This window comes from Talpa occidentalis, unplaced genomic scaffold, assembly GCF_014898055.3.
Source record: "Talpa occidentalis isolate TD23 unplaced genomic scaffold, MPIMG_talOcc4v2.1 talOcc4.2, whole genome shotgun sequence".
Classification (NCBI taxonomy): domain Eukaryota; kingdom Metazoa; phylum Chordata; class Mammalia; order Eulipotyphla; family Talpidae; genus Talpa; species Talpa occidentalis.
In genome coordinates, this window is record NW_023602073.1 from 28,467,818 (window position 1) to 28,601,391 (window position 133,574).

The window sequence follows — 133,574 nt, forward strand, 5'->3', positions numbered from 1 at the left end:
AGCGGATGGCAGGAGAGGTCTGCGCGCCATGTGGGACCCTTGCCCAGCGGCCAGGGATCGAACCGGCGCTGTAGAGGCTGCGGGCAGCTTAGCAACTCAGTGCTCAACTGCTGAGACACCGGGGCGGCCCTCAATAAAAATGTTTAATAGCACTATATCATATTTCACCAACTAGTTAATACCTGACTATTAAACCTCTAACTTGCTTCCAAATTTTTGGATATCACCAGGTTTTTATCTTTGTCCTTCAGACTTATTTTGCTTACCAAAACCCCCTTCCGTTACCTCCTTGTTGTTGTAAATGGCAAGATTATATCTTTGTACATCTGAGTAGTGTTCCTTTGTGTGTGTGTGTGTGTGTGTGTAAGACAACTTTTTTTTATTTTTTTTATTTTATTTTTAAAAGATTTATTTATTTATTTATACAAGCATTGGGTATAGTCAGAAGCGCGGGAGGGTGAGAGAGTTCACCAGAGCCAGAGCGGGGAGCAGAGCAGGCAGAAGGACCGAAGCACACTGCTGAGGGGAGCAGCGGGCGGCAGGAGAGGTCTGCGCGCCATGTGGGACCCTCCTCCGGTGACTGGGGAGCAGCCGGGGATCGAACTGGCACCACAGAGGCTGCGGGCAGTTTCGCAACCCAGCGCTCAACCGCTGCGCCACCAGGGAGGCCCAAGACAACTTTTTTTTATCCATTCGTCTGTCATTGGGCACTTAGGTTGTTTCCGAAGTGTGTTTATTGAAGATAATTCTGCAATGAACATAGGAGTGTACAGATCCCTTCAAATTCGTGGGTTTGTGTTCTTCAGGTACATACTTAGGAAAGGGGGTGCTAAATCATATGGTAAATATGTTTTTAATGTTTGAGAAATCATACTGTTTTGCATAGGGACTGAACCAGGTGTGCATTCCACCAACAGTATAAGTGTTCCTTTTTCTCCACACTCTCAACAACATGTTGTTTCTGGTCTTTTTGATAAAGGTCATTCTTTTGATTTGCATTTCCCTGATGTTAAGTGATGTTGAACATGCTTTCATGTGCCTGTTGATCACCTGTATGTCTTCCTTGGGGAAATGTCTATTTAGTTTACTGTCCATTTATTGTTGGGGTTATTTGTTTTCTTTTTGTTGAGTTGTGTGAGTTCTTTATAGATCTTGGATACTAGTCCCTTGTCAGATGTATGATGAGCAAATATTTTCTCCCACTCAGTGTCTTTTTTGTTTTAAAGAAAGTTTCTTTTACTATGCAGAAGCATTTTAATTTGGCATAGTTTCCTTGGGTTATTTATTGAGGTTCTTCTCCCACCACTGCTTGTGTGTCCTCACCCCACCCTTCCCACAGCCAGTCCACTTCCTTTTCCCTCTACACCAAGCACAGAACTCCTCTCCTCTTGGAAGTTTCCTGAATTTGACCCCATGTTTCTCCTCTTGCTCCTGTATTCTTTGTGCCTTTGGCCACACCATCTCCTTTTATAATTTTTGACTATTTTTCATAGAGATGGTGGAATTCCTACCTGATTACTTGGAACTGAACCACCTTCTGATTCATTTCATTTCCAATACTTCCACTTCTTTTTCTTCTTTCTTTCATCATCTTCTGCCCAATTCTGGGAGCATATAGCTAAGAACTTAGGACTCCACAGTCCTGAAAACATATTAAGCAAAATAACTCAATGTATACATGATCTATAAGATACTAGATGCTTTCTGGAGTTATTTAATTATGCAATTTAGATATAACCAAAAGGTAAATCAGAGGTCACCTATATATCAAATTGACAGTGCCTCAAGTTCATTTCCAAATTCTGTCCACATTCAGAGAAGTGACTTCAAGGTACTCCTCTCACCCAGTGTTTATCCCAAAACATTCTTTATGCAGGTCAAATGTGTGTCAATTTGTTCTCCCATCTGAAGTTGAAGTGATCAGCGTAAGAAGGGAAGATACTCATTACCTGATGTTGGGGTGAAAGCTTTGTCTTGAGGGAGGATTTTTCTGTCCTACAAAGCTCTTGCTGTTTAGAAAATGTATGGGACAAAGGTTTAAAATTCAAACATGAAGTTATCTACATGCTGGGCTCACCCTGGCTTTTGAATGAGGGCTCATCCTTTCCCTCAGACTTTTATGTCACTAAGACTTTCCTATTTGACCTTCCCCTGTTTTTTTCATTTATGTGCTCACTTTCTTCCTGCCTTGATGGGAATAGGCATACAAAATCACTGGGTCAGGAGAAGGCAGGGGGTGAGGGAAAACCTTCCTTTAACAAATGCACTCACTTGCTCCCTCCCAGATTGTAGATTGATGGTACAATCTTGACAGGTCTGGTCTTGGTTCATTGTGCCTAGAAAAGAAAAAGGAAATTAGAAAACTATTTCTATTGTGCCTTTAGAGGCATATACAGGGGAACCCCTTCTGGAATTTATAAAACATCAACAATAAAATAGCCAATATAAAAGAACCACATTGTAAATACCTGCTCCAGCATGTACTCACACCCCTACTCACAGACTCTGAGCTCTGGGCCCGGAGCACAGTCTCACAGGTGCTCAAGGCCAAAACACAGGTTACAAATGAGTTCTGAGTCGCCTCTAGAAATCATTTTTTCATAAGAGAACTGTCGATAATAAGTAAATGAACACGGCCTCCCTGGTGGCGCAGGGGTTAAAGACACAGTGCTATCAAGCTATGGCCAGCCGCTATAGCATGAGTTAGATCCCCAGCCAAGGAGCTGACCTACATGGCGCAGCAAACCTCTCCTGTCTCGCCCATTGCTCCCCTCAGCAGTGTATTTCAGTTGATCCACCTGGTCTGCTCCCCACTCTGTCTCTGATATGCATATACCCCAGTTCTTATATGGATAAATAAAATAAATAAATAAACACAATGTAGTTAAATGTTAGATAAATGTAAGCAACTAAAGGGAACATATTAAACTGTTTCTTTTAAAGCATACACGAGATCAGGTTAATGGAGTTATAAAATTATAAAATTATAAAAGGGCCTCCCTGGTGGCACAAGGGGTTAAGCACCGCCTATGAAGCAATCCACAGCCTCTGCAGCGTGAGTTCAATCCCGGTGGGCCAGGGAGGTACCCACATGGCGCAGCAGACCTCTCCTGTCTCGCCCACTACTCCCCTCCACAGGGGAGTCTGCCTGTTCTGTTCCCCACTCTGTCTCTGGTGAATCCCCTCACCCCCCACACCTCTGGCCTGTACCCCAACTCTTGTATGCATAAATAAATAAATCTTTAAAAAAAATTATAAAAGATTCAAAAACAAATTTTGTGTGAATTTCTACTCCTAAAACTAGAGTTAGATTTTTAAGGATTTCAAAATAAACAAGTAGTATTTTAATTATATATAACATATAAATATATATTTAATATATAGTTAAGTATGTACCAGGTATGAGTGTCCATACATCATTGTTCATACCAATCCAAAAAGCACGTGCATCATAATGCATATATGCAATTGGTTGATGAGATTTTATGCATCTTGCTTCATTTGTCTCTCCCCTCATGTCCAACTCAGATACCTATAATGCGTTTCAAACACACTGGCACATTAACTAAAAAATATTCAGAGTAAGAAGACACATCTCCTAGATGTTCCTTTTAGAAACTAGAGAACGCTGACAACTCAATTATTTAATATTTATATTCAGGTCTAAAACCCACAATAAGCACAATTATATTTATTCATTAAAATGTGTGACTATTAAGTGAGGTGAACAGACTTTAAATAGCTTCATGTCTGGTTTTGCTACAAAATGAAAGCACATCAAGCCAGGTTTTGCTGCCAAATGAATTAGAAATAAAATTGTTAGTTTTCAGGGCACTGTGGATTTTGGATTTACAGAAAAGGGTGTGTGGAACTGAATTTGTAAATACGACAAAATATTTATAAATAGATGTTTGGGGAGTCAAGTTAACAAATCTGAGGCAACCAACTAGAAATCCTATTCATGAAAATACTATAAAAAGGGCCACACAAAGGCACTATATGGACACCATGGCCTATTACAGTGAGACGCGCCCAACCCGCGCAGGTGCACCTTTCAAATCCTAGCAGAAGGGAAAGCCTAGAACAGATGTGAAGCAAGCTCTGCTTTTAGCAATCTAGAGTAAACAAACACCTGCTGAGTTTTAAATCTTCCTCCCCTATCCTGCCAAACTATCAGTCTCAGACTCTAAACGCCAGCATGACTCACACAAATCTTCAGATGCTTTCAGTATTTATTACACTTAGATTAGCACAGAAATATGATACCTTATCGGTGCATAAATTACAAAGAACTCCCTTTCTCTCTCTCAATCCTTTCAACCATCTCTGTGTAGTAATATCTCCATTTTTGAGATGAGAAATCTGCCACTCAGAAAGTTTAAGTGATCTGCTGGAGGTCACACAGCCAATAAGCTGGACCGCAAACCCAGGTTCAGGTCCTCCTGTCTCCACTCAATGATCCTGCTGTGCTGGCCTGGCTGCATTCTTTAATGCCACCCGAATACTTTCAACTCAGACCAACAATGCTTACAATGCTCCCTCCCTCTGCCAGGAAAAGCGTTCCTCTGCCTCCCCACTTCACCCATCTTCACCTCTTTTTTTTTAAGATTGATTGATTGATTGATTGATTGATTGATTGATTGATTGATTGATTTATGCATACAAGAGCTGGGGTATAAGCCAGAGGCTTGGGGGGTAAGAGGATTCACCAGAGACAGAGTTGGGAGCAGAATAGGCAGATGTACTGAAATACACTGCTAAAGGGAGCAGTTTAAGTGTCACCTCCTCAGGGAAGCCTTCCCTGAATTCCCAGACTAAGTTACACCTTCTCCACCCCGCTAGGACACTGTGCTCATCATTCCAAGCACTTCTCAGTGGTAATTAAAATAATTATGGAGGGCCTCCTTGGTGGAGCAAGGGGTTAAGTACAGCACTGTGTAGCTATCCACAGCCTCTGCAACATGAGTTCCATCCCCAGCTGGCCAGGGAGCTACCCACATGTTACAGCAGACCTCTCCTGTCTTGCCTGCTGCTCCCCTCAGCAGTGTATTTCAGTCAGTCTGCCTTTTCTCTTTCCCACTGTGTCTCTAGTGAATCCTCTCACCCCCACACCTCTGGCCTGTACACCAGTTCTTGAATATATAAATAAATCTTTAAAAAAATAAAAAAAAAAAACAGATTAACCAACAAAAACATCTCCTGACACAAATATCCATTTACACTCCACTGTGCAGAATCATCACATCTCTTTCCAAGCTTGTTAATGTCTTGGTTATCTCTGTTGTTTGTCAAAGACCTTTTACCTATTTGTGAAATCGGATGCTTCTTCCACGGGTCATAATAGGGATATGTCCACATATGCTCCTTTAGGTTACAGGAGCATGACAACAGTATTTATTTTACTACAACCTGCTTGGGACTGTATGTTTTACTTAGATTATCCCTCTCGCTCCTTATAATTTTTCTGACATAGATATTGTTATTTCCATTTTGCAAATGGAGAAACTGAAACTCAAAGGACTTTAACAATTGACCCAGTGCCTCATTTGTAATAAGCCAAGATGAGGACATTCATTTATCTGTCTCCCAAGACCCTTCTTAGCCTGGTGACCAGCTATGGGAAGCATCCCCAGGTCCCGAGGGGTCTGTCTTCCTCGGAGTCCTCAGCATATCAGCCTCCGGGGTAATCACTACCTGGATAAGATTTCTGTTAGGAGTAGATCCACCGTGCTGTGGAACATGGCTTGCTGGGACACAAGCAGGGTCCAGCTTCAGGAGACTTGCCCAGTTTTTATCTGGAGATAAGATGTAGCAGCATCTTATTTTGCTTGTTTATTAACTTATTTGCAGAGTTTGCAGGTGCTGCTGTGCTGCTATCCACATGTGACATGACCTGTACCCTTCCCTTACCCAGGAATTCTTACGTTAGCAAACTGAAACTTTCTCTCAGCATAGGTGTGGCAGGATCCCTGTTCCTCTCCCACATCATGACTTCTACTGGCATTAAAGGCATGACTTCCAGTGCATGTACAAACTCTTGTCCACATGGCCCGAGTCAGCCTGCTAGTGCAGCGAAATGCTACCAGACATGGTCTAGCGGTTCTTCCTGCTGCTCTTAAGACCGGGTCCTTCCAAAGGTCAGTTTCCTTGGTTTTACCCCAAGATTCTGCTGTGAAGTAAGGACAAAGGTGGAGAACTCCCAGTTGTGTCAATAGCAAAAGTTCATTCCGTGTGGGGGCCTCCTCCCTGGTGGCACAGCAGGTTGAGCGCAGTGCTGTGAAGCTGTCCGCAGCCTCTGCAGAGCCGGTTCGATCCCAGCCGGTGGGTGAGGGCCCCACATGGCAAGCAGACCTCTCCTGTCTCGCCCACTGCTCCCCTCAGCAGTGTATTTCGGTCATCTGCCTGTTCTGCTCCCTGCTCTGTCTCTGATGAATTCTCTCACCCCCGCAGCTCTGGCCTGTACCCCAGCTCTTGCATAAAAATAAAGAAATCTTAAAAAAAAACAAAAAAGTTCATTCTGTGTGGATAATTACAACCAATAGGATGGGGGGCAGGGGACAGGGAAAAGAGGGACACCAAGACCCAGTGGATCTTTAGAGAAGGACTAGTGGCCCAGTTGTCAAGCAGCCAGAAGGCAAGACAAGGCGTCTCCGTGCTCCTCCTCCTGTGCTCACAATTCTGCATCCTAGAACCAGGGCCCTGCTGCCGTCTCCCTCTCTCCACTGAGGCCAAGTGAAATCCCAGTGGGGGAAATAGAGATTAGCAGCGGAAATCCACCAAGCAAGTGTCCTTCAATTTTTTTAGCTTCTTAAAAAGATTTAATAAGAGGATTTGGGGGTAATATGGCTTCTGACTCTGGGAAGCTGTGATGGCAGAGCACAGGGCAGACTGGCCATGAATGTGGAGGGAAGGGAGACGTGTGACCTGGTCAGGAAGCAGAATGAAGTGGCTGGAGATGGAGGCCCAGCTGGCATGGGCTGAGCTGCCGCAGCTACTCATCTGGATTTTAACTCCGGAGTAACTTTCTCCATAGGCCCTGAGAGGTGGCAAGTCTCCAAATCTATCTTGGAGTTATTTCAACTTTAGAGAATAAAAAGTTTCAGGCTGTTGTTCAGAGGGTGGTTTGTTTTTATTTATGGAGTCAGGGTGGTGGATATATCTTTCCTTGTGAGCCCAATAAATATAAGTTAGAAAGTGAATTGCTTTATTTTAAAAGGAGTTAGAATAGAATCAATGTAGACTTCACACTTCTCTAATGAAGGGTGGGTTGTTCAATTTTAAAAACCTAGATTCCAAGGTCATTTTTATTACATTTTGTGTGGTATGCCTATAGCCTATTTTGTTTATTTATAAATTGTCTTTTTTACATTGTATTTTTGGTATAGAAGAGCAAAGAGAGAGAGAGAGAGTTAAACTCTGTGGTTTCTTACTTGGAGGGAGGAGGGAAGGGGGTTAAAAAATGACCTATAGGATGTTGTCATGTCTGCTTTTCTCAGTTATGAGACAGCTTTACAGGCAATATAATTTAGAAATTCCTTAGATGGAGGAGGCAACAAAGCAAAGGTAAAAGAGAACAGGATTTAAAGTAAAGAAAATACCCTAAAATCAAATCTGCTGCAATATCCTAATAAACAGCAGCTATTATGAGTAAGTAACTTAACTCCTCTGATCCCTGGCTTCCTTACCTATAAAATGGAGGGAAGGATCCTTCATCTGCTCTTTTGCTTCATGAAATAGTTCTGAGGCTCCAACAACATAAGTGCTTTGTAAACTTGAAACACAGACAAAATTTTATTATGGTAGAGAAGTGGATGGAAGAGAAGAGGTGATTCAGGCCCCAAAGACACAGGAAGGCCAAGAAAATAAATGTTGGTGTGTAATGTTACAAATGTAGGAGGTGCTCATTGAATTTTTGCATTGAACTTAGAAACAGAAACACAGTCTTTCAGTTTCCCAGTCCAGAACAATACTTTCTCACCGTCCTCCACCAATAACCACTCAGAAAGCTACAGGATGTCAAAACCAGCTGAGAGAAACCAGCTAAGAGAAGCAGCTCCTTTTCCCTTCACAGAGGCAGTCTGCTCTGGTTTCTGAAGTCTTTTCCATCTCTGGGTACTGCTACTGCACCCCGTCCTGGATAGATCAGGAAGCACCCCAAGAGCCATGGCACCAAGGTTTACAAAAAATTGTTTAGTCTCATTCTTAAAATGGAGATAATGATATATCTTTCCTGGAGTGGTGGTGGAGATTAAATGACATTATCATGCATGTGAAGTACCTAGCCCACAGAGATTCTCAAAAACAGCTCCCTCTGCCTCCATAAGTCCCTGCGAGCCAGGGCACAGCTCATACCCCTCGCAGTGGGCACAAAAGAGATGCCCTAGTGCAGCCTCGTGGTGGACAGGACAGCTCCTTATGTATTCTTCCAGGGATGTACTGTGTCCATTTAGACTAATGCATCTCCCCCTTATAGCACAACAGCAGTAAACTGGAATTGAGAAGATTGTTCTATAGCAATACATAAAGAATTCTCTTACTTTATTATAGAGCTAAATAATATTCCACTGGACAGCTCTCATAACTTAAGTAATCAGCTCCCTTTTGAGAGACCCTAAGATGTTCATCATCTTTTGAAATTATAAGTATTGCTGCATTAAATCACTTTGTGCATGTGACACTTCCCACATGTGAGTGTTTATCTGTAGAATCACTTCCTAGGAGTAGAATTGGGTAAATATTGTATGAATTTGTTGTTTTGCTAGATATAACCAAACTACAGGCAAAAGGAAAGTCTTGCCTAAAAATGAGAGTATCTTCAAAAGGCTTGTTCAGAAAGAGAAAAACAACTCATAATGTTTTTCCTAACTATGTATTGACACTATTGTTAAGGGCTGGTAAGAAAATCTTATTTTTTGAGTCATCTTCCATAACGATCATAAAAAATATTATAAGGTGGGAAGGAAACGTAGTTGATTGTAGGCTTTTATTTATTTAGTCAACACAAGCACAGGCATTTTGGGGGTCACACAAATGAGTGAGACAGGGCATCAACTTTAAAAGTAGAATTCAGAAAGAGAGCAAAATAAATCCATGCTAAATGTTCATAACTTAAAAAAATCAGAGCAGATACATATATTTGCTATGCATGCTAATTAATATATCAAGTTTGCTTATTCTGGGGTCATGATTAGAAAACAAGAGGACAATTTTAAATCTTCTTGCTTTTTTTAAAAAAAAGTTATTATTTATGCATATAAGAGCTGGGGTACAAGCCAGAGGTGCAGGGGGTGAGAGGACTCACCAGAGACAGAGTAGGGAACAGAACAGGCAGACTGACTGAAATACACTGCTGAGGGGAGCAGCGGGCGAGACAGGAGAGGTCTGTGCGCTATGTGGGTCACCTCCCTGGCTGCAGTAGTTGCAAATAGCTTCACAGTGCTGACACTTAACCCCTTGCACCACCAGGGAGGCCCTCTTCTTGCTTTTTTTTAACAAAGGAAGAAATTATACATAAATCAACTGTGTCACTAAATATCACCTCTTCAGGAAGAGTTTAGGTTGGGGCATATAATAAAAAGGTACAGAAGACAAAACAAAAGCTATAAAAAATGGTTTAAAAAAACTAATGAGAACTAGTCATCCATCTCAGCAAAACATCTAGATGAAAAATCTAGCCTGACAATCTCCACCTCCAACTGCAGCAGGAACACCTGGGAAGGAATGCCAGTCTTCAGGCCTCAAGTCCAGGTTCTAGGTCTTGCCCCGTCAAAGCACATCTGGCTGAAAATGGGTCCTTCACAGTCCCTCTGGCCTCAACTTTGTCACCTTCCCACTTTAATCAAATACAACTATTTGATCTACTTATCTCACATATTATGGTGACTAACAAATACAGTCATAGAAAATGTTTTGAGGATGTAAAAACTCCCCATGAACACAAATTAGTATTTCCTCCATTGACTGTTCACGATGGGTAATTTACCCACCACCAAGTCTTTAAATGTGAGAATTGATGGATTAAGATTTCAGTAAGTAAAATCACTGTGAAACATTGGCAAATGACTATGGCATGTCATTCACTAAAGTCCTCTCACCTTCTAGTTATGCCAGTTGAACCTCGCTGTTCCCTGCTCTTGCTTTGTGGTCAACATCAGAGCAATAACTTACCTTGACCACTAGATGGCACTAATTACAAGGCGCGCTTACGACCTTTCAGAAATTGAGCATTTTCCCAAAAGTTCCTTAAGCTTTTTCAGGTGTTTGTTTTGTAACTTTAGGGAAAATCATTATCACAAAGACCATATGCTCAGTGTGAAAATATATTAACCAGTATATGAAATAGTGGGGAAGTTCCCAGTTTCTATTAAGTCTCACTGCAATTGCCTAACCCTGATTTGAATACAATAGTGTGTATCCCTGATTAACTCTGTTAGGCAAGAAAGCTGTGCTGCGAAGCTGAAATCACTATAAGGTTTCAAGGCTACCCCAGAAGAAGTATGACCATAACCAATACAAAACCACTGTTCCACATCCATGCCACCTCAACCGGAGGTCACACATTTCCACATTCAACCCCACTCTTGCCAATTTTAGTACCCCTGCCCTTTATAGGTTACTAATTCCTTACAAACTCCTCATCCTTCTCTGAGGGAACAGCATTAACAGACTGAGTTGGTGTAGGGTAAGGAAAAATGTCAGGCTTTTCTGCCCTCCCGCCATCAGGATAGACGATGGATCCTTGTGGTCCTGAATGCATGCCTGATGGCGGGCACCTGGAGTAGGGTGTGGGCCTATGTAGATGAGATTCACCTGGGCTGAGACTGGGCTTTTATTAAGGGCAGCGTCACAGGGACTCCAGCAGAAGAAGCCGAAAGAGAAGCAAGAGCAGCAGAAGCCAAGAGAGAAGCAGAGTCACAGGAACAGCAGAGAGAATGTGAGAGAAGGTCGGAGAGCCCAGAGTGAAGACTTGCTGGCAGGCCTGGCAGGCCTCCCAGCCCCCGCCCCCAGCGCCCCTGCCTGCCGTGTACCTGGTAAATCTAAATAAAAAACTTGCAAAAGCCACTGAGGACTCTGACTTCTCCTTTACCTGGTCTGCTGGATCAGAAAACCTGCACTGTGTCCAGTCCTGCCTCTACAGTTGGTTAGTAAGTTAGTAACTGAACCAACACTTTCACAAGCATATTAAAAAATCTTATAGTCAAATATATTGAAATACAGTCAAATATATTAAATAACAGCTTTTCCCCTCACCACACTTTTTTTTTCTAGGATAAAATTATAACAAATATGCCCCCTTGAGCCTCCCTGGTGGCACAAGGGGTTAAGCACAGCACTGCGAAGCTATCCACAGCCTCTGCAGCACCAGTTCGAACCCCACCAGCCAAGGAGCTACCCACATGGCGCAGCAGACCTCTCCTGGCTTGCCTGGCACCCCCCTCAGCAGTGCATTTCAGTCAGTCTGCCTGTTCTGCTCCTTACTCTGTCTCTGGTGAATCCTCTCACCCCCAGCACCTCTGGCCTGTACCCCAACTCTTGTATGCAAAAATAAACAAATCTTAAAAATACATATATGCCGCCTTATCTAGTGAGTTAGCAACACCACCTGTTTAGAATGATGATGGTATCTGGGAACCAATTTGCTCCAGTTAGTCATCAAAATCTGGTCAACAAGAAAGACTACTCGATTCAACTTGATTGGCTCTAAAAAATAATAATAATAATTAAAAATAATCTGGACCTCAGTTTCCTCTTCTGGCACCCAAAGGGGCACATAAGCAGCCCCTGGGCTGGTTGCTGTAGGTCAGGAGCAACAACGTTCCCTGACATGTACACAAAGCCCCATGACCAACAGTAAGAAACACTAATGTGCGCTCTTCCTGGAATGGGAGGGAAGACAACAGAGAGGACTTGCGGCTTGCTCTATCAAGGGGAAAGAGGAGACTGGCTCCATAGCCCACCTTTGCACCTGGCCCCTGAGAAACAACTAAAGCCATTTTATCATGAGTCATCCCTGCCTCTCAAAGTAGTGTGGTCAAGGAAAGTGTCTACATTGACCAAAAGGAGTTAGAAGGAGAGAAGGTACTTGGGGGGTTTGGGAGGAGGTATCCACTGAGTGAAAGGGAAGAAGAGAATACAAAGACTGGAAACTAAACCTGGAATCTAAACCTGGGAATCTAAACCTGGCATCACTGGAAACTAAACCTGGGAGTTCCACTTTGTTATTCATTCTTTCAGCAATGTAGTTCTCATTCTCCATGCCTGGGAGGACGCAGAGAAAGCAGTATAAAGTCCTGCCCTCTGACTTAACTGCCTCTGCACAGGCTCTGCAAGGAGGCGAGATGATTACTAAGACTAGACACAGAACTAAGCATTTTATGTACCGTGTCTCGTGTGATCCTCACCCGGACCCCACAAATTGGGTGGCATAATTCTTATTTTATAGTTAAAGAAGCAGAAGCTGCTTTAAGCTATCTATCCAAGGTTATAGTCTTTCTACAGGGCAGCAAGTTTGAATAGAACCTGTTTAGCAATCAGCAATTTAATGTGAGCATCCTAAATTTCCATATATCATGTTACATGTGAAGATACAGGGTCTTCCATATTCTGGAGCCAGAATATTACGAGTCCTGGAATGCCTCTTAATTATCCCTCCAGATAGTTTTCTAGGAAATAAAAAAAAAAAAATCTTAATTGCCAGGCTTGAGATGATAAGCAGTGACAGCAGCTGTTCCAAGATGGCTACCACTGCCATTTCTGCGGTCGGAGCAATTTTGCAGGGCGGGTGCGCTGAGGAACTGCACCAGGTGACGGAATGGCCACCTGGATCTCCCCGCTCCTGAACTATTGGCCAAGCAGCAATATAGGCCGCCTTAATCCAGGCTGGACTAGAGCAGAGAACCGGGGCGGAGGGGGCGGGGGGGCAGCGGAGCAAAGCAGGTAACCAAGGACACTGACTCTGGGCAACAAGACAATAAAGGAACTGGACGTCTCTGCGCCGCTCGCATGAGCCTCGCTTGAACCTGTTTGTAATCCCCGCATTATTCTCCGCCTCAAGGCTCCTAGCAGCCAATTGTCAGTGGGGAAGCCGTCACGTCACTGTTGCCGGGCAGACTGGGAGCTCCTCCGGGTCCTGCACCCGCAAGGTCCTGCGGGCATTTTGGCGAAAGTGAAGGTGCCAGAGAAATGGAAAGTAAGCGGGGAGAGGTTGGGGGAGGGGGAAGTGACACTTGATACTCTTGTAGGATCCTGCGGCATGGAAAAAGCCGTAGGATTACCTCGCCTGACCTCTCATTCAGCGTTGTCTTGAACGTCCTAGAATGGGAAGCTCGCTCCCACAGCCCATCCCCGCGCTGGTTGGACAGTTCTGATGAGAGAAGATTCTTCTTTGTATTGAACTGCAATCTGCTTTTGAGAATTTGCACCTAACTCTTGTACCCCCACGAGGAGCTGCCGAATAGCTTAATGCCTCTTCCACAGAACAACCCAGAACATTTTGATCAAAATCAGCACAAATTCATTGCCATTTCTGGAGAAAAAGAAAGCAAGCTTAAGTGCCTGGTTTGCAACAAGCAGAATCCTTTTTTATTTTTTTAATGTTTTAATGAAAGGTGAAAATAATGGTGAGTGACTTACAGAATAGTAACAAGGAGCCACAATGGGGGGAGGAGTGGGGAAGATGCTAACAGATATAGTTTAAACCTTTAACAGAACAGCTCTGGTTTTATGTTCTCTATATTTTTCTGGTCTGCCTGTGTGTGTGTAACTATATAAAGATATCAGTATAAAAGCCCCTGGCTTGGCCTCCCTGGTAGCACAGGGGTTAAAGCCTCAGTGCTATCAAGCTATCGCCAGCCACTGCTACATGAGTTCAATCCCTGGCCAGAATGCTAACCCACATATGGTGCAGCAGACCTCTCCGGACTCCCCTGCTGCTCCCCTCAGCAGTGTATTTCAATAGATGCACCTGTTCTGCTCCCCCACTCTATGTCTGGTGAATCCTCTCACCCCACCCCACCTCTGGCCTACACCCCAGTTCTTGTATGCATGAATAAATAAAAATAAATCTTAAAAAATAAATCAATAAAAGCTCCTGGCTTCACTGTGTGTACAATCCTCAGTGTTACCTGCATCAGATTGATTCAGGTCCATGTTCTCATTTCTCCAGGGCGCCTATGAAACCTCTGACCAAGGGAATATAAATTAGTCTATCAGACATTGAGTCTCTAAGACATTGAGTCTCCATGGACTATCAATTTAAATACACAAATACTATAATATAAAAACAGGGCTGCAAAAGTGGAAATGTCAAATTCCTCTTGAAAGTTATGCCACTAGGGCCTCCCTGGTGACACAAGGGGTTAAGATGCAACTTATGAAGCTATCCGCAGCCACTGCAGCACAAGTTCGATCCCTCGCCAGGGAGCAACCTACATGGTGCAGCAGACCTCTCCTGCCTCACTCACTGCTCTCCTCAGCAGTGTATTTCAGTAGATCTGCCTGTTCTGTTCCCCGCTTTGTCTCTGGTGAATCCTCTCACCCCCCACACCTCTGGCCTGTACCCCAGTTCTTGTATGCATAAATAAATAAATCTTCAAAAAAAAAAAAAGAAATTTATGCTGCTAAAGGATGTTCCAGAGGAAAACAGAAAGCCATGCCTGGGGGGTGGATGACAGTACTGGCTGAGTGTCCCTGACTACCATCCACCCTTCACGGGGACTCATTCATATAATTCTATCATAACCCTAATGAGGTACAAGTTATCATCCCCTCCCTATACAGAAGAGAAAGGTTTAGTAAAGTGCATACACTTGTACAAAATATACAACTTTGTCAGGTTAATTTATCAACATTTATTAAAATTACAAATACATGGATTCCACCTGTGTGCAGAGTGAACTTCATGGGCCTGAGACCAGGGAGTCACTCAGGTCTCTTGCTTCGAAGGTGACACTGTGGGTTTTAATGCTCTGTGTCTTCAAATTCTTGATGATTTTATTTTTCAATTTGTGTTTTGTCTTAAGATTTTATTTTTATTTATTTATGCGTACAAGAACTAAGGTATAGGCCAGAGGTGTGGGGTGCAAGAGGATTCATTAGAGACAGAGTGGAGAGCAGAACAGGTGGATTTACTGAAACACACTGCTGAGGGGAGCAGTGGGTGAGTCAGGAGAGGTCTGCTGCACTATATGTGGGTTAACTCCCTGGTAGGGGATCCGACTCAGGTGGCAGTAGTGACAGCGCTGAGACTTAACCCGTAGGCCACCAGGGAGGCCCCTTGCTGGAACATTTATAACCAAGACTTACCAAAAAACTTGATACATTGAATTTGCTGTTAAATATTTATTAATTTAAATTGGTTGAATACATTTTTATTTCAACCTAGTAAAGTAGATACTTCAAAAATTGAAGCAACCTAAGGTTCCTAGGAGACTCATTAAATAAGCATAACATGTTCATGCAATAAAATATTGTATATCTGTATAAAATAACAAAAATGTTCTTGAGGCACTAATATAGAAAGATCTCCAAGATAGATTGCTGTCATTTGTTTTTTTAAGGGTGCTAGAAAGTGCTATCTTTAGTCTTCATTTGCAGTGACTCTCTCCAAGCTCCCTCTAGTGTTGTATGTGTGTATTTGGAAGGAGTCAGGAAAAACACAGGTTGATTCTGGATGACTTTCAACCTATTTTATTTCATGCCTTTGAGATTTTAAAACAGAAGTGAATGAACAAGCAAATAAATAATAATTGTTTTTTAAAGTTCCAGAGAGCTCTATTATGTATTCATGTGGAACTATGCATTAAATAAATAACCCCAGCAGCAGAACAGCTTCTATTATTCTATTATTACTTCTGTAAAATACATATTTTACGCATTATGTCAAAAAGCCTCAGCAGTACTGTTATTGAGCAACTACCTAAGTAGGCTGCCATTTACCGTGTGCTTACTGTTTCCCATATGCACAGCATGTTCATTAACATAAACACTTACTGTATTAGTGTCACTTTGCATACATTACCATGTTCAGGGCTCATTATCAGACAAGATCAGTGGAAATTACCATGGTAAGCAAAACACAAGAAGCAACGAGAATCCTAACAAAATCACACATCCTATACTACGCAAAGTCAGTTACATTTTAGTACTGAAGGAAATGACCAGCCCTGGCTGACAGGGCAGCTTCACCTCTCAGGCACAGTTACCCCATACTCCTGCCCAGCAAAACCTGATACTCCTGCAACCAGATTTCTGTAAATGGCAACACCACTGGCTTCATTTTTTTTTAAGATTTATTTTTAATTTACTTATGCATACAGGAACTGGGGGGATAGGCCGGAGGTTTCGGGGTGAGAGGTTTCACCAGAGGCAGAGTCGGGAGCAGAACAGGTGAATCTACTGAAATACACTGCTGAGGAGAGCAGTGGGTGAAACAGGAGAGGTCTGCTGCACCATGCGAGTTGGCTCCCTGGCTGGGGTCGAACTCCCTTGCCACGGTCGAACTCCCTTGCCGCAGTGGCTGGCAATAGCTTAATAGCCCTGAAACTGTAACCCTGCACCACCTGGGAGGCCCACCACTGGCTTCATTTTTGCTGGTGGCCCCTCTGATTTACATCACTTTTGCCTCAAGGCCCTGTCACCCAAGGGGCTGCTCACCCCAGATCCAGAAATCATCCCCTTTCCAGAGGTTAAGGCAGCTGAGGGCATGGAGGTGAGGAGCTGAGCTCTTCAGAGGTGAGCAGAATGGTCATTATATGTGCCACCCTGGGGCGAGAGTAGGGAGGGGCAAAGAGGAAATTTCCCCCATCCCTTTGGGTTCTTCTTGGACTGGTCAGGCAATGAAATTAATATCAGACGGATGAGTAGGAGAAAAGAACAAATGCAATTACATACATATGGAGACTCCACGTGGGTGTTGATTCTAAAGCCAGTGGGACAAAGTGAGAAACCTCTATAGCCTCAGCTAAGGAATAGGGGGAGTCCTGAGATTCAAAGAGGTAATGCGGAGGGAGTGACTCATAAGATGAGTAATTTTGCCTGCGAGATAGATAGATAGATAGATAGATAGATAGATAGATAGATAGATAGCATTTTAGGATAGAAAGGTTATTTTTTTAAAGATTTATTTTTGCATACAAGAACTGGGGAACAGGCCAGAGGTGTGGGGGGTGAGAGGATTCACCAGAGACAGAATAGGGAACAGAACAGGCAGACTGACTGAAACATACCACTGAGGGGAGCAGTGTGTGAGTCGGGAGAGGTCTGCTGCACCATGTGGGTCACCTCCCTGACTGGGGATGATGCAGTGGCTGCAGATAGCTTCATAGTGCTGTTTCTTAACCCCTTGCACCACCAGGGAGGCCCAGAAAGGTTATTTCTGACATAAATCCTAATTTGGGGCAATATCTCCAATTAACATTTTCCTAGACAGTTATGGAAGAGATAGAAGTTTCTCACGAGCCTGCAGAGCCTTAATTGGCCTCAGCTGAAAATAATCCATAGGCCAGAGTGATATGTCTTGGGCAAGTCTGGACATCACTAGAAAACCTGACTTTAATCCCAGCTCTGCAACTCTCTACTGTTGTGCCCTTGAACAAGTGCCTTGACTTCTTTCCTGCCTCAGTGTCTCCTCTGTAAAAAAAACAAACGGGGCCTCCCCTGGTGGCGCAGCTGTTGAGCGCTGAGCTGCAAAGCTGCCCACAGCCTCTGAGGTGCCAGTGCAATTCCCGGCTGCCAGCAAGGGTCCCACGTGGCGAGACAGACCTCTCCTGTCGCGCCCACTGCTCCCCTCAGCAGTGTATTTCGTCAGTCTGTCTGTTCTGCTCCCCACTCTGGCTCTGGTGAATTCTCTTACCCTCCGGCGCTTCTGACTGTACCGAGTGCTTGTATAAATAAATAAATAAATCTTTTTAAAAAATGATGCTTTAATGCTTGTGCTATTGTTGTGTTGATTAAGTGATGTAAAACACATAATCCACTTAGAAATGCCACATGGAAGCAGTCAGTAAGGTGTTGAGTTTTTTTCCCCCAGTGATGCTGTGATTGCTCCAAAGTGGCTTTGATTGTCCAGCTCCTGACCCTCTCTGCTTCCCCCACCCTCCACTCCACCTGATTTCCTATTCAGCTTTTGGAGACACAGGTAGTAGACAATTTCAAGTATCCTATGGCCCCCCAAACCTGCTCAAGAAAGCACCCTGGGTATATATCTCCTATCTGAAATTTCACTATGGAGGAAAAGTCTCCCAGGATATATTAGGTTCTGGAAGAAAGAGTCCCCACTTGAGTCAGATATGCACAGAAGTTTTTCTTTCACCTGATTGACCCTGACTTTCACCCTCCTGACCTTGACTTTCATGCTCAGAGCTTCAAAACAGTCAACCCATTGTGTCTGCACTCCAGCTGCCTTCCAGGGAGAAAGAATAAGCAACTTCCAGACTCAGCTGATCAGTCTGTCCTTCTACCTCCGTAAGCTCACATAAACAAAAGCAGCAAATGTATATCCCAGGCATTTTCCCAGCTCTTGAATGGTGCTGCCCAATGTAATTTTTTGTTTTGATGGAAATGGCTCCATCCACTGAGGGAACCACTAGCCTGCTAGTCATGTGTTACTGAGCATTTAAAATATGCCTAGTGCAATCAAGGAACTGAATGCTTAATTTCATTTAAATGACCATTTATGGGGTCTCCCTGGTGGTGCAGGGGTTAAAGTCTTAGTGCTATCGAGCTAGCTCCAGCCACTGCAGCATGAGTTCGATCCCTGGCCAGGGAGATAACCCACATGGCACAGCAGACCTCACCTGTCTCATCCACTGCTCCCCTCAACAGTGTATTTCAGTAGGTTCGCCTGTTCTGCTCCCCACTCTGTCTCTGGTGAAACTTCTCACCTGCTGTACCTCTGGCCTATACCCCAGTTCTTGCATGCATGCATAAATAAATAAATAAATAAATAAATAAATAAATCTTTAAAAATAAAGGACCACTTACGATTACTGCTGTATTGGACAGCGTGATTGAAATTTTCTCACCGATTTTGTTTAATTGATAAGGCATCCTGGCTATAAGATTGGAAAATGCATTTTTCAAATATGGTGCTACTACTGGCCTCACCCTTCGGTGATCAGCTGAGCCCAAAGGTCATTTTGATCATACTTCCATTCCAGGTCACTTTCCTCTGTGATGGCTCAGCTGGGGGACATGATTGGGTACTGGCTCTGTCCTCCATGCCTGAGCTAACTGACAGTCACTGCCTTTGCTGTTCTTCCTTCTCCAAGCCCGCCTCTTGAAGATCTGGTTGCATCAACTAATAATGTTCAACTCATGCCCTTCATAAATGTGTGCTTTGAGAATTAGACGCTTACAAGTCCCAGCAATCCATCATACATCTGAACAGGAAGAAGGGAGTTTGGGCTTGTAGCAGGAGAAAGGCAGGTTAAACGTCAAGAAAAATGGCCCAGCAATGACAGTTGTGAGGCATGAGAAATAAGGAGCTGAGTTTAAATAAACTTTCTTTTTAAAAAGTCAATGATATGGCCTCCCTGGTAGTGCAAGAGGTTAAGACGCAACCTATGAAGCTATCTGCAGCCACTGCAGCACAAGTTCGATCCCCAGCCAGGGAGTGACCCACACGGCACAGCAGACCTCTCCTGCCTCGCCCGCTCCTCCCCTCAGCAGTGCATTTCAGTCAATCTGCCTGTTCTATTCTCCACTCTGTCTCCAGTGAATCCTCTCACCCCCACACCTCTGGCCTGTACCCCAGTTCTTGTATGCTAAATAAATCTTAAAAAAAAAAAAAAAGTCAAAGATAACCCTCTTCCTTGACTAATCCCAAAAGGAGAGGGGTTGAAAGAACCTCATAGATCACATGAACAAGCCCCTTTGGGAGGTCCAATGAGCGAGTGCTCCAACTGGTCAGATCCTAGAAGTCCCCTCTAGGTTGGGTGGCCAGGAAGGAGGGGGGAGGGAGGCCCAGTACCAGGCAGCCTCTGCTCCATAGCTCTGAGCGGGTGGGGAAGGCAGACTCTGGTCATGCCCATCGGTCTGTAGCCCTTTTGTGTAAGTGCCTGGCAAGGATGACGTGGGGCTGTACCTCCGAGCACAGCTGCAACACAACCAAGGAGGCGGGCCCTAGCAGCCCTGCCCTCCCAGATCCTCCCCTCAGGCTTTTTCAGCAGTTGGGGACATGCATCCCAGGGCCTCTGTGTGGCCTGACCCTGATGCAGGGGCTCTCTGTCCCCAGTGACAGTGGAGATGGCACCTTTAGTGAGCTCCTCTCTACTCAGCTGCCTCCCCTCCCTCCTGCCCTTCCTCCTCCTCCAGCTGTCCTCCAGCAATGCCGGTAAGATTTCTCTTTTATTCCTGCCCTGGGAGACCCTGAGAACAGCAAAAGTCTACTCTCCCTAGACCCATGTCCTTCATTCATCCTCAAGTTCTAGGCAAGAGAACTTTCTGAAACATGGATGTGCTGACAAGTTTAGTCCTCTCCTCAGAAACTTCCAGAGCCTCTACAGCCTCCAGAATAGAACCCAAACTCAATAGTGTGACCTGACCTCAAGCTTCACCTTGAGCTACTTACTTCTCATCTATCTTTCTGGCTTTTATTGCCCAAGTGGAGCAATAATAATAACAGCCTTTGGCATTGCTGTCAGGTTAAGTGCTTAGTGGTGCCTATCCCATAGCAAACCTTGGTAAATATGGCTTGAATTGCAGTATCTGGTCATGTCTGGGAGCTCTGCTCTGCACGAAAAGTTTTTACAGAGGAGCCCTGCTCTCATGTGCTGGGAGAAATGAAAGGAACAGGTTCCAACCTCAGAGCCACTTGATTGACAGAGGCCCAGCCCAGGCCCTCCTTTGGGAATCTAAGCTCTCAGCCTGACGAGGAGACTCAGGACAAAGACTGGGAGCAGCAGGGCTAGGGCTGAGGGCTATAGTGAGGCCTGACAGCACAGAGGAAAAGAAGGAGCAAACAGAGTCACTTCCAGGGTGGAAGGGCTTAGAGGGGAGGAATTTTTTTTTTTAAGATATATATATTTTTTTAATATTTTTTTTTTTTTTTTTAAGATTTATTTTTTTTTTATTTATTTATTTATACAAGCACTGGGTACAGTCAGAGCGAGGGAGGGTGAGAGAATTCACCAGAGCCAGAGCGGGGAGCAGAGCAGGCAGAAGGACCGAAGTACACTGCTGAGGGGAGCAGCGGGCGGCAGGAGAGGTCTGCGCGCCATGTGGGACCCTCCTCCGGTGGCCGGGGAGCAGCCGGGGATCGAAATGGCGCTGCAGAGGCTGCGGGCAGCTTCGCAACCCAGCGCTCAACCGCTGCGCCACCGGGGAGGCCCTATATATATTTTTTTAATATTTTTTTTTTATTTTTTTTTAAGATTTATTTTTATTTATTTATTTATTTGTTTATACAAGCACTGGGTACAGTCAGAAGCACAGGAGGGTGAGAGAATTCACCAGAGCCAGAGCGGGGAGCAGAGCAGGTAGAAGGACCGAAGTACACTGCTGAGGGGAGCAGCGGGCGGCAGGAGAGGTCTGCGTGCCATGTGGGACCCTCCTCCGGGGGTCGGGGAGCAGCCGGGGATCGAACCGGTGCTGCAGAGGCTGCAGGCAACTTCGCAACCCAATGCTCAACCGCTACGCCACCGGGGAGGCCCTTAATATTTATTTATCTTGTAGAAGAACTGGGGTGTAGAGCAGAGGTGTCGGGGTGGGGGTAAGAGGATTCACCAGACACAGAGTGGGGAACAAAACAGGCAGATTGACTGAAATACACTGCTGGGGGGAGCAGCAGGCAAGTCAGGAGAGATCTGCTGCACTATATGTGGGTCAGCTTCCTGGTTGGGGATCAGACTCAAGTGGTAGTAGCGATAGGGCTAAGACTTAACCTCTAGGCCACCAGGGAGGCCCTGGAGGACAGGAATTTTGGAATACGGTGTGAATGAGGACAGAGGATTAGAGGTGGTAGAGGAGTAAGAAAAAGCAAAACCTAATGGGAGGGAAGGGATCAATTCGGCCAGTTGTGAACACGGAATGCCTGGTACAAGGAGACTTCAAGCTGTGCCCTGGAGGCTGGGTTGCAGGGTCAGAGGTGGATGCAGCTGGCTGAGAGGTGAGCAGCAACTGTCAAGACGACCACATGCTAGAACAGTCTGTCTAGGGAGCTCAGTAACCACATATATGAGTGTGCACATTCACACACGTACATGTCATGTAAAACATTTACTCTAAACTCCATTTAAGAATCGAGTGATCTTTTCCTTCCCCGTTTTGATGACATGCTTGTCCAGCTTCCCTCTCAGACTTAATCTCTGGTTTTTGGTGTCTTGGACAGGACAGTTCAGAGTGACAGGACCAAGGCACCCCATCCGGGCTCTTGTGGGAGATGAAGCAGAATTGCCATGCCGCATAACCCCTGGCAAGAACGCCACAGGCATGGAGGTGGGGTGGTACCGACCCCCCTTCTCTAGGGTGGTCCATCTCTACCGAAATGGCAAAGACCAAGATGGAGAGCAGGCACCTGAATACCGGGGCCGGACAGAGCTGCTGAAAGAGCACATTGGTGAGGGAAAGGTCACGCTCAAGATCCGGAATGTAAGGTTCTCAGACGAAGGAGGTTACACCTGCTTCTTCCGAGATCATTCTTACCAAGAGGAGGCAGCAATGGAACTGAAAGTGGAAGGTGAGTAGGGTGATGGGATAGTAAGCACTACCTGTTGGTTAACCAAGACCTCACTTCAAGACCAATCCTTCTCTCAATCGAGATGAGATCCTTCGACCCAAACATCTCACTCCCGGGAACTGATTCCATAGAAAGAAGCACATCCATACATGGAATTTACATGCTCACGGATGTCCATTACAAAAGCAGAAAATGCTTTAAGAAAAAATGAAGTGAAACAGGAAAATCCAAAATAATCCATTCCTGATTATAAACAATCAATTTCTGATTATTTTGTGCTACTAGAGGGGGGAGGGGTGTGAATAACCTGAAAGTTAAAGTGTCCAACTGGACCTTGGATACTTTTTTTTTTAATTTATTTTTACAGAGAAGGCCAGAGGTAAGTGGAGATGGGGGGTGGTGAGGGGATTCACCAGAGACAGAGTGGGGAGCAGAACAGGCGGACCTACTGAAATACACTGCTGAGGGGAGCTGCAGGTGAGACAGGAGAGGTCTGCTGCGCCATGTGTGTAGCGCCCTGGCTAGGGATTGAACTCAGGCCTTTAGTGGTGATAATGCTGAGACTAGACTTAACCTCTAGAACAGCAGGGAAGCCCAACCTTGGATATTTTGTTTTGCTCTGGAATGTCTTTTGTTTGTCATAACCAAGAGCATGGTTATTTTTTTTTTTTTTTAAAGATTTGTTTATTTATGCATACAAGAACTGGGGTACAGGACTGGGTGCAGGGGGTGAGAGGATTCACCAGCGACAGAGTGGGGAGCAAAACAGGCAGATCTACTGAAATACACTGGTGAGGGGAGCAGCAGGTGAGACAGGAGAGGTCTGCTGCACCATGTGAGTCACATTCCTGGCCAGGGAATGAACTCTGTGCTGCAGTAGCTGCAGATAGCTTCATAGTGCTGTGTCTTAACCCCTTGCACCACCAGGGAGGTCCCAGGAGCATGGTTCTTAACAAGTCAGATTAATCAATTATTACAATGAATTTCTCAATTGATATGTTTATGGAGTTTCATTAGAGAAGGAACATTATTGAAATATACATTTCAATAATGTAGTCCAAGTGAATAAACAAATATCTGCATATAATTATAAAAAAGAAAGAGATGCCACCTTTAAAATTTATCTCCATTGATGTTTTCATTATAATCTTGGATTTTTTAATTTTCTGTTATCCTAGGATAGTTGAGATAAAGACAAGTAGACAAACTTTAAAGTTAATGGCTATTTAATTGAAGAACAAAAGTGTTTTGAGGGGTCCCTTTGCTTTCTGTCCTTCCCACCTGCAGCACAAACATCCAATCAATCACTTTTGTGTCTCCAGGGCAACTGCTGCAGTTCTGCCAGCAGAAGAGGCATTGTGCCCGGGGTAACAAAGCACTATTTCTAGAGACCAGTGCAGGGATATGAAAACAGCTTTGTGTGTCACAGCGTGTTCCTCAGACAACTGTTTTTATTGGGGGAATTTTTTTACCTGCAAGGAAGTCTGATAGCCTTGAGGAAAAAAGTTCCCCTTTGGGTTAGTTTCCATGTCCCAAACCCCTTCCATCCTCCCCATACTCTTCATACTCAAAAACAAAAAGCAAAATAAACAAACAAATAAATAAATAAGTAAAATTTTAAAAAGGAAGAAAGAAAAGGAAAAAGGTGAGACTATTTTACAAATGAAAGGAATTGTCCCTTCTGGCCTAGAGACCCTGGAACTGAGACAAAACTAAAGTGAAACGCAGCACAGGTTTCCACTAGCCTCCGCCACCCCACCCAAAAGTAGAAACAACCAACTCGGAAGGTTATTTGGGGTGGGGGCTGGCAAGGGCAGCTGTTACTGCTACTGAAGTTTCACCTGTTACCCGCCTCCCCTCTTTCTCTAAAGAGTTTCTGATCTTTCTACCTGACTTTATTTTCCCTTGTCCTTTTTTTTTAAAAGATTTATTTTTTATTTTTATGCATACAAGAGCCGGGGCACAGGACAGATGTGCGGGGGTGAGAGGATTCACCAGAGAGAGTGGGGAGCAGAACAGGCAGACTGACTGAAATACACTGCTGAGGGGAGCAGCGGGCAAGACAGGAGAGGTCTGCTGCCCCATGTGAGTCACCTACCTGGCCAGCTGGGGATCAAACTCGTGCTGCAGAGGCTGCAGATTGCTCATAGTGCTGTGCTCAACCCCTTGTGCCACCAGGAAGGCCTTCCCTTGTCATTTTTGGGATTTCATACTAGCTATTGCTCATCTCCAAACCCTCCATTATGAGACTTTAAAGCACAGGCAGAAGTAGAATCTATACCGAGCCTCCAAGTAGCCATCATCTCCAGCAATAGTTCAGGAATCGCCCACTCAGGCCTGTTTCGCTTGACACCTCCCCAGTGCAGTGACTCTGACAAATCCTAGACAGAATTATCTCATTGCTAAATCCTCAAGAATGTAGTACTCAAATATAATAACTATGTTTAGAAACCATAACAATAGTACTATTGTCACATCTTTGAAAATTAAACTCTTAATATACAGTTTGTGTTCAAATTTTCCTTTGTTTCATAATTATACTTTTGCAATTGGGTTGTTTGCATTGGATCCAAACAGGAGCCACACAGTGGTGTTTGCTCTGTAGAGCTCCCTGTGTTCTAGATTTTGCTAATTTCTCTTCCAATCTGCTGTTTAAATGTGGCCCATGCCCTGTATTCCCTGTAAACTCATACAGATCCATGATTAGATTCAGGTTTGATTTACTTTGTCAAGCATACTTCATAGATCCTATTGTATACTTCTTACTGCTTTACAGCAGAAGACTCCTAATATCCCCTTTTCTCTGTGATATTCTAATCCTTTGTGGAAATAAAAAAGATGTACATAAAAAAAAGACCTAAGGTATGCACTTGCTAACCTACATTGCTACAGGTCACTTTCAATAAGAACTTTGAAAGCAGAGTTTATTGTGTTTTCTTCTGGAGAACTAAATAACAGACTGGAGCTTTAATCTGCAATTTGAAGGATTGTTTTTATACCTAGAAATCCTGGGCCAATTTAATGTCGCTTGCTGTGACTCAATCCCTATGCCTGAAAGCACTGTCTTTATCTAGCCTCCTAAAGCAGAGAACAAGATGAAAGGGCTTGACCCACAGCAAGTTGCATTGAGCCTAGACAGGTGGAGCTCTTGGGCACTGAGCAGCAACCTGGAATTAGAAATAGGTGGGAGCTGGACAACTGAGGGGTCATGCCTTCCCTCATTACCTGTCCCATACCACATCCTCTCAGGTACAAAATCCTGTGTTCTACCTATCTCAAAATCTCCAGATTTGATCTTTTTGTGTGTTATGTGCCCCTTTGCCAGACTGGTGAAGTTGGTAGGCCCCATCTCAAAAGGATTTTTTTTTTTGAAGGGGGGCATGGGGTGTGGATCTTAAAAATGCTTTTCTTTTTTTTTTCTTTTTCTGATTTTTTTAAAATTTTTTACATCATTGTTCATTTTTAAAGAATATTTGCTTCCCCCCACCCCCTCAGGTATAGTCCCCATAGAGTTTCCTTCCCCAGTTCACCCATGCATCCTCACCTCAGTCCCCTGTGCTCCTCCCTCACTCCCTCCCTCTGATCCCTCTCCTTTCTCCTCCCCTGCAGGATGTCTCTGGTTTATAATTGTCTGGTTTTGCTTTGTTGTGTTTTGTACTGTTATTATTTTTTTCCACTAATGTCTTATTTGGTTCCCCTATATTCCTGCTATAAGTGAAACCATCTGATATTTTTCTTCTCCTTCTGGCTTATTTCACTGAGCATACTGAGCATAATCCCTTCTAGCTCCATCCACATTGCTGCGAATGGCATGAGTTTATCTTTTTTGATTGCTGAATAATATTCCATTGTGTATATATGCCACATCTTCTTGATCCAGTCATCTATTTTTGGGTATTTGGGTTGTTTCCAGGTTTTACCTATTGTAAATAGTGCTGCAATAAACATAGGGATACAGGTGTTCTTTTGAATCAATATTTTTGTGTCCTTTGGGTAGATCCCTAGTAGTGGAATTGCCAGGTCATGTGGTAGCTCCATTTTTAATAGACTGAGGAAGCTCCAGACAGCTTTCCATAGTGGTTGGACCAGTTTGCACTCCTACCAGCAGTGTAGGAGAGTTCCTCAGAAGCATATTTTAAATGCATAAAAAAAAATTTTGTACTGAAAAATAGTTATCAAAGTATTGAAATAATAAGATATGGGGGGCCTCCCTGGTGGTGCAAGAGGTTAAGCACAGCACTGTGAAGCAATCCACAGCCTCTGCAGCACGAGTTCAATCCCTGGCCAGCCAGGGAGGTACCACATGGCACGGCAGGCCTTTCCTGTCTTGCCCACTGCTCCCCCAACATTGTATTTCAGTAGATCTGCCTCCTCTGCACCCACTCTGTCTCTGGTGAATCCTCTCACCCCCCTGCCTCCCCCAACCTCTGGCCTCTACCCCAGTTCTTGAGTGCATAAACAAATAAATCCTTTAAAAAAAAAAAAAAAAAAAGACCTGATCCTCAAGCACATAGAGGTACACAAGGATCCCAAGCTGAGGCTGTGGGACAGCTTACAGTGCTGTGCTTAACCCCTTGTGCCACCAGGGAGGCCCAAGAATCAGGTCTTAATCCCTTAGGTAGTTCTCAAAACTCTCCATGACTGGCCCAAAATATAACCTCGCCTCCCATCATTATAAACCACTAGCCCTTCCAAGACCCACATTTCCCTCAAGGCTGAGTTCAGGGGTCAATTCTGTATCATCTTCTTTGAATCTTGGTGATATTTGTGCCTTTATCCAACTGGGTCCTGGAGCCCCTGGGACTGCTGGTTTGAGGATGTGGTTTGGTTCTGCCTTTCAGATCCCTTCTATTGGATCAACCCTTGGGTGCTGGTTCTCCTGGCAGTGCTGCCTGTGCTCCTCCTGCAGATCACCGTGGGCCTTGTCTTCCTCTGCCTGCAGCACAGACTCAGAGGTATAGACTAGAGGGTGGGGGCCTGGGATCCATCCTTGAAATGAGATAGTGCCTTAGAACTTGGTCAACTAACATTTATTTTCAAGTGATGTCTGGATTCATAATTCCACAATGAAGTTTACCAAATGCTTTCATACAAATTGTAAGACTTGCATTTCCCTAAGCGGTAGGGCTGGCATATAGAAGCCCATTCTACAGAGGAGGCAACTGAGGCTGGAGAGGTTCAGTGATTTACTCAAGCAAACACAGCCTGTAAGTGGCATAGCTCAGGCCTAAGCCTCCCTCCTCCAGCCCCACACCATACCCATCAGCTTCATATAATGAGGAAAGTGTGAGCTTCAGAGTCAGACAGCTCTAGACTTAGGAAGGTGAGGCATTCTGTAAAAATAAAAGCCCTCCCCACCTAATAGATGCTCAGATTTTGTTTTCATATTTGTTTCCATTAATTCAATTTCAGCTCCAATGTAGGGCCTTCCATTCTGAGGTTTTGTGTTTTTTTTTAAGATTTATTTATTTATGCATACAAGAGCTGGGGCACAGGCCAGCTGGGGGCTGAGAGGATCCACCAGAGACAGAGTGGGGAACAGAACAGGTAGATTGACTGAAGTACACTGCTGAGGGGAGCAGCGGGCGAGTCAGAAGAGGTCTGCTGTGCCATGTGGGTAGCTCCCTGGCCGGCCGGGATCCAACTTGTGCTGCAGAGGCTGTGGATAGCTTCATAGGTTGTGTTTTAACCCCTTGCGGCACCAGGGAGGCCCCATTCTGAGCCTTCTTACCCCACCGAGTACTCGCCTAGGTGCCAACCGTGCAGCACCTTCAACTCTTTCCCCTCTGCCATTACTAGGAAGATAAAGCAACAAGGAGGGCTAGGGTATGTGAGGGAGGACACTGGTGGAATCACCAATGGGGTTTGTTCACTCCCTTTGAATTCTTCCCAACGCTCACTTCTCCCACGTGAAAATGACCTCCAGTCCACATGGCTGAGCACAAAGAACATGATGGGCAGAGCTAGGCAGCTTAGGTTTGACTCCAGCTCAGGCATGGGTTGAACCCTCCAAGCTTCAGTTTCCAGGTCAGTCAAGTAGAGACCCTCCCTCCTGCAGGGGTAATGTCACCCAAAGCTCCCAGCACATAACCTGTCACAGAGTGTCTGCCCAGCATTTGGTTAGTTGCTCCCTTCCTCATTCCGTTGGAAAGTGGCTTTAGATTTACAAAGTGACAACACAGCAGGTGGTGTAACACTGGGAACCGAAAATCACACACACACACACACACACACACACACACACACACACACACACACACACACACAAAAGCAAAGAGTAGTTTCTGAGTTCTCTGTATTCCTTAACCCAACATTTAATCCAGACAACGGCCAGGGAGAGCGTAACTCTAGACTGCAAATCCAGAGTTCTTCCTGCCCTCCCCAGGATGACCCTGGGGTACAAGAAGTGGCCTGCACTAAGGCCCGGTGCTTGGTGTGGCAGGGCCCCACCTACTGCCAGTGCAGGAACTAAAAATTTGCCTTTTTCTATTTCAGGGAAACTTCGAGCAGAGATTGGTGAGTTCCAGTCACCCTCCCTCCCCGAGGTCTCCTTCCTGGTCTTTTGGCATAACTGAAATGGTCATTTCCTCAGGCCACCTCTGCAGTCCCAACACCTTTTGCTCCCTTTATTATTCAAAACCTCCCTATGAGCAACCAAGACTTGTCCAAAATCTCATTCCCCTTCCCTGCCTTCAGCCAGGGTAGAAGTAAAATCCTATAGCTTTCCTTCCTTTCCCAGGGCACTCATGACTAGAAACTATTTTAAGTGGCTTAAGAGTGCCTTTGAACGCCCTATTAAGTCCCTTTCCATTTCTTTCTCTTTTAGAGAATCTCCACCGGACTTTTGGTAAGTGCTGGGCGGCCTGAACCTCGCAGGTCAGCTAGGTGTTACACTAGTTCCCCAACATCTGGGGAAACAAGGACTTCTGGTCCCAAGTTGCAGACTTTCTCTTTCCCTCCTTCCTCTCTTTTTTTTTCTTTGATTAGTCATCATCTGCTTGGGGGATTGGTAAGATTATAGCAAGTACTTACAGTACACTTTTCTGAGCCAGGCATTCACTACATAAACAGCATTTTTTTTTAAGATTTATTTATTTATGCATACAAGAACTGGGGTACAGGCCAGAGGTGTGGGGGGTGAGAGGATTCACCAGAGACAGAGTGGGGAGCAGAACAGACAGACTGACTGAAATACACTGCTGAGGGGAGCAGCGGGCAAGGCAGGAGAGGTCTGCTGTGTCATGTGGATTGCTCCCTGGCTGGGGATGGAACTCGTGCTGCAGTGGCTGCGGCTAGCTTAATAGGTTGCATCTTAATCCCTTGCGCCTCCAGGGAGGCCCCTGAACAGCTTTTGATGCTTACTCATTTGGAAGGGATTAGAAGCACGTTGTGCATGTCATTTCTCCTTTCACGAATTACAAAGGAGAGGTAAACATATCTTTTGCACATAAACTTGATGTCTAGTTGGGGAGGTAGTGTATAAACTAACTGGAGAACAAAATTATATATATGTCATAGACTGAACTCAACACAGTAGAATGAATTTTCATGTGTGCAGGACAAGTAACAATACATGAGTAACCAGGGAAGGCTTCTTGGAGAAAGAATAAAGATACCAAGCCACACTAAAATATTGAAACCTCAATGACTCAATTCTTTTTTGTTTGTTCCTTTTTGTTCACTGCAGATTGCTATGTCTCAGGTCAATGCCTAATGCCTACTATAGAAAGGCACTCAAATATTTGTTGAGTGGATTTTCTAGAAATTATGTCCTAAATCAGGCCAGAGATGAACCTTGCTTTGAGCAGCCTTCCTGAACAGCCTCAGCAGCCTTTCTTCTAGGGCCACTGGCATCTCTGGCACCTAGTGAGCTAGTATCAGTGTATACAACCGCCCCCCCAACATACACAGGGTTTTTGCACATCTGAAGGGAAGAAAAAAGATCTTTGTTATAATACTCAAATAGCAAAGATCTTCACTTTTTTTTTGTACCAAGAATATCTTTGCCAGAATGGTGGATTCTAATGGATCCCTTTCCAGAATATTTAAATGTACACATGAAACAAAATACATAGAAAGATAGAGTACAAAGAAAATCACTATATTGTTCTATCATTATTAAAATAGAAACATATTTGTGATATAGTAATGGCTTTTATTTCATTTTAAAGATTTATTTATTTATTTATTTATACAAGCACTGGGTACAGTCAGAAGCACGGGAGGGTGAGAGAATTCACCAGAGCCAGAGTGGGGAACAGAACAGGCAGACCGACGAAATACACTGCTGAGGGGAGCAGCGGGCACAGCAGGAGAGGTCTGTCATGCCATGTGGGACCCTCACCTGTGGCCCATATAGTAATGATTTTTAAATAAAATACATTAAATAACAATGTGGCAGATCTGATAGCTTGTCATTTCAAAATATAAACCTACACAATATTTTGAAATTTCTGCAACTTTAATTGGAATGAAATGAGAGTATCTGTGGTTTCCATTAGTGAGGTCACAGGTTTGTTGATTACACTTTTATGGAAGAAAATGCTAAATTCAATCAAGGTTTGTGGAAACAAAGACATAGTGCCTTTTCCACCTAATTTCATGGACTTATTCCCTAGATCCCAGGAACTCCTTCAGTGTTCATGGACCCCAGGTTGAGAAACCCCAATATAAAATGGAGAGGACAAGATGGGCATCTGGAAAACACATTAATCCTGTTTGTTCTGTGGTCAACAATCCAGATCCCCACTTCCTGAGGGTGCCCTGCTGGAAGATAACCCTGTTTGTAATAGTGCCGGTGCTCGGACCCCTGGTCGCCTTGATCATCTGCTACAACTGGTTGCATCGGAGACTAGCAGGTGCAGTGCCCGGGCAGCAAACGCACCCCTGAGCCCAGGGTTTCCTTCCTGCTGCCCCCTGGACTGCCTAGGCTTCTCAGAGGACTACTGAGATGTCTGGGGTCCCTTTGTGGAAGGGAAGGGTGGGTCACTATGAACCTCGCCAGGGAAGATGCAGGGAGGAGCGAGTCATCTTCTACCAGCCACCAACTGGTTTTTCTTTGTTTGCAGGGCAATTTCTTGAAGAGCTAAGTAAGTTCTCTTCTTCTTATAAGTTGGGGTGTGGGGTCAGGGCAGCACAAGAGAAGGGGTGCACGGTTAAGGGATAAAGATCCCAGAGGAAAGGGGGGGCTGCAGAGCAGAGGTGGAGGAAGGCTCCTGTGAGGTGGAATCAGAGGCAGCCAGCTGTTAGTGACAAGTTTTACAGGTGGCAGGAAGGACACTGGGGCGCTCGGCTGCTGCCTGACTTGCTCCACTGCCGCATCCCTCGGGCCCGCCTCCACGCCAATGCCCTTCCCTACAGCAGCCTCAGGGGCCTTTTCCCTGCCTAGTTTAATGGTTTCATGATGGAAGCTACTGATAGATTTTTCAAGTTTTTTTTTCCTCCTCCTCCTTCTAGGAAACCCCTTCTGAGTGATGTTGCATCTGGCAGGGGTGAAGGCGAGCCCAGTATGTCCAAGGAGTGGTCCTTGGGGAAGTCGCCTCATCAAGTGGAATACTCACTGGTCTCCTCACCACAGGGACATTCCCACCTCCACTTCCAGGAATGCTCTGACTTCCAAACAGGACTGCTTTCTCTTCTGTCATCTACCTGTTCTCATCCGTTCCCCGGGCTCCTTTCTTTGCCCCTTTCTGCTCTCCTAACCTTCCCACTCCTCTCTCTGGTCCTCCGCCTGAAGCCCTCTGGCCGTGGCCAGGCCGGTGCTCTTCTCTCTCCCAGAGTTCCCCTTGCTGAAGAGTGCCCTGACGGGAGGGTCTCTGTGCTGAAAATCATGCAGACCAGGAACCTCGTTCTAGCAAATGACAGTGCGCCAATGTTATTGTGTTTCTTCCATGACCTCAGCCCTCATGGGCAGTGCTTGGAGATGTAGAGGGTAGAGGGGAAAGAACAGGAAGAGTCCAAACTCTCAAAGAGAGAGCGAAGAGAGCTGCAGGGTCAGGATATGAGCTCTCTACCCAACACTGGAGTTGGGGAGACCCATAGTATCCATCTCGTCCCAGCAGCCAAGGGATGAGAACTGGCAGTGCCCCTGCTTTAGCCAGCTCACCGCCACCTCCTGTACTGACGGGCCCTCAGGGTCCTCCCTCCTCTCTCCTTTTGCTCCCATCTTCATACCTGTCAGCGCATGCACTGTTTTACTCAACAATTACTACTCGATGATCTATCGGACACAAAGAAACAAGCTGGGTGCTAATTAATGATGAGTTTCTGTGTGCCACCTCATGCCCCTTTCCTTCCTTTCTGCACTTCATTATCTTCTCTCTACTGCATCCTTCTTGCCCTGGAGGTCCGTCCTCAGGAAAACCAAACACAAAGAAAGACCTCAGTCAGAAAGGCCATTTATTTATGTTTCACGACCCTCACTGCCTCATCTGCTTTCTCCCCTCCACCTGCCTTCTCCCTGACCTCTCCCCTTCCCCCTTGGGGTATGGATCCTGGAAGAGTCTTTTCCTCCCCTGCCATGGGGAAGCCAAGCCTCTGCCCCAGGATCACCCAGCACTTATTGGGACGGACCCAGTGACCCACCAGGCCCTCCTTCTCCCCAAAGCAGACATCACACACAGGGCAGCAGTAGGTTTTCTGCTTCCAGTGGGTCTGCTGGTGCCTGGCCAGCCCAGAGAATGAGCCAAAGGACTCGCCACAGTGGAAGCAGCAGTGGGGCTGCTCTGGGAGGTGGGCCTTCTGGTGGTTGAAGAGATAAGTTTTCTTGCTAAAAGTCAAGGGACAGTGAGGGCAAGAAAAAACCTTGCGTTTTGAAAGCTTTTCTGAGTGAGAGTTGGAGCTGGTATCCAGGCAGGAAGTTCTGGTGTCGGGCGCCTGGCTCTTGGTGGCAGACCCTAAAGTTGTATGAACTGGAGCTTGAGTTCGTACAATGACCACCTGGTTCTTGGCTAGAGGTGCCTGGCTCCTGTCTGTCCATGGCTGGAGCTGAGCCACAGGACCCTTGGTTCTAAATTTGGGCTCCTGGGTCCTGGCCACTAGTGTGTGGTTTCCGGTGGTAAGTCCCTGTGCGGACATTTGGCTCCTGAAAATATGTTTCTGGAATCCAACTTTGGTGCCTGGAATCCTCACAATATGCTTCTGGTTTCTAGCCACTGGCTCCTGGTTTTGGTGCTTCTTCTGGTGGCGTTTGAGCTCAGACTGGTCCCGGAAGCACTTCGAACAGAAGGGGCATGAATGGGGCCGGTAACCCAGATGGACACGGCGGTGACGACTCAGTCCAGAAGCATCGCAGTAGGTTTTGTCACAGATTGAGCAATGGAAGGGCTTCTTCCCAAGATGCATGAGTCTGTGGTAGCTGAGGGCCTTGGGGTTCCGAAATGACCTCCCACACTGGTTGCAGTTGTTAGTCCTCTTGGGATTGTGAACAAACTGGTGGCTGTGGAGGTTGGAGAGCTTGCTGAAACACCTGCCACAGGTGGGGCAGGAGAAGGGTGGCCCAGTCCCGGATGCTGGGAGCTCTGGTGTCCCATCCACAGACCCAGCTGGAGCAGAGGATGGGCCTACCCCTTTGCAAACAAAGTCCTTGTCATCGCTGGTCCCCTCACCTCTCGGACTCAGACTCTGTTCCTTCATTTCCTCCTTTTTGACTTCTGTAGTGAAAGTGGAAGAATAACACACGATTCCCCATGAGAACCACAACACAAGCTCTCCCTTCAGCCCCAGATATTTCTCCCCTCCCTGCCCCACTCTCCCACCCAACATATTCATTCTTGGACCTCACAGACTAGAGAAGAATAAACCTTAGGGGTTTCAAATTAAAAGCAAATAAAAATTTAATATCAGAGATAAAATATTTACCCTTTAGCCACATTTCTTAAAAATCTATTTCCTCTCGTATGCAGTATTGCTCACATACATGAAGACACCCACAAGTGACTCATAATTTATCATATAAATTGGGATGCCCAAGTGAAAGGAGGTTAATTAGTAAACATGCAAGGATGAGACATACAAGCCAGGATGGTCCTGGCAAACCAGGAGATGTGGTCAGCCTGACCTTAAATTTCTTTTCTGTCCTTTTCTTCTCTCAGGAACATGTCTCCCTACTCCAACTCAGTCAGCATCAAGCTTACCTCCTTTCCTTTTCTTTTCTCTTGGGAAGGACTATTTTAATCAAAGGCATATCACTAGCATAAGCAATATATATGTAGCATCTCAATTCCTAGAAGCTAAAGATATTCATTTGTCCCACGTTGTTTCCTGAATCTAAGGGACTCAAGAGATGATCTCAAGCTGTCTTCCAACTCCAAGTCTGAGCAGGTTGGCAGGACACAAGCCAACAGAGGATATATAGGAAGCATTCTATCCGTCCAGTTTCCGCTCTCCTTGGCAATTCCTTTTTTTTAAGATTTCTTTTTATTTACTTATGCATAAAAGAACTGGGGTATAGGCCAGAGGTATGGGGAGGTAAGAGGATTCACCAGAGACAGAGTTGGGGAACAGGCAGATCTACTGAAATACACTGCTGAGGGGAGCAACAGGCAAAACAGAAGAGGAGGTCTGCTGCACCCTGGTAGGGGATCGAACTTTTGTCACAATGGCAGGCATAGCTTGATAGAGCCAAGATTTTAACCCCTCTGCTACAATGGAGACCCCTCCTTTACAATTCTTACCTGGTAAGATGCCTTCTCCATTTGGGGGCCAGAGATCTGTGCTCCCCTGTTTCTCTTCTTGTTTTTCTCCATTTGGGGGCCAGAGATCTGTGCTCCCCTGTTTCTCTTCTTGTTCTTCTCCATTTGGGGGCCAGAGATCTGTGCTCCCCTGTTTCTCTTCTTGCTCATGCTTGGTGACAAGATCTAGATCAGTTAGAAAGAATCTGTCTAAGAAGTAGAAAAAGAGAAAAAGTTGAGGTTCCAAGGTTAGCCTTTCCCTACCACATGGGAAAACAGACTACATACTGCTATGGCTGTGATTTTAAGCAACATGACCTGTGACTCTTAGATGCAGAGAGGAGACACTCAAAAGGCCAGCTCCTAACAAAGTGCCCGATACATTACAGGAGTGTTTCAGTAACTCTTTGTTGGATCAATAAGCAAATTGGCATATTTCAAAAGCACTGTCATCATGTTACAAGCATTATCTTTGCCTTTGTCTAGGCTTTTATTTCTTTTCCTTTTACCCTGAGCTTAGTGACAGATATGTCACACCTGGAAGGTATAGAACCAAGGGTCAGTGAAGCCAATTGTGAGCTGATCTACCTGCCCAGGGAAACCGGATGTCCAGTGTCCTGGGACAGGGACTGCTGAGGGAACTCTAACATCTTACCCACAGACACCAAGTTTTTGAAGTTCTCTGACATAACATCCATGTAGAGGACCCTCTGAATGGCATCTAGACACTCCCACTCTTCCTGGGTGAATTTCACTGCCACATCCTCAAAGGTGACTGGCTTCTGGAAGAGCAGGAAAGACTCAGGGAATCTGTATACATACAGAAGACAGACATCCAGTTTCAAGTCTAAGAGAAAAATAGAACCACAGGAGGGGAGAAATATGAAAGAACAGGCACAAAACCAACTATAATGTATAGAAAGGAAAGAGGATGGAGAGGAGGTAAGAAAAATGGGGAGGGTAAGATGGGGTGTATACTGAATACAGATAAGAGAAGTAAAGGGAAAAGGCTGTCCCTTTTCCTTTAGAAACTACTCCGAGAGGCCAGGGTGCAGCCCCTTACGCTGGGTGATACAGGGAGATTCGATTTGACATACAGACAAAGGAATGGATGATGAGCTGCAAGAGTCTGGGACCGGGTCTCTCCTCCCCAGCTCAGCCTCCTCACCTTCACCCACACTTTCCACCGGCTCTCCGTCTTCACAGATTCCTGCAGGTCCGTCTCTTCTGCTCCAGAATTCAGCTTCTGTACAGATTCAATCAGCTTCAGTAGGTCAAACACCTCTTCCATGGTATTTCTTTATAGCTTCATCTACTCATGGCCTGGCCAGCAGGACTGAATAAACTCCTTCCTGGAGCTCTCTACCTCCCAGTAACAAGGCAGATGGGAAGGCTTTGCAGAAGCCCCAGGTTTTGACGTGGCTTCCTCCTGGGATAAATATATCTGCTCCAAGGTGTCCACAACTGAGGACACCTTTGGTTCTCTGAAAGCCTAGGCTACAGCGTTCAGGGAGCTGGTCACCATTGGCTCAGTGGCCATTGTCCAGTAGTATCTGGTTGGAGATACAAAGGTGTCTGCCTTGTTTCACCTGCTTCTAGCCACTGGCTGGTGCCCACCTCTAAGAACCTGAGGTGAGAGAGAAACAAAACATATCCACAAGAGGGGGAGTTAGGAACAACAGCATCCTTATTTGGTCAGAGGACTTCAAGTTATCGACCCCAGCTCTGCACCACTGAATCACCCCAACACAGCCCCCGGAGCTAGCAACGACTTGCCCCATTTTAAGGAACTTAAAAGTTGAGACACCTAGTAACTTGCACAAGGACACTCTTGATCCATAGCAGTTAGTATTTAAGCCCTGGACTATCAAGGGGCCCCTGATTTCCACTGTCCCAAGGAACTCTACAGTAACTCCAGTATTCTGAAAAGAAAGACTGTGCCAGAAGCAACCAATCTCTTCATTCTGATCTGGTATCATTGTGAAATGACACTAAGGGAGACACTCTCTAAGACCCTGCCTGAGACCAAAAAAATATACAATTCTGTAGATTTTTAACACATACAGGTCTTTGTGAAGAATAATATTGAAAAGAACCCAACAACAAACACTTATTCAGAGCTCAAGATAAGCCCAGCAGCAGTTGCCACCACCCTGGGCAGGTCGGGCTCTGAAGCATACGGGACTGAATTCCTACCCCTTCCTGTGACTGCCACTGACTCCACTTCCGCTCCCTATTGAGATGGAATGAAAAGAATAAAGTCTTAAAAGCTGTTGATTCTTCTCTTTCACAGTCTTTTTCTTTGACTAGTGGTGAAATACTGCCAAGGAAAAGGGCATTTGACAATGGACTTATTACTGGGATCGCTAAAAAAATGTTAACACAAAAGGTGCACTTCTGTGATCTGAAGTTGAGTCCAGACTCCTTTCAAGACTATTCACAATCATTCTGTGAGGTGTGCAGTTCTGGATTATTCTACTCTCCAGTCAGTCACGTTAAAAGTAACACTTCCACGCAGTTTCAATAACAGTATCCTTTCCTGTTCTCCAGAAGGAAAGGCTCAGGGTCCAGCGTTTAGACAGAGGCCCTAGGTCCAGATTCTAAAATGGCAGGATGGGGCCTCCCCTGGTGGCACAGGCGGTTGAACGCTGGGCTGCGCAGCTGCCTGCAGCCTCTGCAGTGCTGGTTAGATCCCCGGCCGCAGGCGAGGGTCCCACATGGTGCGCAAACCTCTCCTCCCATACCCGCTGCTCCCCTCAGCAGTGTACTTCGTCAGTCTGTCTGTTCTGCTCCCTGCTCTGGTTCTAGTGAATTCTCTTACCCTCCCATGCTTCTGACTGTACCCAGTGCTTGTATAAATAAATAAATAAATCTTAAATAAATAAATAAAATAAAATAAAATGGCAGGATGGTGGCCTGCCTGGTGGTGCAAGGGTTTAAGTGTCATTACTGTGAGGATGTCTGCTGCCACTGCAGCATAAGTTCGATCCCCGGCCAGAGAGGTGACTCACATGGTGCAGCAGACCTTTCCTGTGCCCAGGCTTGCTCCCCACAGCAGTGTATTTCACTCAATGTGCCTGCTCTGTTCCTTGGTGAATCCTCTCACCCCCTGCACCTCTAGTCTGCCCCCAGCTCTTGTATGCATAAATAAATCTTTAAAATAAAATAAAATGGCAGGACCGTTTGCGGGGTGAGGTGGGGGTGGGGACCAAGAATTTCTGATCTCTGGATTGCTCCACACACTCTTTCTCACACAGTTCTTTTTATACCTGCAAGATCCCAGAGCTCAACTTGAGACTGGGTATTTGGCTCAGTGTTCCAGGGGCTGTCCCCACCCTTCCAAAGTGTAAATTCCCCGAGGGGCGGGGTCGTCATCTTCCACTCCTCTGAGCCCACTGGATCGCTCTAACCCAAATCCTTCTGTGGTGTCCTAAAGCCACTCACTGGGAGCCACGGAAATCCAGAACGCTCCTGCAAGGCCTCGTTGGGGTCCACCCTGGCGGCCCCACCCGGGTGTTCCTGCCTTTTTTTCTTTTTTGTTGCAGCCATTTGAGTTGTCAGTCCTACAGTAAGTAAAATGACCCTCGGGCAATTGCCCCCTGCCAGCCTTCCCGACTCAGCTCAATCCTCAAGGACCTTTCCAAGACTGCCGAGCAGTCGGGGTCCGGGCGGCCGCGGCCCCCGCCCACAGGCCTTACCTCGGTCACTGAGCGCCCAGGCCCCGCATTGCTGCGGTGAAGCTCCCCCGGGTCAGCACAAAGGGCAGTCCTGCTCACCATTGCGCGGCGCACCACCGAACCCGGCCTGCGTGCTCGGAACTGGTCTCCTCGACGGCGACTACATTGTCCGATGCCCGTGAGCCCCAAACTTCACCTCTAGGTTCCGAACTTCTCAACACGTGCAGGAGCGCCTCCGTGGCGCCGAGCCCTCAGGGCCACACCCCTGCCTCGCCCCGGTTTCCTGCAGGGGACCCCCACGTTGACTCTCCTCCAGATTAGGGGTGCAATGCTTCCTTCTCCCGCCGATGTCAGGGGCGTAGTACCAGACACCCTCTATCAACTTCCACTGCCGCGAACTCACTCCCGAGGGCTGGGACTTTGGGTGCAGGGTTTCCGGAGGCCCGCGGGAAGCCGGATCCAACCCCGCGCACGCTTTGCGGGTCGCCGGCTCGCGCAGCCCGAAACCCCGCCCCGGTCCCGCCCCGCCCAGGCCTAGATCTCCAGGCGCGTTCCCGCCCCCTTCAAGCCCGCACGCCCACCACGTCAGCCTGCAGAACGGTCCAGTCAAGCTGTGGGCCCACCAAGGTCGAGAGTCCATAACAAAAAGAAAACCTAAAAGGAAGGGGTCCTGCCACGCCCCACTACGCCACCCTTGCTATCCATTGGTAACCTCCGGTCCCACCTATCGCTGGGATCTTTCAGTATTTCCAGTTCTAAAGAGGATTGAATTATCTCTGAGTAATCACAATCACCTAGAGCCCAAAGGAGAAAAATGAGACCTTCGCAGGACTCCAGAAAAAGAGACGTGGAGGCACAAAGGATTTTAGAAAAGAAAGGCACAGTGGGAGATACACGCGTGACCTAATGACAGCAGGCAAAGGTGGGCGAGTAGAGAGGAACTGCTCCAGGTAAAGTTCTGTTTACGTTGGCCACTTACTCGAACCCACTTCAACCTTTCTCAGAGATGTCTTTTTTCCCTATTAAATCAACAGAAAGCACTTTATTTTCTTTCCACTTAATTAGCACATATTTCGTTTTGTATTATGACTGGTTTTATTTGTTTTTACATTTCCTATTGGCCTAGGGTTTTGTAATTACAAAATACTTTAGTAAATACAGTTTCCATTAAATTCTCACAAACTCTCCCTAAGGTAGGAATTGTTTTTCTGTCTCTGTCGATGAGGAAATAGGCCCTTTGATGGTAAGCCTTGCGAAAACCCACATTCTGCCACAGTGGAGCCTGAAATTAGACCCTCTGCTTTCAAGTCTCCACACTGGTGTCTCTGATCTGCATGGCTGGCAGGAACACCTCTCATTGTTCCCGAGGTACCTGGCACAGTGCTCTGTCGATTCATTTCTGTGGGCTGAGGCTCCAGTAAAGTCAGTGGGACAGTTGGGTGGGAAGGCTTGGGAAAAGAATGAAGTTGAATGAGTCATGTAGATTACCTCCATCTTCAGATCAACTTGAAAATAGGCTGGGGGAGGGGATGGCAAATTAACTGTGAAAAAACTAAATGAACCTTTCAATAAAGACAGGATGTTACCCTCCCCCCATTCCAAATCACTTTATTTACAAAACTAAGCAGCTCCCCAACTCCCCATAGTTTGCCAATTTGATTTGATCCTCAAATCCTGAGAATGAGCAAAGAGATATGGGATAAATAAGGCTTTTGTTCATTCATTCACTAAGCATTATGACTATAGATTTGGAGAGAAAGATTGGGAGGGGCAGTTTTTTCCATCTTTGCAAGTCTTAGCAACACTTAGTAGAATACTTGGTTTGGCGTAGAAACTCAAGTTAACAGTTACAGGAGTTTATACAAGTGTGAAAATGAATATTCTGAAACCTATTTATTTATTTTTGCCGATTTACATTATTTATGCATACAAGAGCTGGGGTGCAGGCCAGGGATGCGGGTAGTGAGAGGATTCACCAGAGAGAGAGTGAGGAGCAGAACAGGCACATCTACTGAAATACACTGCTAAGGGGAGCAGCGGGCAGAACAGGAGAGGTCTGCTGTGCCATGTGGGTTAGCTCCCTGGCAGGGAATTGAACTCAGGCCACAATGGCTGGCAATAGCTTGATAGCACTATGTCTTTAGCCCCTGTACACCAGGGAGGCCCATGAAACATATTTTAATGAGGCCAGGAGGCGAGAAGAGAGAGCTCACACATCTATGATCAGCAGACTACGGGACCCAACATTTGCATCTCCAATGGGAAGTGGTGTTGTTTTCCTGCCCCAGGGGAAGGCAGCGCGGTAGCCCCTCCAGAGGCTATGTGAAGAGGTACTACTGGTGATTAGGTTAAGGGAAGCGAGTGTGCATTTAACCCTGAAACTGCCCTTACCAAGTTTCGTTCGTTCTCATTTCTGAATAAAGGTATTTTGTTGGTAGAAAACCTCACTGCACCTGGTTGCCCTGACTATCCCAAAATAAAGCATTCCTATTTAGTATTGTTAGGAGAGTGGATGCTCATGGGTCTGGGTGTGTACACAGTTGAGGAATAACAGCTGCCACACCAAACGTGAGAGCAGCAAGTGTGAATTTATTGAAGCAAGAGTAAAGAACTCCTGTCAGCAGGAGGGTCCAGGAAGGATGCCCGTTCCCTCCAGCCTGTCTGTGACTATAGAGTCAGACTCCTGTTGTCCAGCGTGCCAGACTATTGATCAGGCACTAGGTGATCGGGAAGTTTCATGGTGGTTATTTTCCTGTTCCCTAATTATCCTGTAACCCGAACTTACTCTAGGTGGTGGCCAGCTCAGCAATTTTGCAGTAAAACACTTCTATTTTCCTGGGAGCTGTTTTGTTCCTTCTGTTCTATACAGCCTTTCCCTTTCCCCAGCCCTCCTGGTCTCAGTCCCTCTCAGTATGATGTGATAGGTTATTTTTTGGATCTGGGGACACTGTTACCGCTTTATATGGGATAATGTTTGAGTGCTCTCAGATCCTAAAAATGAATTATTACCTCATACCCAATAGAAATGTTCTACTTTGGGATAGCAGAGGAAACCTGCCATCTCCACAGGAGAGCAGCGCCATATGCCACTATGATACAATGTGAAGTCCCAAAATAGAGAAGCCTGGGAAGAGAAACTTATTCAGCTCTGATGATAGAGACTGAAGAACATTCTGAATTCAGGGTGTGTGTGGGGGCAAGGAAACTACACTAAGATAGAAGAAGATATGTGATAGATATTGTGTGATATTGATAGATTTTTGTGTGAAGAAAATGAGCTGAAAGAAGAGAGTAGGAGGGCCTCCCTGGTGGCGCAAGGGGTTAAGACGCAACCTATGAAGCAATCCGCAGCCACTGCAGCGCGAGTTTGATCCCTGGCTAGGGAGCTACCCACATGGCGCAGCAGACCTCTCTTGCCTCACCCGCTGCTCCCCTCAGCAGTGTATTTCAGTTGATCCGTTTGTTCTGTTCCCCACTCTGTCTCTGGTGAATCCTTTCACCTCTCCCCACACCTCTGGCCTGTACCCCAGTTCTTGTATGCATAAATAAATAAATCTTTAAAAAAAAAAAAAGAGTTGGAGGAAGCTGGGAATGGAGCCTGGGCTATAGGACTCTCGGGGCCTTGGTTGGAGAGAAGTGAGGGCTGATAAGAAGGGGAAAGGGAAGCAGCCCTCGAGGTTCTAACCTACATGGTTCCAAATACTGACAGAAGCCCTTGTGCTAACCACCAGATGGGTATCCCAGTCTGTAGTTTAGAGGCAACTAAGACACCATATGGGCAGCTGATTTGAATCAACCTCCTGGTTCTCAGTCTATATCCATTGCTACAATTCTTTCTTATTAATTGGCACAAAAGAAAGAGGGAGGGGAGGGCTGGGAAAGGGAAGGGGAAGGGAGAAAGGAAACCTTTCCTCCAGCGTAAAAACTAGTGAGTCCCAGGGCAAGTTAGGGTTAAGTTGTCAGCTTCAGGGACAGTGCAGGCAAGGCCTTGGGAAGAATTAAAGAGGCTTCTGAGATAAGGGCAGAGAAATCCAGGAGGGCTTATTAGGACAGTAAATTCTAAGATGCTAACCAACTCATACTCCAGAGATGAGGTCAGAAAGTCCAGGAGAACTAAAAACCAAGGGTAGCAACACAAGAGAGTAAGACCTTGGGCTGGGGAGGCCAAAGGAGGAAGTCTAAGATAAGAGCTGGGAAAATGGGCATATCTGCCTGGAGGAGTATGTAGCTGGGAGAGAGAGCCCATCACAAAGTAAGATGATAAGATTTTATAATAGAGAAAAAAGGTTTAAATATCTCCTAGACAAAGGCCCAAATGGTGTCTTTGTGCCTTCCAGGTTCAAGTCACCTGGGAGTCCTTGCTTTCCCCTTTTATTTTAATTTTTTTAAAGATTTATTTATTTATGCCTGCAAGAACCAGGGTACAGGCCAGAGGGGTGGGGGATGAGAGGATTCACCAGAGACAGAGTGGGGAGCTGAACAGGCAGACTGACTGAAATACACTGCTGAGGGGAGCAGCAGCCGAGGGAGGAGAGGTCTGCTGCACCCTGTGGGTCAGCTTCCTGGCTGGGGATCAAACTTGTGCTGCAGAGGCTGTGGATAGCTTCACAGTGCTGTGCTTAATATCTTGGGCCACCAGGGAGGCCCCATTGGTGGTGTTTAAAGCTCTGTTGTGTAACAACAGGAACTGGTAAAAAGATAGGTAACAACAGGAAGTGATAAAAAGTATCTAAACCTCCTTCATTTGCTGCCAGTAGTGGGCAGAATTCATCCACTGAGTGCCTGTACTCTCTGCTGTCCAAAGCTTTCACTATATAGATGGTACCCTGCTCATAAGTCAGAAGCCTTGGTTTCATGCCCTGGCTGCAGGGTTAGCACAAAACAAATACGACTGATAAACTGCACAAAATTCAGGGACCTGCTTGCCAAGTAAGTTTCTTGGGATGACGTGGCAGATGCACAGTGATCAGTTCCTCCAATGATCAAGGCAAAAATGCTGTCTCTGCACCCCCGCCCACCACAGCCGTCACCCATATGGAGGCCTGGCACTCACTGGACTCTGGGTATTAAAGACAGGATGTGCTTGTTTGGGAATAATTCTTCATTCTTTATCTTAGCTAATCTGCAAATTAGCAGCCTGTGAGTGGGGCCCAGAGGAACCTAGCAGGTGGTGGCCAGCTCTTATCACTGGAGCTTCAAAACCCGCTGAACCACAATTCTCTATGACGTGATTTTGCTGACAGACATATCTGGCAGAGAGACAGCCTCTGCTCAGGGGCACCCCTCTGGGTTTTGGGCCTGCCACCTTCCTGACATAGTTATTGGGTATGTTCTTTTTTGTTGTTAACCAGGGATTTTATTTTAGAGGGGTGCACTCTTTATGAAAGGAAGCATTAACTTGCTGTTGGGCTTCTGTCAAAATCGACACCTGACCCACAGAGGTCTTTTGACCCTTTGAATTAATAATCACATTTGGGGGTGGGCCTTGCATGTTAAATGGAAATGCTATGTTGAAGAATGAAATTGGCCTGATCCTACCTGACATCTCAGCTTTTTTTTTTTTTTTTTAAGATTTTGTTTATTTTTGCATAGAAAAACTGGGGTGTAGGCCAGAGGTTCAGGGGGTGAGAGTATTCACAGAGACAGAGTGGGGGAGCAGAACAGGCAGAGTTACAGAAATATAATGCTGAGGAGAGCAGCAGATGAGACAGGAGAGGTCTGCTGTGCCATATGGGTTAGCTCCCTGGCTGGGGATGGAAGCAGGCCTCCTCGGAGTGCTGTCAAGGTGGTAATGCTCAGACTTAACCCCTAGGCCACTAAGGATGCTCCCGACATCTCAGCTTTACATGAAAAGCTGCGGATATCACTTCAAGGAAAACTTCATCCGTCAGCCTGCCATGTGAAGCAAAGCTGGTGGCTTAATGGGGCTCTCAGTTCATGGAGATTTCCCCAAGTGGCCCGTGGTTCAGCTGGCCTGAAACCCAATGCTGCCCCCAGCTGATACAGCTGTTCAGTCTCAGGGCCAGATTTGCAGGACGCAAAGTAGATGCAGTTGCTCTAGTTGGAGGGCAGAACTCAAAACCAGTCTCATAGCTCTCACCAGTATCCGCCTTGATCAATATTCCTATAATTTTTTAAATGATCAAAATTTAATATAACAAATTGATACTATCAAATGCTGGCAAGAAAAGTGGCAAACAGAAATTCCCATATATTGCTGATAGAAAGCCAAAATAGTACAGCCACTTTGGAAGACATTTTTTCATTTTCTTACAAAGTTAAATATAGTTACAGCAATTGTGTTGCTAACTATTTCCCCAAATGAAATTTTGAAAATGTATGTCCACACACAAGAAATGACATATAAATGTTTATAGCAGCTTTATTCATGACAGCCACTAAAATGTCCTTCAATAGGCATATGGCTAAACAAACAGTTTTCACCATACTATAGAAATATTCCTATAATTTTATTGACTCTTGCTTGGGCTATTACAATTGCCAAATTATTTGATCTGACAATCGAAAAAAAGACTGTTTAGGCATCTCTCCTTAGAGCTGTGAACTGTGGCAACAGTAATCATAGAAAAAGCTGCTGACCTCAGCATTAGGGTCCCTCAGCTGAATGTGCACAGAGAAGAGCCTGTTCTCTGATGAGACTGACTGCAACAAGTTGCTGGTGGAAGCCGTTTTGTGCAGATTGTCCCCAGTGTTGCCTGGGCCCATTGTCACTCCAGACAGAGCAAGATAGTCGCCATCATAGACTTAACACAAAGTACTTTCTGATTACTAAAAAAAGTTAACCTGCTTTGTGGAGAGGGAGGGCACATAGCAAAGGGCGCTGTCCACACAGGTTCCTGGCAGATGGACATCATAGGGTCCTTGACACCCCTCATTCAGTTGGTTTACTTTTATTGGTACTTTTTGGAATATAGTGTTGGTGTTCCAGTCCAGTCAGAATACTCTGGCCACACCATTATGACCCTGAAATTAGTGTGTCATATTTTTAACTTTCCAGACCATTTTTGGCCTCACAACTTGACAATGAACTGCTAGTCAAGGAATCAGCAGATCTTTCACGCTTCCCACCATGATTCACAGACTGAAATAGCTTTCTCAGAGGTTGACTATTTTTGTTATTTCTCCCTCACCTCCTCCAGGCCCACAGTAAGGCAGCTTCTTGGCCATTGAACGAAACTGTTCCCCCAAAGGTTCAGTTATGAGTAATGATGAGGGTGAAAGGGATGGGAAGTTATGTGGAACCATTTTGGAAATTCCAGGACCTGATGTCTCTTTATTTTTCCTAATAGCTTAATAGCAAGTCCAGGCTAACCTGCCTGCTTCACCCACTGAGTGGCAGTTTGGCTAAAAGGGGAACCCAAAGAGATTCAAACTTAATTATAATCTAGCTACTTGATTCCCTGGTTGGATTTACTTGGTCCAGACAAGAATAATGACCACTTCATTGAGTATATAGTTCACTACATCTCAAGTCCCAAACAGACTAAACTGGGGGAAGCATTGGGTCTCTTTTATAAAAATGTTCTTGTCCTGGAACTCCACTTAACAACATGGAAGAATGGAGAGGTTGGGATCAACCTCTTCCTTAAAACAACTATTTAAAATGTAATGTTTACTCCTAGGAAGATCTAGACATGCTGTCCCATCTACAGAATCCCAGAACTTTCCCAGAGATCTCCAAATAAGGTTGGTGGCTGCTGAGGGGAAGGAAAGGGGAGAAGGGAAGGGGAGAGTGACTGGACCATCCAAGCCACTGTGGGGCAACCTGGAACACTGTGAAGTGCCCTGGAGGAACTCTGCTGACATGTGAGTGAGAGCGAAACAAACCCAGGGTATTGGGAACTCTGCAGGCACCCACCCGAGAAATGGGGAACTCTGAGCTTGGGTCAGCGTGGGCACTGAAAGCTCCCCCCCTTCCCCTTCCCAAAAGCGATCAAAGAGAAGCCAAGTGAGGCAGACCAGACTCCATAAAGCCCAACAGCAGAGAGAAGGACTTGTGAGAACTCATGATCCTTTGGGAAAACAAACAAATGGCGCAGATATGGCAGCCCTCCAGAAGCAGCAGCAGAGGCAGGGGGGGCAGGCAGGCCCATTGTTGGCAGCCATGGGGACAAGTGGGCACATCCAGCCCAACACACTCTGGTGCAGTGCTGCCTGCTGGCCAACTGCAAATTAGTCCTGGGGCGTGACCCTGGTGGTCCAGACCTAGCTCTTCCCACCAGGACACTCAAGGAGAAGCAGGGAGGTGGGGTGGGGTGTTTAGACAATGTAAACACAGAATACAACTTGCTGTGGAGAAAGAAGAGGAGATAGAAGCAACCAGCTTCACTCCCCAAACTAAGATTGAGTATTAAAGCCCCACACTCGCCTACTGCCCCCACCTCATGCCAAGATAAACTAAGAAGAGAAACAAACAAAACCAGTGCCCCAACCCTCCCCACCCACACACACAAGTAGCAAATAAGGCAACACACATGCCTAGGGAGCAAGGAACATCCCAACACATGATGAAAAAGGAAAATGGGAAAAGACAGAAGTCCTATATTTATCCTGAGATAAATATAAAGGCCGTAGAAATAGAGGAGCTATCAGACAAAGACTGTCAAACAACATTAAAAATGCTAAAGGAGGGCCTCCCTGGTGGTGCAAGGGGTTAAGACGCAACCTATGAAGCTGTCCAGCATGAGGTCGATCCCCGGCAGGCCTGGGAGCTACCCACATGGCGCAGCAGACCTCTCCTGACTCGCCTGCTGCTCCCCTCAGCAGTGTATTTCAGTCAATCCACCTGTTCTGCTCCCCACTCTGTCTCTGGTGATTCCTCTCACCCCCCACACCTCTGGCCTGTACCCCAGCTCTTGTTTGCATAAATAAATAAAAATCTTTAAAATAAATAAATAAAATGATCACTAATTTAAAAAAAAATACTAAAGGAGCTACTGGAAGGTCAGTCAAAGGAAGGCAGGCAGAGCAGATCTTAGTGGGTGGACCTTGACATGATTATGTTACGTGAAATTAGTCAAAAGGTGAAAGACAGATATCGGATGGTTTCATTCACCTGTGAATTTAAAAAAAAAAAAAAAACATACACAGTCAAAACATAGCTGGACTAAATCTTGAACTCAGTGAAAGAATATAACAGTTACCTGAGGGAACAGCGGGGAGGAGAGAGGACATGAGAGAGGGAGGCAGATGGGGTGGGGGCATGTGTGGTTTGGTGGAGGGTGAGCGGAACATATGCATGTATGGAAGAGCAAAATTGTTTTTGTTTGTTTTTTAAAGATTTTTATTTATTTATTTTTGTGTAGAACTGGGGTGTAGGCCAGAGGTGCAAGGGAGTGCGAGGATTCACCAGAGACAGAGTGGGGAGCAGAACAGGCAGATCTACTGCAACACACTGCCTAGGGGAACCGCAGGTGAGACAGGAGAGGTCTGCTGTGCCATATGTGGGTCAGCTCCCTGCTGGGGATAGAACTCAGGCTGCAGCTGTGACAGCACTGAGACTTAATCCCTAGGCCACCAAGGAGGCTGGAAGAGCAAAATTATAACCCCAAAAATTAACATAAAAATTTTTTTAAATACAAAAGAAGAGAATAAGATCTATAATCCTACCATCCAGAAATCTCCATTTTATTATAACACATCTTTCCAGACTTATTTTTGCACATATATATTTGAAACAGAACATGAGCACACTCTTTGAACTGTTTTGTAATCTACTTTTGTTTGCTAAATTGTAAGCATTTTTATGATAATATTCATCAATATATTTCTAGTGACTGAATAGTGTAATATTCCATTTTTTGGATATGGAATACTTTAGACAATCTCATATGACAGATATTACTTCTTTTTTAAAAAAAAGATTTATTTATTCAAGAACCGTGGTACAGGCCAGATGTGCGGGAGGGTGAGAGGATTCACCAGTGACAGAGCGGGAAACAAAACAGGCAGACTGAAACACACTGCTGAGGGGAGCAGCAGGCAAGACAGGAGAAGTCTGCCACACACCATGTGGGTATCTCACCAGCTGACCAGGATCAAACCTGCACTGCAGAGGCTGTGGACAGCTTCACAGTGCTGTGCTCAACCCCTGTGTCACCAGGGAGGCCCTTTTAGATATTATTTCTGAGTGATTATATTAATGATTATCTTCGTAGCCAAAACTTTGCATGCTTAACTTTGTTCTTTTTTTTATTATGAGAAAGTATGTCTAACAAAATTTACTAACTATATGTTTGACATATATGTTTGACATTTCTTTTGTATCCAATTTGGTTTTTTTAAAGATTTGTTTTATTTATTTATGCATACAAGAACTGGGGTGCAGGCCAGAGGTGCGGAGCTGGGGATAGGAGGATTCATCAGAGACAGAGTGGGGAGCAGAACAGGCAGATCTACTAAAATACACTGCTGAGGGGAGCCTTGGGCAAGACAGGAGAGGTCTGCTGTGCCATGTGGGTCAGCTTCCTGGGTGGCCAGGGATCAGGGATTGAACTCATGCTTGATAGCACTGAGACTTAACCCCTGTGGCACCAGGGAGGACCATCATATCCAATTTGAAAAATGGTCTCAGATTCTGTAGGGGTTATAAATTTTAAAGTTTTGTCAGGTCATACACTTATCACATTTCATTTTTAATTTCATGTTGCTTTACCTCTTTTATAGGATAGAGGTAAAGAATGATGAATAGACATTAGTGGAAGGAATCACATTTTAATTACACACTCCCTCCCCCACCAACCCTGTAACTGACCAATCCAGGAAGCCAGTTGTTGGCTGGGTTCTAGGCAGAATGTTGGGGTTTGTTACGGTTGGTGCATCCACGGTTACCAGGTAGAGTCAGGGTCATGAAGGAGCTGCCGCTCTCCTGTGGGTCTTGGTTTTGATTCTTGAGAAGTTCAGTGAGGTGGTGATGGAGCTGCTGCCCACTGGCCTGGGTCCACCACTCACTCTCCAGAGCCTCCAGTGGGAGACTCTGGTGCATCCACCCTTCATCAGCCTACTGATGGTGCTCTTTACTTCTATTCAGATTTGTTTGGTCTCTTAGAAGTTGTCTTTATGTAAAATGTGAAAAGCAGCTTGCAAAACCCCTGGCTGCACAGACTGAGGTGAAATGCCAGCTCATTGACAAGATTTATGCTGCCAAAAGGTATATGCAGAGACCGAGACATCTTTAGAAAATACTAGACTAGAGAAAGACTCATTAAATATAATCAGCCTTGAAGATGCTTACAGAAAGTTGGTGAGAGCCAACTTAATTGTGACAGGAACTCAACACCCTGACTCAAGAATTGAAGGAAGAGAGATTCATATGTGCAGAACAACATAAATTTATGACACAGATGCTGAAAGAGCCCAAGTCCCTAGAAGAGCTCATGAGTCACCACATCACAAGGAGCTTTCCCAAACCTTCCGGAGGTACAGAGCCAAGTCCTGAGGCTCTTCCCCGGAATAGACCTGGATCTTAAAACAACCCTGTTCCCTCCCTCCACTCAGGCCTTCTGTGTGCTAGTCATTGTTCCCCCACCTCCACCTCTACTGGGGGACATGAGGCCCGTGGGTGCAGGGGAGCCCTCTCCTGGGGCTTCAATTCTTCAACGTCACATGCTAGACACAACAGGCAACTTTTCCAACCTAAAGTATTTTGGAATCCCCAGAACACACCAAGAAATGTGTGACTTACTTTATATTCACAGAATGTTTGTGTTATCTCAGCAGCAAAAAAAAAGTTGTACTATTCTTTTCAAAGTAGACCTTAACAACAGAACTGAGCTTACCCGAGGGAAGGGGGTGTGGGGGGTAGAAGTAAGGGTGGAAGGGGTCTAATAGATAATTGGGGGAGGGTGTTAAAATTTATTTAATAATAAAAAAATGATAAAACAAATATTTAAGGTTGGGCCTCCCTGGTGGTGTAGGGGTAAAAGTCTCAGTGCTATCAAGCTGTTGCCAGACACTGCAGCATGAGTTTGATCCCCGGCCAGGGAGCTACCCACATGGCACAGCAGACCTCTCCTCACTCACCCACTGCTCCCCTCAGCAGTGTATTTCAGTGGATCCACCTGTTCTGATCCCCCACTCTATGTCTGGTGAATCCTCTCACTACCCCGCACCTCTGCCTATACCCCAGCTCTTGTACACATAAATAAAAATAAATCTTGAGGGCCTCCCCTAGTGGCGCAGCGGTTTAGCGTTGGGTTGCAAAGCCGCCCACAGCCTCTGCAGCACCGGTTAGATCCCCGGCTGCCGACAAGGGTCCCACATGGCGCGCAGACCTCTCCTGCCGCCTGCTGCTCCGCTCAGCAGTGTACTTCATCATTCTGCCTGTCCTGTTCCCCGCTCTGGCTCTGGTTAATTCTCTCACCTTCCTGTGCTTCTTACTGTACCCAGTGCTTGTATAAATAAATAAATAAATCTTTAAAATCAATCAATCAATCAATCAATCAATCAATCTTGGGCCTCCCTGGTGGTGCAAGGGGTTAAGACGCAACCTATGAAGCTATCCGCAGCCACTGCAGCACGAGTTTGATCCCCAGCCAGGGAGGAACCCACACGGTGCAGCAGATCTCTCCTGTCTCACCCACTGCTCCCCTCAGCAGTGTATTTCAGTCAATCCACCTGTTCTGTTCCCCACTCTGTTTCTGGTGAATCCTCTCACCCCCCACACCTCTGGCCAGTACCCCAGTTCTTGTATGCATAAATAAATCTTAAAATAAATAAATAAATAAATAAATCTTGGGGGAAAAAAGGAAATCTCAGAAAAAAAATATTTACAGTATTTTAAAAATATGTTCTTGACCCTCCTGTTGAAACAGGGAGAGATTCTGATTGGTGCCATTTGGGTCACCGACCTTCTGATGCCAGTCACTGATGCCAATCATGACAGCCAGGAGGAGAGGGCAGTGTGATTGGTGGGAGCTTGGGGGAGAAGCAGATCTCTAATAGGAGAAGAGAGGAATTTTGTTTACTAGAAAAAGGGACATTGGGCAAGCATAGAGACAAAACCACATTTGTAGACCACAACTTTATGAATATCTGTGTATAAAATATAAAAGAGGGCCTCCCCGGTGGCGCAGCGGTTGAGCGCTGGGTTGCGAAGCTGCCCACGGCCTCTGCGGCACCGGTTCGATCCCCGGCTGCTCCCCGGCCACCGGAGGAGGGTCCCACATGGCGCGCAGACCTCTCCTGCCGCCCGCTGCTCCCCTCAGCAGTGTACTTCGGTCCTTCTGCCTGCTCTGCTCCCCGCTCTGGCTCTGGTGAATTCTCTCACCCTCCCGCACTTCTGACTGTACCCAGTGCATGTATAAACAAAACAAACAAACAAACAAACAAATAAATAAAACATGCCTCTATAAAAAAATTAATAAATAAAATAAAATATAAAAGAATATGTGGACATGTTACATATATATTCCAGAAAATTTGAGAAATCTAAAACTAAATTTCTTATTTCACGCAACAGAATTTTCTTCGTCCATATGGGAGACTTTAGACGGTGTATTCTCAACCAAGTCAGAATATACTAAGTTTCCAGGAATCAAGATATGTTGATGATTGAAGGAAGAAATCAAAGTTGTTTGACACATGGCAGACAATGAGTTTTATTATCTCCCTCTACATTACTATCTGTTCTATTATGTGGACGGTAACAAAAATAAGTGATAATAAATGAGGCAATTTCTTCACTATTTAAAAATGGTGGGTAATTTAGAAAGTTAATGCATTGCTGACTGTTCACCATCCATCTCCCTTGAGGAATAAAATGTACTTTGGTTAGACTTTATTCTAACCTGTGATGGTAATCCAATGAAAGATTTTATAGTTAGATCTATTTAAAACAACACACCGATCTTTGTACACCGCAGTTTTCAAGCATGTCAACTTTCATGGCCAAAGATATGATCAGGCAAATTTTTTTTTTAATAGAGGCATGTTTTATTTATTTATTTGTTTGTTTGTTTGTTTTGTTTATACATGCACTGGGTACAGTCAGAAGCGCGGGAGGGTGAGAGAATTCACCAGAGCCAGAGCGGGGAGCAGAGCAGGCAGAAGGACCGAAGTACACTGCTGAGGGGAGCAGCGGGCGGCAAGAGAGGTCTGCGCGCCATGTGGGACCCTCCTCTGGTGGCCGGGGAGCAGCCGGGGATCGAACCGGTGCTGCAGAGGCCGCGGGCAGCTTCGCAACCCAGCGCTCAACCGCTGCGCCACCGGGGAGGCCCTGATCAGGCAATTTTTAATTACTTCAAAGTCTTATCCCAAGGACCTAAGTTTAAGGGTTATAGTAATTATCTGCTATGTCTCCTGCCTCTGTAACCTGATAGTCTGTTTTGTTCTGGGCTTTCTTAACCCCCCATATTGATTCCACTCATCCTATGACTGACACTTGTCCCATTCTAATGGAACCCAATTCAATAGTCCACCCAGTTTTGTCAGTGTTTCTATTCCCCTTCTGTTTTATCCTGAGTTCTGTAACTGTTTGCTTATTTTGTTCCTTTGGTCCCCACTTCAATTACTTGAATGGATTCCATTGGCTCTCTACTTGGTCTCCAGTTCCTAAGAACTATTGATCCTCTTGTTTTCTGTGGACTCGATTCTCACCATTAAATTGCTGATCCCTCCTCCTGTTGTCTTTGCTGCCAAGTGCCTGTCAGGCCTTCTGCCTGTAGTTGGTAGCTTCTCTTTTTCCATTCCATTCTTAGATGGTCATTAGGTTTGGCCAAATGGAGCTCTTTGATGATTCAGGGAAGGAGCATTTGGCAGATGGGTTCAGTAGCCAGAATGCTGGCAGCTGGTATTGACTTTCCAAGAGACTTGGTAAAAAGAATTGGCATGGTAGCTCATTTAGCTTGAATTCCTTAGGGCCCATCTTTTGGGTCTCCTGCCAAGAAATTTGAACATATTTATTGGTCAATGTGAATGGTCTGATTGAGAGGAAACAGTTGGATATAAGAAAGAGGAAGAATAGCTAGTAGCATAGGGTTATGATAAAGCAGGAAAGGCAGCCATCTTCTACTAAGAGAACAGAGACAGAAAAGGAGAATGAAGAGATAGCAGGAAAGATGCAGAAACAAGAGTTGGCAGGAGTACTTATTGCCTTGGTTGCAATACCGATCAGGTCCAGTTGTATGAAACAGTTTAAGATACTTTCTGTTGATTTTTTTTCTTTAATTACCCTAATCAAGTTTCTAAGGCTTCTGAACAAGGCATTCTAATCATCACATTACTGTATTTAACTCATCACATTTTTCAACATCATTTTCAAAGGGCAGGCTCTTGAGTCTATTATAAGAAATTCCAGAGTCTTTCAAAACCTACTATCCAAGACTTTCTTTTCCTTTATTTCTTTCTTTAAAAAAAAAAATTTATTTATTTATACAAGAACTGGGGTACAAACCAGAGGTGCGGGAGGGCGAGAGAATTCACCAGAGACAGAGCAGGAGTGTAGAACAGGCAGAATGACGGAAAACACTGCTGAGGGGAGCAGAGCAGTAGGCGAGACAGGAGAGGTCTGCTGCGCCATGTGGGTTTCTCCCTGGCCAGTCAGAAATAGAACCTGTGCTTCAGAGGCTGTGGACGGCTTCGCAGTGCTGCATGCAACCCGCTGCGCCACCAGGGAGGCCCTCCTCTATTTCTAAACAGAGATGAACTCACCTCCTGAATCACAAAGAAAATAAGAAGCCTCATAAAGGAAAATCCTTCCCTCAAGATATACCTATCTACATCCATATATCCCTCCTCCTGAATAATTAACCACCTAGAAATTTCTGCTATGTTCACAAGGAAAAGGTTTGAGGAAAATTATATCAGCTAGGTATTCTCCTCCAACAACACATTTATGGCTTTCTTAATCTTCCTAAGATATAAAATATTATCCATCTGAAAGTTTGTTAGGCATCATCCATTCTGGATAAAACATCATTATGAAAACACATTCAAGTAGAAAGTCCTAATGGTATGCAACCACATTGTTTCTGTATACAACCACCAAATTTGCTGTCTGGGTTCAAGTTACCAAAACATTTGAAAATGTCAATATTCACAAATTACTTAGCAGCTTTCTCTGGAAATGTTTATAAAATCAGAAGTCATTAAGCACATTCATCAAAGTCTTCAGTTCAACAAGTGTCCCTCTCTCCTCTAATCTCTTTGGAGCAGCTAGGTAAGGAAGGTTCTATTATCTCCACTGTGGATCTTAAAAGTAAGAGCTTCCTCACCATCAATCAGCCAACCCTGGCTGAGTTGGAACCCAAAGCAAACCTCCCAGTTCTAAACTCAGTACTCTGGTGGGGTTAAGTCACAGAGTGCTTGACAGCTGTCCAGAAGACAACAGGAAACTTACAGTCCCCTTCACCCTCCAAGGAACTTTAGCACCCTGATATTATAAGGGGGGCTTCCTGTCCCCTGGGAACTGATTTGTTTGGACTTGAAACTTTATGATTCTGCCAGTGTAGGGTAAGGAAAAATGTCAGGCTTTTCTGCCCTCCTGCCATCAGGATAGATGATGGATCCTTGAGGTCCTGAATGCATGCCTGATGGCGGGCACCTGGAATGGGTGTGGGCATAGGTAGATGGGATTCACCTGGGCTAAGACTGTGCTTTTTAAGGGCGGCGTCACAGGGACGCCAGCAGAAGCCAAAAGAGAAGCCGAGAGAAGGCCGGAGAGCCCAGAGTGAAGACCTGCTGGGGACTGGGAGGCTCGCAGGCCTCCCAGCTGGGAGGCCCCCCAGTACCACTGCCTGCCATATGCCTGGTGAACCCCAATAAAAGACCTGCAAAAGCCACTGAGGACTCTGACTCTTCCTTTACCCAGTCTGCTGGATCATAGAAAACCTGCACTGTGCCCGTTCCTGCCTCTACAGCCATGTACTTGGAAAAAAGTGTATGTGGATGACCTTGTCTAGGAGGCAGTAGAGGAAAAGTTCTGAGAAAGGGGTTAAAGGGAGAAACATATCCTGGATTTTATTGAAAGAATTTTAAAAAACAAAGATAGTACCTCCATTGAAATATAAACACAAAGAGTGCCCGACTTTGACAGTGAACAGAATGTAAGAAGGTGTACTATAATATCAGGAGCTGTTTTTGTATCTTGGGCCTGGTTCTCTCAGGCTGTATCCAGCAGCTAGCAAATGTCTTTCTTTTGTTCACTATTATGTATTAAGTCTAACATGTGCTAGACTATAGAACATACTTACAGGCATAAAACCACAATGGAAATTAACAAGCTCCACAAGCAGGATTGTCAATAGCACCACAATTTATATATTGTTTGAGCAGCTCCAGAAACACGTTAAAGAAATGTTTACAGAAGTACCATTTGTAGGTGAAAAAAACAAACTGAAAACAACCCAAATGACATCAGCTATTAGAGTAGTTAAATTGTGGCAAATTCATGTTGAGAGAATAAACTACACTAGAAATGTACAATTGGATCGTTGGTTTATCAGTGTATAAATAACATGCCATCCCGGAAATCAAATGATGAAAGTGTTATGAAGAGGAAAAAAATGAAAATATACTACAGTGTCACATGTCAACATGGATGGATAAAACATATTGAGCAAAAAAAAGTAAATCATATCAAGTGTATTTCCGTTTATATAAAGGTCATAAGCAGCAATTATGAGCAATTAGGAATATGTTAACATAGATGGTCAAAACGATTAAAAAAAAGGTGACAATTACTACAAAATTCAGGCTAGTGACTGCCTCTAGGATGAAGGAGAAGGCTGTGTATGGGGAGAGCACTAGGGCTCTTGGGGTGTAGCAATGTTACATTTCTCAGCCTAAGCAGTGGATACATAAACTTTTATTTATTTATTTATTTATTTATTTATTTATTTATTTATTTATTACTGTTTTGTAGTGGCAGGAAGGAACAGGGCAGAATCTCTATGACCCCAGCAGATGGGTAGAGGAGGAGAGTCCTGGAGCCCTCGGTGGCTATTTCAGGCTTTTATTGGGATTTACCAGGTATGCAGCAGGCAGGGGGGCGGGGGGCTGGGAGTCTTCCTGACTCTTCCTGGCTCTCTGTCATTCTCTTGTGGTCTCGTTCTCTCTCTTCTACTTTTTCATTCTTGTTCTCTTCTTGCTGGTTCCATTCCTCTGGCATCCCATGGTGCTGCCCTTATGAGCACAGTCTCTCAGCCCAGGTGTACCCACCTACGTATGCCCACACCCCACTCCAGGTGCCCGCCATCAGGCATGCATTCAGGACCACAGGGATCCATCATCAGTCCTAATGGTGGGAGGGCAGAAAAGCCTGACAATCATTTACCCTACACTGTTCTTCCAATTGTACATGTACATTTCATTTGTATATTAAAATTCACAATGAAAAGAATACAGGAGAGAAGAAAAGCATTATGTGTGACTCATCACTTAAGCAAGGGTGCCCGGGAGTAATAATGGTATCATTCACACACAGCACAAAGAAATGAAAAGGTGAGTCAAGTATGTGAAGTGGAGGTGATGGATTTAGAGTGGGCCAAAATGAGCCTTAACCATAGACTTTAATTCTTAGCCGCATGAGGTAGGAAATTTGCCTGCGATCACCAGTTGCTTTTATGCCAGATTTGAAGGAAAAGAAAGGGCAGTTGAACTTAACATTTCATGTTTTCAGCACTAAAAATCTTTGTAGTAAACAATTACTAAGGGTTATGCATTAGGTCACTTTTCAGTCCCTCTCAACTTAAAAGATTTATCAAGTACAGCTGCTGCTATTCACCCTGCTCTAGCTGTGAAAAGCCAAGAATTTAACCCTTGAACCACCACAGGTTCTTGTCTCACGAAGCCTTAGATAAGCAAGTGGCGAGAAGTAAATCTTTAGAGAGTAAAGAAGAGTTTATTTAGAGGATAAAGGACAAAAGTGAAGACTCCAAGGCAGTGATGCCAAAGAGGGGCAAAAGATGCCATTGTGAGCCCATGTCTAGGGGTATTTAAACTTTTTTTTTCCTCTATTCTAAAACCTTGTCATCCTCTCTGTGATTGCTCTCCCCCAGTGGCCATACTCCCCCGGCAGCTGTGTCCAGCTTTCCAGCTCTTATCTTAGTATTTCTTTCACTGCCCCTGTCTAAGGTCTCTTATAATTTGCTGCCCTCATTAGCCCTCCTGGATTTCTCTGCCCTTATCTCAGAAGCCTCTAACTTTCCCCCGAAGTCCCTGCCTGTGCTATCCCTGACACTGCCTACTTAACCCTAACTTGCCCTGGGACTCTGTAGGGTAAGGAAAAATGTCAGGCTTTTCTGCCCTCCCGCCATCAGGATAGATGATGGATCCTTGAGGTCCTGAGTGCATGCCTGATGGCGGGCACCTGGAGTAGGGTGTGGGCATAGGTAGATGGGATTCACCTGGGCTAAGACTGGGCTTTTAAGGGCGGCGTCATGGGGACGCCAGCAGAAGCCGAAAGAGAAGGCGAGAAAGAAGCAGAGAAACTGAGAGAGCAGAGAATGCCGGAGAGCCCAGAGTGAAGACCTGCTGGGGGCTGGGAGGCTGGCAGCCCCCAACCCCCCAGCACCCCTGCCTGCCTTGTACCTGGTAATCTAAATAAAAAGACCTACAAAAAGCCACTGAGGACTCTGACTCCTCCTTCACCCAGTCTGCATGGGATCAGAAAACCTGCCCTGTGTCCTGTCCTGACCTGTACAGACTCATTTCCCCCTCTACGGATGGAGCCTCTGGCTGCTGTTAGGACAAAGGATGCTGGTCTGATCTTCCTGCTGAAAGTGGGTGTCGTGGGGAGGCAGTCAGGGCTCCACTGCAGGGAAAAGTTCTAAGGGGCTTTGGAAGAAGGACGGCAGAGGTTTCATGTTGGGCTCCGTTTGAAGGACCATTTGTAGCTTAACCATCTTTAATCTAAAAGAAACAAATTTGACAATTAGGTTTAGAATGTGTGGCTCTTTGAGGCTGTTGTTTATTGACCTTGATTTATCACTATGCTCTGGACGTCGGTGCCACCATCTCCGTGCAGTTGTTTCCTGATCTTGGTCATCTCTGAGAGCAAAGGGTGCACCAGGCAGGACACAGTCTGCACTGGAATTTGAGGTGGCGCAGCATTTGGGAAGAACCCAGAAGGAGCCATTAGGTCGGCAGCCTCCTACAATATTCTGAAATGTATAGCACGTAGCAATAATTGAGTAATTAGCAATGCAAACCAATTTTAGGACTGAAAAGGCAAAGGTTAACGACACAAGCAGTGGCAAGTCCTCCACTTTTAACAATACACAGGGTAAGTTTTTTGTTTTTTTGGTTTTTTTTTTAAATGAGCCCTTTTTTTTTAAATTTATCTATTTATTTATACAAGCACTGGGTACAGTCAGAAGCGCGAGAGGGTGAGAGAATTCACCAGAGCCAGAGCGGGGAGCAGAGCAGGCAGAAGGACCGAAGTACACTGCTGAGGGGAGCAGCAGGCGGCAGGAGAGGTCTGCGCGCCATGTGAGACCCTCCTCCGGTGGCCGGGGAGCAGCCGGGGATCCAACCGGCGCTGCAGAGGCTGCAGGCAGCTTCGCAACCCAGCGCTCAACCACTGCGCCACCAGGGAGGCCCCACAGGATAATTTTTTATTAGAAAACAAAATTGTAGCTGGCAACAGTGGCCTCCCAGGCCAGGGGTATCACACTTGCTTTGTCAGTAAAGGAGCATCAGAGAGTTTTATTCAAGGCCAAAACCAGTCTCAGGTTTGTTTCGGGTTAGCCCTGGTAAGGGCTGGCAGCAAAACATTTCCCTGACACCCAAATCCAGGGTGAAGTCCACAGCCCTGTACATATAGTTGGATGCGGGTGGCAGTAGCGTATCTGGCTCTACTTGGCTGTGTCCAGGGTAGGTAGGGAGCCAGAGCTTGAAATTTTTGTTTTAACTTGTTGATGGTTGTCTGTTGGCACAAGTCACTAGACCAAAGATTTTTCTTTTCTTTTTTTTTTAAGATTTATTTATTTATTTATACAAGCACTGGATACAGTTAGAAGCGCGGGAAGGTGAGAGAATTTACCAGAGCCAGAGCAGGGAGCAGATCAGGCCGACTGACAAAGTACACTGCTGAGGGGAGCAGCAGGTGGCAGGAGAGGTCTGTGCGCCATTTGGGACCTGGCCGGGGAGCAAACTGGTGCTGCAGAGGCTGCGGGTAGCTTCGCAACCCAGCTCTCAACCACTGCGCTACCGGGGAGGCCCATGGGCCAAAGACTTCTTGCAACTTGTCTGTAAAGGGTTAATTGACAAGGTACCACAGCAATGCAAAGAATGGTTAGCCAGATTTTAGCTGTGGCTCAAGCCATCCATCAAGCATAACAATCCTCTTTTTAAAGCAATGTCTATGTCCCACACTTAGCTCTTTTTTTCTCCTCATTACATATCCTCTCACCTCAAATCACTTGCTTTTTTCCATCTTCTAAAACCTTTCTTGGACCTCAAGAGTCCACACACCCCCTTTTTTTTTTACCTCTCCCAAGAAGAAAGTAACTTTTTCCCCCATCTTTTTGAAAACCTTCCTTTTCTCTGCCTCACAAGAAGAGTCAATTTGAAAACAAATCCAATGCACAAAGACAACAAGTGGAACTAAGAATTTTCCTTCTCAGTTGGCTGTTTGGACAGGAGGCGAAGGTTCTCTAGAGGCTCAGAGGTCCAAGTGGTGGGTGGAGAGGATTTCTCAGCATCTGTCTGGACTCTCCAAATAGGTTGCGTCCCAAGCTTTTACTGGAGTATGATGTATCCAGGCATCCACTCCTGCCCCTTGACCACCATAACAGAAGAGAGAATAACAGGATGGGGACCCTCCTATGAAGGGTTATAAGAAGGAGAGTTAGTGGGAATAGTTTTGATAACAGTGTGGCTTTTAGAGTCACGAAGACATGGATGGCTTCAGGTGTACACTGGATTTTTGGACATTCCTCATGCTGATTCTCTTTGAGTAACTGATAAAGGGGCTGTGCTATTTCCCCAATTCTAGGAATCCAAATTCTACAAAACATCCAGTTATCCCTAAAAACCCTTGTAACTGGCCAACAGTCTCAGACAGGGAGTGATGAGAGATGGGTCAGATCCTTTCCTCTCCTAGTGCTTGCACCCCCTGAGAAAGCAACAGGCCAAGATATCTGAGCCGAGATGGGCATATCTGAGATTTTTCCTGGGAGATGCTGTACAGTCAGCCAGAAAATTCAACAGTGCCCGAGTGACTTCAGCACACTGATCCTTCCTCTTTGCACGCGGAAGAACTAAGGCTTCCAAATCAGAGGCTAAACCTTGCCCAAAGAGGTGGAGGCTGTCCCAGAACCCCTGGGGCAAGACTGTCCAATTCAGCTGACTGCAAGGGTGTGAGGGGTCCTCAAAAGCAAAGAGGAATTGAGACTTTAGCTACAGGGACACAGAGAAATGCATCTTTAAGATTTAAAACTAAACCACGCAGCTCCCTCAGGAATTTGGGACAAAAGAGTATATGGATTGGGCCTCCCTGGTGGTGCAGGCAGTTGAGCGCCGCACTGTGAAGCTGTCTGCAGCCTCTGCTGCACTGATTCGATCCCAGCCGCTAGAGAGTGTCCCACATGGTGCGCAGACCTCTCCTGCCATGCCTGCTGCTCCCCTCAGTAGTGTATTTCGTCAGTCTGCCTGTTCTGTTCCCCGCTCTGTCTTTGGTGAATCCTCTCACTCTCCCGTGCATCTGGCCTGTGCCCCAGTTTTTGTATAAAAATAAATCTTTTTTTAAAAAAAAGAGCATATGGATTTGGCACCACAGGATGTAGTGAGAACACTGCCTCATTTATAGCCCTAAGGCCCTGTAGTAGCTCCAGCTATTGCTCAGCTTTGAACTCCTAAGATAGGGATGTTACAAGGGCTATTAGAATGGACTAAGAGTCCTTGTTCCTTTAGATTAATAATGCCTTGTAGCCCTGACCAGACTTCAGGTCATAGAGGGTATTGACATCGATGGGGGAACTGATCAGGGCTTTTAAAAAGAATTTTAGCAGAGCTGTTTTGTCTCTCCCAATTCTCCCATTTGCCCATACATCAAATTGACATCTACCTCCACTAGCAGCAGGCACAACTTAGTCTTCTGATCAATATCCATGTGGATGGAAGCTTACATTTTTGCTAATAAATCTCATCCTATGAGCAGAGTCAGGCTTTCAGGGGCCACCAGGAAGGCAGGGAAAATAACAGATTCCCAGTCGCAACTCAAAGGTTGAGTAAAGAATGTAGTCATTGGATTGCCAGATACACCTTTAATAGTCTCTGACTCAGAGGAAGAGGGTCTGGGGTTATGGAGGACAGAGAAAGTGGCCCCTGTATCCAAAAGAAGTCAACATTCTGGTCCCCAACATTAAGGACCACTTGGGGCTCCTGTGGGGTTATAACTATGACGGGATCCAGCGTCTGCACCGGTCCCCTTCATGCCTGTTTCTGTTCCTTACCTCAGGGTTCTGGCCCTGGGTGCCCTTGGCCCCAAGGACAGTCTCTCTACCAGTGGTCTCCTTGGCAGATCCAGCAGGACCCAGGTGGCTTTTGCTGTCACTGAGCTCAGTTCCGCCTAAAGTGGCCCTTGTTGCCACAGACGTAGCAGGTGCCTGAGCTCCATCTCTCTTCCTGTCCCCCTCCTGGGGACCCTCTGTGACCTCAAAGGCTATTATGATGGCCTCTGCCTTGCGCCTGTCTGTTTCCATTCCCTTTTCTCCTCCTGACCTCAATTATAAAAGACCGAAGTGGTGACATACAGAAGGCTTTCCAGATTTTGTTCAGGGCCAAAGGCCAATTTTGTAACTTACTCGTGATAGCTGGCACTGATTGAGTGATGAATTTATCTTTTAACACTATCTGCCCCTCAAGCAAGTCTGGTGTCATATTAGTATGTTCAACCAATGCCTCCCTCAGCCTATCCATGAAGGCCGAAGGGCTTTCTTTTTCTCCCTGTATTACTCCTGCCAGCTTTGAGTAGTTTATTGGCTTGAAGTGTGGCTTTTTTTTTTAACCCTTCTATATTACAAGTAATAAAATGATTTCTGAGAGTCCTCTAGATCCCACCCTGATCAGATACAGGGAACTGCCTGACTTCCAGTGGGGCACTCTCTGAGTTCTTCCCTTGTTTTTCCCTGGGCATTTATAGTATACCTGCCATCCCCATACTGTAGGGCTCCCCTAAGAACTTTTTCATTTTCTCCTGATGAGAGTCTGGTTGAGAATGAGCATTATATCTTTCCATTCCAAATCAAATGACATGGTTAGGTCTTGAAACACCTCGATATATTTACTGGATGATCTGAAAACTTTCCTAGGCCTGTTTTAATTTGTCTCAGATCCCATAAGGAAAAGGGAACGTGCACTTTAACAGGTCCCCCTCTTCCACTAGCCACCACCTGAGTTTGCGACAGAGAGAGGTAGGGTGATGGCTTGTTTTCAGTCTTATCTGGGAGATCAGTGGATAATACTTTAGGCTGAGGAACTGACTCCTGCTAGACCATTGGTGGCATAGATGGAGGCGAGGCAGGACTTAAGTCCTCATTTACTTTATTTGGCGCCCCTGGGTACGGAGGGCAAGATGGCAGTATTGGCTGGGGGATGGGCAGAGGCTCCCCAGTAGGCATTAGGCTGTGTCTCCACATAGGTTTTATTGCCCCTGAGGGCAGAAAAGGCCTGTAAATAGGCCAATTCTGACTGTTTTCGTTCCTTTAGACAAAAAAATCCCAACTGACATATAATTGATACTTCCCTCAGGTGGCCAGGCTTCCCCATCCTTGAGGTCATACTGTGGCCAGGCTTGATACAAAAAAAGATAAACCCTTTCTTTTTCAAGGATTCAGGGTCAAACTGATCCCAACTTTTCAGGATGCAGGAGAGAGACGTGCTGTTTTTCAAGACGGATAAGGAAGCTCCCATCTGCAAAGAAGAACAAAGGTAGGTGTCCAGCACAAGCTTCTTTCTAGAGGCGGCTTTTCCTCTTTTTAACCTCTGTGAGCGATGAACAGTCTGCAGGCATGGGGGTCTACTGGAATTAATCACTCCTGTCACCAGCATGACCCGAATACCTGAGCCTATCTGCTTCTCCCACCAAACAGAAGGCGTGGTGTGCTGGCCTTCGTGGGACCATACCAGTTACCCTGTACCAAAGGGCCCATTCCAAGTGTCAAATGAGCTTATGGTGAGCCACTCTTCTCATCTGCGAAGAGAGTTCCTGAATGCAGCTGAAGAGTAGAGACTGAACGGTAGCTGCAGACAGGGTTATGGGGCCTAACTTCCAAATGTGCCCATCCACCATGAAAATGGGCCTCACAGCCAGGGTCCTTGAACATGCAGTAGCCTTGGGCTTGATATTTACTTTCCCAAAATCTTCTGTCTGAACAATTCCCATGAGATAAACATTTATTATCAGATTACTATACCAGAGTTGTATTCACCTATCTGGATTTAGGGCTTGGGGCAAACCTGTTGCAGAGGCAGGATGGGCACAGTGCAGGTTTTCTATGATTGGAGCAGATGGGGTAGAGCAGAGTCCTGGAGCCCTCCGTGGCTTTTCAGGCTTTTGTTGTCATTATACCATGTACAGAGCAGCAGGCTGGCAGGCCTCCTGGCCCCCGGCAAGTCTTTACTCTTACTGGGCTCTCAGGCGTTCTCTCGTAGTCTCGTTTTCTCTCTTCTGCTTCTCTTTCATTCTCTGGCTAACTAACTCTGAACCCTTACTTTCCCAACTTTCTGATATCTAGAAAGAAAATAAGCCAACTAGAAAATAATAAATTTCAGTCCGCTTAGTAAGTAAAATTCTCATTGAATTTCTAAATGAGTATTGAGGGTGAATTTAGTCACCTAAGTGGACCCAAACACTGGGAAGGTCTTGCTTAAGGTGATAGAAAGTGACAAAATGTGGAGTTGTTAGAAACACAAGATGACTGCACCTCCTTCTTTTACTTCCTTCCTTCTCCCAACCTGTCCACGAAGGCTCAGTAGGTATCTTTCCTTTGGACAGCACCTGTACTTAGCTCTGTAACTCTTGCCATATTTTATTATCTGTCTACAGAATCTAGGCCATTAGTACAAACTAATCAAGGGCAAGGCCTTCTCTTTATTCTCTCATGGTAATTAACACAATGACATGCACATAGGAGGTTCTCAAAATTTAAGTTTCTCCTACAAGTAAATTGTGTGGTACAAGTTAAACTTTCAGGGCCTAGTTAGTTTCCTGATGAAACTGTGAATGGAAAACAAAAGACTATAGTAGTAATCTCATCAAGATCACCATTGAGAGTAGGAGGAGTGGAAAAGGCAGACTAGGGTAATTACTTATTCATTATCATTTTTCAACCCAGGTTTTCCCAAGAGGGGGAATTAATATTTATGAAACATTTAATATGTGCTAATACTTATTCAAAAAAATAATCCACCCAAGAATGCTATGAAATATTATTCCCACTTTATGGATGAAGAAACTAAAAGAAGCAGCCTGAAAAAAACACAAGGCGACCAAAAGTAGGTAGTTTAGTTATCAAGTCCAGAACTATCTGATACAAGCAGGAATAGCTACTGAATCCTGTGGAGAGAATGGACTTAAAAAATTTTTTCATTTAAGAGCTATTTTATCAAAAAGGCAGTGAAACTTTGCTAATCTTTTATTTTTCGTATTTGACTTCTCAAAAAGGGTGGTACAGTTAAGAATTTTTTTTGATATGGTTTTATAATTATTTTCTCCCTTTCTCTGTTCTGAGACTTTTCCATAAGAATATTCACTTTAATCAGACTTCTGCATGGCTGGTAAAGTGGATAAGCAGTAACGTTTTCAAACTCTTTTATTTCTTCCTTTACTTTCTCACGCTTCTCACATATAGGTGGCTGTTTCTCAAGATGTCTTTTTCTCAAGATTTTTTCCTTAAGTTTTTGCTCTGTAAGTTCTCTCCCTCGAATCATACGTTCTTGGTGATCTTTAATTTGCATCTGTTCTCTATTACTTATCTGCTTCCTTCTCTGTGCAGTCTGGATGCAATGTTCTTCTGGTACAATTCTTGGAAATGTTGTTTCAGTGGAGCATCGTGATTGTCTAAACGTTTTATTCCTTAACTCTCTGGCATGTCCTGTTCGATTTATGTGTCTTTCTATGTGCTTCATCTCTCTCTCAGGTACTAAAAAGTACTGCTTTTGTGTCTCTGTGCTTCGGGTCATCCTCCCCTCCGGTTTCTTCCTGATTTCACTGCTTGTCTCTTGTTCTCTCATCATTTCCACTATTCTTTTATTGTAATGAGACTCTGCTTTGGCAAGCCAGTAGTCAAGAGAAAGAGCTTGCTCCCTAGAGAGTCTTTCATACTCCTCTTGATATTTTCGAGTTATCAGTTGTCTTGCTGCTGTTGTATGCACGCCACCTAGATTCTGTGAAAGGGAGATACAAAATTTTTTTATAATGCAAACATCCTTTTACTCTGAACACATTCAAACAGGAGTCCACCCTCCCTATTGACACCAATAAAACACACGACTTTTTATTTACTTTGTGTAACAATTGTGATTTTGCTCCCATCACTCCTAGGTGAGTCTGTGAACTCTGAAAGTTGAAGTACCCATCACCAAAAACAATAACTAGTTTTCAAAAAATACAGCATTAAGAGTTTCAAAATAATACTCTGATTTGCAAGTATGGATATAGCTGGAAAACATTTGCCAGTCTAGATACACTATTGGAAGGTGTCAATTGGGGAGAAGGATTTTAAACCTAAGATTCCTTTTCCTGATAGTTTCAAACTGCTGTGAAGATAATTTACCAGGATTTTTTTCTCTAGTGGGGACTGTTGACCTGCAGCAATCCTAGGGTCTTTAGATGCTTTAGCCCAGGCCAATCTGGAAGATAGAAAAAACAAGGTGGATTAAAATGTGGGTGGTATAAGAACACATCTACTTACATGTAGACTGAACCAAAAGCCCCAATTGTTTTGACCAAGGCCAAGGGTATTTCTCTCAGAAAGAGAAAACCAAATAGTAAGGCCATTTCCTCCATAGGAAACCACTGCCTTCCTATGGAGAACAATGAATGCCTTTTTAGTAAGAGGAGGATCTTTCATATAAACTAAAAACATACTTCTCTTGTGGACTCAACATGAACCACTCTGAATCTTCAATCCGGGATTTGGAGCGGGAAGAGCCAGATTCCTTGGTGAAGGATTGCCCAGGCACATTTGTTACAGACTGTTCAGGCCCCAAACCTTCTCTGTTTTGTGAGATGATTCTGGACTTTGGTGCTATCAGTTCATTCTCTTTCTGAAGTTTCTTGATCCGGGCTCTCTCTGCCTCTATCAACACATACAGCATCTCTGCCCTCTAATCTTTGTTCTGAAATTGTTCTTATTTGACCCCCCTCCCCTCTGCTTGCCTGTTATATACTGTCAACCATCCTTCACCCTAAATCCATTATGAAACCCTGTTGAACCACTTGAGGTGGGAATCTGTGGTTACACTGGGGCAGGACAGGCTGATGGCAACACAAGTGAAGACTATCAACTTTTTATGTGTCGTCCCTAACCTAATCTGTATTTACTGTGAGGTCATTTTGAAGTTAAGTGAGGATGCCTAGTATTTCATCTCTGTGCTTCTGTTTTAATGCCATTTACGATTAAGAGTTGGGCTTTGGAGCGTTGACAGGGCTGTTTGAATTCTAATTTTATCATCTCCTAGTTGAGTGACTCAGGGTAAGTGTATCTCTGTTAGTTTCCTCATCTGTAAAAAAGGGGATTAGACAAAAATGTCTCTCTCAGTGTTGTAAAGAACAAATGTGAATTAAAGAGCTTGATACAATGCTTGATATGTGGTAAGTTCTCAATAAATAGCAGTTGTCCATCTTCCACAGGGTAAGCCCTAACTCCATAAGGTCTTTCTGGTATAATCTATGTAACAGATTTTTACTTTCTCCTGAACACTTAACTTTTTTTTTTTTACTTCAACAACACATTTGAAAATCAGTCATTTACATTGTGATTCAAACCACTCTTAATATTTTGATGCTAACATTATGAAGTTTAGGAGCTATCATCTATAAATACAATAATCTGTCTATATTATTGGAACTGATATCACGTATTGATTCTCACTGCCCTCTTTGGCACATTACTGTTTGTATAACTATTTTGAGATTTTAAAACTATAACCATCTTTTATTTACCTAGCACTGTGATCACAAATTGTGAAAATTAATGATTTGTTAACTATTTACACTTGTCACATAATAGCTGAGCATCTTTCATATTCCCTGTAATGTTGTATATATCTTTTTTTCCCCTGTCTCAATATTTTAATGTTGACTTCTTTGAACACAACATGGTTTTTGGTAAAGATAAATTCATTCTAATTTAACATATTTCAAACAGGAAATTTGGCTGAACAATTCAATCCCCAAACATCGACTGTGACTGTAAGGCAACAGAATATCAAATCAGTAAATCTACTGCACTTGGCGAAGAAAGTAAATTCCTCCTTTGTCTCCCAGCTCCAGAAGGCAATGTTTCTCATTGGCTGTGCAAGCTCTTCTCACTCAAGTCTGAGTCTATGTTCAAATTAGTACATCCATCACCACATTCTTCCAATAATAAGAAATCTGACAAAACAGCATTCCAGTAGCTGTGTCTCCGGTTTTTTGAGTCTAGAAATGAATTTAAGATGTGATCTAATCACAGTCAACAAATTGATTGTACTGACTTCCACATTTCATGAACATGTTCACCACGAAAGCACAGGATGAGGTTTCTCTGACTAGCGCTAACACTGTGTGATCAGTTGGGTGTTATGGGGATGCACGTTCTAGGTGACAGGAGTATACAGACATAATGGAAATAAAAATCAATCTTACTGCACATGGTGTCTGGGTGAGCAATAAAAACACTGTGATATGGGATGAAAATTCTTTACCTCTTGCTTCCTCTCAGCCCTTTTTCTAGAGTCTGACGTAGCAGTGATATCCATCGACATACATGGGATAGCTGGGAGTAGCTGGCATTTGATCCAGGATTTTATAAAAATAGCATGTGACCTCTACAGTATGTTCTTCATACATCAAAATGAAGGGATGTTTCAGAAGTTCTTTATACTTTGGCTTTTGTATTCATCCTTCGTAAGGCACAAGTTGACAAAGTTGATGAAACTGGGGGAGAATTCCCTTTCCTCAGAATTACTGAGCTGTGGAGGATCACCTTTCACCACTTGTGTTAGTTGATCAAGTTCACTATTCCACTTTGGATAAGGAAAGCGGCCTGTGGCCAACTCGTACAATGTGATCCCCAAACTCCAGATATCAGAACGGACATTATATCCTTGTTGTGATGCACGTGGGTCTATTTGTTCAGGTGCCATGTATGGCCTCCACCCAGCATCTCTTGTCTTGGCAATGGGGTCAACAAGCTGTCCACTGATGCAAAGTCAGAGTTTAATATTTCCACTTCTGTCCAGAAGACTATTGGAAGATTTGATATCTCTGTGAATGATTTTCAAGTTTTCCTTTATGTGGTTTAGTGCTTTCACAGTTGCTAAAGTGATTTTGCCTAAAATTTTTTCTGGAATAACATCATCTAATACACTGTATACATATTTGTAAAACTTACCAAACGAGGTAGACATGAATTCCATACAGATCCAATAGTCACCCTCTCTGAAGAGTGTCCCATAAAACTGAATAATGTATGGACAATCACTACTCTGCAGTACTACATCCAAATCCATAAGAAATTGTTTTTGTTCTTTTTCATCCACTGTTGACCGAATTCTTTTAACTGCCATTATTTGTGCACTTGGTTTGTGACCATTTTGTTGACAGAGCCATAAGCTCCTCGTCCAATTTCTCCAAGGTCTTTCAAGTCCTCTGCAGTGAAATTCCATTGCTGTTCAGGGGAGATCTTCAGTTTTCCCGATGATTCAATGCTGTGTGTTCTCAGTCTCCCTATGTGTGGATTTTGAACTCCTGTAGGATTGGGATTCAGAGTAAACCTTGCTGTAGATTTGAATGGTGGATTTGCAAAATTCAACTTCAGTGCTTTGCGTTTACCCTGCATGCTGCTGACGGCCAGGTGGCCTGGCGCTGGGGTACCCAACGGGGCTTGAATGCCACTGCTGCTGCTGCTGCCGCCGCCCCCAGAACCACCACTGCTCGGGCTCGAGGCCACCATTGTCTGGAGTGAGGAGCTGAGCAGTGCCACCTGTATATATCTTTTTATTAAAAAATTCATTGGACTTCTTTGTAGTACACAGGCATATTTGTTTTATATATCTTAGTCCTGCACTCTCATATGTTGTCCTACAAGTGTATCTTCACTGTATTCTAATTATTCACTTGTACTCAAGGTCAGAGAACAGTTTTCAACTTTGTAGTTGATGCCTCAGCTCAAAGACTGCATAGATGTTTAATACATATTAACTGAATGTCAGATTGTGAGCATCTGTGGGGAAAAGAGTCATGCCTGCCTTATAATGTCTGTGTTCTTTGACTGCATTAGGAAAGTAAGGATTATACCCATGGTGGATATTCACTTACTGTTTTTTCAAACTGAAAAAGTAATGTTGGGGAGGGGAGAGAGCTAATTTCAATTTCCACTTTCAAATGAGAAGAAACAGATGAGAATAAAAAATGCTTACCATCATTGGTTGGGCAAGAGACTGGCCTTTGTAAGATAAAAAGAAAGCAGGTAAGAGAAATTAGGGCCTTGTTGCTCTCCAGTGGCTTGCTCAAGAGTTTTAACCCCATCACTATTGTGTCTTTCCATTACTGCAGAGAAAGGCAGACTAGAGCCTCTCTGAGAACACATCAGATTGTCTCCACTGGAGGAGAAAACAGTGATGGCTCCAGACTTTTTACAGGTAAGGAGCTTAGCACAAGTTATCTGGTGAGGGGTGAAGGGGGGCAGGTGCAAAGGTGGAAGGGTATTAAGAAATTCATCTAGAAGCTGTCCCTTCAGGGAAAGTTTGTACTTTAGATTGTAGATTACACATGAATGAAAATAGCATGCATTGCTAAAGTTACTTGTCTTAATGTTTTTGAAACGATTAGAAAAATATCAAGTGTCCACCTAATGGAGGAGGAAGTTCTAAAGTTGGCTGGAGGACAGGCAACGGAAGGGGTGGAGCTGAGGTTCCACAATTCAACCTAAGGCTTACTGAAATTCTAACCACAACTACTCCCTTGACTAATGTGAGTTTTCCTCATTTGGAAGGAGTCTAAGGTGGGTTGGGGGGGATCCCAACCTTTTCTTTCAACACCTCCAAAGTCTTGGGCTGCTTCCCAAGTTCCCACTTTATCCCTGTTTCTTTTGGTTCCACGTGACTGAGTATTCCTCCTCACCTTACCCTCATCACTTCTGGCCCCTTGAAAAGAAAATTCACCTCTTCCAAGGGCCCGGAAAAGACCCCAAAGCACGCAAGCCAGGTCGGGCCCTGCAGAGAGCCCTTGCATGGTCCACGAGGCCCAAGGTGCGTTAGGACTCTATGAGAATGTCTGCTTGTTTGTTTACCACTGGGCAGCCGCCTAGGGGAAATATAGGCTCAGGATAGGCGGGAGTTGTAGTTCTTCAAGGCCACTGAAATTAGAATTTGTAGGCCTCCCTGGTGGCGCAAGAGGTTAAGCACAACACTGAGGCAATCCCGGGCCGGCCAGGGAGCAACCCACGTGGCGAGCAGACCTCTCTTGTCTCGCCCGCTGCTCCCCTCAGCAGTGTATTTCGGTCGGTGGATCTGTCTCTGGTGGATCCTCTCGCCCCCCGCACCTCTGGCCTGTGCCCCAGCTCTTGTATGCTTGGATGGATAAAGCTTTAAAAAAAAGAAAAAGAAAGAAAGAAATTAGAATTTGTAAAGATTGTCAGGGAAAACGCCCCCGAGACTGGGTTCCTACAAGGTAGTGAAACCGAGAGCAGACATATTTCAGAATTGGGTCCTGAGAGCGCAGTCTGACACGCAGCACGGGTTACCCGCTTTCGTAGCCGACCAGGAGAAGGTGGCGCCGCGCAGCCTCCACACACGGTCAGCTCCAGACGCACGGGGCGCGGCGCGCGCGGCGCTGGGTTATGACGTCACAGCCAATCGCGAGCCGGGACGCGCCGACGCCCCCGCCCGCCGCGCTCGGGGCCCCTCAGCGGCCGCGGAGTCGCGCTCTCCCGCGCAGTGGCCTCACTCCGGCCCGCCCCTGCGGGTCTCCAGGTAACGGGTGCCGGCGGGGGACCCCGAAATCTTGGGCTCCTCGGCGGCAGGGGCGCTAGGCGTGCGTGGACGGAGGGTTATATGGGCGTAGTCCCGGGCGGTACAGAAATGATTCCCCGGAGTGGGGGCTGACGACTCGCTCCTTAATAAACTCCCGTCCCCCTCCCAGGGCTCGCTGCCCATCATGGACCTCGCCGGCCCTTGCTCCAGCTTTCAGTCGGACCTGGATTTCTGCCCGGATTGCGGCTCCGTCCTGCCTTTGCCCGGGGCCCAGGATACGGTCACCTGTACTCGCTGTGGCTTCTCCATCAACGTGCGGGGTGAGAGGGGCGGCCCCCGCGGAAGGTCCAGCGTGAAAGTGGGAGGAGCGGGGGAGTGGCTTGGCGACCTCAATATCGGTTGCATTGGAGAGGAGGACCCTAAAACAGGAGATCAGGCATTTTATAAAACCTGAAAGGGTTGTAGGGCCTCCAGGCCTAATGGAGGTGGAATTGGGGGTGCCCATTCCCGTCGCTTGTGTGCACAACCAATTTTTACTGCACGCGCAGACTTCGAAGGGAAGGTTGTGAAGACCTCATTTGTGTTCAACAAACTGGGTACCGCTATACCTACGTCGATGGAGGAAGGACCTGAGTTCCAGGGACCCGTGGTAAGTTAATAACGTCATGGACTCGCCCCATTAGTTGGCAGGTAAATGAAGTGGCGATTGCTGAGATCTGGAGAGGTGTGTGCCCAATTCCAAGGGGCATCTTCGAGCCATAGTGTTTAAAGAGCGTGAATGCGTGATTCCTGTGATAACTGAGGAGGATTAACCAGGCCTCCCTAATCCACAAGTTGTTTCTCAGGTTGACAGGCGCTGTTCTCGATGCGGTCATGAGGGGATGGCCTACCACACCAGACAGATGCGCTCAGCTGATGAAGGGCAGACTGTGTTCTACACCTGTACCAACTGCAAGTGCGTATCCTTTCCTTGCTCTCTGCCTTTTTCTCAGTTTACCAACTAGAAAACCCAGTGACTTACTTTTTGTATTGAATAAACTTTCTTTTAGTCCCATCCCTCATTTCTGCACAGTCCAGATTGGTGGTAGTTTTATTGTTAAAAACTGCACATTCTTTTTATAACTGAATTAAAAACCTTTAAAGATATTTCAAAGGAGATGGAAAAATACAGAAGGCGAATGTTGCTTAGTAGTCAACATGATGTGCTGGAATCTTCCAGTGCACTCAGTAGTAGTTTTTGGTGAGAATTGACTTGTTAAAAAGAACATGAGCTTTCTGCATTTCGGTGTTAGGCAGTTTCACTACTATATGTCAAGAGGTGGCTTTATTTATTCTTTATTTATTGGCTTTGTTTATCCTTTTTAGGATTTGCTAGGCTTTTTAAAAGGATATATTTATGCATACAAGAGCTGGGGTGCAGGCCAGAGGTGTGGGGTGGGGAAGGAGTCACCAGAGACAGAATGGGGCTCCAAACAGGCAGATCTACTGAAATATACTGCTGAGGGGCGCATCGGGCAAGACAGGAGAGGTCTGCTGCGAACTTGTGCTGCAATAGGTGCGGATAGCTTCGTAGTGCTGACGCTTAACCTCTTGAGGCACCAGGGAGGCCCTGTTGGACTTTTAAAATTGAGCAGTTGTTGGTGGTTTTTTCATCAACCTTGGAAAATTAACAACCATTATCTCATAGAACTTGCCCTTCCATCTTCTCAATTCTCACATTCTGGAACTCTGATTAAATAGAACTATCTTCCATTTTTGCTCACCTTGTCTTTACTGTTTTCAATCTTTTATATCTTTATGTTTTCTTTGGATAATTAAGATTTCGGGACCTCCTTGGTGGCAAGGGGTTAAGCACAGCACTATGAAGCTATCTGCAGCCTCTGTAGCACGAGTTCAATCCCTGGCCAGGGAGGTGACCCACATGCCACAGCAGACCTCTCCTGTCTTGCCCGCTCCTCCCCTTAACAGTGTATTTAAGTAGATCTGCCTGTTCTGAGCCCCACTTTGTCTCTGGTGAATCCTACCCTCCTACCTCTGGCCTAAACCCCAGCTCTTGTATGCATAAATACATAAATATTTAAAAAAATACTTAAGATTTCTCTACCAGGCCATTAATTCTGTCTTTAGATTATTTCAAATAATAATGATCAAATATAGCAAGTCTTTAATTTTTTTTAGTTCATATCTCATCATTTTAAATAATTCTCAATTCTTTAATCATAAATTTTTCCTCTTATTGTTAAAATATGTATTACATGTAACTAACTTTTTTAAACATGGATATTTATATAGTGATAATACCGATACCCACAGGTTTTTGTGGGTCTCATATTGCTGTCTGCTATTTCTGCTTTCATGGCGGTTTTTTCCCTTCTTTTGTGAATTTTAACTATAAACTTTGATTAAAAAAAAATCTGAATACTAGGAGTTCTTAGAGGCTTATGGTGAAATGTTTTCTCAGCACTTGTGTTTTCCATTCAGGTGCCTTGAGTTATTACATTAACTTCTTGGCTTTAGAGTTTTTGGAGCACATAGGTAGTACGAATTTGGGCTTATGGTTAGAAATTCTCCGGGGAGATTTTTTTTTTTTCATCAGAGATTTATCTCTGGTTTCTTCATGTGTTTGTCAAGAGAGCAAGGGTACCATAGAAGCAGGGACTTCAGTTTTAACTTACCTGTCTAGATTCTTGGTTTTATCATCATTTTATCTAATGTAAAGATTGCCTTTACAATCTTTTTTTTTTTCCCACCTCAGCAATAGACTAGAAATATTTATAGGTACATAAGTCTTTTGAGAGTATTTTTTTTCAGCCTTTTTTTTTTTTTAAAGATTTATTGATGCATGTGAGACCTAGGGTGTAGGCCAGAGTTGTAGAGGGGGAGGTGAAAGGATTCACTTGAGACAGAGTGGGAAGCAGAACAAGTGGATTGACTGAAATATACTGCTGAGGGGAATAGGGGTGAGACAGGAGAGGTCTACTCCGTAAAGTGGGTCAGCTCCCTGGCAGGGGATAGGACTTTGTGCCGCAGTGGCTGCCAATAGCTTCCTAGTGCTGAGACTTCCTTGCACCACCAGGGAGGCTACCTTTTTCCCCCAGTCTTACTTACTTTTTAAAGAAGTTTTACATTTTTATGTGGTCTAATTTATCATTTTTTTTCTTTTGTGTCCTAATAAATCTTTGCATAGTTCATAATTTGTTAGGTATATTTTTAATCCCACCATTTTCAGTTGTCTTGAAGGAAGATTCAGGGCAGCTAGTACTTCACATTAGCATAAGTAAAAGTCCTTCTTTGGTTATTTGAGAATCCCATTTTACATTGCTAGAACCTCTTTCTTTGATCAAATATAACAAGTCCTTTATTTCTCCATAGGTTCCAGGAGAAGGAAGACTCTTGATTCTTTCTTTGGATGACTCAACAATTTAGCCTTCCTTAGAAGGTAGAGGGTATTGGGTTCTTAGATACCTTGTCTGCCTCCTGGTTGCAATGTTTTGCTCCCCAGAGGAAGCAGATCATCGTATGGGCAATATCAGCTGTCCTCAGAGGACTCCCACTCCTAATTAAATTTCCTTATCAAAGTTATATTTTCACACCTATTATATAATACATTGTTACTTCAATAAAAAAGTTATATTTTTTCTTAAGACCCAGGCATTTATATGTTACTTACAGTAGGTCTTGTTCCAAAAGGAATTTAAATGAGCTTACAGGGATGTATTTCTTTTGTCAACCAATATATCAAGTACAAAAGTATAATATAAATTAGTACATGAGAAAGAATAACACAAGTACGAAAAAATGGAGCCAAGAATAAACCAATATTAAAAAAAAAGCTTATCCATACACCCCTGTCTAAATCTATTTGGTGCCTGAGTTTTAGGGAAATAAAAAGTGGGAGTTTGCTTACTAAGAGATTCAACAGATAATTTAACTAGCTCTATTTGATATGTAAATTTGTCCAAATTTACATACAACAAATTTACATCAACAAATTTTGATACCAAGGACTAGTAAGTACTTACTACATGTGACATTTTGGATATATATATATTTGTTTTAATTGCTCAAGATAAATATTTATATTCATTGAAATGTATGTAGAAATGTATGTAGAAAGGTTGAAAAAGTAAAAATCAAGAACTCCCACTCCATGGAGATACTTGTTCTTTTAATGGGCTACACTGATACATGCTGGGTTGTATCTTGTGAACCAAAAACCTGAAAGGGAAATATATGTAGTCCAGGCCAAGAAACATTAAAGTTTGCGTTTGGAAATCTACTCCCGCATTTCTTGGCTTAAATGGTGATCAAGGTAGGACAGTAATGATTGTAATTGTGTGATCCATTATGCATTGAGTTCTCAAGCAAACTTCTCTCTGACCCTCAGCAATTTGGAGGGATAGGCAGCCTTTTCCACAGTACATTTGAACTGTGCTGGCAGTTGACTTTGTAGTCCCACTCCTGAAACATGAAACAAATCTGTTCATGCGTCTATCCTTTAAGCCTTTCACTGCCCATTAACACTGACTGGATAAAACTCAACTTTCTTAGCAAAGTCTACAGAACTATATAACCACAGCTATCTGTTGCCTCGTTTGGCATCTTATATTCCAGCTGTACAAAACTGCATTTCCATCAGTGCACGCAATACGTTACAAGCTACCTAAAATATATATAACATTTGTTGCTTCTGGTTCTCATTTTTACTCACTTGCACCCTGAGAAACACATTTTCTATCAAAGCATAAATTGGCCAATTTATGACCTTTCATTTACTTCATATTATCTCCACTCCATAAAAGTATGTTTGCAGAACGTAACTAAATCCAATTTCATAGTTGCGATTTACTTCAATGTTAGTATCCCAATGGTTTATATTTTTGTTCTAAGCATACCAATCTTTCCTACTACGATGGGAGCTAAAAGGCAGGATCTGCGTTTTATGCTCCTTCCTCTTCAATGCTTAGCACAGTGACAGGAGAAAAATCCAAACTGAAGGTACATGAAGAAACCCGCTCAAACGCCAACAACTGTTCTAGGTCCCGCTTCTCTCATCCCAAACGAAAGAAGGAAACGCGAGTGGGTTACTATAAGGTCATTACTGCTGCTCCTTAGTTTTCCACGTCCTCCCACAAAGGGATAAAAATCGGCGGGGAAGGGCTCAGCCACGCATAGCTGAGCTAGGTGCTGCAAACCCCCATCTCCCCCCACGCCGCTGAGCGCCGAGCCACACCCCTCCGCCGCAGCCGCTCCGGCTCGCTCCGACCGACCGACCCCTCCTTGCCCTCGGTTGCCCGTGCGCGCGCCGCCCCAGGCCGCCCCAGGCCGCCCCTCCTCCCCACGCGCGGGGAAGCCTCTTCCGCCAAGCTTGCGGCGCGCTCTTGCGGCGCCTGCGCACTGGCACACCACTGCGGAACTAATCCCGTGACGCCCGCGTTGTGACGCAGGTAGTACCCGGGAAGTGAAAACGGGGACCACAGACTGCGTCACACCCGGAAGTTGAGAGTCGGAAGTGGGGTTGGACAGGTTATCCTCAGGGGTGGGGAAGCGCAGGCCCAGGAGGAGGGGGAAAAAGAAGGCCGAGGCTCCTGACTGTTATTCTGAATCCGATACCGATTCTCTTAGTCCCAGGGGCACTGAAAAAGAGAAGAGTCTCTCATCCCACTTCCTCCCCACCTTGCCTCTCCTCAGCCTCAGCCATGGCCGAGGCAGGGGCTGGGCTGAGTGAGACCGTCACTGAGACAACAGTTACCGTGACAACCGAACCCGTGAGAAAGGCGGGGGGTGGTGCTGCGTAGGGGTCTGGGTGACTGGGAGGGAGGGGACAGGGTTTCGGAGAGTTGCCGCAGGGCTGGGCCGGGGGATGCGGGCGGGGCGGCATTGAGGAATTGGGTTTGGGAGAATCGCAAGTTCTTGAAGATAGTTGGAGTAGCAGAGATTGTGCAGAAGTCTGGTCGAGCGGCTTGAAGTAGAGGATGTAGGTGATGCTGTTGCAGCGGTGGTGTGTATAAGTGATGAAGGAATGGGAACTCGGGGATTGGGGAACTAGGGAGGTGATAGAGGAAAATAAGGCTATGTAAGAAAGCATGTTTGAAGGCCGGCAGTAGGGCAATTTAACCAGAAACTTACCAATAAATATCTCTTCAAGGAATGAATGAAAGGAAGTGGGGGGGGGGAGGGACAAAAAATGGAGATGAAGATGACATTTTGAGAAATACAGAAAAGTATAGAATTTTCGGGAAAAAAATAAAAGGTTAGGTTCCTATCAAAGAGAGAAGGGAAGGTAGTTTTGGGTTTTATAGCATCTGGATTAAGGGAGTTTATAACAATAGTTACCAGAGATAGGATGCTAGGAATAGGTGGATGGGGGAGGGGCTAGGCTTGAGTGAGAGAAGAGTTCTCTCTTTAATGGAAAAAGAATAGGTGATCTGGAAAAAAAAAGAAACATCAAAGATTAGGCATTGGGGACTGAGAAAATAACTTTCATATATTAATACCATTAAGGATGATTTGGGGAGGAAGATGGAGAGCCAGCGAGGATTTTATTTTCCTTTAAAGATTTGCTTCCCTAGGTTAGGAATTGTGTCTTTTCTGTATATTAGTCGTCATCAAGAACAGGAAATAATTTTTTAAAAAAGATTTATTTATGCATACAAGAACTGGGGTACAGGCCAGACGTGCGGGGGTTAGAGGATTCACCAGAGACAGTGGGGAATAGAACAGGCAGATTGAAATACACTACTGAGGGGAGCAGTGGGTGAGACAAGAGCGGTCCCCTGCACCATGCAGGTAGCCCCCTGGCCGGGGATTAAACTCCTGCCACAGTAGCTGCAGATAGCTTCATAGGTTGTGTCTTAACCCCTTGCGCCACCAGAGGCCCAAGAACAGGAAATAATTATTCATGATTGCTCAAGGGACTCCCTGAGGTCAAAGATCTGTTCTACTTTATTTGCTCCCCAAACTCAGCTCTTTTGGTGCTGTGTCTGTGATACTGATTGAGCTGGGGAAGGGAAGAGAGGAGGCCCCTGGGAGGGAGTAGGAGAAGTCAATAGAAAGGAATTACAAGGGAATGCTCATCCCTCTTACTGTAACTTCCAGGAGAACCGGAGCCTAACCATCAAACTTCGGAAACGGAAACCAGAGAAGAAAGTGGAATGGACGAGTGACACTGTGGATAATGAACATATGGGGCGCCGTTCATCAAAATGTGAGTATTTCTTAGTAATCCTGCAGTTCTGGTTACCCTCTGCATACTGCATTCCTTCTTCCTTCACACATGTCCTGGCACTGCCCTTCCTGAAGCCCCCAGAGGCTCCCAGTCCTGTCACTGTTTTGGTGGTTCTCTGGCAACTAGGGGAGGAGATCAGAGTTACAGGGAAAGAATTAGGATGTGCCAGGGTCAGAAGGCAAGAGGTACCAGAGGTGAGAGAATTGGAACTTTGGATCCCTGACTCTCCAAAAAGACAGGGTTGGGATGCCTGAGTACCAGGGGACTTCTGGAGGCCTGGGGACTCCTGGAAAGTAGAAAACAATGATGGAAGTAAGAATTTGGAATGAGATCTATGAGAATGGAACTGACTCTACATCTATTCTTCTCCCTCTCTAACTGGACTCCTCCCTCTACATCCAGGCTGCTGTATTTATGAGAAACCTCGGGCCTTTGGCGAGAGCTCCACGGAGAGTGATGAGGAGGAAGAGGAGGGCTGTGGTCATACTCACTGTGTACGGGGCCACCGCAAAGGACGGCGTCATTCAACTCCCGAACCGACCCCCACCACCCCTCCACAGCCCCCTGACCCTTCCCAGCCCCCACCAGGGCCAATGCAGCACTAAATTCCTCTCATCCCTACCATTCCTGTGTCCGGCTGGCCCTGAATGTATCCATGTGGCTACTTAAGGACTAAACCCATAGATTGATCCCTTCTCCAAGCCCTGCTCCTGTCTCCTCTGCCTGATAGATGGAAGGGGGAGGAGGGTAGAAGAGGGTAACCAGAGATCCTGGAATTCTGACTTGCTGCTATTCTACAACCCACACTTCTGGGTTCTCCCAGCTCTCATTTCTCCGGTATTCATCCTTCTCTCTCCAGGGTCCAAGCACCTTGGTCCCGGTCTCTTCCCTTCGTTTTCACTGCCAAACTGCCTGTCCTGGGATCCACTTATCTTGGCCCCCTGCTCTCTCTACTTGAGTCTCAAACACTTAGATTGAGTTTCCAATAGCTCCAGCCTTCACTGCCAGGGTCCCAGTCAGATTCCAGGCAATCTTGCCACAGCTATGCTTGTTTTTCCTGGCTTAGAGCTCTTCTACTAATGTATTTATATAATCCTAACTCTTACTCCTTGCCTGAGGAATGGGAGGTCTTATGGGAGACCTCAGGGTTCCCAGACTTCCCCTGCCCCTCCTGCCCATCTCCTTGTGCCCTCAAGAGGAGTTAGGGAAGAGAGGTCTTTGTCATTCTCACCATTAATGGAAACTAGAAAATCATGAAACTTCTATCATGTGATCTAGGATTTCTGACAGAGCTGGCTTCAAGACGGGTCACTTAGTGCCAACTCAGTCTTTGTCTTCCAACTTTGGAAATAGATCCAATACAGTTCCAGGGGCCTGAGTCTTTGGGAGAGGGAAGGAAAGAGAGGGAGCAGTGATAGGGGTATATCCCCTACTAACTCTTACCCCTACCTTCCTAAACTTTTGACACCTCTGCCAGCGCAGATGTCCAGCCTTCCCCTCTTACTGGGATCAGAATGTTCTCCAGGCCTCTTGCCATGCATAATTGCAGAGATCAATCAATCCGTATCACCACTGAGATCTCATTTATTGCCACAGATGCACAAAATAAATAACCCAACATCACAAAATGTGTTAAATATGGACCCATTTATACATATGGGGAAAGAGGTGAGGTTATGTACAGGGATGAATTTGGGGTGTCCAGATGATTCCCAGGTTGAGGAAAGAAGAGGTAGCACCATTGGTTCCTTACTATGAATATGTGCAAAAGGGAGTTTTAAGTTTTTAATGGGAAAAGGCTATAGACATAGAGAAGAGGGTGAAGTAGAATTCACCTGCAAAGGACATTAAGTTTCCTACAGGGCCCGAACACCAAGGCCAGGGTCAATTCTCTTGGTTTTTGGTTTGGTTTGGTTTGATTTAGGAAGAGGCTTTTGCTTCTCTTGAGGAAAACCCTCAGCATGGACAGGGCAGGGAAGCCAAGTCAGCCCTTGGGAAAAGCATTGGACCCTTTGAGACCAGGAAAGGTATAGATGGGAGGTAAATAACTAGCAGGGCCTCTAGTAGTAAGCCTGGGCCATTTACCAATACTGATGGGGCAGGGCCTTTCCCAAATTGAGACCTGGAATAGCTTAAGGTAGAAGGCCAGGGTCGATTTGTTAGTGCCGGGTTGTACGGGAGAAGCGGCTCAAGAGGGCGGCAACAGGAATAAATTGGGCTTTGGTACTGGATATGGAAAGGAGGCAGTTGGGTTCTTAACACTTTGGGAGAGAAAAGAGACAGAGGGGGTGGGTGCTCATTGGTACTCCCCACTGGGCCTGGGGACATGATCCCTGGAATGAGCGGGCTTTCTGTGTCCAAGAGAAAGCATCCTCCACGCAGGCCAGACCAGATGGGGGGTGGGAACGGAGAGGGGCAGCTGAGTATCAACCTTCCGCGGGCACTATGCGGAGCGGGGCGCGGGAGTCGCGCGTGCACAGTAGCGGGAACACGCGCTCCCCCAGGGGCCCGGGCGCCTGGAAGGCGAACAGCAAGTCCAGCGAGCGGCCGTCGTAGAAGGCCACGCGGCCCCGCTCCCAGTCCAAGTCCACGCGAATGCGCCGCGGTGGGGGCCCGGCGTTGCCCAGCGGGGTGGGCTCCGGCGCCGTGAGCGCCCACAGGCGGCCCCCGCGGCCCTCCACGGCCCACACGGCCCCTGCGGGGCACAGCCCCACGCGGCCCTTGCGTTGCACCGACTCCCCGGCCGCGCCCACGGCGTAACGGCTCTCGCCATCGTCCTCCTCTTCCCCAGACGAGTTTCCACAGGAGGCGGCCTCCGACGTCTCCACCTCCCAGCAGTGGCGGCCGGCCCGGAAGCCCTGCGCGCCCAGCACCGCCGGCAGCTGATCGAAGCGCGCGGGGCCGTCAGGGGGCGCGGGTGTCCCTGGGGGCGCCAGGCTGACACTGCGGCGGTCCGGGGAGATGAGCAGGCGGCGGTGTGCGGTGCCGGGGTCCAGGGTCAGGTCGGCTGGAGAGAGGAAGGCAGCGACAGGACCCCATGAGAGAGATTTCCGAGACAGAGGCGGGAAGGGAAGGGGGAAGCGCAGTGGAGAGCGTGTAAGAGGCCTCACTGCGGCTCCGAAGGCCGCCAGTAGACCCAAAGAAAGTGAAGGCCACGAAGGGCAGGACTGGGCACGACCCATGCACCACTATCTCCTGTAGACTTGGACTTAGAGAAGGACCCTCTGGCCCAGGGCAGGGGCAGAGGGCAGAGATCAATTGCGAGGCTGACTGCTTTGTGGAGTTGAGGAGAAAGGGTGAAGCTGATCTGACTTTTAGGGAGGAGTGGAGCCTGATATCTCAATCTGCAGTATCTGGGGTGGAGCTTGGGAGCTGGGTCAGCAGGATGGGGAGGTGAACCTAAAGAGAAAGACTGATACCAGATACTGAACCCCAAGGGACAGAGAGGAAGCCTATGCATCCGGAGAAACCAGCCCATTCACCCACAAGAATAGGAGGGAGCGGACAGGCCCATTTCTATAAGGAGGGTGGGGCAGAGAAACAAGAAATGGTGATAGCTGCAAGGACCAGAAGAAATTATTGGGGTTATTGGGGTACTTGAGGAAAGACTGTACTAAGGGTGCCACAAGTTGTCTAGGTTGGGTGGGATGGCGGGTGACCAAGAAGGTGAAACATCTTCTCTGGGCAGTTTAAAGAAGGGTGGAGAGCAACCTTGGGAGCGATGGAGGAGGGAACTCTGCAGGAGCTGCAGAGAAGGCCCAGAGACGGGCGGGGAGATTCAGGAGTCCTGGGAACCTTCTAGAGAAGAACGATGAGAATTGGTGCAAACAGAAATACTTGAGGGGCAGCTGACCTCCAGGAGTCTGTTAAAGTTAGAGGCAGTGTGTATGAGTGAATGAAAAATTAAGAGGAGGAATGGCTGAAATATGACAAATGGAAGACAGACATTGTTAGGGGTTGAATTGTGTTCCCCCCACCACCACCACCAAAAGATGTTGCACTCCCCCAGCACCATTTGACCTTACTTGGAAGATCTTTACAGATGTAATCAAGTTGGAATGAAGTGATTAGGATGGACCCTAGTCTGTCCAACATGAATGGTATTCTTTTTTTTTTTTTTTAAGATTTATTCATACAAGAACCGGGGTACAGGCCAGATGCGCGGGAGGGTGAGAGGATTCACCAGAGACAGAGCGGGGAACAGAACAGCAGACTGACTGAAATACACTGCTGAGGGGAGTAGAAGGGGAGGAGAGGCCTACTGCACCATGTGGGATTCTCCCCCATGTGGGATTCTCCCCTGCCAGCTGGGATTGAACCCGCGCTGCAGAGGCTGCGGACAGCTTCACAGTGCTGCGCTCAACCACCTGCGCCACCAGGGAGGCCCAAGAATGGTATTCTTTTAAAGGGGGGAAATTTGGACCCAGAGATAAATGTATACAGAGGAGGAGGAGGGTGTTAAGACACAGGGAGAATGGCACCTGGAGGCCAAGGAATGCCTGAGGCTACAAGACAAATTAGAGTCACAGAGCCCATTCTCCCTCACAGCCCTTAGAAGGAACTTGGTTTTGGACTTTTATCTCTAGAACATAAAAAGGCAGCAAACCTGGGACTCCCTGGTGGCGCAAGGGGTTAAGCACCACTCTATGAAGGAATCCACAGCCTCTGAAGCACAAGTTCTATACCCAGCCGGCCAGGGAGCTACCCACATGGTGAAGCAGACCTCCCCTGTCTCACCTGCTGCTCCCCTCAGCAGTGTATTTCAGTCAATCTGCCTGTTCTGTTCCCCACTCTGTCTCTGGTGAATACTCTCACCCTCCCTCCCGCCCCCCACATCTCTGGCCTGTACCCCAGCTCTTGTATGCATAAATAAATAAATCTTTTTAAAAAATTTTTTTTAAAAGGCAGCAAACCTAAGACTCTGCATTCCATTCCCTCCCTTCTACCCTCTTTACCTGTCAGTCTATGAAGCATGTTTTTGACCACTGGGTAATCTTCAGGGAGATCATCCTCTGTGTTAGATGTCTTGGGTGTTGGGGCATCAAATCTGGACAGATGAGGAAGAAGGGTCAGGAAACTGGTAGATACCCTCTGATGCCCTGACCCTTACCCCACTCACAACTCTGGAGCAGGGAGGGGTGAGACCTCGCCCATAAAACCTGTCTGTGAGCGGGGACAAAGCTATGGGCCCGTGAAAAGGTGATGGATGTGGCAGGTGGAAGAAGGGGAGGGACAGTAAAAGTAACTCACCTTCTCCATGTCTTCCTTATATCCTGGGTGGGGAGAAGAAAACATGGATGTGAGTGCTGGGTGTCATGCTGTCCCTCTCTCCTCCTGCCTCAGGTGAGCTGGGTCTGACCTGGTGACTTCTCTTCCCACCTCTCAGAGCCATCTTACCCTTTATCCCTGGTGTTTTTCCTCTCATTCTCCCCATCCCCTTTCCTGACCTTCCTTCCTCTACACCACTTTATCTTCATCCTAATTCCATGCCACTATCCTCCCCCCTTCCCCGTTCCCAAGAGCTCTTCCTTCCCCTTCTCCAATCTCATCCAAGCCCTTTTCTTGCCCCTGGTTCCTTGCCTTCTCCTTCTTCCCCACTCCCTACCCCTAACCCCATTCTCTCTTCCACTCACCCCTATCCTTATCAGCCTTTCTGAGGGTTTACCCCAGACAAACAGCTCCCCCCACCCCATGACACAGACCAAACACATACCCAGACCCTTGGGCTAAGAGTTGGTATATAAAAGCCTTATAATAAAACTGCTTCCCCTCCTGCCATAAAAGCCCGGTGGCGTTTATTGGGCCCTTTGTTTTGTGTGTCTCTTCCCCCGCCAAGGAGGCAACTGGACTTGGATGCGTGCCAAGAGGCCCAACTGCTGGCAGGGTACCTTGGGAGCCAGGAGAGGGCGCCGGATATTTCCCTTCAGAGATTAGGGTTCCCCCCCTTCCCCCTTCACTGTCCAGTGGGAGTGACTGAAGCAGACCAGTAGGGTGATGAGAGGAAAGGCAACTTGCCTAATTATGCCAATTACACCTAGACTAATTAGATCTATGTGGACTTCAAAGGGTGGAAGCAAGACCAGAGACCGGCTTGGCTGCTGGGGAGAATCCAGTCAGGAATCCCGGATGCCTGGGGGTCCCGCAAGGGAATGGGGTTGGTTGATGGCCAAGGAATTGGAGGCTCCTGACGGGCGCTGGGGGTGAGGTGGGGGGTGGAGGGATGAAAAGGCTGGGGTGCAGAGAGCCGCCAGATGCCGGTTGCTCCCTCGCACCTCACCTCCAGCCATCACCGCCCCTACCCGGGGCCTTGGGAGGAGCTGAGGACAGTAACCAACAACATACAACTCGGCGAGAGCCGCAGCCCGGGAACTAACCCCAAGAAGCTACACGGGCATTCGGATTTCCTCCCCTTTCTCCCTTTTTTGACAGCCCCGCCTTCCCCGCCCCTCCACTTCTGCTTTTTCTCCGCGCGCGCTCTCGGGTGCTCGGAGCCGGGTAGCTCTGATCTCCCGCACCATCCCCAGGCTCCCAGCGCCTCCTCGCGCCCCGATCCCCCTTTTCCCCACCCCCACTCCTGTCAGCTTCCCACTCCGCTCCCCTTACCCTCCCGTCCCTCTCCCCAACGCCAGCTCCCTTCCCCGCCCCCCCCGCCCCCCGCCAGGTCTCCTCCTGTGCACCCAGGGGCCTCCCTCCAGGCTCCTGAACTTCGCAGGCTCGAGGGGCCCCAGGGGGACCCTCGCGGCCAGTCCAGGGCCGCAGCCCCTTCTCTGCCTCCCACCCTCTTCTCCCCAGCTTCTCTCACGAGACAGATGCGCGTGCAGCAGCCTCTCCCCCCCCCCCGCCCTCGCCCCCGCCCCCCAGCAGAGCCAGCCTCTCCCCGCGTCCTCCCTGGCACCCCTCACTTCACAGTGAGGACTCGTGGGCAGTCCCGCCCCTTCGACCTTTGCTTTTCTCAGCGCCGTCCTTGGGCGAAACTTCACCAGCAGGTATCACGTCTGCCCCGGGGCGCCCACGAATCTCCCCCTTCCTCCCACGGCTGCGGACCCCGGAAAGCGCCCCTTCTTACCTCCTCCTGCGGGTCCAGGCAGCCCATGGTGGGGATGCGGCCCCCTCGGCGTCTCCCGGTGCGGGCGCCGGGCTCGGCCAGCTTCTCCCGCAGCCCGCGGCTGATGCGCACCTCCACCGCCAGCCGCACGTTGGACCTCAGGCTGCGGCGGGGGCACGGCCGGCCGCAGCAGGGGCAGGCGGTGGGGGACGCCTCGGTGCCGGGCGCCGGCGGGGCCCCCCAGCGGCGGGCCAGGCACGCGCGGCAGAAGCTGTGCTCGCACGCCAGGAGCACTGGGTCCTCGAAGGGGCCCCCGCACAGCGGGCACGTCGCCAGCTGCTCCAGACGCTCCACCAGCCCCGGGCCCAGCTCGGGCGCCTCCATGGGGAGCCGGCGCCCGGGTGCCGTCCCTTGCGCGACCCCCGCCGGCGCCTGCGAGCGCGCAGATGGCGGCCGCCCCCGGCTGCTTGCTGAGTCGCTGCCCCTCTCTCCGCCTCCCGCATTAACTTTCCGACGCGCTTCTGCCCCTCTCCCGGGATGGCCTCCCTCTTCAACCAGTCTCTGGCTCCGCCAATCTCCCCACCACGTCAGGCTTTATAGGGAGGGAGGAGGCCCTGCGGGAGGTAAACATCAGGCCTTGCGCAACACCTCATCTGGTTCTCCCGCTTCCCAGGTAAGGTTTGGGGGAGGAAGTGATGGGGGAGGAAAGGACACCTGAGGTCCTCAAGCCGAGGAGGCGGTTTCTAGGGGGCGCCTTGGGGGTAAGGTAGCAAGGTATGGGGAGGTGAGCCCTCGGTCAGCCCCCGAAAAGCCCCAGCCTCTCCGTCCGCACTGCCTGTGGTGTGAGGGTGGGCAGGGTGCCCAGGCTCGCTTTTGGCATTGTGTGCCCACATCGCCAAGGTGTGAGTCATTCCAGGTGTCTGGCACACCTACATCTGGGGGCTGGGGGCCGGAAGCATGGATCCTGGTTTGTGTGGCTTTGGCAGGCAGGCTTCTGAGTGTTGGTGTGTGACTCTTTCCAGGAGCCTTTCTCCCTTCCACCTTCCTGCCTTGCCTATTAAGGGCTTAAGGACACTCTGAAGCTTGGGTAAGGGGGTGGGGAGCGGGTGCCCACACTCCTGCCTCAAGGAGTCTGGGTAGGGCTCTCTCTGTTCCACTCTGGCAGACTCCCAGGGCCTCTCTTGTGACTGTCTTCCTATGTCTCTCTCCTATTTATTTCTCTTTCTCGTTTTTCCCCACATGTGTTCTTATTTCCATTTTTCTCCTTTTCTCCTTCTTTGGAATGTATCCAAAGGTTATCTATTTCAACTCTGGTGGTAAACTGAGGCCCAGAGAGCTGGCATTGTCAAGGTCACACAGCAAGGCAAGGCTCGGGAAAGGAACCCTACCCATAGCTTCTCATGTGTGCCCTTGCTGTGAGCCTCTTTATTTCAGATCCCTGGAACTCCCTTCTACTTTCTGATTTTTTTCCTGTGCTTCCCTCACTTCCACTCCTTTTTCCTCCTTCCCCCTTCTCTTTCCTCTTCTCTCTTCCACCCTGTACCCTCCCATTTTTAGCTCCTCCACCTCTCTCATGCTAGACCTTTCGATCTGGAAACCCTTGCGGGTGTTAAATAATTAAGCATCCAGATGTCTGCAACTATGATCATACATACACACCATTGAGCAAACATGTATGCAGCATCAGGGTCCAGGTGCCCCAAAGTGCAGACTTCCAGACAGATACACTCACTCATCACAGATTCACACAGATGGTCTCATACTCAGTATCACTGGACGGACACCCAGGATTATTAGGAACAGATAAACATACTCGAAGAAAACATGGGGAGAGACACTCTGTCATTATTTTTACTGTCAATGAGAACAACACTACAATAGCAGTGAGTCTTTATGGAGCAGCAGTAGTTTATTAGGCACCCCCTCCAGGCATCCTTCTCCCCCCATACTTATCAGGGAGACACTCAAATATGACACCCCAATAAACAAACCTACACAAATAAACACATGTACACACATGTTGGAACAAACCGCCCAGCTCCATGTGCATGAAATGTGTGGTTACCCAAGTAAAAGACTACAGATATGACTGACATTTATTTTTTTTAGAAGATGGACTTCCATGCTATAGTAAGCAGAATAATGGTCCCTGAATGTGTCCATAGTCTAAATCCTGGAACCTGCCCCTCTCTCCGCCTCCCGCATTAACTTTCCGAATCGCTTCTGCCCCTCTCCCGGGATGGCCTCCCTCTTCAACCAGTCACCTTACATGGTAGAGTTGTTTGCTGATGGAATTAAGGTTGTTAATCTGCTGAGTTTAAAGTAGGGAAATTATTCTAAATTATCTAAGTGGGTCCAGTGTAATCACAAGAAACATAAATGCACAGCCTGACCCTGGTAATGTTGAAGACCAAGAAAGGGGATAATGAGCAAAAAAGTGGTGGTCTCTGAAACTGCAAAAGGCAAGCTATGCTGTCTCCACTAGCACACCCAGAAGAAAGCCAGTCCTGCTCACACCTTGATTTTAGCTCAGAAAGACACATCTCAGGGGCCTCCCTGGTGGCGCAAGGGGTTAAGATGCAACCTATGAAGCTATCTGGAGCCACTGCAGCACAAGTTCGATCCCCGGCCAGGGAGCTACCACCCACATTGTGCATCAGACCTCTTCTGTCTCACCTGCTGTTCCCCTTAGCAGCATGTTTCAGTAGATCTGCCTGTACTGTTCCCCACCCTGTCTGTGGTGAATCCTCTCACCCTCCACACACACCTCTGGCCTATACCCCAGTTTTTGTATGCATAAATAAATAAATCTTTAAAAAAAAAAAAAGACCCATCTCAGATTTCTAAACCACAGAACTTCCATGCTATGGTAGGCAGGATAATGGTCACCAAAGTTAATACATGTATGTCATTTCACATATTTCAAATGTAAGTTTATATAATTTGTTACAGCAACAGATAGGAAATGAATATACATGCTTTCCCTTTCTTCCTCTGGCTTTCTTGGATTGTCTGTGTTTGTTTTTACCCCTTTCAATTTTTTGTATTTTTGGATTTCCCTGTCTTCTTGTCCACTCCCTTTTGCCTCTTTTCTTCTGAATTGCATCATTTTCTTGGCTCCCTCCCCCAACCTACCCAACATCTCTTAGAATTGGGTCTCTTCTGGATCTGGGCCTGGCATATTGGAGAAGTGACTCTGAGTCTCTTTGGGAGCCTTATATTGTCACCAATCCAAGTCCCTTGCTGTGACCCTCCAGGTCTTCTCAGCAGCTCTCATCCTTGGTTGCACATTAGAAATCCTCTGGGGAATTTTAAAATCCTGGTAATCAGGAAAGATCCAGATCAAATAAACAGTCTCTGGGGATGAGTCCCAGGCCTCAGGAATTTTAAGTGCATTACAGGTGATTCTAATGATTAACTAAGGGGAGAGGGCTACTTGAGGCCATGTGCAGGTGCACCTGCCCCTCCCCATTTCAGCACTTGTGCTCCAGCCTCTGTGCGTTGTGCTTTGTGTTCCCATGCATGCTCAGGCTGATCTCGCTGCCAGGCCTTTGCACTTGCTTTTCTTTCTGCTTGAACGTCTCTTCCTCCAGAGCGTCACATGGTTGTCTCCATCTTCTCACATTTTCTTGGGTCCCAACTCAAGAAATATGCTCAAAGGACCATATTCAAAGAGGATTTCTTTCAGTATTGTGTATCTCAAGTATCCTCCAAGGCATGCGCTGTCTCTACTCAAAGGTAGTGTCTTCTGGTACTTATCAGTATGAGAAATGATCTATTTATCTGTTTTGATATATTTCTATTCAATAGGATCACCTTTACAGGAACCGGAATCTAGCCTTTGTGTGTCTGCTGTTTTCCCTGTACCTAAAACAGTGCCTGGCACACAGGAGATCTTACTGAATAGACTTGCCTATCACCAAATGGGCAAAGGGAAAGAGTCTTTTGACTGACTCTGCTTAGATTTTCTAAATGCCAAAGACATTTATATCCTTCTCAATCAATAGTCATTCCTCATTGGCAGTGCCAGGTACCCTCCTGGGGTGCTCACGGAATATGAAACATGGCATTCATCTGGCTCAAGAAGCTCATGGTATATGTAATTGTCACTTGCCTCCTATAACCAGATGACGAGGATTCCTGCTAACATAGTTTCAGGTCAGCCTTATATCTTGGTTACCATGAGTTCACAGCTAATTGTTCTAGGACATGTAGTACAGGGAAAAGGCCTTTGGAGATAGACACTGCCAGGAAATGTCTCATTTCTCAAGACTTTCTCCCTCCCTCGAAAGAATCCCTAATAACTCTATGCTTGATCCTTTCTATCTCCAAGGAGCTGGATGGGTGGAGGTGAGTTTTGGTGTGTGGCGTGGCTTGGCCTGCTCCAGCTGACCGTGACTAGATCCTGTCTGTCTCTTAGTACCCCATCTTTATATAGGTTCCTCCCACATAACTGTCCCCACCCTTTTCCAACTCCTTCCAGGATATCTACTAGTTGTGGAATGTTGCAGCTTAATGCCCAAGCATGGTCCCGCGGCAAGCTGGAGGTGGGACAGACTTTAGCCCTTGCTTCTTTCCCTCCGCGTCCTTTTTTTCCCCTTCTCTTTTTGTTTACTTCTGGTTTACTTATCAGTAACATCCCCATCATTTGAAAAAGTTACAGTCTTTAGGAGCCATCAAGGGGAGAGATAGGTCGCACAGGGTGTTTAGGCAGTGTGAGAAGGGAGGGAATGTATATCATCAACCAAAATCTGCCATAACCAAATTAGGGAGTGTGATAAAGTAGATAGGGTGTCTCTATCATCAGTCCAAATCTGTTATTACCAAATTGTAAAGGTGCACTGAGGGGAGAAGAGTGGGTTGAGGATTATGTTGACAAATAGGAGAATGAGGTGGGAATGATTTCAGGAGCCTTCCTGAAGAAGGTGATTTGTAAATGAAGGGTGGTTTGGGTTGACTGGGAAAGAAATGAAAATGTCTAGACAAAGAATAAGCATCTTTGAGGGGGAAAAAACTGGAAGTGGGAAAAGAAGGCCAGGGGAGTCAGGAGCACAAGTGAAGGAGCCCACAATTTATTTTTCAAGTCCTACTCACTATGCCCCTTCCCAAAGATGTCCTCAATCTCAATTGCTTCTGCAACAACTCATTTTTGAAAAAGACTTTGCTGTTTATAATGTGCTTTAACATAACTAGAAGTTCTGTTAGAACAGGGCAGCTTTCCTATGTAATAGCCTGCACTCTGGGTAAAACATTTATTCTGGGTGCAACACCCCTTATGGGAGGGCAGCAGGGGGAGGGCTCGAGGGAGAGAAATAGACAACAAATATTCAACTGAGATTAACCCCATCCCAGATGCTCAGACTTGCGAAGTTCTAGGAATGTTGCTGTCCCAGCCTGTTCTCTAGGTTAGCTTATAACAGCCGTGAGCCTAATCCAGTCATTTCATGAGGACCCTGGGCTTTTGTCATGGGAAGGGACTTTGCCCAGGCTCAGACAGATGGCTGGGGGCTGAGCCCAGACTGAAATGCACAACTACTCTCTTCAGATTCTGAAACATTACTTCTCTTCTGAGAGCTTTTTTCTGTCCCTCTGGAAAGCTCCTGCTTCCCTGTTTTCTTTAAATTCCTTCTTAGGACTAAGTTTCTCTGCTTCAAGTTCATCCTGGATGCTCATTTGTTCAATTTCTTTCTGCGAGGGCTCCATCAGTACCACTAACATATCTTTATCCATCTTATAAATTCCCCCTTGACATTCGCTATCTTCTTCAGTGTTTTCTAGGCCTTTTTATTCTCCACCCCCTTAGCAGTGTTTCTTTAAGAAACATGTATTCATCTAATCATTTAATCATTCAACAAAGAATTATTAAGCACCCACTATGTGTCAAGCACTATTCTAGGAGTTGGGGTATTGTGGTGAACAGGCCAGCCATAGTCCATTGCCCTCTGGCAATTTAGATTCTATTGGGAAAGACTAACAATAAACAAGTAAACAAATGAATTAACAAGATAATTATAGATGTGATAAGTGCTTTGAAGAATATAAAGTGGGTAATGTGAGAGGAATTACCTGGAGGAGGTGTGCACTACTTTTAATAGGGTGTTAGAAAAAGCTTCTCTGAGGAGGTGACATTTGAACTGAACCCTGACTGACAAGAGGGAACCAGCAGCGAGGAGAACTGGGGGAGACTTTTCCAGGCAGTGGGAACAGCAGGTATAAAGGCTCTGAAGTGAAGGAAAATTCTTGAAGTGTGATGAGCATGTTTGACATGAGATTGGAGACCTCTCTTGTCTCACCTGCTATTTCCCTCAGCAGTGCTTTCTGTCCGTCTACCTGCTCTGCTCCCCACTATCTCTGGTGAATCCTCTCACCCTCCCACACTTCTGGCCTGTACACCAGCTCTTGTATAAATAAATAAAATCTTTAAAAAAAAAAAGTGTTTTAAGAAATGAATACTGGGCCTCCCTGGTGGTGCAAGGGGTTGAGACAGAACCTATGGGGCTGTCCGCAGCCTCTGCAGCATGAGTCTGATCCCCAGTCAGCCCGGGAGCAACCCACATGGCACAGTAGACTTCTCCTGTCTCGCCCGCTGCTCCCCTCAGCAGTGTATTTCAGTAGATCTGCCGTTCTGTTCCCCACTCTGTCTCTGGTGAATCCTCTCACCCCCCACACCTCTGGCCTGAGGGCCAGTTCTTGTGTGCATAAATGAATAAATCTTAAAAAAAAAAAAAAAAAGATGAGCATCCCACTTCCATGTCCACTACCCCATTAGGGGGAATGATCCTTCCAAACAAATTATTTATTAACCTGGGTACAGAGATCTCTAATAAATTTACCAAATAGAGCTAATTTTACTCTGGTTCCCATCTCTACTAGAGAATTCAAAAAATGGATATACAGAATATTAAGGTTTATGGAACACTAACACTACATAGTCTATTCCTCATGTTATGGGTAAGAAGAGTAAGATCCAGAGGAGTAACCTAGTCTATTCAAAATAACTCCTGTGCTAAATGGGGGAGCCTATATCAGGGGGAGTCTTTACCCCTTAGGAGTATAGAATCAGTGCTTCCTGTCTCTCAGATGCTTATTTCAATTAAGAAAGCACTAAATGACCACTCAATATATATCCAGAAACAGGGCCCAGCTTCACAAGGAATAAGAAGGAGCAAATGGCACGTTCATGGCCACAGGGGAGATGGTGGTGACCATAATAGTCACTGTCCCCAGGCAATGTAAAATTGGAGGGCTAAGGAGGTACTGAACAAGCACCTGGTGCACACAAATAGTGATCTGAAGGAAAGTACAGGTTGATAAGAATCGTTTTAGGCCCGCCTCAGTGCAGGAAGCAGAAATCAATCTAGATGTTTTAAGCAGGAAGGAATTTATTGCAGGGAACAAGATGACAAGAAAATCATTGAAACAGCTGGAGGATCAGAAGTCAAAAGATGCTAACCAGACCCTTGGCCTCAAGGTTAGGCACCATCTGTCAGAAGTGCTGCCACTATTGCTGACATAGTGGCCACTGACCCAACTGTCCCACCCATGACCTCTATTGTCTATTGGAACTGATCTATCCTTTCTGTACAGGAAAATGACTTCCACTTCCCTCTGCCTTTCAAATTTCATATATCTAAGTGGCAACATAATTCATGCACAGAACTCTACTTGCAAAAATTTCTGAGAAATTGAGTTCTTTTACATTCCAACTCCTTCAAATAGAAGATAAATAAAGTCAAGTTACACATCTAGAGTTGCTAGATAAAATATGGGACATCTGGATAAATTTGAATTTTAGCTACACAATGAAAATATTTTAGTATAGGTATTTATCAATATTGTATGGGACATATTTATACTAAGAAATGAATCATTATTTATCTGAAATTCAAATATAAATACAGGACCTCCCTAATGGCACAGGGGTTAAAGTCTTAGCGCTATCAAGCTATTAGCAATCACTACAGCATGAGTTTGACCCTCAGGCAAAGAGTTAACCTACTTATGGCACAGCAGACCTCTTCTGTCTTGCCCACTGCTCCCCACAGCATTGTATTTCAGTAAATCTGCCTGTTCTGCTCCCCACTCTGTCTCTGGTGAATCCTCTCACCCCTGCACCTCTGGCCTGGACCCCAGTTCTTTAAAAATAAATAAATCTATAAAATAATGATTACTACTAAAAAAATAAGTATAAATAGACATCTGGTATTTTATTTGCTAAATCTGGCAATCCTGTGAAGGCTGGCACAGGACTGATAGCAGGTACCTCTAAGTTAGTTGGAGGATTGCGACAGCCTCTCTGAGGAGATGACATTTAAGGGGAAACATGAGAGACAGGTTCATCAGTCATGGAGCAGAGGGAAGGACATTTTGGGCAGAAGGAACAGCTTTGTAAAGACACTGAGTCAAGAACAGCTTGGGTAATTTAAAGAAAACTAGTGCATGGTGAACTGGTGGTAAACTTGGGTTCCCGGTGGATGAAGATATGCAGAGGCCAGATCATGCAGATTTTTTTGTTGTTGTTGCTGTTGTTTGATGCATACAAGAACTGGAGAGGATTCACCAGAGACAGAGTTGGGAGCAGAACAGGCAGATCTACTAAAATACACTGCTAAGGGGAGCAGTGGGCAAGATAGGAGAGGTCTGCTGCGCCATGTGGGTAGCTCCCTGGCCAGGGATTGAACTCATGTTGCAGTGCCTGGCGATAGCTCAGTAGTGCTGAGACTTAACCCCTGTGCCACCAGGGAGGCCCCTCATGCAGGGTTTTAAGATTTGAGCAATGGAGTAGGAAAGACCCAGGACCACTGCATCCCCCAGAAATGTATAAGATGGTTGTCCTGAAGAGAGAAAACTACTCTAGTAATTTAGATGAGGGATCATGGTGGTTTAAGTCTAGTGGGAGCCAATGGAGCTGGAAGTGATTTGGCCAACTTGAAGTATATTTTGTGATAGAACTGACAGAAGTGTTGGCGTGGTCATTGGTGGGAAAGGGAGGGGGAAATCAGGATGAATTCCTGGTTCCTAAATTGCACAACTAAGAGGATGCTATTACAGAAATGGGAAAAGCTCTTAAGCCTTGGGTGTTGGGACTGAGTGGCAGGAGAGGAGGTAAGGATTAAAGGGATGAGATATTTTGTTTCAGTCACATAACAGCATAACCACTGCCTCTTTCTGCAGAGTATTACCCAACATGCCCTTACCTGCCTGTTTCTTCTCTGCTGCCTTCTTCTCTCCGCTAATTCTTTCCTCCTCCTCCAACGTATCCTCCTCCTCTCCTCATCATCTTGTTTTCTAGATTCTTTAGAGGCTCAGCCAATGACATGGATAGAGTGCAGGAAGCTAGAAATGGAAAGGTTTCCCGTGATCCTATGGTCCACAGCTTCCCAATGGACTTGGTAAATCATTTAGCCTCAATTCCCCAGGCCCAGGAAGGGGTGAGGCTGGAGGCAGAAGAACTTAGACTGAAGCAACTGAGGAGGAATCATTCTCTAGCAGAGAAACCAAATCCCTCATTTAGAACTGACAAAATGAAGGCCTTTGCCCATTCTGACAAAACTAGTCAAGAACCTACACATATGAAGGAATACACTTGGAAACAGTGGGGTTTGCAAGATTTGACTCAACTCTGTTAGTTTGTTACTATAAAGTAGAAACAATTATATTTACATCAAATAATTGTTTTAAGGAGCAAAGGAAATAATTTCTATTCATTTATCCAACAAATGTTTATAAAGTGCCTAAATGTGCTAGGTACTGTGTTGGGAGCTGGCGAATCAGCAGTGAACAAAAGAGAAGGCATCTGCCCTCATGGGAATTATAATATAATGGGGAAGCTGAAGAGCTAACAAAGAAATAAGTGGACTGCGTGTTAGGTATTATAAAGCAGCATGGAATTGGGAGGGAAGAAAGAGAGGTGCTGGATAGGGTGGATGCGTTATAATTTCAATTCTGTAATATTTGAGCAAAGATTTAAGGTGCAAGAATTAGCCGGTTGCTTATCTGGAGGAAGAGTGGTCCAGACTGAAGGAAAGGCAAGAGTAAAGACCCTGGAGCAGAAACTGCTGAAGTATGAGATTAACAGGGAAGTCGTGAGTTGGGTTGTGAGGCTATGGTGAGCACTATCTTCGGTCCTGAGTGAGGTGACCCTGGTAGGGGATGGAGGTGGCGAGAAGGTGCTGACTTCTGGAAGGAGTTGATGGAGAGCTGACAGGCTTTGCTGCTGGATTGGATATGAGATGTGAGAACAAAAGAGGAGGGAATTCCCAATTCCCAAGGGAACTGGTCCAAGTCATAGAGCTGCCATGACTGAGGTCAGGAAGACCATGAGGAGCTGGTTTGTGTGGGAATTCTGGACTGAAATGGCAGATATGTGAAGCTGAGCTGCGTGTCAGCTATTGAATAGCTTTGTGGATCACGCAGCCCTCTGTAAACACATGGCACTCTGAGTAGTGGCAGAACTAAAAAGAACAAGAATCACTCATGTTGACATAGCAATTTGTAATTGTCAAAGCTTTTTATTTTTTAAATTTCACTCACAACTCCAGGACCTTGTGTACTACCCTGTTAGGGGGAAGAAACTGGAGCCCTCTGCTTGCCTGCCAGAGGTCAAAGGCTGCAGGGGTCAGAGTCAGGGCTGGAACTCAAGTGCTTCTTCCCCTGACACAGCGTTAGAACCCCAACTCCTGATTCCCAGAGACACAGAGACACAAAGAGAGTCAGAGACATGGACTATGAGTCAGAGAAACCAAGTCAGAAACATGAAAGGAAGCCCGAGGCAGAGCAGGGGCGCCTGGTGAGGGAGAGGCAACACGGAGTGACCTAGAAAAGCCTAATGAGCTGGAGACCGGGCTGAGAGGAGCCCCACGTGCCTGTGGGTCGTGTCCCACATGACAGACAGACTCTCCCTCCCTCCCTTCCTTCCTCTTCCCGGGTGACCTGTCACCAAAACATCACCGGCACGCTGCTGGCATCCAGCCTGCCAATTAGTTCAGGAGCCTCTCCCTCTGACTTCCTCTGGGGCTCCTGGAGGACTTCCCTCTCTCACCCGGTCCCCAACACACCCCTCCAGCCGGCCCGCCCCGCCCTGAATCTCTGGGGGAAGAAACTGACCCCGGACTAGCAGCGAACTCTGCGGTTTCCCTCATCAAACCCCTTCTTGCGCAGAGCGTGGCATCGTGCCCCTTTTATCGCCACCTCTGAGCACCTTTGTGAGCGTCCTTGAAACCAGCGCGGGTAGAAGCACCCGAGGCCCGCCCGGGGCCCCGCCCCCAGGAGAGCTGTGGGTGGCAGGGAGATGGGGAGGGGCTTCAAACAAGAGGGTGGGGGCGGGGGACCCCGCAAAAGCTCGTGGAGGGCTTTGAGGAAGCTGTAAAAATTATTTTCTGTCTAAGAGGTGAGAAGCTAAGGCTGCAGAACAGTGGACGCGGGAGGAATAGGGGAGAACAGGACCCACGAAATTAGCAGACAGGATGGGGAGGGGAGAAATAATCTTATAAAAGTGTCTGGACTGGGGGAGATTTGTCAGATAAAGTTGAAAATGAGTGTGGACAAGGATAATGATATTTACTCCATTGTTAGAGCACCTTTACATGTATTAATTTATTTCATCACCCACTTTACAGATTAAGAAATGGAGGCTCAGGAAGGTGAAGTTACTGTCACAAAGCAGGACTCATAAGAATTTCCCCTTTACCCTGCAGATGTAGCTGTTTGTGGATGTGATACATTAACAAGAAAAGAGGTTAGACTTCTAGGAAGTTGAAGACTTTCATGCAACATTTGTGGGACACTTTTTCATATCAGGCAATGTGCTAACCACTGAAGATACAAAAAGAGTCTGTTTTCAAAAGACCCAGCTTCTGGCTGGGGAGTGATGTAGGTGATGCTAAGCAGGGCTGGGAGTACCACAGACGTCTGAGGACTTTTTTCTGGGCAGCTTTCAAAGGGTGGTGACACAGTCTGAGCTTGAACTAAGGAGATACTTCCACTTTGTGTGACTGAAAGGGGGAAGTAAAGCGAGCCCAGAGGTCTACACCCACCGTGGAGTGTTAAGAGGGATGAGAAATGGATGGAGAACAGTGACATTTAACTCACAATCTGTTTAAAACCACACAGAGCTGTGGCAAGGGTTGAAGCAGGATCTACTAACTGTAGTATTTGGAGATAATGAGGGTGTTTCTCCATCATGTTGTGGTAATAGGAACTTAAGTGAAATAAAGAAGCATCCATAGGGCTTTCTCTAGGAGAGAGCATGCAAATTGCTTTTACATGTACTATCAAATTTAATTCATGTAGTGGTTAAAAGGGAGGAAGACCTGTTCAGATTGACAGGAGAAGATCTCTAAGACCCAAGGTTTTTTTATGTTTTGTTTTGTTTTGTTTTTTTAAACAAAGCAAGTACAGAATACTTTGTGCTATTAGTTAACGATCCGTATTTAAGGAACATACACAGGGGAGGGTTTGGTTGGAGAGAACAGGAGTACAGAGCCAGGGAAGCCAAAGAGAATGAGGTATATCTGGAGAATGGCAGGCAGCTCACAGGGCTGAGGACTCCAGGTTTGGTGAGGATGACAAGAGCTGACAGGGACATGGGAACTGCCATGCTAAGGGCTTCATGTCAACCCTGTTCTCCTAGCCAAGTCTCATGGAGTTTTTATGTGGAAGAAATGCACACTGATTAAAAATGTTACAGAGATGTTTCTGGCTGCAGAGACTGGGCTGGAGGAGGGAGGGGACCCCAAGGGCTGCACAAGGCTAGATGGTGGGAATGAAGAGGAAGAGGAAGTGTGTGAAACTGGTCGGAGGATGTGAGTGGGCAGCAGATCTTGACATGGCCGATGGGGGAAAAATGGAGCACAGAACACGATTATTTTTCAGGATTGTAATCAAAGTTATGCATGCACCTAAAATATCAAATAATAAGGGCCTCTCTGGTGGCACAAGGGGTTAAGTCTCAGCACTATGAAGCTATCTGCAGCCACTGCAGCATGAGTTCAATCCCCGGCCAGGGAGCTACCCACATGGCCCAGCAGACCTCTCCTGTCTCACCCGCTGCTCCCCTCAGCAGTGCTTTCAGTCCATCTGCCTGTTCTGCTCCCCTCTCTGTCCCTGGTGAATCCTCTCACCCTCCACATCTCTGGCCTACACTTCAGCTCTTGTATGCATAAATATTTTTTTTTTAAAGTCAGATAATAAGATGGGTTAATCAGAAAAACTAGCAGCCCCACCCCATCTCCATGGCTTTCAGTTCTTTTACTTCATTTGTTTTTTGGTGTTTATGCCATATCTGTAAGCACCAGGATTATATTATTACTGCATTCTCTTTCAACTGCAGGCATTAGCAATAGATTTGCTCTTATGAAAGATCCATTTTTTTTAAACTGCCAATGGTCTACAAACATATCTTCATCATCCCCGCCATTCTCACTTTATAGCTATTTCAAACTCACACACATACACGTTCACATATATATTCTTATATGTGCATAAATGTGTATGTAAATGCACAGAAAAATGTCCTGAAGGACTGTATCAAACAAGGGTTCAGGAGGACGGCGGTTAAAGGAGACTTTCATTGTATCTGTTTTGTTTAAATTCTTTGCAAATGAATCTACATCAATTACTTGTGTAGTTAAAAAAAATTAATCCATACAACAATACCTAAAGGTAATTATCATTACACATGGTTTACAGATGCAGAAAACTGAAGCCCAGAGACTTAAGTAATTTGTTCAAGGTATTAAAGCAAGCAAGCAAGTACAACTTGGTCAAAACCAGACTTGAACCTAAAGAAAGAAACACACGTCATGGGGCCAGGACAAAAGGAAAGCAGGCACTAAAGTAACCTTTAACAGGAAAGAGAACACTTTTGGCAGAAAAGGATAAAGAAGCAGGAGGCAGTCACATAAGTGCTGATTTGAAGGAAATGTCAAGGGCTCTGTGGGGAGGAGACTCAGTGATTGACAGGAGCACCGTGCTGTGGAGGAAAGGTTATGGCCCCATGTCCTTAGAGCACGCACAGTCCCCAGAGAAGTCAGGTGCCAGGCTTCTGCAGTGACTCACTGGGTCCCAGAAACTGACAGCAAGAGTGAGATCATAGCTCCAAAAGCCAGCAAGCAGAGACAACAAGGCCCTTGGGGTCCAGGGAGTTGAACCCGTCTGGTCAGAGGCCACTGTCACAAACTAACAAAGAATTCATATCTAATAGGTTTTCCTCAGGGCTCAGATGAGTAGGTATGGGAGTCATTGGGAGGTTGTGATACTGGCAGGATGACAAACAAAAACAGCCAGTCAGGAAAACAAGCAGCAGTGGAGTCTCTGGCCAGGGAGACTGAGCGATATCTGGGGAACAGAAGCCTGGGAGAGGCTGCAGCCCAGGCCACCCAGGACAGCTGGCCCCTCCCAAGGCCATGGAGGTGGTGACTGAGGGTTGGACGTACATGAGAGTATGAGTGGCGTAGGGGCTGGACACTGGAGGCACTGGAGACAAACTGTAGACTTGTGCTATTTGAAGTTTCTTACATTGACCTGGTTTCTACACAGAAACCAGGCCCCACATGCCCCAACCCCATGAATTCATCCTTTCCCCAATTCCCTACCTGTATGCTGAGAAAGGAAAAAGAGCAAGCTCTGATATTTAGAAGTTGGCTTGACAGACCAGCTAAGCCATCTTATCCTCTTATTAGACATAAGCTCTCTTACTCAACCTAACACAGACACATTTACGCTGAGACCATGATAAAATGAGACAAAGCAAGTCAAAAATCTGAGCACCGGCAAAAATAAAGTCAGTGTGTACCCACAAAATCCCAGTACCCCTTCTTTTTTAAGATTTATTTTTATTTATTTATGCATAGAAGAACTGGGGTGTAGGCCAGAGGTGCAGGGGTGGGATGTGTGTGAGAGGATTCACCAGAGACAGAATGGGGAGTAGAACAGGAGGATCAACTGAAATGTACTGCTGAGGGGAGCAGTGGGTGAGACAGGAGAGGTCTGCTGTGCCATGTGGGTCAGTTCCCTGGCCTGATCAAACTCTTGCTGCTGTGACTGGCAGCAGCTTGATAGTGCTGAGACTCAACCCCCGTGCCACCAGGAAGGCCCCCAATACCCCTTCTTTTGGCAAAAGGAATGACTGCTACTCCTTAACTCTAGCCTCATTGCAGTCTCCCCTCTATGAAATTGATTGGGATAGCCAGTCATAGAATCTGCCTTGCTTGCTGAGGGCACTCCATCCAGAGCAAATCCCTACCTCCTTACATTATCCCCAAATCACCTAGGGCCTAAATCCTACAATAGGTTTTGTTTTCCTGACACTCTTACTGAGCTGTCCCCCTACTCCTTGTGATCTGTGTTCTCTCATGCTGCTGAGTAATAAACTCAACTTGTTCAACTACAGGTGTTTCTGGGGCGCTTTGGCTGGAGGATGATAACATCTGGTGTTATTTTCTTCTTCATTTTTACCCTCTGGAATCTATATGGAGGATCTGGACCCAGGCTGTGTGGGAGAAGATGAGACAAAGGCGGGAGATGCTGTCAGGAAGGACAAAACAATCATGCATTCATTCAACAAATATTTATTGGGCACCCACACATGACACCAACTGTTCTAGTACCAAGGCCAGTTGGCAAATAAAGCAGGCTCTGTGATTTTTTTTAGGAAGTTCTCAGTTGGAGGCAGAGGTAGGAAAGACCATGGTTTGTGGAAATAAAAGCAATGATTGAAGAGTACCTGGGTGGGGGTCTGCTCCATGCTCATAAAGGAGGTGCAGCTACCCTGGCATGGTAAGGGGATGGACATTAAGACAGGCTTTCTGGGAAGGGGATACTTGGGGCCCGAAGAGCTAGGAACAATCTCTTGAGAGGGAACAACAAAAACAGTTCAGGGAGATAAGCGGTATGATGAGTGGGGAATTTTATATACAGTTGATCTTACTCAAATGGATAATAGGAAGCAGGCTGGGGGAAGGGTTAGACTGAAGCATTTACAAATGACATGGACAAATGATAGGGAGTTTGGACTTTGTCCTTTACTGATAGGGGGCATCACTGAAAGTTCAGAATGTCCTGACATGATCAGATTATGTCTTCAAAAATCATTTGACTGTCTGAAAAAAAAAAAATTGAATGTCTACAACTTACTTTAAAATGCATAAAATTATAAGATGAACTGATGGGGAAGGATAGATGGAAGTATTGGGTAAAATACTTGGTAAGTAATTATACTGAAATGCCAATGATAGAAGCTACGTGGTACTTGCATGGACACTATAAAATTCTTACAATTTCTCTGTCTGAAAATTTTCATAATAAAATTTGGGGGGCAAATTACCTTGACCTCCTCTGTCATAGAGGGTGGATTTGACAAGATAACCTAGAGGCAGGGAGATGAGGGCTGAAGGCTGACCTAGGCAGAGAATGGAGGGAAGTGCATGGAGTCCTAAGGGAGAGGATAACATTACAGGGCTGGGCCTGAAGGTCACTGAGAGAAAGGAAGCAGAGGGAGTTGAAGGAAGCACCTTGGAAGGAGGTGAGGTGCAGTAACAACTGAGGAAAATAGGGCAGCAGGGCCTGGGAACACATGACTTGATGATCTTGAAGTGTTGGGGGGAACATTGTTTGGGACTCACAGACCCCTGGCTCCTCAGGGGGGCCTCACTGGTAGGAAAATGGAGGCTCAGCACTTGGGTCTTCTTCTCTTGACAGTCCAGTTTTCATTGACCTCATGAAGGGTGGGGGTGTGTCTTGTTCACTCTCCCTCCTTATGGAACGACTCCTCTGCCTCCTTGGTGCACTACTGCTACTTGGTTCCCCTTCTGCTTTTTCAAGACCCTCCATCTCCTTCCTCAAGTCCCCCAGCCTACACACCCAAGACCGACTCTTGCTAGAGAATACATCTGCTAGCTCTTTCTTTTATATAGCCAGGCATTCCAGTGGGTGATGGTGGAGTCATGGGTGGAATTGTGTCTGCCCCAAAATATGCTGAATTCCTAACCCTTGGGAACTATGAATGTGACATTATTTGGAAATAGAGTTTTTTTTTCAAATGTTATCAAGTTAAAATGAGGTCATACTGAATTAAGGTGGACAGAATACCTAGGCCAATGTGACTGGCACCCTTTTAGAGGAAAATTTAGACACAGAGACCCAGGGAAGGCCAGGTGAAGATAGAGCCAGAGACTGGATTGGTTGTCTACAAGCTAAGGAACACCAAGAATTGTCAGCAAACAGAGGCTGGAAAGCCAAGGAAGGCTTCTTCCCTAGGCCTTCCTGAGGGAGCATAGCCCTATCAACATAGATTTCAGATACTTACCTTCCATAACTGTGAGAGATTAAGTGTTTCTTGTTTTAAGCTGGCCAGTTTGTGGCCCTAGGAAACTGATACAGGAGCTAAGAGTGTCAAGGTAGGTGGCAATACCAGGAAAGATCATTATTTGTTATAACCATACTATCCCATGCTTTATTGGGTTTTCTTTCCAGGATAACTTTTGTATATGCTTTGGATTAAAAGACTTGAGTATGAGCATCAGTTTCACATTTGGAATTTGGGGATGTAATAATACCTAATTCAAGAGGTTGTGAGGAGGGGGCCTCCCTGGTTGCACAAGGGGCTAAGATGCAACCATGAGGCTATCTGCAGCCACCGCAGCACTGGTTCGATCCCCGGCCAGCGAGCTACCCACATGGTGCAGCAGAACTCTCTTGATTCACCAGCTGTTCCCCTCAGCAGTGTATTTCAGTCAGTCTGCCTGTTCTGTTCCCCACTCTGTCTCTGGTGAATCCTCTCACCTCCCACACCCCTGGCCTGTACCCTAGTTCTTGTATGCATAAATAAATAAATCTTTAAAAAACAGAGAGATTGTGAAGTGTAAAATTCAGGGAATAATGTTTGTGAAATCATTTGGGAAAATGCTGAGCTCTATGAACACATTGTTGTTGGTAATTTTATTGCCATGGAAGAGAGAGAGCACCTTCCACTAGAAGTGGACATCTAGACCCTTGGTCTCAGTGACTACTTGACTTTCCAGCTGTAACACCATGCGAATGGCCAGGATGCTCTGCAGGTATATCAATTTCTTGAAAATCAAACAGTGCTCCTCCTTCCCCCAGGGAATGAACAGGGAGTTGTCATAGTTCAAGTTTAAAGATCCAGTGGGGTGACCTCCCTTGCCACAAAGTATCCCTCCATTCACTAATACCTGTGCAAGGGAGGGGAGGGTGAAACCAGGATGAGGGAGAGGTTGGGCGCCTCCAGGAGTTCACAGGGCTGGAGCTGGGCCTCCAGGAGTTCACAAGGCCTGCCTGTTCTGAGGGTGCTCTCCTCCTCTAGGGCCCTGCTGGGAAGCATCCTGGGGGGCCTGAAGTGAAACTGGTCCCCAGAATTGAGTGCAGTTTCTAACACATCAGTCCTTTGTGGAAAAGAGGAATTACAAGGTTCCAATTTAGCAAATACTTATTAGTCAGCTATCCCCATTTCAGATAAGAGGTTAGGGGAGGGAAAGAGAAAATAATATGATTCAAAATAATTCAATTCAAAATAATATAACTCAGTCTGGGGAGATGTCCCTTTCTGGAAAGGAAGCTCAATCTGCGTGTAGTGGGAGGAAACTAGACAGGGTGTGACATCGGAGCCCCGGCTTTGAGCACCGGACATGGGGAATTTGGACCGAGGGGGAGTGTGGTTCTGAAGGAAGGTCCGGAGGGGGTTATCGCGGGTTCAGGCCCGCGTGTCCCCGGTTCCCCAGCAGGCAGGTGAGGGCTGCTTATGTAATCGGCGGCGCCTCGCGGGCGACCGGGGAAACTGGAAGGGGGAGCCGGGCCGGGGCTGACTGCGAGCTCCTGGAATCTGCGCTCGGGCGTTGGCTCAGCCTCGCGGGACACCGGGGCCCGCCCTCCCGCTGCGGAGCCCGCGCGGGCGCGGGGCGACTCCCCAAGCCTCCTGAGCCCCGCCATCCCCGCGCTGGAGCCCCGCGGCCATCAAGCAGCGCCGCGGGGAGCCCACCGCGTCCGCCCGCCCCAGCCCTGCGGCCGGCTGGGAGGCCCAGAGGGAGGACCGGTCACAGCCCTGGAGCAAATCCGGGGTCTGGCCTCCGGGGGCATCTTCACTTCCCCTTGACGCTGGATGTCCATCACCCCTTTACATTTTCGGGGTCACCCTGGAAACAGGGGCGGTGCTTCTCAGAAGGCAACATGAAAAGTGATGGAGATTTTGGTTGCGGGTGGTGTGGTGAGGGTGCGAGGGGAGGATGCATCTGGTCGGGAGATAAATTTTGGTTTCTGAGTATAAGAAAGTGGAAAAGGCAAACAGATTTGTCTTTGAAAGAAAACTACATCCCCTCCCACTCCAGGCTAAGCCAATCTTTGGGGAGAATCGAGGTCTTTTCAGCATTTTTGAAACACCGTCTGGATTCTGAGTCAGATTAATTCCCAAATATTGACCGTGGAAGATCACGCTTAGATGTCTTCCTAGTTTTTTTTAAGAGTCAACTTTCTTTATTATGGGCATTTTCTTTTTCTTTTTTTTTAAGATTTATTTATTTTTATACAAGAGCTGGGTACAGTCCAGAGGTGCAAGAGGGTGAGAGAATTTACCAGACACAGAGCTGGGAGCAGAATAGGCAAAGGACCGAAATATGCTGCTGCGGGGAGGAGTGTGTGAGGCAGGAGAGGTCTGCTGCTCCATGTGGGTAGCTCCCTGGCCGGCCAGGAATCGAACCCTCGCTGCAGAGGCTGTGGACAGCTTCATAGTGCTGCCCTCAACCCGCTGCACCACAGGGGATGCCCCCTATTGTGAGCATTTTCAAACATGCATAAAGTAGAGAAAATAATATGACATAATCTTGTGTACCTATCAGTCCCTTTAACAGTGATCAGTTTTGTTTCATCAATAAACTCCCATCACCACCACCCCCACTATTTTGTGTTTTTTTTGTTTTTTGGTTGTTTTTTGTAAAGGAATTTCCAGACCTCATATTTCATTGGTACAAACTTCAGGGTGCAAAAACCTCCACTTTTTAAAGTACATCCACTGATCACATCTTACAAATGCACAATTCCTTAAATATAGTGTTCAAATGTCTCATACCTTAACATTGGAATACAATTAATTTGTTCAAATCAGAATGCAAACAATCCACTATTGCATTTAGTTGACTTATCCTTTAAGTTTCTTTTAATCTGTAGATTCCCTTTCTTCCTTTTTCCCCTGGCAATTTAGTTGATGAAGGAAATGTGTCCTTTGTCCTGAGGATTTCCCCAAACTTGGATTTGCTGATGGCATTTCTGTGGCATTGTTAAGGTGATTCTCATAGATCCAGAACCCTGATGAGTTTCAGATTCATTATTTTTGGTAAGTTTCCATCAGGTGGTTACCTCCTGTTGTATTACACTGGAAGGCAGGTAATGTTGGATTGTCTCTTTTTGTTAGGATTCATCAGTGGGTCAGGTGTTGTCAGCCTGATTCATTATTATGCAATTCCCTGACAGCTTTTTACATAATGTTTCTAGCTGCTGTTGATGAGTATTGCTTAGATTCATTATTTCATTAGGTGTTATAAAAGTGATGTTTTTTCATCCATTATTTATTAGCTGGAGTTTGTAATAGGGAACCCAACCCTTAACCACGTGATTATCCTGGGTATATTTGTATAAGAATGGTAGCATAAATACTGAGTCTTTCTCTTTATTTACTAGGGTTCAGAAATTTGGGTGGGTTCCTAGCATCCTCCAGAAGTGAGTAATAGTTTACTTTTTAGTTATTGTAATGAACTGATGGAATTTTTAAAAATGTATTTGATGTGTTTCATTCAACTGCAGATATTATCCTTATTGACACTAAGTGTTTCACACTTGATCCTTCAAGTTGGCACTTGAATGATTTTTGATGTAACCCCAGTAAACTTTCTTACACTCTGGTGTCACAAGATGTTCCAGAATATATTTTCTCCCAGATCTAGAATTAGCCAGTAGTTCTCCAAGGAGCCATTTTATTTTCCGTGGGAAATATTATTTAGAATGTAAGCAACACTCGCTTAGTTTACCCAGTTCGGCCATTATTGTTAGGTCTTCTTTGTGAACAGAGCTAAAAATTACATTCTACTATTTCTAAGAGGAAATGCATCTGAATTTATACTGATTTTCCAATTGAAATTTTGGAGTTGGTTACTAATAAGTAATACTATGTTTTTCTCTTCTTTTTATGTCATCTCCACAAGAGAAAACCTAATCTTTTCTTTTAGGTTGAAAATCTGTTCCTAGTAAAATTAATGTAATCACATGTTTGCTTTATCCTACGATGTGTGGCTGTATATATGCATACACATACATAGCATATGCAGATAAAAACAATATTATAAGATGGCAATTGAAAAATTTCACTTTTATTTGCAATTCTCTTTTGTTATTAGGAAGTCAAAATACTATAGTTGCTTAAAGTGATTCTGTGTATTTAAGCTACTAACTACACACACAGTTAGATTCATTTTTTCTTGTTTTAATTTTGTTTTGTTTTTTATTTTTTACATCATTGTTCATTTTTAAACAATATTTGCTATCCCCCCCACCCCTTTAGGTCTAGTACCCATATAATTTCCTTTACCAATGCACCTGTGCACCACCACCATAGTCCCCTGTGTTCCTCCCTCCCCCCTTGTTTAATTTTGTTTTAGAATGATGTAAAACATTTACATGGTTCCAAATGTTCAAAAAAAGGTATATTCAGAAAAGACTAATTTCCATCCCTTTCACCCAGTTTGCTTCCCATCCCCTACAGGTGACTGTTTTGATAAGTTTGATTTATCTTTCTCTTAAAAAAACAAACAAATGCATATATTTACATTCCCCTTTTCTTAGGTAAAATGGCGCATACTATGTGTGCATTTCCCCACCTTGCTTTTTTCATTTAATATATTCCAGAGATCATCTTATAATAATACATGATTGTACTTATTTGCAAAATGAATAGAAGGTGCAGAGGTAGCTTTGACTGAGTCTTCTGTAGAGATAATGTCCAGGGTCATGTTTTTCAAGTCCCCAGGAAGGTAGAAGTACAAATGGGCCACGGTGTCATTCAGGGTCACCGGGGCTTCAAAAAATGAGATGGAGAAAGGGCTTTCTGGGATCTGTTGTCCAGTCCCTGTATCTGCATCTCAATTAGAATGCAGCACGATGCTTTCTCATAGCATGGTTTTCCACTATTACCTGTTAAATTACAATTGAGTTCTTCCCAGTCTTGTCCTGTTACAAATAGTGCTGTGTGGAAGAGATTATGCCAAGCAAGATAAACCAGAAGGAAAAAGAAAATATCTGATGGTCTCACTTGTAGGGGAAATGTAAGGAAACCTAACAAAAGATCAGGAAAAAAGAAAAATCTTGCAAGCTGACCCTAGATCTGAGGCTTACAGCAGGGGAGTGGGGAGAGGGGTCAAAAGGGGAGAGAAGAGCCCATGGGGCTATGGTGATGGTCACTGTTGCCATCAGGGTGCCCTGTTGGTGGGAGAATTATGAGAACTACACCGAAGGGGAGAAATCAATACAGACAATGTAAGAAAATAAAATAAAACACAATGATTCTTAAAAAAATAAAAAAATCAACAAACAGTGCTACAGTGACTAGCCTTGAGTAGAATCTTCTCATGTTCTCCAGGCTCTCTTTTCGACTTAGGCATATTGAGGGGAGGACTGAGAGAAGAAGGAAATTTAAAGCCAGGCCAGAGATGGACCCGGCCAGAAAGCACAGGTGTGACCTTCCCACATGACCCTGGAAGCCTAGCTGCACCCCTCCACCTGCTGGCAGCGCGTCCCAAAGCCAGGAGTTAACGCGGAGGACAAGGAGGGCAAGGCAAAGGAACAACTTCAGGGGTTCAAGGTGATCCGTGTGCCTGGAAACAGAAGGCGGTAAAAGGGGAAGACGTGTCCCGGGAAGGAGGTGCGGAAGGTGTAAATGTGCGTGTTCGTGACGGCGTCGTAGAAGACGACCTCCCCGCACTCAAAATCCACGCAGATGCCCACTTTCCTCGGACGGGCGGGGAGATTCTCCCGGGCGTTAGCCGCGATGAGCGCCTGGCACCCGGAGCCTGTAATTCGAAGCACCCAAAAGCCGGTCAAGGGCTCTATCACCAGAAAACCTCTCCTGGCGGCTTGTCCCAAGGCCACGCCCACCATGCAGGCCCCGCCCCCGGGCCCTTCCAGCTGTGTCTCCCAGGTGTGGCGGCCTCTGGAGAAGTGGGGAAAGCCCAGCACGCAGCGGAATGGGTAGAAGCATTCAGGGTCTGTGGGCTCATCTGAGCTCTCCTGTTGGATGAAATCCAGCGTCGCTGTCTTCAGATCCGGAGAAATGATGAGTTCTGGGTGGGCTGTGACTTCATCAAAGGTCACAGGGTCTGCGGGAATATGAGGAGAAAGAGGCTGCTTGGGCCTAGTTGCCCAGTCCCCTACTGCTAAGCTCCTCTGGGTGCAGTTGGAGGGGAGCTTTCTCCTCCTGGTCAACTACACTCTCCTTCCCCAGAGTACTCCCAGACCCCACTGCTTGAAGTTATTCCGTATATTTCACCTAGTGCTGCTCTATGGGAGGAGAGAGGAGTGTCCTCTGGGGGTGGAGGGGCAGATAGGGGGTATCATTTCAATTCCCAAAGCTGAATTTATCTCTTTCCCCTCCGTTCCTGTGGTTCCTGTTTCTCCCATCTAAAACAAGACTTGGAGCTAGCAGAAGGGATGTTGAGACTCAGACTTCCTGAGCTCTGGTCATTTTCAATGTGGATCCCTGAAAGACAGGGAAGAGTGGAAGGTTGGAATACTGAAGGAGGAATAGTCGATTTGGAACACCCCCCCCACCTCTTTTTTCATTTGTATTTGGATGCCGAGTTTATTCAAGAATAGACTGAGGGCCCTTGTCCACCCTCTCCCATGGGCTTTAGCAGCCCTAGTTCCAGGTTCCCCTAAAGAAAAATATCTTTAAATTAGGGAACCTAATTTTATCTTCTGATTTGTTATCTAATCGTACTCTCTTTTTTAAAGATTTGTTTATTTATGTCTACAAAATCAGGGGTGTAGGCCAGAGGTGCGGAGGAGAGTGTGTGTGAGAGGACTCACCAGAGACAGAGTGGGGAACAGAACAGGCAGACTGACTGAAATACACTGCTGAGGGGAGCAGCGGGCAGGCAGGAGAGGTCTGCTGCACCATGTGGGTATCTCCCTGGCCGGGAATCGAACTCGTGCTGCAGTGGCTGAGGACAGCCTCACAGTGCTGTGTCTCAACCCCTTGCACCACCAGGGAGGCCCTAAACTCTCTTACTGCAATGTTAATTTTCTCTTGCTGGATAGGCGGGCTTGGAAGGGATGGCCAGGTTGGATACAGGAACGAGGGGGAAAGGAGAGGGCGGTCAGGGTCATGGGAGCGGGTTAGGTGAACTGTGATTCACGCTAGGATTTACCCTCCTCTGGGCCCAGCTCTGTCTGCAGGCCTAGCCTGAGCGGCCTGAGTCAATGCTGGGGGGATGGGGAGTTGTCCAGGGGAGGCAGCGATAGGAACTTCCTTTATCCACCAGGGGGCACCGCAGCCCAAGCAGGAGGAGGAGCCGGGCACAGGCGGGAGCGCGGGGCGTCCCGAGCCACCTTCTCCTCATTTTGCTCAGACACCCGCATCCCCTCTCCAGCTTCACCAGCGCCTGCTCCCCCGGGCTGCACTCACAGAGCGCCTCCTTGAGCTCCGCAGGGCTCCACGCGGTCCGCGTCGCAACTGCTGTTGGGGGTAGCGGAGGCTCAGCCAGGGAGGCTCTGCTCCGGGGAGGGATTGGCAGCGGCTGTGGCTGCAGTTGGGGGCTGTTCCGAGTTGAGAGGTGGTGAAACCGCACAGGTGGGCTACCTTTGAGGGAGAAGGAAAAGAAAAGAGGTCAGTGGGCGCGAGGGGGCGATCATCCTCCATTGCCTCAAAGTGCTGCTGAGCTGGGACGCAGCAGGAGGGATGAAGGTTAGACTGCAGAAAGCACCCCTGAACCAGTTAGTGGTGTTACTGGGGCGGAGGTATAATTTGGGAAGGAGTAAAGGAATTGGATGGCATGCCCCTGGGCCCACCCTTCTTGCTTGCCCACGCCTCTGGGAAGTCCACAGCCTTTCAGCTGCTTCTCCTAAATGCCTAGTCCTCTTCCTCTTAATTCAGCTTCCTACATTCCTCTTTCTGCTCCATCCCTGTTCCTCTTTATCTCAGGCTGGAACTGAGGGAAGTCATTCAGTCCTGCCTAGCTCTGCTCAGGGAGGATGATATGTGTTAGGAAGTGAAGCCTCCTCCCTTCCCTGGTGGCCTCAGCTCCAGTGTTCCTGTCTGTGTTTTGGGTGGAGAGAATATTTGCTTACCTGGAAAATCCGAGATCCCCTCGCTGGAACAGGACACAGGAAACCCCAAGGGCTGAGTATCAGGACCCTGAACTGGAGAGGGTGACTCAGGCTCTGAGGCTTGGTTTGTTTTAGGATTATCAATCTCTGACTGGCCATCTAGGTCTTAGAGAGAGAAAACAGATTTTGGCACTGATAACCAGAAGCTGCAAATTAAAAACAAAACCAAAACACTGCCTTTGGGTTTGTTTCAGTGATTGTTGGAGAAGGCTGGGGAAAGTTCTGGCCTTTCTGGGACTCAGGAAGAGAAACATTCAGCAGGGAACAAGGCAGAGAGAACAGTGGAGACTTATCCTCTGCAGATACCAATAGCTCCTCTCCTGGAGTAATGCTCAATCCTAAAACCCACTCACTGGCTTTGGAATGCATTATGTCCTTTCTGACTTTAGTGGGTGAGTTCTAATGCTGTCTCTTCTACTTAATAGTCAGGTGACCTGGGTCAATTTACCTCACCTCCCTGGAAATACAAGGATGTGTATCTCTGTAAAAACACCTTCCTTGGAGTATAAATTTGGGGGTTGGAAATATCAGGTGTGAGGTATTTAGCAAATAATGGGCCTTTAAGAAATGGTATTTCTAGTGTTACCTCTCAGGTGGCAGAGCCTGGCCTGATAACTTTGGGTTAGGCTGTTGTTAGTGGGTCTCTGTCCCCAGTAGTCCTGACCTCATACCCCAGGGGTGAGGCAGATGGCAGCTAATACTACGGAGAACTAGCGGCCTCCGCCTCCTCTTGTGCTACCCCTTCCTCCCTTACTCTGAGGAATAAAGAAATACATTTATACTTTTCTATGACTTTTGAATACTTCAAAATTTTTCCAGAAGTCACTGTAACTATGAGTTACCCGAGTTCAAATACTAAAAAATACCCTTACCCCTGTTCTTCTCAATTGAATGAAGACTAGGCATTCACCCACATCTAACTTTCATATAATTACAGATAGTCCCCCTTTGCTTTTCTCACTTTTCCCAAATGGCAGGAGCAAGCCCCAGTCCCCACTTACATTTCGTTATGTCCTTGTCACTCATGCCTTTGAAAAATTTGCCTCTATCTCTCTCCCCTTCAAACTTGAGATGGTCTGTGGGGAGAAAAAGGGATGAGACGGAGAAAGTGTGGAGTGGTTGAGCAAGAAATCCAGAATTTCATAGCAAGGCACTGATTTGCAATAACAGACATGGAAATTGGATTTGTCTCATATTCTTAGTGGACCAAGAATGTATAAAGCAGTGAGAGATGCCCTTTCTGCTTCCCTAAACTGGTTATCTAGCCAGCATTGCCTAGTCGAAATACAACCTCAGCCACAAATACCATTTAAAATTTTCTAGTAGTAGGTACCTCTCCAAAAAGTTCAAAAACATAATTCAAAAAGGAAACCTGAACTCTTATGTTTACAGCAGCATTCTTTACAATAGCCAAGATATGGAAACAACCTAAATGTCCCAGGACAGATACATGGATCAAAATGTTTTCTATATACATGGTGGAATACTACTTAGCAGTGGAAAAGATAGCATGCTATTTGTGGCAACATGGATGGACCCAGAAGGGATTGTTCTACATGAAGTGATCCAGGAAGAGAAAGATAAATACCAGATGGTTTCACATACATGTGGGATCTAGAGGAACTAACAAAGGATCAGGAAAAATCACAGTGTAAAACTGACCCTTGAAATCAGAGAGTAGATCTGAGACAGGAGGGGAGACATTAGAGATGGAGGGGAGAAGAACACCATGGATTGTGGTAGAGGAGTGTGGGCACTTTGGTGGCAGGAAAACTATGATGATCACCCCTGAGAGGAGAAATCCTACATTGTGAAAAAATAAACTAGAATGCTTAAAAAATGAAATAAAAATTTCTAGTAGTCACCTTAAGAAAAAGTAAAAAGCAAATTTTGAAGTTAATATTAATTATAGATTATATTTCACTCATCATTTGAAAAATGTTTGTGGGAGGAATGAGTAGCCAGGGGTCGACTAGATAGAATGGATGGTCAATAGAACTTTGGTGTTGGGAATGGTGTAGCATCATGCATTGAAGAGGGGTGAAGGTGTACTCCCAAAACATATAGTGCTGTAAACCAATCTTACCTAAATAAAAACATAGCATTTCAACATGTAAGACATTCTTATATTTTACATTCTGTTTTCACGTAACTCTTACAAAATGCAGTACATGTTCTTCATTGACAGTAAGCTTGGATTTGAAGGAGCCGTGTTCCAAGTGCCCAGCAGCACTTGCATAGCAGCCACATAATCAGGTGCTAGGATCTAGTTTCTCCCTAGCTGACAGCAGAGGAGAAAGTGCTGAGGACAAAATGTGCTTTGGGGTCTTACCTTTTGCTTCATAAGAAAGTCTGCTGTGGCACCCAGCACCCCAAAGCCAGATGTGGTAAGTGCCCCCTCCTTCCCCTTAATAGGGCTTGAGATGGGAAAAGAGGTGGAGCTCCTGAAGTAGGGAGCTTAGTCCCCCATCTCCAGGCACAGACAAGGAGGACTGTCACTTGCTGCCCCCTGCTGGGAACAGGGGGGGACTAGCAAATTTGTGTGGTTGGAGGATGAGTCCCACAACCTGGGACAATGGCTTGGATTTCCTGAGGAAGTGCTGGACTGGGGGAAGATATTTAGGGTGGGGTTTCTAGGTGGGGGGCTACCTTTCCGGTCCCTGCACACCCTTACAGTGCCATGCAACTGCAGGAGAGAACAGATTAGCCCTGTGGAGGAAGCCCCAAGCTCCATGCCACCTCCCCTCCCCCCTTAACCACCAGCCTCCCACCCTGGAAAGCCTGCAGCAACTCTCTTCTGCGGGATCCACATGCTTACAGCCAGAGCAGAGATGCAGAGAAACATTTCCTAGGACACTGTGCCATAAGGCCCTTCAGGATCCAGCCACCCCCAAGTCCACCCCTGGTTTCTGGACCCCAAACAACCCACCCTTCAGACTATGGAGATTGGGGCAATGGTGTGAGTGCTCTCCCCAGCTGTAATAGAGTAAGGTGGGCACTGGAGGCGTGTGTGTGTGTGTGTGTCTGCAAACACACATACACGGACATGTATACATAGGGAGGATTCTTGTGATATTCCTAGGAAGGAAACTCCTTTCAGCTGTCTTTTCTCCTGGCTTAGATAAGCACAGCCTTCACAGCTGGGGGGAGGGAGTATCCTTATAAATACAACCCTTATTCCTGTTGCAAGCCCAGACAAGTTTTTGAAAAATATCAGACTGAACATCCTAAAGTGACTTGGGAACCATCCACTTCTGTTGGGACCAATTTCTGTTTCCCTGCAAAACTGGAAGAGACATTTCCCCCAGACATCAGTGACATTGAATCTATTTCAATGTCAGAGCTCTAAGCTTGCATGTGAGAAGTACAAACCACTTTTTGGAGATGACACAAACCCTGCCTGGGGGCTCAGGGAAGATAGGCCTGACCTCTCTGATCCACCAGTGGAGCACCAACTTGCAGGCAGCCACTGGGCTACTCAAAGGGACCCGCTGGGGTAAAAGTTCAGGCTCCCTCACCATCTCCCAGGAGATAACGTGTGGTGAAGACAGAGCGGGAAATGCCTGCCTGGAAGCCCAGAGATGCTCTGGAAGGTGCTCCGCAGAGAGCCTGGCATCTGAAGCGTCCTGTGATTATGATCATGTGCAGAAATTGCAGGTCATATTCCATGCTGGATGGGGGAAGAACCCCAGAGAGGCAAGTTCTTTCTTACCTTTGAATCTCTTCAGGTAACTTGCCAGGAGTTTATGTCTTGATTGTGCATCACTGAGTTTTCTCTCCAGGTGAGAAGGAACAGGGGTTGGACTGAGAAAGGGAAATCCTTCACTCCTGGGAAGATATGACTGAGTGGATGATGGGAAGAGGGGATGGTGGGAGTGGGGGAAGAGCCATGACAAGAGCTGGGGAGAAGGTGATGAGTCCTGGGGTGGGGAGGCAGTCAGGGGACAGCGAGCTGGGAATGTGGAGGCCAGAACTAGGGTTCTAGGATGGAGTGAGGTAGGCACAGGGAGATATGCAAATGAAGACAGGAGATAAGACAGACAGGAGGAGAGGAGAGAAAGGGGGCAGAGGAAGGGGCCAGCAGTGGTGGGCCCAGGAGCCCCAAAGTTTCAAGGAAACAAGAGAATCTGCACTGAAGAAATAGGAACCTCTAGAAAATAGCTCTTCTCTTAACCACCAACCTACTTTCTAATTTGCTCAACGTTGGCCTTTCCTACCTGAAGCTTCAGCACCTAACTGCAAAGGTAGAATGTGTGGGCCTTTGTAAGGGAGGAATGTTGAGTGTATTTGAATACCTGTCAAACTTTGTAGGATAATGAATCAGTAGGTAAAAGGCATTTGGGATGGTCCATCATACCTGCACAGGATAACTTTGATGTTCTGGAAGAGAAAGAGAAACCAAAGTTTTAGTGCATGGTTGATGCACTGGAGCAAAGGAGGAAATGCAGGTGGAGCAGAGCAGGTGCAGTGAGAACACCTTGAAATCATTCTTTCTTCCCACCTGCCACAACGGGCTCCTCCAAAAAGTGTTCGATATACCAGGAGGCAGGAAAATGGCTAGACCTCAAGAGGAACTGAGTGACGAGGAGGGCAAGAGGAGTGAGATTTTGGAGATGAATTTTGTCTTTGGGCCTAAACCAGAGACAGGAGAGGTAGGAAAGCAGAAGGGCTGGAATGACTTTCCATGATCTTGGATTTCTGAGAGTTCAAATGCATTTCTGAACTAGTGAGAGTGGGAGATGAATTCAGGAGAGACCTCAGCTTATTGGGGGTATTGACTAGACTCATGCTGTCCAACTGTCCAACCCATGTCCAACCCATGCTCCTAACAAGCAACCAGCCACCTGTGAAATATAACAAATGTGAGAAGGAACAAAATTTTAATTTTTTTTTCAAAGATTCTGTATGTTCTTCTTTTTTTTAAGATTTATTCATTTATTTATAGAAGCACTGGGTACAGTCAGAAGCGCGGGAGGGTGAGAGAATTGACCAGAGCCAGAGCGGGGAACAGAACAGGCAGACTGATGAAATACACTGCTGAGAGGAGCAGTGGGAGCAGCAGGAGAGGTCTACGTGCCATGTGGGACCCTCGCCGGTGGCCGGGGATCGAACTGGCGCTGCAGAGGCTGCGGACAGCTTCACAGCCCAGCACTCAACCGCTGTGCCACCAGGGGAGGCCCCCAAAATTTTAATTTTATTGAATTCTCACTAATTAAAATTTAAAACCAGAAGCAGGGCAAAACACTTTTTCCTTTAAATAGACTATATTGATTTGGTAGGACTAAGTTTTACTCCAACCATTGAAAATTTAGCATCTCTGAACTGAGGTCTGCTGTTGCATAAAATACACATGGATTTCACAGTCAGTACTGAAAAATGAGACTAAAATATTTTACTAATATTTAGGAGATATTGAATAACTGTTTGAAATAATATTTTATTTACATTGGGTTAAGTAAAATATTTTGTTAAAGTTTTCACCTGTTTCTTTTTGTATTTTTTAATGTGACTTCCAGAAAAAATTTTAAATGACATATGTGGCTTGCAATATAATTCTAAATTACCTATGTGGCGCTCATATTTCTCAATTATGTTTATTACTCTCCTAGAGTACTAATTACATTTCTATTGAACAGCACTGGGCGGGGGCTTGGATGGGCAATCCTAGGTATTCTGCTGGGAAGTCCCTGCTCTGACTCATCACCAGGGCTGGCTGCTTTTGCAGCTTGGTCCTGAGGGACTCACCTGGAGCATCTGTTTGGGTGGGAAGAGCTGCCTGGCCATCAGGGAATTAATAAACTCCCTGAGAGAGTTGAGCTGAGTCTCAGAGGCAGTGACATAGACTTTCTTCCCGCTTGCTCCCTCCTGAGCCAGCCAGTTCATCCTTGACAGGAGGAAATTCTCCTCTTCTTTTAGTGCCTGATACAGCTGCTGGAATTCTTTGGTGATCTTTTGCTTCTCAAGTTCCACCTCGGCCTGGGGGCAGGAAAAACACCCAGAAGATGAGCGGTTGACCTCCAAGGTCCTTCAGCCCATTTTATTTCCTATTTTTTTTTAAAGATTTATTTATTTATTTATACAAGCACTGGGTACAGTCAGAATCGCGGGAGGGTAAAAGATTCACCAGAGCCAGAGCGGGGAACAGAACAGGCAGAGACTGACGAAATACACTGCTGAGGGGAGCAGTGGGCTCGGCAGGAGAAGTCTGTGGCGCCATGTGGTACCCTCACCGGCAGCCGGGGATTGAACTGGTGCTGCAGAGGCTGTGGCAGCTTTGCAGCCCAGCGCTCAACCGCTGCGCCACCAAGGAAGGCCCTAGCTCATTTTATTTCATTTTTCAATTTCATTAAGTTTGTACTGAGCACTAATGCAGAACAGTGTATTCTGTGGACAATCTGGAGGAAAGGGACAGTGAGGAACATGAACTTGTTAAAGCACTTAATGTGAGCTCAGGTTTAGTTTTAGGTTATTTCTGTTTTATAATTTTTATCTTCAAGCTCCTCAGTATCTAAAAACTACCTAAGTATCTAGTACACACCACATTTCTGAGAACGCTTTTAGTTTATGATCTGGTTCACATGGATTTTCTCTCTCTCTCTCTCTCTCTCTCTCTCTCTCTCTCTCTCTCTCTCTCTCTCTCTCTCTCTCTCTCTCACACACACACACACACACAAACACACTAACAGGCAAAGATACTGGTGATGGAAACTAAGAGCAGGAAATCTAGGACTAGGCAGAACTAACCTCTGACCACTGAACTGTATTCCCTCTTTAGGATTTACCATTAACTGGCTGCAATTGCATTCCTGGAAACTTGAAATTGTGTTTCATCCATGATGAAATTCTTTGTCCCCCTTTGGTTGGTAGTGGCATCGGAGAGATCTGGTCGCTGAAGGGGTCACCCAGCTGGGAAAGACAAACACCTAGACTGCCTGCCTCTTGGACTAGCCCTCTGTGGAGAGCGGGATGGTTAACAAGTCCTTCTGCTATGGAAAACTTATCGGCACAGACCAGCGGTGGGGATGGAGACATCAGTCATTACAAAGAAACCCCTGTCCTTAGAGATTAACCCAACCAGATTTTGAAAGTGATAGGTTTCACAATAGGCAAAATTCCGCAAAGGAATGAATCTCTCCAAAGAACACGATATAAAGTAGCCCCTTGCTCTGGTAAAACGCAGCACTCTGCCTTCCTGTGTCTATGCAAGGGCCTCTTTTTTTTTCCCCTCTTTTTCAGAATAAGCCTGTCCTTTTAAAATACAGCCTTTGCCTGTTTGTATTTACACAAGTATCTTTTTTCTTAGTAAACTTGCTATGAGCTGCTGAATCAGAAACTGCCAAAATCTTTCAGAGGGAACCCACTCACTGAACCTCAACATATGAATGCCCTCAGGTGGGTTCCTGTCTTCATTTCCTAACCAGGGAATGAATCTCCAGTTAGTAAGGGATGGTGTCTAGCAACAACAAATGTTGGCGAGGATGTGGAGAAAAAGGAACTCTCCTGCTCTGCTGGTGAGAGTTCAAACTGGTCCAAACACTATGGAAAGCTATATGGAGATTCCTCAACCTACTAAAGATAGAGCTTCCATATGATCCAGCAATTCCACTCCTAGGTATTTACCCAAAGGACACAGAAACATTAATTCCAAAGGGCACCTGCACCCCTATGTTTATAGCAGCACTGTTTACAATAGCTAAGCTATGGAGACAACCCAAATGCCCAAAAATAGATGACAGGATCAAGAAGATGTGGTACATATACACCATGGAATATTACTCAGCAATCAAAAAAGATAAACTCGGGCCTCCCCGGTGGCGCAGCGGTTGAGCGCTGGGTTGCGAAGCTGCCCGCAGCCTCTGCAGCGCCGGTTCCATCCCCGGCTGCACCCCGGCCACCGGAGGAGGGTCCCACGTGGCGCACAGACCTCTCCTGCCGCCCGCTGCTCCCCTCAGCAGTGTACTTCGGTCCTTCTGCCTGCTCTGCATCCTACTCTGGCTCTGGTGAATTCTCTCACCCTCCCGCGCTTCTGACTGTACCCAGTGCATGTATAAACAAACAAATAAATAAAACATGCCTCTATTAAAAAAAAAAAAGATAAACTCATGCCATTTGCAGCATTTGAGCTAGAAGGGATCATGCTCAGCGAAATAAACTGGAAAGAAAAAGAAAAATACCGGATGGTCTCACTCATAGCAGGAATTTAGAAAACCTAAATAAGGGACCAGGAAAAAGACTAATTATAATAAAGAAAAAATCAAAATCAACAAGCAACTATAAAACAGAGACACACTACTGGGGGGACGGGGTTGGAACGGAGGGATTAGGGTCAAAATAAGGGGATGCAATTGTATGGGGGATATAACCAAAATGAAAGTGCATACATTATGCAAAAATGAAAAATGATGTAAGAATTATATAAAATAAAATATATTAAATATAAAAAAATAAAATTATAAAATTTAAAAATATTTTTAAAAAACCCTGGTATTTTGGATTCTGAGGATCACCCTGATTTTCCTTAAGCTCCCTGTGTCTCCATGTGGAGGACATGGAAGCAGTCAACCTATTCCAAGAACTGGGCTCCCTCTGGGAGGTGCGGTGTGGAAGGGAAGCAAAAACGCCCTGACCCATGATGCCAGATTCTTTCTGTCATTCCCAGGGACCCTCCTGGACACTCCATCCCATTCTGGGCCTGTTTCTTTGTTGCTGGGTCAGTGTAAGAAGAGAGTCTAGTATTTGTAGAGCTGTTTCTCCTTGTAAGATCATAGGACAAAGACACCGCTGCCTGAATTTTTCCTCACCATGAATTTGTTGATCTTCTGTTCACCTTGTTCTTTTGCTTGTTTTATCACCATCCCCTTTTGCTTCAAGACCTCGACCTGCGATTGCAGCTTCTCCTGTAGGGAGAGAGTTGTTTTGGCAAAATAGGCCTGGACCCCCCTCAGCCCCACAACACCATCCTGCTCCCTCAGGATGCTGGTGAGGCTACCAGGGCAATTTTTTAAAAAGATTTGTTTATTCATGCATACAAGAGCTGGGGCACAGGCCAGATGTGCGGGGGGTGAGAGGATTCACCAGAGACAGAGTGGGGAGCAGAACAGGCAGACTGACGGAAATACACTGCTGAGGGGAGCAGCGGGTGAGACAGGAGAGGTCTGCTGCACCACATGGGTTGCTCCCTGGTCAGCTGTGGATTGAACTTGTGCTTTAGAGGCTGCAGATTGCTTCATAGTGTGGTGCTTAACTCTTTGTGCCACCAGGGAGGCCCAAGCAGGGCAATTATTAATAGAGCCCTTTTTGCTGCCCAAGCTGGGAGATGGGGTGTACTGAGGGAGGGTGAAATATGGAACTAAAGTGACCTATAATGGGCCTCCCCGGTGGCACAAGGGGTTAAGCACCACACTAAGGAGCAATCCACAGGTTTTGTAGCACGAGTTTAATCCCCGGCCAGCCAGGGAGCAACCCACATGGTGAGGCAGACCTCTCCTGACTCACCCACTGCTCCCCTCAGCAGTGTATTTCAGTCAGTTTGCCTGTTCTGTTCCCCACTCTGTCTCTGGTGAAGCCTCTCACCTCCCACATCACTGGCCTATACCCCAGCTCTTGTATGCATAAATAAATAAATCCAGTATATGGCAGGTAAATTTTTGTCAATATGTGAGAGAAAAGGAGTAATACTTGCTAGGAATAAATAAATAAATAAATAAATAAATCTTTACAAAATAAGTGACCTATAGGAGGAATTTTGTCATAAATTATAACATAACTCCCACAAACTTTCCCTTATTTGCCAACAACTTATCGAATACACATTTTGCCCATTGGGAAGGTGAGGCACCTGAGGCTCAGAAGAGTAAACTGATTTCTTGAAGGTCATTGTAGTGTCTGTGAGAAAACACAGAATCTTCGCAGAGTTTCTCAGACTGTTTTCCACCATGACAGGCGCCCCAGTAGATAACATTAGCTTTGGGATGTAGCTCGCATGTGAGGGGAGCAGTAAATAACATAGAACCTATGTACAGCTTGCATGCGGGAACACATATTTCTGTAAAGTAGGCTTGAACTTGATCCTGTGCCTGCTTTGTTCCTAAATCATATAAAGGCTAATAGGACCCCTGGTGCTGGTGAGGAGGGGGGCTCTCACTGGCCACACACTGAGGGCTGGGGCCACTGCTGTGACCAGAGCCCAGGGGAGCTGCTGCTGTTGCCGCCTGTGTATCTCCTGCTGCCTCATGATAAAGACTCCTGCTCCCCACACGTGGGCTTCGTGACCTGCTTTCTCATCTGCTGCCAGTGAGAACGCAGCAAGCTTGAGGCCCCACAGTCCCAAACCTCTGGCTCAGAACGCAGTGTCCTTTCCACTCTCCAGGATGCCTCAACTCAGACTCAGAGCTCTGAGCCCACAGTACCTGACTGCAAACCGCCTACTCAGTGCAAAGATGGGGTGATGCTGAGGGAGAAAGTGAGTTTCCTGGTCTCCCGGGGAGACAGAGAACAGACCCTAAATGCCTACCTGATATCTTGGGACAGCCTCTTCTATTAAAAGTACATTGTGGGATTTGTGCTCCTTGGATTCCCGACACACCATACAAAGGAGCTTCCCATCAAGATCACAGAAGTAATGGAGTTTCTCCTCATGTTTCATGCATCTGTCTTCTTCCTTTTCCGTCAGCATCTCAGAGGGATCTATAGCTTGAATCCTCTCCACCAGATTTACCAACAGCAAATTGGGCTCGAAGTTCTTCCTCACAGATTTGCCACAGAGGGGACATTTGCAAAATTTCCTTGATGTTTCTTCTGCAACCCGAGAGATGCATCTGAGGCAGAAATTGTGCCCACAGTCCAGAGTGACGGGGTTCTGCAGAATATCAATACAGATGGGGCAGAGCAGTTCCTCCTTCAGTCTGTCGGTAAAGTGTTGACTCGCCATGGCAGGCAGAGGGCTGCTTCAAGTCTGTTGAAATTCTAGAAGTCTCCTCTGGACACTGGTTCTAGGGAGGAGGATATGAAAGTCAAATATTCTACCAGTTAGAGAAGCAGGGAGGGAGGAAATGGGGGGAGGACAGAGAGAGAGAGAGAGAGAGAGAGAGAGAGAGAGAGAATAGAAAAATGATTAGAATGTAAGAAATACTATAAAGAGAGCACGCAGATAGGCAATCTTACCTCACTCCTGGAGAACAAATGAATATTGTGAATGGATATATGCTGCTTATGAAGTAGGGTAAGTTGTCCTGAACCTTGAACTAATTAAGAATATGTTTATAAGAGATTTAACTGAGATCAGAAGGGCCAGGGCACCAAAGTCTGCTCAGAAGTTGGGCTGGGGGCGTGGTGGGGGCTGGGGATACTTCCTGAAAGCTCACAGCTTGAAGTGCTTTGGGCATGTCTTGTAGGCAGAGCCCAAATCTTGGGAGAGGAAGGAGGAGATGATTCTCTACCACAGGTACTTTGGCACCATGCTCTGAAGAGTTTTGTGAAAACATAGAAGATATGGGCCCTTCCTAATGGCCTAGGGGTGAAGCCGCAACATTATCACCACTATGGCCTGAGTCCTGAGTTCGATCCCCAGTCAGGGAGCTCACCCACATGGCGCAGCAGACCTCTCCTGTCTTACCCTCTGCTCCCCTCAACAGTGTATTTCAGTAGATGCGCCTGTTCTGCTGCTCACTCTATCTCTGGTGGATCCTCTCATCCTCCTGTACCTCTGGCCTACACCCTAGTTCTTCAAAGCTAAAAATACAAAATAAAGACTGCTCGGAGGAAAAGTTGTTTAAAGATTGTGGACGATATAATCACCACCTCGGGGAGTTGCCAGCTATACTGAGAAGCAGCCATTGCACGCTTACTGGGGATTGCTAGGACAGTGGGAGACACAAGGAGCTTCCTCTCTGAAAGGACAATATCTCATTTTGTCCATTTTTCTTGACACTGCCGCATCTTACACTTGCCCGAAGCACTGCTGACAGTCTGTCCTCTTGGATTTCCCCCCTGTATGAAATCAGTACCCTGGTGTCTACATGCTCTTTCTATGTTTGGCTTGTGTCTCTTCCAAATTCTCTGACCCCGGACTTGACTTCCCTTGACTTTTGTCCTGACTAGGAAAATATTAACCAGCATCACCTATGGTTCTTTCTGTAGCTCAACACATCTACCTTCCTCCTCCCCCTTGTATTACAGGAGAATTGTCCTTCTGTTACAGGACAGGGAGTAGGGCACCCCAGAACCTCCAAACCTGATGGCACTAAATAGGTTCTGCCATCCACCACATCAGGACAATATATATAAATCTTCAATGGAAAAAAACATTAATACAATTAGTGTGCGATACAGAAAAGACAAAGAATATAGTTTCCAAATCAAGCATCCAAAGTTACCCATCCTCCCATGAATAAAAGTCCATCCAAATGGGATTGAGCAAGACCCAAAAGCCTGACACAAGCCTAAATCACCTCCCAGCGGGGATCCATAGAAAAGGGTCAGAAAGAGTCAGACAAGTCTGGGAGGAAAAGTGCAAAATCAAAACCACGATAAAAGCTGCCATTGTTGGGCCTTCCTTGTGCTGGGATTAAAGACAGTGCTATCAAGCTATCACCAGCCACTATAACACTAGTTCAGTCCAGTCACTGCAGCACGGGTTTGATCCTGTCTGGCCAGGGAACAGCCCACATGGAGCAGCAGATCTCTCCTGGTTCACCCACCACTCCCCTCAGTAGATCTGCCTGTTCTGCTCCCTACTTTCTCTGGTGAATCCTCTCACCCCTGCACCTCTGGCTTACATCCCAGTTCTTGTATGTCTAAATAAATGAATCTTTGAAAAAAACAAAGCTGTCATTATTAACCTCCCCCATAGGTCTCTCACCCACATCTGTTTCAACCAGTCCAAGACTGAGAAGCAAGTGCAATTTCTTCACATATCTCTCTGCTCCATGTGCCTCCTGCTGGTCTCCTTCTTGCTCTCTATCCCGCTTCCTTCCTTCTCCAGCTCCTCTCCAGCTTCTTCTCTTCCCGGCTCAGCTCCACCCTCCTTTGGGTTGGTCAGGGAACCTGGAACCTCCCCTTTTCCTGGGGACCACCTGTTACACTTCCTGTCTTCCCATTTCATCTGGATCCCACTTCCACCCTTACGTCCCCTAGCTCTAGTACCTGACATCTGACACCAACAAGCAGACCATTAATTTTATCTGAACTTAATCTTAGGCCAAACGGGGATTCTAGATAATTGTATGATTATAGTCAGAGTAATCACACATGCTGGTTTTCCTGGGACAGTCCCTGTTTCACCTTTGTCCTGGTGTAATTAATAGCATAGCCTTTCATCTCAAAAGTGTCCAGTTTGGATAACAAATTATATGGGTATTGTACTATGATACTGTGATTTGTAGAAATATGTCTGTTTCATCATTCAGATGACTGAAATATATTTCTCATATAAATCCATAGTTCTGGCTCATGGCTCCCTTTGGAATTTCTTAAGTGTGGAGAGTGTTAAAGGTGTCTCCTGTTATGTTAGTGAAGGTAACTTTTGGAAAATAACTGAGGATACATGAGGGCTACTAGGGAAACCAACCTGAATAGAGATGGGCACTTCCTGGCCCCACTACCCTGGCCTCTAGGGAGAAGAGGGGACCCAGAGATTGAGTTTGGTTGCTGATAGCCAACGAGTAAACTCAGCCTTGCCTATGTAATGAAGCCTCATATAAGTCCAAGAGGCGGTCTTCAGAGAGCTCCCCAGTTGGTGAAGTTGTGAAGATTGGGGGAGAACGGCTCACCTGGAGGGGGGCACAGAAGCTCAGTGCCTTTCTCCCACACCTTGTCCTGTGCACCTCTTCCAATGGGTCATTGATTTGTACCTTTGATATCCTGTTGGAGACCCCCGGAACCTGCAGTGCTGAGACAAGAGGGTCATTGAGGTCGTGACCAGAACGCTGGTCAGCGTGGGCTAGAAAGCTGGCCCATGTGCAGATCACGATGTCCTTCCATGGATCAGCAAAACTGAGCATGAGAAAAGAACAATTTTATTATGCAGAACCTTGGCAATGAATGTGTGCCAGAAATATGCTGTATCTCTGCTTATCCTGTATCCTACTTTGTAATCAAACTGTGCTTTGGTGTTCCTGCTAATAAAGTCTGCTGAGGAGAGCAAAGCACATCTTGAATCTCTCTCCCTAGCTGCCCTTCCAATCTTCTCAAGACTCATGCCCTCATCCTTTTGCCTGGGCTATCCATGACAAGTGGTGCCCGAACAGGGACTTGAACCCTGGACCCTCAGATTAGATTCAGTGTCTCGGTAAGTAGTTGGGCAATCCTTGGGCCATTTTTAGGTGGCAACTGGCTGCCAAGGGAATTCTAAGGTTGGGAACAAACAGGGTAGAAATGAGAATTGAAAACATTTAAATAGCCTGGTAAAAGGCCCCAGACCCAAAGTCTGTGACGTTTTTAATTCAATCTTTCCTAACTTCTTCTTCCAAATCAGCCTGATTACAGGCCCTACAGACCCAGTGTTGCAGACATAGTGTCTGCAACAAAGCAGTAAAAAGCTGTTTTCAGTTGTGACTTTCCTTTGTCTCTTAGAAATAAGAGTAATAATTTCACCCCCCTTCAAACAATTATAAAGAACAGCTTAGAGCTCTTCCACTAACCCAGGGATATGATGTGTTTGATAAAGAGCTCTCTCTTTATAAAGACAATTTTGTCTCTTTTTAAAGACAGTTAAGACCTCTTGTAAAAAATTCCTCAAGAAAAAATCTTAAATTTAAAAAATTGAGAAAATTCATGAAGACACAAAGAGGCTTAGAGGTAACGCCTGTCTCTCATTTTAAATTGTGGAATTTAAGTAATTCGGCTATTCATCACCAGATAAAAAAGTTTTTAATCCAAAAGAACCAGGCCATGACTCAGCCAGTGCTTCCCCCTCTCTTCCCACTCACCCTTCCCCTCCCTGAGATGCAGCCGAGACCCAAAAGTGAGACAACTGTCTCCAACATATTTCAAGCCCCTCATAAAAAAACGTTTCATGAAAAACAATCAGAAGGAGAAATGCTTCAAGCTTTTCCAGTTATCTGAGGAGGAAGCCAAAGTCCCCGACACCAGGGTTTTGCCATTTGCTGTTTTTAAGAAATTTAAAGTATTTCTAAAAATAATAATCAAAGATCATTTACAAAAACTTTGTTAAGGTTGTCGGATATGGGTATAATAGGACTACATGAGACCCAAAGAATCTTCTCACAACAGTACCAACCCACTGGAAAAGGCTGGTAGGGGACTGCCCCTGGTCTCAACAAGCAGCTACCTGGACCTTGGCTCCAGCATTAGAATCATTGACATGTCTCTTCTGCCTTCCAGCTGTGATAAACTGGACTCTCCTTTTGTCAACCTTGAGATTCTATTCGGGGCTGTTCTATAGGTAAAAAATTCTATTTCCCTGTGTTTCCTACAAAATGCTTATTGGTTCAGTAAAATTTCTAAATTGCTTATTGGGCCTGTAAAAAGTTAAGTTTCTTGTTAAAGCTAATTAACATGGTAAAAAATATAAAGTGAAAATACAAATTTTTGGACTAAATTCCCAACCTCAGATTTTAATATAAGTCTAAAAACTGTGAGATCTTAATCTACCCCTTCTCCTGTCATCAGAAAAAAAGTGTTTTCTTTTGTTTTTCTTTTTTTTTGTCTTAAAAATGTACTCATTCTCAGTGAGATAAAACAAAAACGGTGTAAAGCCAAGGGATTTATTCTTAAAATACAAACTCAGAAATGTTTTCTTATCTAAAAAGTTAGTGAAAACTGCTTGACTTTAAAATTGTTGTGGTCATAAACCCTAGGTCTTTAGTAATGACTTTTTTTAAAGATTAATTTATTCCTCAAACCCCTATCCGGGATCTGCTGAATATGGCCTTTGAAGAACTGGGGTAATGATTAAGATTGGATATTTATTCTATGTGAACAGTCAATGCAGGGGCCAGGAATGAGGAAGCCTGCATAGAAAAAACAAGATGGTCCTGACACCAGTACCACTGATTCCATCAAACCGAAACTGAAGCCATAAATAGGAGAAAAACAACTTGGCTCCACGAAAAATAACTTTGTTCCTCCTAAACCTGTTTCCCGTCCTGCCAACCCAGTTTTCTCTCCTAACCTCGCCTCACCCTATAAAAGGAAATCTCCCCCTACAACGGGTGCGACTTCTCCAACCCCCATAGGGGTTGGCAAATCTCACCAGGGCCCAATAAAGTTTCTGCCTGTTAGAAACTGGCCTGGCTCTCCTCTTTACCATGCCAAACCTTTCATATTGGTGCCGAAACCCAGGAAGGCTGTGACCCCTGGCGCCGGGCCGCCTTCCAATCCCTGGGACCTCTCGTCTCCATTGCAGATGCCTCACATCCACCAGCGGCCTTAATTCCTGGGGTAAGTCATCAATCTGATTCTCCTTCCTGGGAGGCACTCACCTCTGGCTATCCGGCTCCTCTCCTAACTCCATGTTTTGGTCGGCTGTCCTGTAAACCGTGGGCCCATGTCAGCCGACTCCCTGTTACACCTAGACCTGGATTTGGGGAGGCCTGTCCAGACTAGGTGCCCTGTTTAGGCAACAATCAAGAGGTGGCGACGTCCCCCTCCCTTGTGTGCCCCCTGCCTGTTGGCCAGAACCAAATCGTGGGATGCCGTGATCCGGGGTCTGTGCCCCTGTAGGCCAGGTCAGGCTCATGGGACACTGTGTTCCTGACACTGTGCCCCCTATCAGTTGGGAAAAGGAGCCGACTTAGCCATGGGGTCTGCCAATTCTAAGCTGGATCCAGCAAATCCGCTGGGATGCCTGCTCTCAAACCTCGGTCCATTGGGACCAGATATATGCCCTAAGTGCCTTATTTGTTATTGCAACACTGCATGGCCTCAATACCAATTGGATAATGGCTCTCACTGGCCAGAACACGACACTTTCGATTTCACGGTCCTTATAGACCTAAACAATTTCTGTCATCGCAATGGAAAATGGTCACAAGTCTCTTATGTTCAGGCTTTCTTTCTCTTGCGCTCCCATCCCTCCCTCCTGAAAACCTGCCACACTTTCCAAGTCTCGAGATTTCTCTCACTCTTTGCCCTCTCTGGACCCTTCTTCAGCATTCTATGATCCTCTAGATTCTCTGTCTTACCTCCTTCAACTACCCAATCCTCTCCCTTTCACCTCCTAGCCTCTACACCCACTCTCACAGTGGTCCTCTTCTCTGTTCCCTTGGGGAAGTGAAAGGGACCGAAGGAGGAGTTAGAGTCCACGTTACTTTCCCTCTGTCTGATCTCTCCCGGATTGAAAAATGTCTCAGCTCTTTCACCGATGATCACACTACCTACACCAAAGAGTTTCGTTGTCTGACCCAAGCCTGTAACCTTAGGTGTCATGATTTACATGTTATCCTCTCTTCCACCATGACCTCTAATAAAAGGGAACATGTTTTTCGGTCTGCTCAAGACCACACAGATCAGGTCCAATTAACTGACACAACCATGCCCCCAGGCCCTGAAGCAGTTCTGGCCAGGAGCCTGGCTGGGAATACCAGACTGACACTGATGTGGGTCACAGGGGCAGGGCTTGCTGAGATGCTTCATCACCTTTCTCTTAGCCGGTCTCCAAGCAGCAGCTCATAAGGCAGTTAATTTTGACAAGCTCCGAGAGAACACCCAGTTTCCCTCAAAAATTCTGGCCGCTTTCCTTAGCCACCTCACTGAGGAGTTCCAGCAATACACTAGGTTAGATCCTGACTCGCCTGGAGGCGTCACAGTCCTGGCTACCCATTTCATATCTCAGTCAGCCCCTGACATTAGAAAAAAAGGCTGAGGATGGTCTTAAAACCCCTATCCAGGATCTGCTGAATATGGCCTTTAAAGTATTTAACAGGGCCTCCCCGTGGCTCAGTGGTTGAGCGCTGGGCTGCGAACCTGCCCACAGCCTCTGCAGTGCCAGTTTGATCCCCGGCCGCCGGCAGGGGTCCCACATGGCATGCAGATCTCTCCTGCCTTGCCCGCTGCTCCCCTCAGCAGTGTATTTCATCAGTCTGCCTGTTCTGTTCCCCGCTCTGGTTCTGGTGAATTCTCTCACCCTCCCGTGATTCTGACTGCACCCAGTGCTTGTATAAATAAATAAATAAATCTTTAATTAAAAAAAAAAAAGTATTTAACAACCGAGAGGAACAGGACAGGGCAGAGGGGGAGCTCCATAGTTTCCAGAAGGCTGAGCTTCAAGCTCAGGCCCTAGTAGCTGCCTTGGGCCGTCATGCCCTGCTAATCCAACGGCCGCAGTGTCTGCTGCCAGACAGAGGACGAGAATGGGTCCCATGGGCCCCAATCGACCATCGCTGGGAGCTTGCTTCAAGTGTGGCCTGGAGGGGCACTGGTCCAAATATTGCCCCAAACCCCGCCCTTCACTGGGACTGTGCCCCATCTGTCGCGTCCAGGGTCACTGGAAAAGTGACTGTCCCTCCACACCTGGCCATGGTGGGCCAGTCCTTCCAGCCCCTGCAACTCTGCCACCTGTGGTCTTGCGTTTGACGGCTGAGAATTGAAGAGGCCCGGACTCGTCGACTCCAATAACCTTCAAGGAACCTGGGGTGATGCGTAAGTAGCAGGTGAATCGACCTCCTTTCTGGTCGACACGGGGGCTACCTTCTCTGTCCTCCCCTTCTATTCCAGTCAAACTTACCCTTCTCAGGTCTCAGTTATGGGTGTTGCCGGCCTTCCTTCTCAGCCCAGGACCACTGGGCCCCTTCAATGTCAGCTTAATAACAAACCACTGGTCCACTCTTTCCTAGCCATGCCCACGTGCCCCACCCTTTATTAGGACGGGATCTGCTGGCCAAATTAGTAGCCATGATTTCATGGTCTCCTGACACGGCAGATGTTTTAATCCTTCCCTACTACCTGGCCGTGAACCCCAAACCCAGGACGCTTCTCTACCCCCTTGTATCCTCCTCTACTGGTCTCCCAGGAATCCCACTCGAGTGAGCCCCATCTGCTTCCTCCATCTGGATCTGAGTCTCAGCTGTCTCCTGCTAGTCCTGACTCTCCAGAGCCATCAGTTCTTACACCCCAGGTGGTAAAACACGTAGATTGCAAGGAGCAGATAAGAGGCTCTCTAACTCCCCTTAAGAGAGACTTGGGGACCAGTATATTACAATCCAAACAGGACTCTCCAAGGTGGACAGATGTTATTCACAGACCAGCCCTACTCCACCACGGACCTGCTTAGCTGGAAAATTCGCACACCTTCCTACTCCAATAAGCCCTAGGCTATGATCAATCTTAGTCCTGCAGCGAGCACGCCTAGGTGTCCAGTGTCACCTGGAGAGTTTTGCAGCTTGGGATTCTTACACAGTGTCAGTCCAGCTGGAATTCCCCCTTTTAAAATCCTCTGCAGATGGCCACCCACCCCTCCTTCTTCCCGATTCAAACCCTGCAGGGTGACCTTAGCCAAATTGGAAACATTAATATCGCCCAACAAATGCAGGCTTTGGACACCATTCTCTGCCAATTAAATCACTGGGTACAGGAACGGAAAGCTACAGGGACTATCTACCTTAAATTTGTGTTTTTTCATCATTGTTTAGACGGTGTAAAATTCCCTTCTAAAACTAAGGTTTTGCTAAGTTTAGTAAATGCAAGTGAGGTGAGGTGTGTGTGTTTGAAAAAAGAAATGTATGGAAGATGGATATTCTGAAGGGCCTTAAGATAATGTAAAGCAGGATGGGTAAAATGAAATGGCATTAGAAAGAAAGAAAGCAAAAGAAAGTGTTGAAGGTCTGAGAGAGAGATTTTGGTGAGAAATCGTGGGTACACAGGTGTCTCCCCTCCTCCAACACATTCATGGGCTTGCTCATCTGACCAGCAAAACCCACTTCGACTGAAACTTTGTCGGCCAGAGCTGGGGCCAGAACATCCAAACTTGGACCAGCTCTCCCTTACTGTCATGGCTCCTGCCCCTAGTAGGCCCAGTGATCATGATGATGCTTTTCTTTGTTTCTGCACCCTGGTTTCTCTGCTTTATTCAGGCAAAGATCTCTGAGATGAGCCTCAGCTCCCCCATACCCATCATTCCTCTTATTTACAGATGAGTGACAGGGCGTTGCCCTAGGGGTTCTGGTCCAACCCACAGGGCCAGTCCAGCAACCAGTTGCTTATTTCTCTAAACAAATGGATCCCACTGTTAGAGGATGGCAGCCCTGCCTGCGTGCACTTGCGGCAGCTACTCGTCTCGCTAGACAGGCCTTAAAACCCACACTGGGCCAACCTGTAAACGTTAGTTCTCCACATTGGCTCCAGGACCAACTCACTTACCAGACTCTCTCCCTTCTAACGCCCTCTTGTCTGTTAGATTTCTACACTCTCTTTGTCAAAAACCCTCTCATCTCCCTCTCCCAATCCTCGACTCTCAATCCTGCTAGGCCTCACGGATGTTCCACTCCCTAAGGCAGATAACACCCTCTTCTTACTATGGTGGACACCATCACCAGTCGGACAATGGACCTGCCTTTATCTCAAAGATTACTCAACAGGTCTCCTCCCTGGGCATCACCTGGAACCTCATATTCCCTCCCGACCGCAATCCTCTGAACGGGTAAATTATCTTGACCAGAGACCACCTAACCAAACTCTCCACCGAGCTGCGCAAATCCTGGGTGGAGCTGCTCCCACTGGCTTTAATGCACATCCAAGCCACCCCCCAGCCTTGTTCCTGAGCCCCTTTGATCTGATGTACAGCGCCCCTTTCCCCTTAACCATGACCTACCCATCCAACCCTCTCCACTTGCTGGTTATCTTCAGTACCTCTCCCTACTCAGGCAGCTGCTCTGGGAACATGCAGACCATTACTTACTCAGTCCTGCCTCGAAACTTGACCAACCTTCCCCACCACTGCATCCTGCAGACCAAGTCTGGCTCAAATCACTTCAACAAAAGCCACTACAGCCTCAGTGGACCGGTCTGCACATGGTCATTCTCATCACACCTACAGTGGTAAAACTTTTGGGAGACCCCTCCTGGCACCATCTATCATGGGTCAAACATGTCCTGAAGACAGAGTATGTGTGTCATAACGTGGGTCCTACTAGGATGCTCATTCTTTTCAAAATCTCCCCTAGCCCAGTGTCCTATGTATGGAAATGCAAAGTTAGGGAGACCTATGTCTCAGGGTCTACTGAGACCACCCACTTGGTGGACACAACTGACTGCCCGCAGACAGGTTGTTCAAAACTCCTTTCTCTTATCTTAAGACTTACCTCAGTCTCAAACCCGCTTGAGTCGCTATTATGCTTCTTCTATGACCAAACCCTAGACTACTGCAGAAATACGTACAATGATTATGGAGGGTGCCCCTACCGTTCATGCAAAATGCATTACTCAAGCCCTTATGAGACGTTCCCTCTGTTTACCATGGCAGTGGTTTCTATTCAGACCAAATTAATTACACCATCTCAGATCCCTGGGACCAACGTTGGGTGCAGGGAAGCCAGGCAGCAGTCTATACGGGCTTCCAGGGAGTATGTCCCGGCACAAAATGCTACAGTCCAGGTCTCCCAAGATATCCTTCACTCAGAACAAGTCCTACAAAACCAGCTGACATCACCAGAAAAGACCAAAACACCTTAACCTGGATCCATATAATCCAAATGCTATAACCTTCCTAATGACTCTTTTGGGACTAATACCTCCTCTGCGCTTCCCTTCAGAGGCTTCTACTGGCAGCGGTTCCAATTACTCTCAATACCACTATGACCAA

At 46.1% G+C, this 133,574-nt stretch overlaps 7 protein-coding genes across 18 annotated transcripts; 3 read left to right on the forward strand and 4 right to left on the reverse strand.

The window, feature by feature from the left end:
• The first annotated feature begins 20,244 nt into the window (after positions 1-20,244).
• MOG (myelin oligodendrocyte glycoprotein) lies at positions 20,245-31,565 on the forward strand. The gene is made up of 6 exons (XM_037519233.2): positions 20,245-20,332; positions 22,328-22,675; positions 27,517-27,630; positions 29,171-29,191; positions 29,502-29,522; positions 31,417-31,565. Exons 1-6 carry the CDS (start codon positions 20,245-20,247, stop codon positions 31,563-31,565), a joined length of 741 nt encoding a protein of 246 aa, XP_037375130.2.
• ZFP57 (ZFP57 zinc finger protein) lies at positions 31,076-62,831 on the reverse strand. Of its 5 annotated transcripts, none has more exons than XM_054698455.1 (5): positions 62,438-62,831; positions 36,515-36,973; positions 36,002-36,128; positions 35,350-35,556; positions 31,076-34,326 (listed from the first exon to the last, which is right to left on the reverse strand). In XM_054698455.1, exons 2-5 carry the CDS (start codon positions 36,635-36,637, stop codon positions 33,074-33,076), a joined length of 1,710 nt encoding a protein of 569 aa, XP_054554430.1. In that variant the 5' UTR covers positions 36,638-36,973; positions 62,438-62,831; the 3' UTR covers positions 31,076-33,073. The 5 variants fall into 5 exon arrangements, with proteins under 5 accessions (XP_054554430.1, XP_037375127.1, XP_037375126.1 ...); XM_037519230.2 differs by lacking the exon at positions 62,438-62,831 and adding an exon at positions 53,640-53,652; XM_037519229.2 differs by lacking the exon at positions 62,438-62,831 and adding an exon at positions 39,123-39,504.
• Positions 62,832-63,039: 208 nt separating this feature from the next.
• On the reverse strand, positions 63,040-71,985 carry LOC119251952 (putative uncharacterized protein ZNRD1-AS1). Of its 5 annotated transcripts, XR_008553050.1 has the most exons (5): positions 71,936-71,985; positions 71,651-71,777; positions 70,611-70,636; positions 66,761-66,836; positions 63,044-66,371 (listed from the first exon to the last, which is right to left on the reverse strand). XR_008553050.1 is itself a non-coding variant. In XM_037519232.2 (3 exons), the coding sequence occupies exons 1-3, from the start codon at positions 67,302-67,304 to the stop codon at positions 65,613-65,615; spliced, it is 1,065 nt and encodes a 354-aa protein (XP_037375129.1). In that variant the 5' UTR covers positions 67,305-70,079; the 3' UTR covers positions 63,040-65,612. The 5 variants fall into 5 exon arrangements, 1 of the variants encoding a protein (XP_037375129.1); XR_008553049.1 differs by lacking the exon at positions 71,936-71,985 and having other exon boundaries at positions 71,651-71,929; XR_005126670.2 differs by lacking the exons at positions 71,651-71,777; positions 71,936-71,985 and adding an exon at positions 71,355-71,561.
• A 105-nt stretch (positions 71,986-72,090) lies between these two features.
• POLR1H (RNA polymerase I subunit H) lies at positions 72,091-77,111 on the forward strand. Its single transcript, XM_037519235.2, has 5 exons — positions 72,091-72,164; positions 72,334-72,484; positions 72,713-72,813; positions 73,010-73,119; positions 75,537-77,111. Exons 2-5 carry the CDS (start codon positions 72,349-72,351, stop codon positions 75,559-75,561), a joined length of 372 nt encoding a protein of 123 aa, XP_037375132.1. The 5' UTR covers positions 72,091-72,164; positions 72,334-72,348; the 3' UTR covers positions 75,562-77,111.
• A 542-nt stretch (positions 77,112-77,653) lies between these two features.
• Positions 77,654-81,791, forward strand: LOC119251957 (E3 ubiquitin-protein ligase PPP1R11). 3 transcript variants are annotated; one of them, XM_037519238.2, is made up of 3 exons: positions 77,654-77,932; positions 79,263-79,371; positions 79,795-81,787. In XM_037519238.2, the coding sequence occupies exons 1-3, from the start codon at positions 77,864-77,866 to the stop codon at positions 79,995-79,997; spliced, it is 381 nt and encodes a 126-aa protein (XP_037375135.1). In that variant the 5' UTR covers positions 77,654-77,863; the 3' UTR covers positions 79,998-81,787. The 3 variants fall into 3 exon arrangements, with proteins under 3 accessions (XP_037375135.1, XP_037375137.1, XP_037375136.1); XM_037519240.2 differs by lacking the exon at positions 77,654-77,932 and adding an exon at positions 78,099-78,165 and having other exon boundaries at positions 79,795-81,791; XM_037519239.2 differs by lacking the exon at positions 77,654-77,932 and adding an exon at positions 78,099-78,141 and having other exon boundaries at positions 79,795-81,791.
• On the reverse strand, positions 81,781-86,836 carry LOC119251956 (RING finger protein 39-like). 2 transcript variants are annotated; one of them, XM_037519237.1, is made up of 5 exons: positions 86,459-86,836; positions 84,643-84,665; positions 84,348-84,439; positions 82,107-82,399; positions 81,781-81,908 (listed from the first exon to the last, which is right to left on the reverse strand). In XM_037519237.1, exons 1-5 carry the CDS (start codon positions 86,819-86,821, stop codon positions 81,819-81,821), a joined length of 861 nt encoding a protein of 286 aa, XP_037375134.1. In that variant the 5' UTR covers positions 86,822-86,836; the 3' UTR covers positions 81,781-81,818. The 2 variants fall into 2 exon arrangements, with proteins under 2 accessions (XP_037375134.1, XP_037375133.1); XM_037519236.1 differs by having other exon boundaries at positions 81,781-82,399.
• Positions 86,837-109,275: 22,439 nt separating this feature from the next.
• On the reverse strand, positions 109,276-122,747 carry LOC119251106 (E3 ubiquitin-protein ligase TRIM31-like). The gene is made up of 8 exons (XM_037518596.2): positions 122,331-122,747; positions 120,619-120,714; positions 117,563-117,793; positions 116,175-116,197; positions 115,530-115,645; positions 112,819-112,893; positions 111,779-111,922; positions 109,276-109,809 (listed from the first exon to the last, which is right to left on the reverse strand). The coding sequence occupies exons 1-8, from the start codon at positions 122,745-122,747 to the stop codon at positions 109,283-109,285; spliced, it is 1,629 nt and encodes a 542-aa protein (XP_037374493.1). The 3' UTR covers positions 109,276-109,282.
• Between the last annotated feature and the right edge of the window lie 10,827 nt (positions 122,748-133,574).

Bases quoted from the DNA above. Each gene is read 5' to 3' on its own strand.
- MOG (XM_037519233.2), top strand. From the start codon at position 20,245: ATGGCACCTTTAGTGAGCTCCTCTCTACTCAGCTGCCTCCCCTCCCTC. The intron at 27,631-29,170 runs GTATAGACTAGA...TTTCTATTTCAG, and splicing joins CCTGCAGCACAGACTCAGAG to GGAAACTTCGAGCAGAGATT. The intron at 29,523-31,416 runs GTAAGTGCTGGG...TCAACAATCCAG, and splicing joins GAATCTCCACCGGACTTTTG to ATCCCCACTTCCTGAGGGTG.
- ZFP57 (XM_054698455.1), bottom strand. From the start codon at position 36,637: ATGGAAGAGGTGTTTGACCTACTGAAGCTGATTGAATCTGTACAGAAG. The intron at 36,129-36,514 runs GTGAGGAGGCTG...CTGCTCTTCCAG, and splicing joins GGTGGAAAGTGTGGGTGAAG to AAGCCAGTCACCTTTGAGGA. The intron at 34,327-35,349 runs GTAAGAATTGTA...CTTTCACTACAG, and splicing joins TGGAGAAGGCATCTTACCAG to AAGTCAAAAAGGAGGAAATG.
- LOC119251952 (XM_037519232.2), bottom strand. From the start codon at position 67,304: ATGCTGTATGTGTTGATAGAGGCAGAGAGAGCCCGGATCAAGAAACTT. The intron at 66,837-67,074 runs GTATGTTTTTAG...TCTATCTTCCAG, and splicing joins ATGTTGAGTCCACAAGAGAA to ATTGGCCTGGGCTAAAGCAT. The intron at 66,372-66,760 runs GTAAATTATCTT...TCCCTTTCACAG, and splicing joins CACTAGAGAAAAAAATCCTG to AATCTAGGTGGCGTGCATAC.
- POLR1H (XM_037519235.2), top strand. From the start codon at position 72,349: ATGGACCTCGCCGGCCCTTGCTCCAGCTTTCAGTCGGACCTGGATTTC. The intron at 72,485-72,712 runs GTGAGAGGGGCG...CTGCACGCGCAG, and splicing joins CTTCTCCATCAACGTGCGGG to ACTTCGAAGGGAAGGTTGTG. The intron at 73,120-75,536 runs GTGCGTATCCTT...ATTTCTCCATAG, and splicing joins TACACCTGTACCAACTGCAA to GTTCCAGGAGAAGGAAGACT.
- LOC119251957 (XM_037519238.2), top strand. From the start codon at position 77,864: ATGGCCGAGGCAGGGGCTGGGCTGAGTGAGACCGTCACTGAGACAACA. The intron at 77,933-79,262 runs GTGAGAAAGGCG...TGTAACTTCCAG, and splicing joins TTACCGTGACAACCGAACCC to GAGAACCGGAGCCTAACCAT. The intron at 79,372-79,794 runs GTGAGTATTTCT...CTCTACATCCAG, and splicing joins GGGGCGCCGTTCATCAAAAT to GCTGCTGTATTTATGAGAAA.
- LOC119251956 (XM_037519236.1), bottom strand. From the start codon at position 86,821: ATGGAGGCGCCCGAGCTGGGCCCGGGGCTGGTGGAGCGTCTGGAGCAG. The intron at 84,666-86,458 runs GTAAGAAGGGGC...CTCCCCACCCAG, and splicing joins GCCTGGACCCGCAGGAGGAG to GATATAAGGAAGACATGGAG. The intron at 84,440-84,642 runs GTGAGTTACTTT...TCATCTGTCCAG, and splicing joins ATAAGGAAGACATGGAGAAG to ATTTGATGCCCCAACACCCA.
- LOC119251106 (XM_037518596.2), bottom strand. From the start codon at position 122,747: ATGGCGAGTCAACACTTTACCGACAGACTGAAGGAGGAACTGCTCTGC. The intron at 117,794-120,618 runs GTGAGGAAAAAT...TCCTGCCCCCAG, and splicing joins AGAAGATCAACAAATTCATG to GCCGAGGTGGAACTTGAGAA. The intron at 111,923-112,818 runs GTAAGTGGGGAC...TCTCTCTCTAAG, and splicing joins TGACAAGGACATAACGAAAT to ACCTAGATGGCCAGTCAGAG.